Source organism: Oncorhynchus clarkii, chromosome 32 (assembly GCF_045791955.1).
Source record: "Oncorhynchus clarkii lewisi isolate Uvic-CL-2024 chromosome 32, UVic_Ocla_1.0, whole genome shotgun sequence".
NCBI classification, from domain to species: Eukaryota; Metazoa; Chordata; class Actinopteri; order Salmoniformes; family Salmonidae; genus Oncorhynchus; species Oncorhynchus clarkii.
The window spans coordinates 27424540-27568718 of record NC_092178.1 but is presented as its reverse complement, the minus strand read 5'-3'; the positions used below and the strand labels follow the sequence as shown (position 1 = coordinate 27568718).

The following is a 144179-nucleotide window of genomic DNA, read 5'->3' as shown; positions in this document are numbered from 1 at the left end:
CAACTGCAGCTGGTACATCAACAGCAGTTGCCACTACAACATCCCCTGTAACCACAACTGCAGCCCACACTACAACAGCTTCTTCCATCACAACTGCAGCCACTCTTACGACAGAGGCTGCTACTACAACTGCAGCTACTACTACATCTTCAGCTGTCAACACAACTGCAGCCCACACTACAACGGCCAATGCCACCACAACTGCAGCTGGTACATCAACAGCAGTTGCCACTACAACATCCCCTGTAACCACAACTTCAGCCCACACTACAGCAGCCAATGCCACCACAACTGCAGATGGTACTACAACAGCAGTTGCCACTACAACATCCCCTGCAACCACAACTGCAGCCCATACTAAAACAGCCAATGCCAACACAACTGCAGTCACTCTTACGACAGAGGCTGCTACTACAACTGCAGCTGTTACTACAACTTCACCTGTCACCACAACTGCAGCCCATACTAAAACAGCCAATGCCAACACAACTGCAGCCACTCTTACGACAGAGGCTGCTACTACAACTGCAGCTACTACTACATCTTCAGCTGTCAACACAACTGCAGCCCACACTACAACGGCCAATGCCACCACAACTGCAGCTGGTACATCAACAGCAGTTGCCACTACAACATCCCCTGTAACCACAACTGCAGCTCACACTACAGCAGCCAATGCCACCACAACTGCAGCCACTCTTACGACAGAGGCTGCCACTACAACTGTAGCTGCTACTACAACTCTACCTGTCACCACAACTGCAGCCCACACTACAACAGCCAATGCCACGACAACTGCAGCTGGTACCTCAACAGCAGTTACCACTACAACATCCCCTGTAAACACAACTGCAGCCCACACTACAACAGCCAATGCCACCACAACTGCAGCTGGTACCTCAACAGCAGTTGCCACTACAACATCCCATGTAACCACAACTGCAGCCCACACTACAACAGTTTCCGCCACCACAACTGCAGTCACTCTTACGACAGAGGCTGCCACTACAACTGCAGCTGCTACTACAACTCTACCTGTCACCACAACTGCAGCCCACACTACAACAGCCAATGCCACCACAACTGCAGCTGGTACCTCAACAGCAGTTGCTACTACATCCCCTGCATCCACAACTGCAGCCGACACTACAAAGGCTTCTGCCATCACAACTGCAGCCACTCTTACGACAGAGGCTGCCACTACAACTGCATCTGCTACTACAACTCTACCTGTCACCACAACTGCAGCCCACACTACAACAGCCAATGCCACCACAACTGCAGCTGGTACTACAACAGCAGTTGCAACTACAACTTTCCCTATAACCACAACGGCAGCCCAAACTACAACAGCTTCTGGCACCACAACTGCAGCCACTCTTACGACAGAGGCTGTCACTGCAACTGCATCTGCCACTACAACTTCCCCTGCAACCATAACTGCAGCCCATACTAGAACAGCCAATGCCACCACAACTGCAGCCACTCTTACGACAGAGGCTGTCACTACTACTGCAGCTGCTACTACAACTCTACCTGTCACCACAACTGCAGCCCACACTACAACAGCCAATGCCACGACAACTGCAGCTGGTACCTCAACAGCAGTTACCACTACAACATCCCCTGTAAACACAACTGCAGCCCACACTACAACAGCCAATGCCACCACAACTGAAGCTGGTACTACAACAGCAGTTGCCACTACAACTTTCCCTATATCCACAACTGCAGCCCACACTACAACAGCTTCTTCCATCACAACTGCAGCCACTCTTATGACAGAGGCTGCTACTAAAACTGCAGCTACTACTACATCTTCAGCTGTCAACACAACTGCAGCCCACACTACAACGGCCAATGCCACCACAACTGCAGCTGGTACATCAACAGCAGTTGCCACTACAACATCCCCTGTAACCACAACTGCAGCCCACACTACAGCAGCCAATGCCACCACAACTGCAGTCACTCTTACGACAGAGGCTGCTACTACAACTGCAGTTGCTACTACAACTTCACCTCTCACCACAACTGCAGCCCAAACTAAAACAGCCAATGCCACCACAACTGCAGCTGGTACCTCAACAGCAGTTGCCACTACAACATCCCCTGTAACCACAACTGCAGCCCACACTACAAAAGTTTCTGCCACCACAACTGCAGTCACTCTTACGACAGAGGCTGCCACTACAACTGCAGCTGCTACTACAACTCTACCTGTCACCACAACTGCTGCCCACAATACAACAGCCAATGCCACCACAACTGCAGCTGGTATTACAACAGCAGTTGCCACTACAATTTCCCCTGTCACCACAACTGCATCCCACACTACAACAGCCAATGCCACCACAACTGCAGCTGGTACTACTCCAGCAGTTGCCACTACAACTGCATCTGCCACTACAACTATCCCTGCAACCACAACTGCAGCCCACACTACAACAGCTTCTGCCACCACAACTGCAGCCACTCCTACGACAGAGGCTGCCACTACAACTGCAGCTGCTACTACAACTCTACCTGTCACCACAACTACAGCCCACACTACAACAGCCAATGCCACCACAACTGCAGCTGGTACCTCAACAGCAGTTGCCACTACAACATCCCCTGTAACCACAACTGCAGCCCACACTACAACAGCCAATGCCACCATACCTGCAGCCGTTCCTATGACAGAGGCTGCCACCACAACTGCAGCTGGTACCTCAACAGCAGTTACCACTACAACATCCCCTGTAAACACAACTGCAGCCCACACTACAACAGCCAATGCCACCACAACTGCAGCTGGTACCTCAACAGCAGTTGCCACTACAACTTTCCCTATAACCACAACTGCAGCCCACACTACAACAGCTTCTTCCATCACAACTGCAGCCACTCTTACGACAGAGGCTGCTACTACAACTGCAGCTACTACTACATCTTCAGCTGTCAACACAACTGCAGCCCACACTACAACGGCCAATGCCACCACAACTGCAGCTGGTACATCAACAGCAGTTGCCACTACAACATCCCCTGTAACCACAACTTCAGCCCACACTACAGCAGCCAATGCCACCACAACTGCAGATGGTACTACAACAGCAGTTGCCACTACAACATCCCCTGCAACCACAACTGCAGCCCATACTAAAACAGCCAATGCCAACACAACTGCAGTCACTCTTACGACAGAGGCTGCTACTACAACTGCAGCTGTTACTACAACTTCACCTGTCACCACAACTGCAGCCCAAACTAAAACAGCCAATGCCACCACAACTGCAGCTGGTACCTCAACAGAAGTTGCCACTACAACATCCCCTGTCTCCACAACTGCAGCCCACACTAAAACAGGCAATGCCACCACAACTGCAGCTGGTACCTCAACAGCAGTTGCCACTACAACATCCCCTGTAACCACAACTGCAGCCCACACTACAACAGCCAATGCCACCACAACTGCAGCCGTTCCTATGACAGAGGCTGCCACGACAACTGCAGCTGGTACCTCAACAGCAGTTACCACTACAACATCCCCAGTAAACACAACTTCAGCCCACACTACAGTAGCCAATGCCACCACAACTGCAGATGGTACTACAACAGCAGTTGCCACTACAACATCCCCTGCAACCACAACTGCAGCCCATACTAAAACAGCCAATGCCAACACAACTGCAGTCACTCTTACGACAGAGGCTGCTACTACAACTGCAGCTACTACTACATCTTCAGCTGTCAACACAACTGCAGCCCACACAACAACGGCCAATGCCACCACAACTGCAGCTGGTACATCAACAGCAGTTGCCACTACAACATCCCCTGTAACCACAACTTCAGCCCACACTACAGCAGCCAATGCCACCACAACTGCAGATGGTACTACAACAGCAGTTGCCACTACAACATCCCCTGCAACCACAACTGCAGCCCACACTTCAACAGTTTCTGCCACCACAACTGCAGTCACTCTTACGACAGAGGCTGCCACTACAACTGCAGCTGCTACTACAACTTCACCTGTCACCACAACTGCAGAAGACACTACAACAGCCAATGCCACCACAACTGCAGCCGTTACTATGACAGAGGCTGCCATTACAACTGCAGCTGATACTACAACTTCCCCTGTCTCCACAACTGCAGCCCACACTACAACAGCCAATGCCACCACAACTGCAGCTGGTACCTCAACAGCAGTTGCCACTACAGCATCCCCTGTAACCACAACTGCAGCCCACACTACAACAGCCAATGCCACCACAACTGCAGCTGATACTACAAATGAAGTTGCCACTACAACAACCCCTCTAACGACAACTGCAACCCACACTACAACAGCCAATGTCACCACAACTGCAGCTGATATTACAACAGCAGTTGCCACTACAACTTCCCTTTTAACCACAACTGCAGCCCACACTACAACAGCCAATGCCACCACAACTGCAGCTGGTACTACAACAGCAGTTGCCACTACTGTCACTACAACTACAGCTGCTACTACAACTTCCCCTGTCACCACAGCTGCAGCCCACACTACAACAGCCAATGCCACCACAACTGCAGCTGGAACTACTCCAGCAGTTGCCACTACAACTTCCCCTATAACCACAACTGCAGCCCACACTAAAACAGCCAATGCCACCACAACTGCAGCCACTCTTACGACAGAGGCTGGCACTACAACTGCAGCTGCTACTACAACTTCCCCTGTCACAACAACTGCAGCCAACACTACAACAGCCAATGCCACCAAGCCTGCAGGTGGTACCTCAACAGCAGTTGCCACTACAGCATCCCATGTAACCAAAACTGCAGCCCACATGACAACAGATTCTGCCATCTCAACTGCAGCTGCTCCAACGACAGAAGCTGCAACTACAACTGCAGCTGCTACTACAACTTCCCCTGCAACCACAACTGCAGCCCACACTTCAACAATTTCTGCCACCACAACTGCAGTCACTCTTACGACAGAGGCTGCCACTACAACTGCAGCTGCTACTACAACTTCACCTGTCACCACAACTGCAGAAGACACTACAACAGCCAATGCCTCCACAACTGCAGCTGGTACCTCAACAGCAGTTGCCACTACAAAATCCCCTGTAACCACAACTGCAGCCCACACTACAACAGCTTCTGCCATCTCAACTGCAACCGCTCCAACGACAGAAGCTGCAACTACAACCGCAGCTGCTACTACAACTTCATTTGTCACCACAACTGCAGACCACACTACAACAGCCAATGCCACCACAACTGAAGCTGGTAATACAACAGCTTCTGCCACCAGAACTGCAGCCACTCTCACGACAGAAGCTGCCACGACCACTGCAGCTCCTACTACAACTTCACCTGTCACCACAACTGCAGCCCACACTACAACAGCCAATGCCACTACAACTGCAGCCGTTCCTATGACAGAGGCTGCCACTACAACTGCAGCTGATAGTACAACATCCCCTGTCACCACAACTGCAGCCCACACTACAACAGCCAATGCCACCACCCCTGCAGCTGGTACTACAACAGCAGTTGCCACTACAACTTCCCCTGTTACCACAACTGCAGCCCACACTACAACAGCCAATGCCACCACAAATGCAGCCGCTCCTACGACAGAGGCTGCCACCACAACTGCAGCTTGTACTACAACAGCAGTTGCCACTTCAGCTTCCGCTGCAACCACAACTGCAGCCCACACTACAAGCTTTTCTGCCACCACAACTGCAGTCACTCTTACGACAGAGGCTGCCACTACAACTGCAGCTGCTACTACAACTTCACCTGTCACCACAACTGCAGAAGACACTACAACAGCCAATGCCTCCACAACTGCAGCTGGTACCTCAACAGCAGTTGCCACTACAAAATCCCCTGTAACCACAACTGCAGCCCACACTACAACAGCTTCTGCCATCTCAACTGCAGCCGCTCCAACGACAGAAGCTGCAACTACAACCGCAGCTGCTACTACAACTTCATTTGTCACCACAACTGCAGACCACTCTACAACAGCCAATGCCACCACAACTGCAGCTGGTAATACAACAGCTTCTGCCACCAGAACTGCAGCCCACACTACAACAGCCAATGCCACTACAACTGCAGCCGTTCCTATGACAGAGGCTGCCACTACAACTGCAGCTGACACTACAACTTCCCCTGTCACCACAACTGCAGCCCACACTACAACAGCCAATGCCACCACCCCTGCAGCTGGTACTACAACAGCAGTTGCCAATACAACTTCCCCTGTTACCACAACTGCAGCCCACACTACAACAGCCAATGACACCACAACTGCAGCCGCTCCTACGACAGAGGCTGCCACTACAACTGCAGTTGCCACTACAACTTCCCCTGTTACCACAACGGCAGCCCACACTACAACAGCCAATGCCACCACAACTGCAGCCGCTCCTACGACAGAGGCTGCCACCACAACTGCAGCTGGTACTACAACAGCAGTTGCCACTACAGCTTCCGCTGCAACCACAACTGCAGCCCACACTACAACAGCTTCTGCCACCACAACTGCAGCGATTCTTACGACAGACGCTGCAACTACAACTGCAGCTGCCACTACAACTTCACCTGTCAGCACAACTGCAGCCCACACTACAACAGCCAATGCCACCACAACTGCAGCTGGTACCTCAACAGCAGTTGCCACTACAACTTCCCCTTTAACCACAACTGCAGCCCACACTACAACAGCTTCTGCCATCTCAACTGCAGCCGCTCCAACGACAGAAGCTGCAACTACAACTGCAGCTGCTACTACAACTTCCACTGCAACAACAACTGCAGCCCACACTTCAACTATTTCTGCCACCACATCTGCAGCCACTCTCACGACAGAAGCTGCCACTACAACTGCAGCTGCTACTACAACTTCATATGCCACCACAACTGCAGCTGGTACCTCAACATTAGTTACCACTACAACATCCCCTATAACCACAACTGCAGCCCACACTACAACAGTCAATGTCACCACAACTGCAGCTGGTACCTCAACATCAGTTGCCACTACAACTTCCCCTATTACCACAACTGCAACCCACACTACAACAGCTTCTGCCAACTCAACTGCAGCGGCTCCTACGACAGAGGCTGCCACTACAACTGCAGCTTCTACTACAACTTCCCCTGTCACCACAACTGCAGCACACACTACAACAGCAAATGTCACCACAACTGCAGCTGGTACTACAACAGCAGTTGCCACTACAAGTTCCCCTGTCACCACAACTGCAGCCCATATTACAACAGCCAATGCCACCACAACTGCAGCTGGTACTACACCAGCAGTTGCCACTACAGCTTCCCCTGCAACCACAACTGCTGCCCACACTACAACAGCCAGTGCCACTACAACTGCAGCTGGTACCTCAACATTAGTTGCCACTACAACATCCCCTGTAACCACAACTGCAGCCCACACTACTACAGCCAATGCCACCACAACTGCAGTTGCCACTACAACTTCCCCTCTAACCACAACTGCAGCCCACACTACAACAGCCAATGCCACTACAACTGCAGCCGTTCCTATGACAGAGGCTGCCACTACAACTGCAGCTGGTACTACAACAGCAGTTGCCACTACAACTTCCCCTGTCACCACAACTGCAGCCCACACTACAACAGCCAATGCCACCACAACTGCAGCCGCTCCTACGACAGAGGCTGCCACTACAACTGCAGCGACTACTACAACTTCCCCTGTCACCACAACTGCAGCCCACACTACAACACCCAATGCCACCACAACTGCAGCTGGTACTACAACAGCAGTTGCCACTACAACTTCCCCTGTCACCACAACTGCAGGCCAGACTACAACAGCCAATGCCACCACAACTGCAGCTGCTCTTATGACAGAGGCTGCCACTACAACTGCAGCCCACACTACAACATCCAATGCCACCACAACTGCAGCTGGTACTACAACAGCAATTGCCATTACAACTTCCCCTGTAACCACAAATTCCCCTGTCACCACAACTGCAACCCACACGACAACTGCCAATGCCACGGCAACTGCAGCTGGTACTACAATAGCAGGTGCCACTACAACTTCCCCTATAACCACAACTGCAGCCCACACTACAACAGCTTCTGCCACCACAACTGCAGCCACTCTTACGACAGAGAATGCCACTACAACTGCAGCTGCTACTACAACGTCCCCTGTCACCACAACTGCAGCTAACACCACAACTGCAGCTAACACCACAACTGCAGCCACCTCCAAAACAGCCGCTGCCACCACAACAAAAGAAAATACTTCAACAGCAGTCGCCCCTACAACTTCCCCTGTCACCACAACTGCAGCAGCCACTACAACAGTCCCAGCTACCACAACTGTAGCCGCCACTACCAATTCCCCTGTCACCACAACTGCAGCTGGTTCTACAACTGCCGCTGCCACCACAACTGCAGCGGCTCCTCATACAGCTGCTGCCACCACAACTTCAGCCGCCAATACAACAGTCCGAGCTACCACAACTGTAGCCGCCACTACTACTGCCACTGCCACCACAACTACAGTCTTTCCTACGACAACTCCTGCCACTACTGCAGCCATTACAATCACCAGAACAGCATCCACCACAACAAAAGCTCCTGTCAGCAAAACTGCAGCCCACACTTCGGAAGCCACTGCCACCACAACTGCAGCTGCTACCACAACTGCATCTGCCAATATGACAGTAGTCACAACAACCATAAGTACTTCCACAACAACTACATCACCTACCACAACTGTAGCCAGCACTACCACAGTCCCTGTCATCACAACTGCAGCCTCTACAACAACATCCCCAGCCAACACAACAGCCGCTGCCACCACAAATGCAGCCACTCCTAAGACAGCCCCTGCCAACAGAACTGCAGCTGCTACCACAACTGCAGCTGCCACTACAACAGCAGCCCCTGCCACCTCAACTGCCACCAACACAACTGCATTTGCGACTTTGACAACTCCCAATGTCACACCAACAGTATCAGCCACCACAGCCGCCACTACAACAGCCCTTGCCACCACAACTGCAGCCACTACTGCTAAAGCCCCTCTCACCACAACTGTAGCTGCAACTACGTCAGCCCCTGCCACCACAACTTCAGCCGCTACAAGAACAGCATCTGCCATCACATCAACTGCATTTACCACTTCAAAAACTCCCGCTGCCACCACCACAACTGCAGCCGCTACCACAACTGCAATCGACACAACAGCCAATGCCCCCACAACTGCTCCCACTACTACTACAGCCCTTCTCACCACAACTGTAGCCGCAACAACGTCAGCCCCTGCCACACCAACTTCAGCTGCTACCACAACAGCAGCTGCCGCAACCACAACTGCATCTGATACTACGACAACATCCGCTGTCACCAAAACAGCAGTCGAAACTGCAATAGCCCCTGTCACCAAAACTGAAGCTTCTACTACGACAGCCCCTACCACCACAAATATAGTTGAACTACTACGACAGCTCCTCCCACTACAATTACAGATGTTAACGACAACAAAATCTGCCACTATGACAATAGCCTCTGCCACCACAACTGCTAACACCACAATTTCAGCCGCTACCAGAACAGCATCTGCAACCACATCAACTGCATTTATTACTTCGACAACTCCCGCTACCACAACCGCCAGCACAACAGTACCAGCCACTACAACTGCAATCACCACTACAACAGCCACTGCCACCACAAGTGCTCCCACCACTACTACAGCCCCTCTCACCACAACTGGAGCCCCAACTACTTCAGCCCCTGCCACCAAAATGTCAGCTGTTACCACAACAGCAGCTGCCGCACCCACAACTGCTTATGCTACTATGACAAAATCCGCTGTCACCACAACAGCAGCCGCCACTACAAAAGCCCCTGTCACCACAACTGCAGCTGCCAGTATGACAGCAGCCGCTGACACCACAACTGCAGCCGCTCATACGACAGCTGCTGCCACTACAACTGCAGCTTCTACTACAACAGTCAGTTCAACTTCAAGAGCAACTGCCACTACGACTGCCGGTGCCAGCATAATTGCAGCCCCCACTCCTACATTCCCAGCCACCACAACTGCAGCTACTTCCACAACTGCATCTATCACTACGATAGCAGCCGATGCCAAAACTAATTCTGCCACCACAACTGCATCCACTACCACAACAGCATCTGCCACCGCCACAACTGCATTGACCACTTCAACAACTCCCGCTGCCACCACAACTTTAGATGAAAACACAACAGTCCCAGCCACCTCAACTGCATTTGCTGCTATGACAACATATGCTGTCACCACAACAGCAGCCACCACTACAAAAGGCCCTGTCAAAACAACTGCAGCCACCACCACAACTGTAGCTGCCACTACAACTGCAGTCACTGTCACCACAACTGGCACTGCAAAAGCAACCCGAACAATTACAGCCCCTGCCACCACAACTGCAGACCCTACTACAACATTCCCAGACACCACAACTGCAGCAGCTACCTCAACTGCATCTGCCACTATGACAGAAGCCGCTACCACCAAAAGTGCTGCCACAACTACTACATCAGCTATCACAACTGTAGCTGCAACTACGACAGCCCCTGTCACCAAAACTGAAGCTTCTACTATGACAGCCACTGCCACCAAAAATATAGTCGAACTACTACGACAGCTCCTCCCACTGCAATTGCAGATGTTAATAACGACAACAAAATCAGCTACATCAGCCCCTGCTGTCACAACAGCAGCTGCCGCACCCACAACTACTTATGCTACTATGACAACATCCGCTGTCACCACAACAGCAGCCGCCACTACAAAAGCACCTGACACCACTACTGCAGCTGCTACTACAACAGCAGCCGCCACAATAGCTTCCCCTGTAACCACAACTGCAGCTAACACCACAACTGCAGCCGCCACCAAAACAGCCGCTGCCACCACAACTAAAGAAGGTACTACAACAGCAGTCTCCACCACAACTTCCCCTGTCATCACAACTGCAGCCCACCGTACAACACCCACTGCAACCCCAACTGCAGCTATCATCACAACTGCAGCCGCCACTACAGCAGTCCCAGCTACCACAACTATAGCCGTCACTACGAATGCCCATGTCACCACAACTGCAGCTGGTTCTACTGGTTCAACTGCCATTGCCACCACAACTGCAAACGTTCCTCATACAGCTGCTGCCATTACAACTGCAGCTGCTACTACAACTTCCCCTGTCATCACAACTGCAGCCCACACGACAAAAGACGCAGCCACTACAATTACAGATGCTAACACAACAGCAGCCACCACTAAAACCTACCATGTCGCCACAACTACAGCCCACACGACAACAGCCGCTGCTACCACAACTGCTCCCACCACCACCACAGCCGCTCCTATGATAGGTGCTACCACTTCAACTGCAGATGCTACTACAGCTTCCCCTGTCACAACAACTGCAGCCCACACTACCACAGCTGCTGCAACCATGACTGCAGTTACCACCACAACAGTCCCATCTACCACAACTGTAGCCGCCACTACGACTGCCACTGTCACCACAACTGCATCCGCCACTACAACAATAGCCTCTACCACCACAAGTGCTGCCACAACTACTACATCAGCTCCCAAAATTGTAGCCGCCACTTTGACAGCCCCATTCACCACAACTGCAGCCTCTACTAGGAAAGCCCCTGACACCACAACAACAGTCGATACTATGACAGTTCCATTCACTAAAATTGCAGATGCTACCACAACTTCATCTGCCACTACGACAGCAGCAGCTGCCACCACAACTCCGGCCGCTACCACAACTGCATCTGCCACCACATCAACTGAATTTACCACTAAAACAACTCCCACTGCCATCACAACTGCAGCTGCTGACACCACAACTGCAGCCGCTCATACGACAGCTGCTGCCACTACAACTGCAGCTTCTACCACAACAGTCAGTGACACTTCAAGACCAATTGCCACTACGACAGCCGGTGCCACCATAATTGCAGCCACTACTACATTCCCAGCCACCACAACTGCATCTGCCACTACGATAGCAGCCGCTGCCAAAACTACTTCTGCCACCACAACTGCATCCACTACCACAACAGCATCTGCCACCACCACAACTGCATTGACCACTTCGACAACTCCCGCTGCTACCACAACTTCATCTGCCACTACGACAGCAGCAGCTGCCACCACAACGGTCCCAGCCACCTCAACTGCATTTGCGACTGCATCTGCAGCCTCCACCCCAACAAAACCAGCCACCACAACCGCCACGACAACAGTAGCTGCAAACACAACTGCAGTTACGACTACGGCCGCCACTTCAAAAGCCCTTGTCACCACAACTGTAGCTGTCACTGCGACAGCAGCCGCCACCACAACTGCAGCCAATACCACAACAGTCCCAGCCACCACAACTGAAGCTGCTACTACGACAGTCCATGCCACTACAATTGCAGATGCTACCACAACTGCATCTGCCACTATAACAGCAGCACCTGCAAAAACAACTGCCATCACCACAACTGCATTTGCGACTTCGACAACTCCCAATGCCACAGCAACTGCAGCCTCCACCCCAACAGAACCAGCCACCACAACCGCCACAACAACAGCAGCTGCCAACACAACTGCAGTTACCACTACGACAACAACCGCAGCCACCACAACTGCAGGGGCTGCTGTTACAATGGAAGATGCAGTTGTGGAAGCTGCATCTATGTCAGCCCCTGCCACCACAAGTGCAGCTGGTACAACAACTGCAACCTCTCCTCCTGCCACTATCTTAATAGCCACTGCAACTACAACTGCTACAACGACAACAGCAGCTTTCACCACAAAAGCAGCCACCACTACAAAAGTCCTTGCCAACACAATTGCTGTAAATATAACTACAGCCGCACCTACGAAAGCAGATGCCGTAACTACAACTGCAGCTGCCACTAAGATAATAGCCACTGCAACCAAAACTGAAGCCCACACTACAACAGCCGCTGTCACCACAACTGCAGGGGCTGCTGTTATAATGGAAGATGCAGTTGTGGTACCTGTATCTATGTCAGGCCCTGCCACCACAACTATAGCTGGTACTGCAACTGCAACCACCACTACGACAGCCCCTGCCACCACAAGTGCATCCCTTATGACAACTGAAGCCACCACTACTTCAAGAACAGTCGCTGACACCACAACTGCAGTTGCCACTACGACAGTAGCCGCTGACACCAAAAGTGCAGCTGCAGCCACAACAGCATCTGCCACCACCACAACTGCATCCGCCACCACAACAGTCCCCACCACCACAACTGCACTTGCTACTACAATAGCCCCAGCCACCACAACTGAAGCTGCTACTACAACAGTCCATGCCACTACAATTGCAGATGCTACCACAACTGCATCTGCCATTATAACAGCAGCCCCTGCCAACACAACTGCCATCACCACAACTGCATTTGCGACTTCGACAACTCCCAATGCCACAGCAACTGCAGCCGCCACCCCAACAGAACCAGCCACCACAACCGCCATGACAACAGCAGCTGACAACACAACTGCAGTGGCCACTACGACAACAACCGCAGCCACCACAACTGCAGGGGCTGCTGTTACAATGGAAGATGCAGTTGTGGAAACTGCATCTATGTCAGCCCCTGCCACCACAAGTGCAGCTGGTACAACAACTGCAACCGCTCCTACGATAGCAGCTGCCACAACTGCAGCTGCCACTACCATAATATCCACTGCAACTACAACTGCTACGACGACAACAGCAGCTTTCACCACAAAAGCAGCCACTACTACAAAAGTCCTTACCAACGCAACTGCTGCCAATATAACTGCAGCCGCTCCTACGAAAGCAGATGTCGTAACCACAACTGCAGCTGCCACTAAGATAATAGCCACTGCCACCAAAACTGAAGCCCACACTACAACAGCCACTGTCACCACAACTGCAGGGGCTGCTGTTATAATGGAAGATGCAGTTGTGGTACCTGTATCTATGTCAGGCCCTGCCACCACAACTGTAGCTGGTACTGCAACTGCAACCACCACTACAACAGCCCCTGCCACCACAAGTGCATCCCTTATAACACCTGAAGCTGCCTCTACTTCAACAACAGTCGCTGCCACCACAACTGCATCTGCCACCACAACAGTCCCCACCACCGCAACTGCACTTGCTACTACAATAGCCCCTGCCATCACAATGGCAGTCACTACTATGACAGCTCCTGCCACTACAATTACAGATGCTATCACAACTGCAGCTGCTACTACAACAGCGGCCACCACTACAACTTCCCCTGTCACCACAACTGCAACCAACACTACAACAGCTGCTGCCAACAGAACTGCAGCCGCTCCTCTGACAGATGCTGCCACTTCAACTACAGCGCCTACCACAAGTTCCCCTGTCACCACAATTGCAGTCACAAACAAGACAGCTCATGCCACTTCAACTGCAGATGCTACCACAACTGTAGCTGCATCCACCACAACTGCTGCCACCACAAGTGTAGCCGCTGTCACAACAGCATCTGCCAACACATCTGTAGCCGATACCACAACAGTCCCAGCCAACACAACTGCATCTGCCACTACATCAGTTGCCCCTGCCAACACAGATGCTGCCACCACAACTGCAGCTGATACGACAACAGTCCGAGCCACAACAACTGCAGCAGCAACTATGACAGTCCATGCCCCTACAATTACAGAAGCTACCACAACTGCATCCACCACTAAGACAGCCCCTAACACCACAAGTGCATCTGCTATCACAACTGTAGCCACCACTACTACGACAACAGCAGCTAAAACCACAACAGCAGATGTGATGACAGGGGCTTTTGTAGTGACAACTGCAGCCCACACTACGACAGCCGCTGCCACCACAACTGCTGTCACCACAACTGCAGCTGCTACCACTACAACTGCAGCACCTACTACAACTTCCCCTGTAACCACAATTGCAGTCACTACATCTAGAGCTCATGCCACTACAATTGTAGATGCTACCACAACTCCATCTGCCACTACAACAGCAGCCGCTGCCACCACAACTGCTGCCACCACAAGTGTAGCCGCTGCCAAAACAGCATCTGCCACCACAACTGCAGCCGATACCACAACAGTCCCAGCCAACACAATTGCATCTGCCACTACAACAGTAGCGCCTGCTTCCACAGATGCTGCCACCACAACTTCAGCCGATACCACAACCGTCCCAGCCACCACAACTGCATTTACCACTTCGACAACTCCCGCTGCCACCTCAACTTCCAAAACCACAACTGCATTTTCGGCTTCGACAACTCCCAAAGCCACCACAACTGCAGCCACCAACCCAACAGTACCAGCCACCACAACCGCCACAAAAACACTCGCTGCCATCACAACAGCAGCTGGCACAAAGACAACTGCATCTGCTGCTAAGACAACTTCCACTGTCACCAAAACAGCAGCCGCCACTACAAAAGCCACTGTCACCACAACTGCAGCCCACACTAGGACAGCCGGTGCCTCCACAATTTCAGCTGCCATTACAACAGCAGATACTGCCACCACAACTGCAGCAACCACTACGACATCCCCAGCCACCACAACTGCTGCCACCACAACCGCCACTACAACAGCCGCTGCCACCACACCTACAGCCCCCAATACAACATCCCCAGCTGCCACAACTGCAGCTGCTACTACGACAGTCCCTGCCACCAGAACTGCAGCCTATACCACAACAGTCCCAGCCACCACTACTGCAGACGCAACAACAACAGCCCATGCCATTACAATTGCAAATGCGACAACAACAACAGCCACCGCCACAACAACTGCTGCTGCTGCTACAACAACTACAACCACCACTATGACAACTCCTGCAACCACAAGTGCATCCGATATCACAACTGTAGTCACCACTACAACATCCCCCACCACTATAATAGCAGCTGCTACTACAATAGCCCCTGCAACCACAAATGCAGTCACTACTACGACAGCTCTTGCCACTACAAGTGCATATGCCACTACGACAGCAGCCGCAGACACCACAACTTCTGCCACCACAATTACAGCCGCTGCCACAACAGAATCTGCCACCACCTCAACTGCATTTACCACTTTGACAACTCCCGCTGCCACCACAACTGCAGCTGCCACCACAACAGTCCCATTCACCATAACTGCAATCACCACTACGACAGCCACTGCCACCACAACTGCAGTTGCCACTACCAAAGTCCCTCTCACCACAACTGTAGCTGCAACTACGTCAGCACCTGCCACCACAACTGCAGCTGCTACCACAACTGCAGCTGCTACCACAACAGCAGCTAACGCAACCACAACAGCATTTGGTATTACGACAACAGCCGCTGTCACCACAACAGCATCCGCCACAACAAAATCCGCTGTAACCACAACTGCAGCCCACAATACTACAGCAGCTACCACAACCAAAACTGCAGCTGCCACTACAATAATAGCCACTCCCACCACAACTGCAGCCCCCACTACGACAGCCGCTGTCACAACAACTGTAGCAGCCACTATGAAAGCCCCCAAAACCACAACTGTAGCTTCTTCTACGATAGCCCATGCCACCGCAATTGCAGTCGCTACTATGACAGCCCCTGCCACTACAAATGCACCTGATTCCACAACTGCAACCGCCATTATGACAGCCCCTCTCACCTCAACTATAGCCACAACTACATCAGCCCCTGTCACCACAACTGCAGCAAAAACTATGATAACAGCCACTGACACCACAACTGAAGCCCCCATTACGCCGGCCCGCGTAGTGGTTGCTCCAGTTGTTGTGGCAGTGGCTGGAACTACAAAAGTCCTTGTCTCCACAACTGCAGCTGCTTATACGACAGCTACTGAAACCACAACTGCTGCTTCTACCACAAGAACAGCTGCCACAACCAGAACTGCGGCTGCCAATACGACAGCAGCCACTGCAGCTGCAACTACTACAGCTGCTATCACCAGAACTGAAGCCACCACTACTACACACCCTGCCACAACAACTGCAACCACCACTACGACAGCTCCTGCCACCAAAAGTGCATCCGCTATCACAACTGTAGCCACAACTGCAACAGCCCCCACCACTACAACAGCCACTGCCAATACAACTGAAGCCACCACTAGTACAGCGCCTGCCACCACAACTGCAGCAGCCACTACGATAACAGCCACGGTCACCACAACTGGAGCCATCACTACGCCGGCCCGCTGCAACCAGAACTGCAGCTGCCTCCACAACAGCCCTTGCCACCAGAACTGCAGCCGCTTCAATGAAATCTGCTTCAAGCAGAACTGCAGCTGCTACCACAACAGCAGGTTCAACAACCACAATTGCAGATGCCACTACATCTGCAACTACTACTGTAACTGCAACTACGACAGTCCCCGCTACCACAACTGCTGCCACCAAAACTGCAGCCGCAAGTACGACAGCCCCTGCCACCGAAACTGCAGCTGCTACTCCTACAGCCCCTGCCACCACAACTGCAGCCACAACTCCTACAGCTCCAGCCACCACAACTGCAGCCTCCACCACATCTCCATCTGCCACCACAACTCAGGCCGCAACCACAACTGTGGCCGCTACTCCTACAGCCCCCGCCACCACAATTACAGCCGCTACCACAACTGCTGCCACCAGAACTGCAGCCGCAACTATGACAGTCCCCACCACCACAATTGCATCCGCCAACACAACTGCAGAGGCCACCACAACTGCAGCAGCCACAACTGTAGCCGCAACCCCAACTGTAGCCGCCACTTTGACAGCCCCCGCCAAAACAACTGCAGCCGCCACCACAACTGTAGCCGCCACCACAACTGTAGCCGCAACCACAACTGTGGCCGCTACTCCTACAGCCCCCGCCACCACAATTACAGCCGCTACCACAACTGCTGCCACCAGAACTGCAGCCGCAACTATGACAGTCCCCACCACCACAATTGCATCCGCCAACACAACTGCAGAGGCCACCACAACTGCAGCAGCCACAACTGTAGCCGCAACCCCAACTGTAGCCGCCACTTTGACAGCCCCCGCCAAAACAACTGCAGCCGCCACCACAACTGTAGCCGCCACCACAACTGTAGCCGCTACTCCGACAGCCCCCGCCACCACAACTGCAGCCGCCACCACAACTGCTGCCATCAGAACTGCAGCCACAACTACAACAGTCCCTGCCACCACAACTGCTGCCTCCACCACAACTGCATCAGCTACCACAACTGTAGCCGCCACCACAACTGTAGCCGCTACTCCTACAGCCCCCGCCACCACAACTGCAGCTGCCACCACAACTGCTGCCATCAGAACTGCAGCCACAACTACAACAGTCCCTGCCACCACAACTGCTGCCTCCACCACAACTGCATCAGCTACCACAACTGTAGCCGCCACCACAACTGCAGCCGCAACCATAATTGTAGCTGCCACTATGACAGCCCCCGCCACAACAACTGCAGCTTCCACCACAACTGCATCTGCCACCACAACTGCAGCTGCAACCACAACTGTAGCCGCCACCACAACTGTAGCCGCCACCACAACTGTAGCCGCCACCACAACTGTAGCCGCCACCACCACAACTGTAGCCGCCACCACCACAACTGTAGCCGCCGCCACCACAACTGTATCCGCCGCCACCACAACTGCAGCAGCCGCCACCACAACTGCAGCCGCCACCACAACTGCAGCCGCCACCCCAACTGCAGCCGCCACCCCAACTGCAGCCGCCACCCCAACTGCAGCCGCCACCACAACTGCACCAGCTATCACATCGGTAGCCGCCACTATGACAGACAACAACAGCATCTGCTACCACAACTTTAGTCTTTGGCACCACAACTTTAGCCACCATTACAACAGCCCCTGCCACCAGAACTGCATTTGCCATTGCGACAGCCGCTCCCACCACAACTGAAGCTGAGTTACAGTGTTACCACAGCCCTTGCCACCACAACTGCAGCTGCCACTACAACAGCCCCTACCACCACAACTATAGCTGCCACTACAACAGCAGCCGCTGCCACCACAACTGCAGCTTCTACCACAAAAGCAGCTGCTGCAACCACAACTGCAGCCACCACTAAGACAGCTGCTGCCACCACTGCTGCATCAACAGAATCTGCCTCCACCACAACTGCATCTGCCACAATGGCAACAGCAACTGCCATCACAACTGCATTTTTACATTACGTCAGCCCCTGCCACCACAACTGCAGCTGCTACCACAACACCCAAGTGAAAAAAGTATATTAATCTATACTTAAATATATGAAATTAAAATAATATACTGAAAATACAATATGTATTTTTCGTAAATATCTTAAGTTTAAACTACACATATAACAATTTCACTTCAACACACTTATTAAAAGTGTACTTTAAATTCATAGTTTTTTTCAGCCTTTTACTTTCAGCCTTTTACTGTATGCAATCATCACACTTCAATACACTTATTAAAAGTGTAATTTAAATTAATTGTTTTCAGTCTTTAAGCATACAATATGTTCACTATCATTGAAATTGAAGTACAGTTATGATTGTGTTTAAGTTCAAATGCTCTTATTGTATTTTAGTATATTCATAAAAATACACTTGAAGTTGTTTTTAAATTGAAACATTGCTTTTTTTTATGAAACTCTGATTCTGAGTGATCAAGTACACTACGAGTATACAGTGCCTTGCAAAATTATTCATACCCCTTGGATTGCTTCACATTTTTTGTGCTAAAAAGTGGGATTAAATGTATTTAATTGCCATTTGTTGTCAACAATGAACTCTAATTACTCTGTAATGTCAACGTGGGAAAAGTACAAGATTAATAAAAAATTTGATAACTAAAATATAGTAATTGCATAAATATCTTTGCTTAGGCAAGCCTAAATTAGTTCAGGAGTAAAATTTGGCTTAACAAATTACAGAATATGTTTCATGACCCTTCCTCTGTTCCCCATAAATATAACATCTGTAAGGTCCATCAGTCAAGTATTGAACTTCAAGCACAGATTCAACTACAAAGACCAGGGAGTCTTTCGAAAGCCTCATAAAAGGGCAGTGATTGGTAAATCGGTAACAATATATCAAATCAGACATTGAATATCTCTTTAAGCATGGTCAAGTGAATAATTATGCTGTGTATTATGTATTGAACTACCCAGACACATCAAAGATACAGTCGTCCTTCTGAACAGAGCTGCAGGACAGGAATTAAACTTCTCATGGATGTTACCCTGAGGGCATTGGTGATTATGAAGCAGTTTAATGGCTGTGAAGGTAAAAAAAAAAAACAGGATGGATCAACAACATTGTAGTGACTCCACAATAAAGAGTGAAAATGATAATACAAATTTACGAATAAATATATTCCAAAACATACATTTTGTATGCAACAGGGCAATAAAGTAATACTGCATTTTTTGTTTGTTGATTTGGCCTAAATGCAAAGCCTTATGTTTGGAGCAAATCCAACACAACACATCACTGAGTAACTGCCGCCTTTTCAAGCATGGTGGTGGCTGCATCATGGTATGGGTATGCTTGACATTGGCAAATACTTTTTTCTGGATAAAAATAAACGGGATGGAGCGAAGCACGGGCAAAATCCTAGAGGAAAACCTGCTTCAGTCTGTTTTACAACAGTTACTGGGAGAGGAATTCACCTTTCAGCAGGACAATAACCTACAACACAAGGCCAAATCTACACAGGAGTTGCTTACCAAGACAGAAAATGTTCCTGAGTGGCCAAGTTACAGTTTTCACTTATATCTGCTTGAAAATCTATGGCAAGATTTGAAAATTGCTCTGTAACCATGAGCACCAACATCTTTTCAGAACATGAAGAATTATCAAAAGAATAAAGGGCTAATATTGTACAACCCAAGTCTGTAAAGCTCTAAGAGACTTTAGTACCCAAGAAGTCTCACTGCTGCCAATGGTGTTTCTAGCATGTATGGACTCAGCGAGCTTAATACTTATGCAATGACTATATTTTAGTTAATTTATATAAATCTTCCACTTTGACAGAGTTTTTTAGTTAGATTGTTGACAAAAATTTACAATTATATACATTTTAATCCCGCTTTATAAGAACAAAATGTGGATAAATCCAAGACACTGGAGTTTCAGTGCCATTAGTAAGTTTTGAAGGTCTTTCTGAATTCCTGTTCAGAAGAGCAATGAGAAAGTTGACAATGAGAACGATTGCTTATTGCACAACTGAGGAACATACTTCCTGAAAGTATACTTTTTCATACCTCAAGAAAATATACTTATGTATACTTTCAAAAAAGTATATTTAACTTAAACGTCCACAAAATATATTTCAAGTATACTTTCTAAAACGCTTGTGCACATTCCCCCAGCATCATTTTCTTCAGCTAAAGTTTTGATTTATAATATGATATTGTTCCTCATATTTAGCTAATTCAAATGTTTGGATGTTCATTTTCAAACAGAATAATTTTGTACTTTTAATTACATATTACAGATTTTATTTAAATATTAATTGAATACCATAATATGAACAATTAAAGTGTGAAATGCTAAATGTGAACAGCTCTCAATCATTTGATGGACAGTGCTGCAGTTTTGATGGACTGTGAAGCACCAGCCAAAACTGCTTGGTAAATAGCATGTTAAAATCAATCAAGAAAACCTTCACATTGCAAAATACAATGGCTAATGTGGTTAATAAGTAAAAATGTATATGTATAAGAAAACACTGTTTTGTAAAGAAAATACAGCAATTCTAATAAAAATAACATTTTAGTAATTCATTTTTCTAATTCATGTGAAATATACATAAAATGTACTTATGGTGTATTCAAAGTATATTTGTTTTGATCATTATATATCATAGTAAGAATATACTTAAGTACAAAAAGAAGCCCAATTTAGGTCATTTAAAATTGTATTTAATATACTTAAATGTTAACAAAATACAAAAAAAAATGACATTAAATGCATTTAAAATGGTTAAAATATGTTACTTAAGTATGATTTAAGCAGCTTCTGCAACCACAACTGCAAGTGCAACTGCAATGACAGCCACTGCCACCACAACTGCAATCGCGACTACGACAGCCGCTACCACCACAACCTCAGCTTCTACCACAAAAGCAGCTGCCACAACAACGGCAGCTACCACCACAACAGCAGACACCCCTACGACAGACCCCGCCACCACAACTGCAGCCACTACTATGACAGCTGCTGCCACCACAACCGTAGCTTCAACAACAATTGCAGCTATCACAACGACAACAGCCACAGCCACCACAACTGCATTCTCCACTACAACAGCCCCAGCCATCACAACTTCAGCTGCTACCACAACTGCATCTGCCTCTACGAAAATACAGTTGAAGTCGGAAGTTTACATACACCTTAACCTAATACATTAAACTCAGTTTTTCACAGTTCCTGATATTTAATCATAGTAAAAATTCCCTGTCTTAGGGTAGTTAGGATCACCACATTATCACCACTTTATCACCAATTTTGTCCCATTACTCCTGACAGAGCTGGTGTAACTGAGTCACGTTTGTAGGCCTCCACACGCTTTTTCAGTTCTGCCCACAAATTTTCTATAGGATTGAGGTCAGGGCTTTGTGATGGCCACTCCAATACATTGACTTTGTTGTCCTTAAGCCATTTTGCCACAACTTTGGAAGTATGCTTGCGGTCATTGTTCATTTGGAAGACCCATTTGCAAACAAGCTCTAACTTCCTGACTGATTACTTGAGATGTTGCTTCAATTAATCCACATAATTATTCCACCTCATGATGCCATCTATTTTGTGAAGTGCACCAGTCCCTCCTGCAGCAAAGCAACCCTAGAACATGATGCTGCCACCCCCATGCTTCAAGGTCGGGATGGTGTTCTTCGGCTTGCAAGCTTCTCCCTTTTTCCTCCAAAAATAACGATGGTCATTATGGCCAAACAGTTCGTATTTTTTGGAGAAATGTCCTCTGGTCTGAGGAAACAAAATAGATCTTTGTCCCCATGTGTAGTTGCAAACCGTAATCTGGCTTTTTTATGGCGGTTTTGGAGCAGTGGCTTCTTCCTTTCAGGTTATGTCGATATAGGACTCGTTTTACTGTGGATATAGATACTTTTGTACCCGTTTCCTGCATCATCTTCACAAGTTCCTTTGCTGTTGATCTGGGATTGATTTGCACTTTTCGCACCAAAGTACGTTCATCTCTAGGAGACAGAACATGTCTCCTTCCTGAGCGATATGGTGGCCAATGGTGTTTATACTTGCGTACTATTGTTGGTTCATCTGTACTTTCAGGCATTTGGAAATTGCTCCCAAAGATGATCCCGTTTTTATTTCTGAGGTCTTGGCTGATTTCTTTTGATTTTCCCATGATGTCAAGCAAAGAGGCACTGAGTTTGAAGGTAGGCCTTGAAATACATCCACAGGTACACCTCCTATTGACTCAAATTATGGCAATTAGCCTATCAGAAGCTTCTAAAGCCATGACATCTTTTCTGGAACTGTTTAAAGGCACAGTCAGCATAGTGTATGTAAACGTCTGACCCACTGGAATTGTGATACAGTGAATTATAAGTGAAATAATCTGTCTGTAAACAATTGTTGGAAAAATTACTTGTGTCATGCACAAAGTAGATGTCCTAACCGACTTGCCAAAACTATAGTTTGTTTACAAGTAATCTGTGGATTGGTTGAAAAACAAGTTTTAATGACTCCAACCTTAGTGTATGTAAACTTCCGACTTCAACTGCAGCTGCTACCACCAAAACTGCAGCCGGCACTACGACAGCCCCTGCCACAACAACTGCAGTTGCTGTTATTGTAGTACTGTAGGCCTCTCCCAACCGTTCACATTGCACAGAGCCTAAGTGGTACAATGGTCTAAGACACTGCATAGCAATGCAAGCTGTGTTGCTCCAAATGCAGGTTCAATACCTGTGCTTGCTCAACTGGGAGACCCATGAGATGAATCAATTTGATATTTATTTTCACTGAATCTCCATTTGGGTATTAGTTAGACTAGAATTAGAAAATTAGGGTTTAGAAATGTTAAGCTGTTAGTGTAAAAATGTAACTAATAATGGAATCTTTATGCTTTCATTAATAAAATAATGATAAAAATACTCCTTCAAAATGCCAATGTTTATTTAGTTATGGATCCATAATGAATTACTATGGGAATAAATATCCCTGAATTACAGAAATATCCTCCAATCCTCTATATGTAATTCTTGGCAGAGACTCACATCATATGTTTAGATATGTTGCCTACTGTAGGCCTACAGTATGAGTCTCACTAGTGTTGAGTCAAGTGCTGTTAAAAGTAGAGTAGGTCTTATTTACTTAATGAGCATATTGAAGTTAGAAGCAATAGGATTTGAAGTGATAGCCTACAACTATTTTAGCACCGTTTCGCGCAGCTCTGAGACAATCATGGGGACTGGTCTAGATAAATCAATTCGATTTTTATTTTCACTGAATCTCCATTTGCGTATTAGTTAGACTAGAATTAGAATATTAGGTTTAGAAATGTTATGCTCTTAGTGTAACATTTATTTAACTAGGCAAGTCAGTTAAGAACAATTTTTTATTTACAAGGATATCCTACTCCTTCCTCCCCATCAGGGAATTGAACCCCGGTCTCCCGCATGCCCGCAGGACACTGGATTCTTTCGCTAAATAGCCCAGTACTGTACTCCCGACCGTCACGTTGTACAGCGCCATATTTTCCATTCCATCCTAACGGAAACATAGAGGGCTTTTCATTTTGCTTGGAATAGAAACACCATAATATTAATAAAATTAACTAAGCAAGTACCAGTTTTTCTTTATTTTTACTTATTTTCCACATTGTAGAATAATAGTGAAGACACATATGGAATCAGTTAAGAACAAATTCACAAGGACAGCCTACTCCTTCCTCCCTGTCAGAGAATTTAAACCCGGTCTCCTGCATGCCCGCATTCTCTAGTACAGCCATTATTGAAGGCTATCAAATGCTTCTCAAAGATGCACTCTGGTGGTCAAACTAGCACTAAATAGCATTAATGGTACCAGTGGTTCACACTTAAATAACGTTCCATAGAATTATTCGGCACCATGCAAGCTGCGCCGCAGTACGCTGCAACGTTTAAAGGCGGAACCACTGTAATAACCCCTAAAGTGTTGTGCCAACTCTCAGAGACTCTGACCTATGATGACAATTGTGCATTGATAGGGGTGCAGTTTTAACTACTAGCATACTAGCTGATAAATTGGTTCTTCATACAGACATCACTATAGCATGCTAGCTAGGTGGTTGATGTTTTATAGCTTGTCGTGGTAATTTCCTGTATTACTAAACATTAAGAGAGCAAACCACACACAAGTCAGAGTATATTATAAAGTCCATATTTTATTATATATGAGCTTCACCATAGCCCTGTGACTCTCAGATCAATTCAGTGTCTATAAATGAATTCTCTGAGAGCGCTTACAAAACAGTTCTTAGTATAATTTATAGCCAAGACACACCCATCTCAACACACATGACGAATAACAGATCTTAGGAACATTACAAAAATAACCTTTTACTTGAAAGAGGAGTATCCCATAGCTTGATAGCATTAGCTATGAATTATTGTTCAGTTTGGTCTCCTAAACGAAGTTCTTATCTCATTCTTGGTACCACTTAGGACCAAAACATTATCTCATCCAATGGTATGTATCAATTGTCAATTCTAGGTACTCCCATCTCAAATACATCCCCTTTTTAGGCCGGTGCTAAAGTGATCTTAGAAGTAAACAGCGGCTTTGAGAATGATGATCGCATGCAGTGATGACGTAAAAAATGACTAGGTATCCCCACCTTACCTCTGTCACTGTCCATTTCTTGTTTTTAAAGGATGAGAGAAGGGCTACACCTGGTGGAGAGAGATTGTAAAAACAGAAATAATTGCTTTATGCGTGCTGTACGTTACGGCATGACACGTCACAATATAACGGAGGGTCAGTTTTTTCAACTTTTCTTCAAAACTATAGAGCCATTACCATGTCGATCAACACTTGAATAGAAACCTAGTTCACACCCCTGATTTTGAAGGCAAGACAGTCTCTACAGTCCCATTAGTTTTCTTTGTAGCCTCGTTTGAATGTTGCGGTTGCGCACATTTGTACGGATTTGGGTGAGTTTACGTTAGCTAGCTACTTTCTTTACAGCTGTAACATTAGCTAACGTTACACCACTCACACTCAACACCTAGTTAGCTAGCTAACATTAACTTACTTGGCTATTGATTTTGAAGTCCATTTCTTCTGTCCGTGAGCAGCAGTCTGGTGTAATAAGAGATGGTTGAGAGACTAGGCAGTCATTGTTAAATAGCTAGCTAATTTTACCTCAGAAGAACAAAAGGTTGAGTGAACGTCTTTCCTCTGTAACTGAGAGAATGAGCAGCTAGAGCCCAATGACCTTTATGCAAATGAAGATTTGACACTGACAAAACCTATTACTCATAGCTAGGGTTGTACAGGTGGAAATTTTACGTGGGAATTGTACGGTCCCTTACTAGACGTCCACCAACATTTCTAAAATTTGCGGACGGCGGCAGTCCGTGCACGGGAGCCGGATCTTCCGGGAAGTCATCAAACAAAGTCTCTCGGACATTCGGTTTCCATTTTATAACATTTTCTAATTTTGGTAATTTTTCCGTGGTCCCGGTAAATCCCACAAGAGGGCGGATGGAATCATATTGCAAATGTACAAAACATCTTCAATCACGACAAAGCCTTTTCTCCTAAATGGAAAAGACTTAGAAAGACGAAACTTGGTGAGCATAGGTTTGGCATAATTGGGCATTTGGCCCCGAACAAGATGGCGTCGAGGCCTCATTGGTTTTTGAGTTATGGCCATTTTTCTGGGATTAAAGGTCCAAAACAAAAATAGAGCAATAATTCTACCGCTTCATGTCAAAGTAAATGAACCTACGGTGTCAGGAAAAAAAGAACCAGACATTTACCTATTGTAATTTAAGAGAAATCGTACAATGTACAATTGGTGATGTTCAAAAAAATATTTTTTTAAGTTACAGATCCAGTTGCAGCGTGTTCATTTGAATCTTTTTAAAGTGTGTTTAGGAGCTCTGAGAGATTTCTGTGATTTTCTGAAATAACACACACTCGCTAAACCCTTCGTAAATAAGTCAGTTCTTAACATAAAGACTTAAAACTCAAAATTATATAAGTGCCTACCCCAAGGAGGATATGTGTTTAGTTATAGCTTCCTGTGCCAACCGGAAGTGCCAAAATTGGTGTCATAGGGGCTGTTTCGAAGGGTTAAAAAAGTCAGATCTTTCCAAAACTTCGTATGTGCGATTAGGCAACCCTCATGAACTGTAAATCAGTCATGTCTCCTATAAAATTTCCAAGAAAAACTCTCTCACACACACACACAGTGTGGTGCGTAGAGACGGACAGAGCCTGCAACAGTTAGCTTTGTTCAAACTATTAAAGAACCATCAGACCGAGAGTTCTGAAACTTTAGAAACCTGTTCTAGAGCTCAGGTCGATGGTGAGTTATGTGGGTCTAGAAGGTTCTCGAACCGAGAAACAGCCTCGTACATTTGCAATAACTTCAATTAATTTTGACATCACGAAAATGACGACATTTAGAAATGTCCCAGAGTCGCAGAGACCCTAACGTTTCTGTCCGATAGCTCATTCAAGGACCCCGTAGCAACACCAATTAAGGTCGCTACTCGGGCTCCAAATGATCTATCGAGTTGAAACTCGGGATTCGGGGTCGCCTCAGATAGGCCTACACATTATGTCAGAACTGGATCCGCTGCTAGAACATAACTATGTGTTTTATGTTTTTGTTAGGGTTTGAACAGAAGGCATGGAGAGGAACCACTATCACTGCCTGGCCATCCACGAGTTCATCAGGCCAGTCAATTTAGCATTTCTGCAGTATTTTTGAGCATGACAAATTCGTGATGGTAAATGCCCATTGAAACATATTGCAATGCACAGTGCATTTGCAATATGATTCAACAGTGAAAAAACATCACCAAATGGACATGATGAAATCAACACAACGAGCGATGGAGAGGAACCACTATCACTGCCCGGCCATCCCGAGTTCATCAGGCCAGTCAATTTTGCATTTCTGCAGTATTTTTGAGCATGACAAATTCGTGATGGTAAATGCCCATTGAAACATATTGCAAATGCGCACAGCCGTGCACCTGGTGATTGGAACGGGTTACCAGGAGCACATTTTTAAAATGGTTTTGAATGCCTTTACCGGTTAGCAAGGGGTCAACGGTTGGTAGGGAGCACCCCCCACCCGTGCCCATCCAATAGGGTGTCATTTTGGACATTTTGGACGTTTTCTTTTTTAATTGTTAACAGTCCCACTTCTCCCTCATCATGCATGACAAATAGACCATCTAGGTTGATGCATGGCTTAACATAGTGCTATATATCATTTTGGCAGTATAAATGCCTGTTGGACATGGTTCACAGACTTTTGGGTTTGTTAACCAAATACAGTTGATCGTACATGGCAAATGGACATAAAATCCTGATTTGGCACTTTCAAATCTTTCATATTGCATTTGGACATTTCTTATGGCATTTGGCAACAAAAAAAAAGTGACTTCTGACTTTGACTTTTGACTTCCAATGAAATCATATTGCAAATGGACAAAATGGCCTTATGGACAAGGGAAAAAAGATTATGATAATAAAATTTGACAAAAGTATATTCATACAGTTCTTATACATGTGTAATTGACTAAACAATCTAAAGAATCTTGAAAAACGGTCCAGAAAGCACTTTTTAAGGGGGTGATAAGTTTTTTATTTTTTTTTCAAAAAATGCAAAATTTTACTCTTGGGTCTTGACCTGTGTTACATTTGCAATATGAAAAATTACAGTGGAGCACACTCTACTATTTGGACTATTGGATTTTTGCAGTGTTACACTTGGCATTTGCCATATGGCATTTGAATCAACTTTGAATGAAAAGACGTCCAATTGAGTGGTATTGGACACCGTGTATTTCGTTCGTATAGTGCCAATATGTTCCCATTCATTTTTGTACATTTCAGGGGGGTGTTCCCTAACTTGGCTAATCTTACGGACCACGACAATATGGCCGCAGGGATTCCCCAAAGGGCATAAGGTGAGGGTAAGTGGACGAGGGTGTGTATTTTATGAGTTTGAAATGCAGCCATGGTTTGAAAAACTATGCGATCAAAGGAATCTTCAGACTTCCTTGATCACATGATAATGTTACTTTTAAACTAGCATCCATTCAGTGTTAGATCTATAGTGCATTTGTGTTTTGGAGCAGTGGAGAAAGAGTGGGCAAGCTCGATTCGACTTGAGGATGGTGCAGCACAGTTCACATAGCCACAGTTTGTGTAGGATATCCACAAATGTGTAGCCTACCACAACATTAGGAGAGGGGAAAACATAAAAACAGGGGAGTTTGAGTAGCCTCTAACCCCTCCCCGGAATCATGCAATCTACTTTCACTGGTGGTTGGTAGGTTATAAACTATTTAAATAATTTAAACGTTTAAATTAATGAAGTAGGTATTTAATTACATAAATTACCTTCATGCTTAAAGGGACAATCTGCAGTTGCTACGTACATTTACTTAGAAATTAATGATATGTACCCATTGATTAGTGAAGAATATAACTTATTTAAATCCACCATGAACTTAGTTCCACTGTCATACCCCATCAAAACCCAAAATATGAGCTTGTTTTACTCAAATGTTTGTAAACAAAGTAAATATAAACAAACACAATATAGACTCAAAACATGTTTTAAACTATAATTGTGATAGCATGTATGTTACATCCATTTCTCCAGCCCTGTCCCTCAGCTTTTTACCGAAACGGGCAGGGACTCTGCTTTGCTACTGTTATTGTAACCGCTGATTACCGCTTTAATAGGAACTGAGAGAAAAGAGACGCGAAAATATAAAAGTGTTTAGTATTACACATTGACACTACCCACCAAGCTCTCGGGCACTATTTTGAAAGTGCGTGTGTGTGCCAAGCGTATGAGCGTGCTTCTACGAGAACGCTGAAAATAGTTGAATTCAATGGGACTAAATTCAATGGGAATAGACTTTGTTCTGATGATAATTAGGTAGAGAACGATTAAGATAACCTATAACGTGCACTTGGTAGCCTAATGCATTGCACACGCAACCGCTCAAACGCTCCACCTCTTCTTGCTTCTCTCTCCCACTCACTTCGGCTCGTGTGACATACCCTATTTCTATGTAGACTACAATTTACATGCATTGATGTTTATGTCCTTTACTCTATCGTCGGAAATGGTTTCCAAAGGAGATGGACTGAGTCATTGTAATACATTGCTGTTGTATTTTGTCAGTTAACGGTTCCTAGGCTTTGCGGGATCATTATGTAGCTGTCTAATAATGGAATTTCTATACTGACGAGATTGGACGTGCTGGGAGCTTGCTCTCGGTGACTCCGATGTATTTGGACCATGTCCTATGTCTCTTCGCAAGGTAAGATACCCAGATATTTAACAGCTCTTACAATCACGCTCCCTCTCGTTGCCTCATAACCCACAGAGAATGAGTAAGTGGTACAGTGCATGTTGCGAGATTGTTTCGCTCTGTATCATTTCGTAAGGTATACAATCATCGTGTTGCTTTGTCAACTGGACTATTTGATTTGCTGTTGATAGTGATGGCCAAATGTTGTGTGTGTATGCACTGTAGCTGAATTGTTACAGTATTTTCTTTTTTTAAATGATATGTCTTCCTAACTATTTCAGTTGATGGAAACACTGAATGCGTGACTAGTTGGTCCTGAAATACTCCGAGATGATTATACAGCATTAAATGTACTTGATGTTCTAATAGTGTGTATAAGCCGGTCATTATTAAATTATTGATACGAAATGTGTTTTTTTGTCAATGCACAACCTGACTCTTTCGATAGTGCACTTCTCATTTGTATGGGGGAGCTGTTGGCCTCAGAGTATTTTACTAAAGCCTACGCCAGCCACTGCACTGCACTGCACACATAGAGTATTTTTAGATTTCAAAATAGCCCAACGGTGAAAAGTCGTGGAATTGAGGTGAGAATATTAGGAGCACGGGGTCATAGTATTACACCAATAAGCTGAGGGTCATTTAAGTTCGTGTTTTGCATAGCCCAAACAAATGAAATAATTTCATATTTCTTAAATATGGATATACATAGGATCAAGCTGATACAGGTTTGTGTTATAGCTTTGGAATTTAGTAGTCACAATGTTGGACTGTTAATCGGAACTGTGTATCTGATTTGTATTAATTTCCTGTTGTAAATATATTGAGATCTTATTGTCACTGGACTAATTGGTTAATCACCCTAGGCATAATTAACAGACCTTGTATAAATCATTTTAAGGCTCTTCCTAATACTGTGATGTAGTCAGTGGTTAACCATACTCACAAGGACCATTAATATATGTTTGAGACAATTTAAAGAAGAAAAAAATCTCACTAATTGGTCTCTTGACCAATCAGATTAGATCTTTTGCCAAAATTGGGCAACATATCAGAATTTGGCTGCCTGTGTAAATGCAGTCTCAAGGCTTATGTTAAAAAAAAACGTTCATTCATAGCACATTAAGCAAATCAAAAGGCCTTGACCAGTAAGAATTCATTTGTTTAGTTCATAAAATATACCATTAATCATCTCAAAGTCCATATCAATCTCAGTCTGAGTACTCCCCTCCACAAAAAAATAAATAAAAAACAGAATAAACATTTACCAATTTAACTTGATTGAGATTGGAGAACATTTGTTATTTGTAAACTGACAAATAATAGCTTGGTTCCTTAACACTTGAAAGAGCAAACATGCAACTTCACTCAGATTTTCTGTCATGTTTTGTCATGCTGTAGACATTCATTTGAATATATAATGATCTCAGCTCATCTACCTAATTGTCAAACATGTTTGCCCCAAAATATTTTTACATTATCTGGATTTTATAGATGACTGGAGACATCAACATTACTGTATGTGCTGTAACCCAATCATTGAGTTTGTTGCTGTAATGCACAGGTACTTCCTTGCAAGTTTGCTTAGCTTTGAGAAGTTCACTTTGACCCTCTCATTAGTGTATCAGAAAATATGTTCAGAATCCTGATACAATTGTTTTTAGGACTAAAACCACTCCTAATTTTGATTAGGGTGTTGAATTATGTTATGAAACTGTTAGGACAGTTCATTAGGTGTGATATTTAGATTTTGGTTAACACTTTATTTGAAGGGTACTTATTATAAGATGTCCTAAAGCAGTGGTATACAAACTTTTTCAAGTGGGACCCCATTTTTTTTTTGCCTGAATTTTTCGGGACCCCATTTCTTCACAAGACTTTCTCGTGACCCCACCAAAAATCTTATGACACAACCTTAAAATCGTTAAATGTACATTTCTACATCAACAAATAACCTTCAACTCATGGCATTTTAATTTCTTATCAACATAAATACATTTACTCAATAAAATTGTATTTTTATTTGTCATTTTTGGTTCGGGGTGGGGTTGGCAACCCTACTGCAGTTCTCAGAAACCCCAGTAGGGGTCGTAATCACGACTTTGAATACCACTGTCCTAGAGGGATACTTCACTCAAATGACAAAACTACTTACAGAATTTGTTTCTATATACTTAGAAATAAAACATCTCTGACCATTTTTTAAGACACATTTGCAATAAAACAATTATTCCTAAATTCGTTGTACAACATAATGATTAAGGTTGTAGCATTGTTTTTTAACTTGACTGTGCCTTAACAAATTTATTTGTAATCGTCCATTTACCAAAATCCATTAGGCCTACTTGTAAAACCCTATCAGAGTACAAAATGTGTATGCTTAAGCACAGCATAGTTCTAGAATATTGGACCATTAGCTTACATACTTTCTGAATTCTCGTCGCTGCTCAAGCAATTTCTCCACACATTCAAACGAATAGAGGCGTAAATGGAGCCGCGTTGGTTGGTAATATTGGGGAGGTGCGCAGTCGGGCTGTGTGGTCTCAAACGTCCCTGCGTCTGTGGACTCTGAATTACGCTTAATGAGTTACTCACCCTTTGAAACAAACCCAGTGTGTTCCATTTTAGCTAGAGAGAAAAGGGAATGTAGTTTTGGTCCTGTGAGATGCAGAAAATAGTAACCTGTCCTCGATTCATAGATAGACTGAAAGGAATGTAATAGCCCTTAGGAAATGCATCATCACTTCCCTGGCACACACCCCAACACACCCACCCCTTTACTGATACAGCATCGTGCACACACAAAGAAACAGTTTAATGCATACACTAGACTGGAGTAAATATAAGATTTTCAGTTGAAACCCAGGGCTGACTGAGGAAATCTGAAGTGTGAGGCGGAAGGTTTCTGGTTTTAGACACGGGTCCCCATGTAGGGTGACCACATTTAAAATACCCATCTCATTATAGAATATGTATAAAATGCATCTTCCAATTGCAACCTCTGCCTATGCCCACACACATTGTTTCAATAACATTTTCTATTTTTAATACCCTCAAACATCAAGTTAAGCAAACCTAATTTCAAAATAGGCCATCATCCCTGTCAATCGTGAACAATATTTATTATCACATTTTACCGGTGAAACGTCCAAACTAACTTCATCTGCATGCCAGTCATTTGATCTCAATCAGTTTCATGGGAATATGCATTTACATCATCTTGATTTCATGTTTCATAAACAAATTAGAGCAGATGGCGTTAAACTATAGCTTAGCCTACAGAGCCTACAGCCTTCCTGTATTTTGTTCAAATCCAAGCACATAATGCCTAGTGTGGCGCTTGGTTGTTTTGGCCACATGCGAAAAAAAAGTGACTATTCAGTTAACCATCCTAAAATCTCATGAGATATTAGGTGTTGTTTTTGATGTAACAGTAACGTTATACTATTGTATTATATTTGTTTATGTTATGTAAAATACTGATGAGATATTCCAAGACACTGATTCCGCTTTGATCTAACTTTACTAAACGAGCACTATTGTTAGAAGTGGCAGAGCGACACTCCGGTGCTCTCCGAGCACCATTATTAGAAGTGGCAGAGCGACACTCCGGTGCTCTCCGAGCACCATTGTTAGAAGTGGCAGAGCCACTGTTGTGCTGCTGGAGAGCACCGGAGTGTCGAAGTCGGTGCCGTTTAATGAGGGAGGACGATTTTTTTTCTCATGAGCATGGCCTTATTTCTTATTTCTATTTCTATTACAACACATTCCATTCACCCTGTTCAATGTAACATCAATAGGTTTAGGCTACTACATGATACTCAAATTTTCCCTATACCCATCATGAGGTTGCTACAAATGAGTTCAAGTTTACAACATAGGTGCACACAGGTCGAGAGAACAATCTACCTTGAAATGGAACAGTTCCAGTGTTGTGTTGGATAGGTAGCCAGCTAGCTAACATAATATCCCTCTGTTTGAGCCGGGTGTTTGAGTAGGCTAAACTAGTTAGCTAGCTGCATTTGCTAGCTAAGTAAGTGAAAGTGAGAGTGTAAAGAATGACAAAATATGGCTCTCTCTTTCTCTCTCTGGCTTCTTCATTTTGGAATGAAATAATTTGTTCAAAACTGTTCAACATTGTCGTTCTCTCTCGTTGACTCAACTTCTCACAATTTATGCACTGCAGTGCTGACTAGCCAGCCGTAGCTTATGGGTTCAGTACTAGATTCATTCTCTGATCCTTTGATTGGGTGGACAACATGACAGTTCATGCTGCAAGAGCACTGATAGGTTGGAGGACGTCCTACGGAAGTTGTCATAATTACTGTGTAAGTCTTTGGAAGGGTGTGAGAACTTGAGCCTCCTAGGTTTTGTATGGAAGTCAATGTACCCAGAGGAAGAAGGAAGCTTGCTGTCCTCTGGTTACACCATGGTGCTACCCTACAGAGTGCTGTTGAGGCTACTGTAGACATTCATTGCAAAACAGTCTGTTGTTAATCAATTATTTGGTGACTTGAATATATTTAGTATATTTTTTTCAAAAAAATTATAACTTTTTAAATGGTTTACAATTTAAAAGAAAATAATTACTGAGGAGGATGGTCCTCCCCTTCCTCTGAGGAGCCTCCACTGCACTACACCCCTGCTCACACTGCACCAAATTAGCTAATTGAAGCGCACCTAGCTTACTCTTTTGTCTTGCATAAAATTTGGTGATGCAGCAATGAGAGATCACATGTGACTGTTGAATGAAAATCTGGGAATACACTACATGACCAAAAGTATATGGAGACCTGCTCGTCGAACATCTCATTCCAAAATCATGGACACTAATATGGAGTTGGTACTCCCTTTTCTGCTATAACAGCCTCCACTCTTCTGGAAAGGCTTTTCACTAGATGTTGGAACATTTCTGCGTGCCTTGCTACCATTCAGCCGCAATAGCATTAGTGAGATCTGGCACTGATGTTTGGCGATTAGCCTGGCTCACAGTCGGCTTTCCAATTCATCCAAAGTAGTTTGATGGGGTTGAGGTCGGGGCTCTGTGCAGGCCAGTCAAGGTCTTCCACACCGATCTCAATAAACCATTTCTGTAAGGACCTCACTTTGTGCAAGGGGGCATTGTCATGCTGAAACAGCCTTCCCCAAACTGTTGCCACAAAGTTGGAAGCACAGAACCATCTAGAATTTTTTATTTTATTTAACCTTTATTTAACTAGGGAAGTCAGTTAAGAACCAATTCTTAATTACAAGGATATCCTACTCCTCCCTCCCCATCAGGGAATTGAACCCCGGTCTCCCACATGCCCGCAGGACACTGGATTCTTTATCTAAATAGCCCAGTACTGTACTCCTGACCATCATGTTGTACAGCACCATATTTTCCGTTCCATCCTAACGGAAACAAAGAGGATTTTTCAAACAAACACCGTAATATTAATCAAATGAATTAAGCAAGTACCAGTTTTTCTTTATTTTTTACTTCTTTTCCACATTGTAGAATAATATTGAAGACATCACAACTTTTAAATAACACATATGGAATCAGTTAAGAATAAATTCTTATTCACAAGGACAGCCTACTCCTTCCTCCCTGTCGGGGAATTTAAAGCCGGTCTCCTGCATGCCCGCATTCTCTAGTACAGCCATTATTGAAGGCTATCAAATGCTTCTCAAAGATGCCATCTGGTGGTCAAACTAGCACTAACTAGCATTAATGGTACCAGTGGTTCACACTTAAATAACGTGCCATACAATTGTTCGGCACCATGCAAGATGCGCCGCAGTACGCTGCAGCGTTTAAAGGAGGAACCACTGTAATAACCCCTAAAGTGTTGTGCCAACTCTCAGAGACGCTGACCTATGATGACAATTGTGCATTGATAGGGGGTGCAGTTTTAACTACTAGCATACTAGCTGATAAATTGGTTCTTCATACAGACAGCACTATAGCAAGCTAGCTAGGTGGTTGATGTTTTATAGCTTCCACAACTTTAACATGAACAACTAGCTATCTTGATTTCAGTTTAATGTCGAGGGCAGGCAGATATAGCTAGCACTAGCTAGACAAACTCACTCAGTAAAGTTGTTAGGTAGCTAACGTTAGCTAGCTAGCTACTTTCTTTACAGCTGTAACATTAGCTAACATTACACCACTCAGAGTCAACATCTAGTTAGCTAGCTAACATTAACTTACCTGGCTATTGATATTTGAAGTCCATATCTTCTGTCCGTGAGCAACAGTCTGGTGAAATTAGAGGTGGTAGATTTTCAATTTTTGGGAAACTAGGCAGTTAGCTAGCTAATTTTACCTCAGAAGAACAAAAAGTTGACTGAACGTCTTTCATCTGTACCCGAGAGAGTGAACAGCTAGAGCCCAATTACCTTTATGCAAATGAAGATTTGACACTGACAAAAACCTATTACTCATAACTAGGGCTGCACATTTTGGGGAATATTCGGAGGTGGACATTTTGTGGGAATTAACGGTAATATATGGGAATTAACGGAAATATATGCAAATTAATGTTAATACCATATAAATGTAGATGTTTTTTGCATTGGATATATTTACCATATATGGAGACAGAAACCTAAATATTTTACCTTATCATAAGTATACATAATTGCAAATGATTAAATCCTCCCAATAGAAATTAAAAAACAAACATTTTAGTTACGAATTTTACTTTAATTAAATGAGTTGACATGGGATGATTTCACTGAACAAAAAAAAGAAAGGGAATATTGAATGATCCCCAGTGATCCATCGCATCTCCAAAAACATTTTCAACATACATCTGTAAAATGAAACTAGAAACTAAAGCTTTGGTTGTCTTCCTCTTAGGCTTCCATGTCTTCTCACTGGACCATCAGACTGCCTGATCTTCACTGTCACTTTCCAACCTTGTTGAGGATGGCTCGTTGTCAGGCTCAAAAAGCCTCAAATTTGCCCGGATGGCCACCAATTTTTCAACCCTTGTATTGGTCAGCCTGTTGCGTGCTTTGGTGTGTGTGTTCCCAAACAAGGGCCAGTTGCACTCTGAGGTGGCTGATGTTGGTGAGATTTGGAGGATTATGGAGGAAACAGGGGAAAGAACCTCAGATCCACAAGGTCCCTTCCACCAGGTGGCTGATGAGATATGTTGGCACGACTGCCATATTGCATCTCCATCCCAAAGCCCTTTCTTGGAAGTGTACTTCGCCAGACTGCAAAGAACCTTGCCCTCATCCAGGCCAAGGTGGCGAGACAGGGTAGTGATGACACCATAGATCTCTGCACCAGACAGGATGCTCTTGCCAGCATACTTGCGGTCCAACATGTACGCTGCGGCGTGTATGGGCTTCAGGCAGAAGTCTTCACGCTTTTAAATGTATTTCAGAACTGCAGTTTCATCTGCTTGGAGCAACAGTGAAGTGGGCAGGGATGTACGGATTTCTTATCTTACATCTGCAAGCAGAGTCTGAACATCAGACAGGATGGCCTTGACTCCCATAATCCGTGCAATGACTACTTCTATAGGTTTCAGGAGTTTCAGGCTGCTTACCACTCTCTCCCAAAATACATCAATGACGGCCTAGGAAGAGTGGGTTAACGACCTTGTTCAGGGGCAGAACAACAGAATTTTATCTTGTCAGCTCAGGGATTTGAACTAGCAACCTTTTAGGTATTGGCCAAGCACGCTAACCACTAGGATACCTGAATTGCATTATATGCAGTAGCATTATATAGACTATTTCTACTGTATTATTGACTGTATGTTTGTTGATTCCGTGTAACTCTGTGTTTTTGTATGTGTCAAACTGCTTTGCTTTATCTTGGCCAGGTCACTGTTGTAAATGAGAACTTGTTCTCAACTAGCCTACCTGGTTAAATAAAGGTGAAATAAAATAAAATAAAAAATTAAGATTTCCCTTCTCTGGATCTCAGGGGCCTAGCCCAAACCACGAAAAACAGCGCCAGACCATTATTCCTCTTCCACCAAACATTTCAGTTGGCACTATGCATTGGGGCAAGTAGCGTTTTCCTGGAATCTGCCAAACCCAGATTCATCACTCCGAGTTGTCCTTATGTTAGGTCCTGGTCTGGCTATGCCAAATGGTTGTTGGCTGGACTAGTTCATTTAGCAGACAAGATTTGCTTTGAATTCTGTGGCATTTTTTTATATTATTTTATAGTATGAAGAATACAATTGAACAATGCTGAATAAAATATGAATATTTATGCGCACATGCGGCTATTCTGTGTTCAGCGGTTAATAAAGAAATAGGTACTCCTATATGCTTAATTTAGAGTTATTAATGTAACTTAGTTGATCTACAAGTGTTGGGCTATGTCTTTTGATTTTTAATACATTGTAAGGTTGCATGATGTGATTCTAATGATGATTGGAAAAAATCGCTTGAAAGGCATGAGCTCTGCTTAGTTTTTTTTGCGCAGGCTGTACACACTTCATTAGTTTCCCATTCACAATTTGACAAGCACATGGTAATGCCTCAAATTTCATGGCGGCATCCCCTTTGTGGCCATAATACACCCTATAAAAATCCATGCCTCTTGCAGCCGGTGGCTGCTGTGCCCTTGCCTCGGAGTGCTGCATTGTGCCCTTCTCTCTGAGTGCCCCGCGCTCCTAACTCTCCATCATGTGATCGGGTCTTTCTCACAGGCTACAAGTGAAGACAGACACATCAGGACGCAACTGTGCGCGTCCTTATCAATTTACGAGGTGCATATTGAAGATATTGGAAGAACTGTCCACATTTACTTTTCGTCAGCTCACAAGATGAGTAAGCCTAACGAACAGCAAAACCACTAGCCTATATCAATCTACTATCCCCCATAGTAGTTTACCTATTCTATTCTGTGTGAGAAATGAAAATTCCAAACATAGTCTGGGACAGTTGTGGGATGCAAAATATCCATAATACAACCACTAGCATAAAACGTTTTACTCAATTTACTCTGCAACAGATCAGAACATTTAGCTTAAAATGTTGATAAACTATTTCTTCACCATATAAGCTCATTAATGAGCACATGGCAGTAGGCTATAAGTGCAAATGTTCCATTAGCAGAAAACACCATTATCATAATCACAAATGCATTTATACATGTAATGCTTTTATTGTGAAGGTGCATTTTTATGGTGAAAATGATCTTCCCCAAACATGAAACTCACGCGCTGCTTATGTATGCCAGTTGTAAAGCGGATTAATGTGCTTAATTTTAATAAGTAGTTATTTGGCAACTTTAGTTGTGATACAAACTTTCAAAACATACCGTGCTTTCAGAAAGTATTCAGACCCCTTGACTTTTTCCACATATTGTTTCGTTACAGCCTTATTCTAAATTGGATTATATATAAAAATAAATCTCATCAATCTACATAAAATAATACCTCATAATAACAAAGCATTTAGCAAATGTATTAAAAATTTAAAAAATCAGAAATACCTTCTTTACATAAATATCCAGACCCTTTGCTGTGACACAAAATTGAGCTCAGGTGCAACCTGTTTCCATTGATCATGCTTGAGTTGTTTCTACAACGTGATTGGAGTCCACCTGAGGTAAATTCATTTATTTGGACTTGATTTGGAAAGACACACACCTGCCTATTTAAGGTCCTACAGTTGACAGTACATGTAATAGTAAAAACCAAGCCATGAGATCGAAGGAATTGTCTGTAGAACACAAAGACATGATTGTGTCAAGGCACAGATCTGGGGAAGTGTACCAAAACATTTCTGCAGCGTTGAAGAGCCCCAAGAACACAGTGGCCTCCATCATTCTTAAATGGAAGAAGTTTGGAAACACAAAGACTCTTCCTAGAGCTGTCCGTCTGTCCAAACCGAGCAATCAGGGGAGAACGGCCTGGGTCAAGGAGGTGACCAAGAACCCAATGGCCACTCTGACAAAGCTCCAGAGTTCCCCTGTGGAGATGGGAGATCCTTCCAGAAGGACAACCATCTCTGCAGCACTCCACCGATCAGGCCTTTATGGTAGACTGGCCAGGTGGAAGCCACTTTTCAGTAAAAGACACATGACAGCCAGCTTGGAGTTTGCCAAAAGGCCCATAAAGACTCTCAGACCATGAGAAACAAGATTCTCTGGTCTGATGAAACCAAACATCACATTTGGAGGAAACCTGGCACCATTCCTACAGTGAAGCATGGTGTTGGCAGCATCAAGCTGTGGGGATATTTTTTAGTGGCAAGGAGTGGGAGACTAGTCAGGACCAAGGGATAGATTAACGGAGCAAAGTACAGAGAGATCATTGATGAAAACTTACTCCAGAGTGCTCAGGACCTCAGACTGGGGCGAAGGTTCACCTTCCAACAGGACAACAACCCTAAGCACACAGCCAAGACAACGCAGGACTGGCTATGGGACAAGTCTCTGAATGTCCTTTAGTGGCCCAGCTAGAGCCCAGACTTGAACCTGATCAAACATCTCTGGAGAGACCTGAAAATAGCTGTGCAGCGGCACTCTTCATCCAAACTGACAGAGCTTGAGAGGATCTGCAGAGAAGAATGGGAGAAACTCCCCAAATACAGGTATGCCATGTTTGTCGTGTCATACCCAATAAGACTCAAGTCTGTAATCGTTGCCAAAGGTGATTCAACAAAGTACTGAGTAAAGGTTCTGAATACTTATGAAAATGTGATATTTCCATGTTTTATTTTTAATACGTTTGCAAAATTTTCTAGAAACCTGTTTTTGCTTGGTCATCGTGGCGTATTGTGCGTAGATTTGACGAGGGAAAAAAACTATTTCAGACATTTTAGAATAAGGCTTTAATGTAACAAAATGTTGAAAAAGTCAAGGGGTCTGAAATCTTCCGAATGCACTGAAAAGGCCTATGGGCTAGGCTACATGAGGTATACAACTATAATTTAAAAAAAGGCATCATTCACAAGTCATAATATATAATTCACAAGTGATAGGCTAATATTGTCACCCATCAGACTATTCTTGATTTAATCTTGTTTTTACATATACTAAATAATATATGTGTGAAATTTGTTTTGATTTGGAATGGACCATTATCATGCACCTGTATCGAAACAGGGGTAGCGGGAAAAAAATACATGTCATCTATGCACTTCAATAGCGAATGGAGGATGGTTTTCCGGTGGTTCATTTTCATGCCAGCCAGGTAGGCTATACTCCGGTTGTAAAAATAAACTATGTGCTTAATATTAGGAAAGTTGAGAAATACATATAGTATGCCATGCCTATAGAACGCTGATGGGACCCTCCTCCTTTTAATAGAGGCCATCACTGTGTTCTTGCGCAATTGCATAGCCTATAGAAATGTTGCACAACATGAGCTCATGGGCTCTCATGAAGTGTTTGATTCGATTTTCGAATACATTTGCATTGATGTCAGAGTGATTACAGGGACAATAGATTGCTGAGTACCAGACAGTTAGCAAGTTTGTAGTCTACTAACGACCAGCAGCACCATCAGAGCTTGGAGAAGCCTAATTACCATGACTAAACGGTCACGTGGAATTTGACTGCCTTCATGACTCGTGACCGCTGGTGTGGCGGTAATACGGTCATCGCAACAGCCCTAGTTCAGAGTAGCTAGTGAGACAGTTGTATCGTGAGTACTGTGTGTCAGAGTAGTTTAGGTCTTATGATGAAATGTCATCTGGCTAACTAGCAAAGCTAGCCTTCTGTTTCCCACCCCTGCACTGAATATGAACTGCTATCGCATGCATGTGTTACTCCCACTCCCAGAACTCACACACACCCACACACAGACACAGAGAAGAGCAAGAACCACTCTTGTTCTTGTTCATCTAGTCCCATTGAGGAACGAAGCCCAGGCCTGCAACGTAGTAAGATACTTTTTACATTTCAGAGCTCTCAATAGTAATAAGGGGTACCCCAGGTTTTGTAAGGTTGCAACCGGTTTTACTTCATTGAATGGTTTTTTTTCTGATGGTGAATTACTGAGTTTACTATGACTTTATGAATTCCAGTTCTTCTGCATGATACCATACTGATTGGTTTTGTTTCTGATTGAAGCCTTTTCTCTTGCATGATCCCATACGGATTGCTTTTGTTTCTGAGTTGTAGTGTTTTACAACATACACTTTGGGTTTATTAAGAGTTATATACCTTGCATTTCATTCCATTCTGAATAGTTTTATTTCTGTATATACTGAATTAAGCACAAAGGTAATATGTACTGTCCAAATATAATAAGTTTTCCTAATACAAGATCATGTATGCCAATTTCCTTCATTTGGTTATTTTTGAGTATACAGTTGAAGTTGGAAGTTCACATTCACCTTAGCCAAATATTAAATCCTAGTAAAAATTCCCTGTCTTAGGTCAGTTAGGATCACCACTTTATTTTAAGAATGTGAAATGTCAGAATAACAATAGAGGGAATACTTTATTTAAACTTGTATTTATTTCATCATATTCCCAGTGGGTCAGAAGTTTACATACACTCAATTCATATTTGGTAGCATTGCCCTTAAATTATTTAACGTGGGTCAAATGTTTTGGGTACCCTTCCACAAGCTTCCCACAATAAGTTGGGTGCATTTTGGCCCATTCAAATCAAATCAAAATCAAATCAAATGTATTTATATAGCTTTTCGTACATCAACTGATATCTCAAAGTGCTGTACAGAAACCCAGCCTAAAACCCCAAACAGCAAGCAATGCAGGTGTAGAAGCACGGTGGCTAGGAAAAAGTCCCTAGAAAGGACAAAAACTAGGAAGAAACCTAGAGAGGAACCAGGCTATGTGGGGTGGCCAGTCCTCTTCTGGCTGTGCCGGGTGGAGATTATAACAGAACATGGCCAAGATGTTCAAATGTTCATAAATGACCAGCATGGTCCAATAATAATAAGGCAGAACAGTTGAAACTGGAGCAGCAGCCCGGCCAGGTGGACTGGGGACAGCAAGGAGTCATCATGTCAGGTAGTTCTGAGGCATGGTCCTAGGGCCCAGGTCCTCCGAGAGAGAGAAAGAAAAAGAGAGAAAGAGAGAATTAGAGAGAGCACACTTAAATTCACACAGGACACCGAATAGGACAGGAGAAGTACTCCAGATATAACATACTGACCCTAGCCCCCTGACACATAAACTACTGCAGCATAAATACTGGAGGCTGAGACAGGAGGGATCAGGAGACACTGTGGCCCCATCCGAGGACACCCCCGGACAGGGCCAAACAGGAAGGATATAACCCCACCCACTTTGCCAAAGCTCAGCCCCCACACCACTAGAGGGATATCTTCAACCACCAACTTACCATCCTGAGACAAGGCTGAGTATAGCCCACAAAGATCTCCGCCACGGCACAACCCAAGGGGGGGCGCCAACCCAGACAGGACGATCACATCAGTGACTCAACCCACTCAGGTGACGCACCCCTCCCAGGGACGGTATGAGAGAGCCCCAGTAAGCCAGTGACTCAGCCCCTGTAATAGGGTTAGAGGCAGAGAATCCCACTGGAAAGAGGGGAACCGGCCAGGCAGAGACAGCAAGGGCGGTTCGTTGCTCCAGAGCCTTTCCGTTCACCTTCCCACTCCTGGGCCAGACTACACTCAATCATATGGCCCACTGAAGAGATGAGTCCTCCTGACAGAGCTGGTGTAAATGTGTCAGGTTTGTAGGCCTCCTTGTTCACACATGCTTTTTAAGTTCTGCCCACACATTTTCTATAGGATTGAGGTCAGGGCTTTGTGATGGCCACTCCAATACCTTGACTTTGTTGTACTTAATCCATTTTGCCACAACTTTGGAAGTATGCTGTGTGTCATTGTCCTTTTGGAAGACCCATTTGCGATCAAGCTTTAACTTCCTGACGGATGACTTGAGATGTTGCTTCAATATATCCACTTCATTGTCCTGCCTCATGATGCCATCTATTTTGTGAAGTGCAACAGTCCCTTCTGCAGCAAAGCACCCCCATAACATGATGCTGCCATCCCCATGCTTCACAGTTGGGACGGTGTTCTTCAGCTTGCAAGCATCCCCCTTTTCCTCCAAACATAACAAAGGTCATCATGGCCAAATAGTTATATTTTTGTTTCATCAGACCAGAGGACATTTCTCCAAAAAGTACGATCTTTGTCCCCATGTGCAGTTGCAAACCGTAATCTGGCTTTTTTATGGCAGTTTTGGAGCAGTGGCTTCTTCCTTGCTGAGCGGACTTTCAGATTATGTTGATATAGGACTCGTTTTACTGTGGAAATAGATACTTTTGTACCTGTTTCATCCAGCATCTTTATAAGGTCCTTTGCTGCTGTTCTGGGATTGATTTGCACTTTTCGCACCAAAGTACGTTAATCTCTAGAAGACAGAACATGTCTCCTTCCTGAGCGTTATGAAGGCTGCGTGGTCCCATGGTGTTTATACTTGCGTACTATTGTTTGGTGGTACCTTCAGGTGTTTGGAAATTGCTTCCAAGGATGAACCAAATTTGTGAAGGTCTACAATTTCTTTGCTGAGGTCTTGGCTGATTTCTTTTGATTTTTCCCAAGATGTCAAGCAAAGAGTTTGAATGTAGGCCTTAAAATACATCCATAGCTACACCTCCAATTGACTCAAATGATGTCAATTAGCCTATCAGAAGCTTCTAAAGCCATGACATCATTTTCTGGAATTTTCCAAGCTGTTTAAAGGCACAGTCAACTTAGTGTATGTAAACTTCTGACCCACTGGAATTGTGAAACAGTGAAATAATCTGTTTGTTAACTAATGTTGGAAAATGTACTTGTGTCATGCACAAAGTAGATGTCCTAACCGACTTGCCAACACTATAGTTTGTTAACAATAAATGTGTGGAGTGGTTGAAAAACGAGTTTTAATGACTCCAACCTAAGTGTATGTAAACTTCCAACTTCAACTGTATGTGGTCAACCTCTGTTTTACATCCTACAACGCTCAGTTACAGTAGGGGCACAGTAGTGGGGTTACATTAGCTAAATGGTTAGCATGATTTGCTAGCTAGCTGTTGTGCTAGCTAGGTAAAGTAAAGACACTGCATTGACACTCGGCAGCCAGCTACTGGCATCTGCTTCATGGAAACGAGTCCATTTTGATTTAATTATAATGTTAGTAGCTACAGTGGCCAGGGAGCTAGCTTGATAAAGCATTTAGTGTTGTGTGTATTGTGCTGCACTTATTACCCCATTCGTTTCATATGGAGTGTGTGTGACTGTTAAGAAGGGTTTTAGCCAACTAGCAAGCTAGCTAACTAAGAAGCTAGGGCACATAATCAAACCTATTCAAAAAAATCCTTCAAGCACAAAACTCCTTAGCTAGATGTAAAATATGTAAAGACTTGCTCTGGGAAAAAAAAGATGTAGGGCCCTATTATGCAGCTTTATTGTTTTAGTTTGAACATTTCTGATGAAAAGGGGGTGGATTAGCCCGGAAAAATTGTCCCTATTTATTTTCTTCTTCTCACACCTGTTGGCTCCCCCACGTGGAGGTTCGTGCTCTCTGATTTGCTCAATGTCAAGTTGTCAGCCACTGTCGAGCATTGTGAAGTAGAAACAGCAGGTTCGTCTGTACCACGTCAGCACGCAGCAGGTACATATTTTGTTCTAGCAAGAGATGGAATGGCTTCCTACTGTGATAAGAATGATCTGATTCTTGGTGTTTACTGCTTAAGGAGCTGTCAAGACCTGCATTCAAATTGTTACTGTTTTCTTTCAAATACTTAAAATATTTAAATTACTCTTTGAATCCAGGTCTGGTGCCAGCCATCCAGTACTGCCATTGTGCAGCACTGATAAGCTGAAAGATCGGCTACGAAAATCCAACTGACATTTACTCCTGAGGTGCTGACCTGTTGCACCCTCGACAATCACTGTGATTACTATTATTTGACCCTGCTGGTCATATATGACCATTTGAACATCTTGGTCATGTTCTGTTATAATCTCCACCCAGAACAGCCAGAAGAGGACTGGCCACCCCACATAGCCTGGTTCCTCTCTAGGTTTCGTCCTAGGTTCTGGCCTTTCTAGGGAGTTTTTCTTCTACACCTGCATTGCTTGCTGTTTGGGGTTTTAGGCTGGGTTTCTGTACAGCACTTTGTGACATCAGCTGATGTAAGAAGGGCTTTATAAATGCATTTGATTGATTGTGGCCTTGAGAAAAGCATTTAACCCCTAACTACAACACGGGTAGTGCTCTGAGACCCCAGCCAGTTGTGTGTCAGGGGGTTGGATACAGTGACTGTTTTTTTTGTAGAAAATATTCCCTAAGACTTTTAGTTTATAAACTGCTCTCCACTGATATATGTGTTTTGAGGGGCCTCCTGGGTGGCGCAGTGGTCTAAGGCTGTGCCACCAGAGATTCTGGGTTCGAGCCCAGGCCCTGCCTCAGCTGGCCGCGACTGGGAGGCTCATGGGCGACGTACAATTGGCCCAGCGTCGTCCGGGTTAGGGAGGGTTTGGCCGCAGGGATATCCTTGTCTCATCGCGCACTAGCGACTCCTGTGGCGGGCCGGGCACAGTGCATGCTAACCAAGTCGCTAGGTGTACGGTGTTTCGTCCGACACATTGGTGCGGCTGGCTTCCGGGTTGGATGTGGGTTGTGTCAAGAAGCAGTGCGGCTTGGTTTTGTTGTGTTTCGGAGGACGCGTGGCTCTCGACCTTCGCCTCTCCTGAGTCTGTACGGGATTTGCAGCGATGAGAAAAGACAGTAACTACTACCAATTGGATACCACGAAATTGAGAGAAAAAGGGGTAAAAAAAATAATAATGAAATGTGTTATGAATGTTGTTATGAATGATACTGCAACACTCAAACGTGTCATGCCTGGTCATGAAGGTGTTGTGAATTCCTTATGTATACAACCTTCAAATAGTGTTACCACCAAAGCTCACACAGTCATTCACTCTGCATACAAACAGTATGCAGTAGAGGTCTTCAAAGGTCCCTCAGAACCTGAATACTGACCCGAACCAGGATCCAAATGGGTAAAATAAAATGCGTCCCTACAGTTTGGGTCCTGTTTGACTGTCACAGGTCTGTGGTCTATGTAACTACAGCTGATATACCCAAGTTGATCCAACCATGGCTCTGCATAGCCTATATCTTATTTTTAAGGCAATGTTTTTGATTTACAGTAGGCCTGGCCAACAACAACAGAAAAGACTAGTGTCTGCCACATTGATTTTGGTGATATAATCTACATGCATGCATCAGTTGACAGCACATTTTGAACACCTTGCATTATGGAGTGTTGAGATTTGTAACTGGATGCTCCTCACACATAATTTCTGATTGTATTTTATTTATTTTATAAGGCTATAACTAGTAAACGTACCACTGTACCTCTGTTCCTTGACCCAGACCAGCCATGGTTCTTATAACCTCAGATCATCCCAACTACACAGTAAATCATGGATAGTTGAAATCACATTGTTAAAGAAATGTGGGTTAAATCGACACTTTTGGGATTGCGGTTGGATTTATACCACCGTTAGTGACATAGTTGTTACAGTTTACACTGTGTAGGTAGTCTCCAAATACTGTATTTTCATCCCTACTATGACAGGTATTCTAAATGCTACAGTATATGTGGGTAATGTAGAAGTGCTGGATATCTTCCTGCAATTTGGATTCCAATAGAGATTCGATATCACATTGTAAACCACTATGTGACATACTGTATTAAGAAATATTCAAATAAGGCTAAAGACACCGTTTTTCAGGTCAGGATGACAAGGCCTACATGTATTTACTATGGTGGTGGGTATTTATTTATATTTATGTTTTTATGCACTAAAGTTGTTTTGAATGGATCAAATATGCAACCCATCGGAAAGAGGTATTCTAACATCAGTGAAACATTCTGGTTTAATAAAGGTGAAATTAAATAAAAAAATTCCATAGTGTTGAGTTGCTTTTGTCATGGCCTTCTATTGTTTCACACAAGCTCTTTCCTGTTGCAAATCTGGCCACTTTCTTATAACCTTTTTTGAGTGTCAGATCACTCCTTTTAAACAGTACCCTATGTCCGTCTGTTCCACCCTACTTTCACCTCTGCAAAGCAGTCATGTAAGCATCCTCTCACTGTCAACTGCGTTTATTTTCAGCAAACTTAACATGTGTAAATATTTGTATGGACAGAAAAAAATTTCAACAAAAGTAACAATCAGTATCTGGTGTGGCCACCAGCTGCATTAAGTACTGCAGTGCATCTCCTCCTCATGGACTGCACCAGATTTGCCAGTTCTTGCTGTGAGATGTTACCCCACTCTTCCACCAAGGCACCTGCAAGTTCGCGGACATTTCTGGGGGGAATAGCCCTAGCTCTCACCCTCCGATTCAACAGGTCCCAGACTTGTACAATGGGATTGAGATCCGGGCTCTCCACTGGCCATGGCAGAACACTGAAATTCCTGTCTTGATGACAACAAGCACAGTCCAATGATGCTGTGACCCCCCCCCCAGCTCATGACGGACCTTCCACCTCCAAAATGATCCCGCTCCAGAGTACAGGTCTCGGTGTAACGCTCATTCCTTCGACGATAAACGTGAATCCGACCATCACCCCTGGTGAAACAAAATCGTGACTTGTCAGTAAAGAGCACTTTTTGCCAGTTCTGTCTCGTCCAGCGACGGTGGGTTTGTGCCCATGGCAACGTTGTTGCCGGTGATGTCTAGTGAGGACCTGCCTTACAACAGGCCTACAAGCCCTCAGTCCAGCCTTGCGGACAGTCTGAGCACAGATAGAGGGATTGTGCGTTCTTGGTGTAACTCGGGCAGTTGTTGTTGCCATCCTGTACCTGTCCCGCAGGTGTGATGTACCGATCCTGTGCAGGTGTTGTTCCACGTGATCTGCCACTGCGAGGACGATCAGCTGTCCGGCCTGTCTCCCTGTAGTACTGTCTTAGGCGTCTCACAGTACGGACATTGCAATTATTGCCCTGGCCACATCTGCAGTCCTCATGCCTACTTGCAGCATGTCTAAGGCACGTTCACGCAGATGAGCAGGGACCCTGGGCATCTTTCTTTTGGTGTTTTTCAGAGTCAGTAGAAAGGCCTCTTCAGTGTTCATAACTTAGAACTTAGTTCAAGTTTAGTTCAAGTTTTCATAACTTAGAACACGCTTAGAACACGCTGTTAGTGTCTTAACAACCGTTCCACAGGTGCATGTTCATTAATTATTTATGGTTCATTGAACAAGCATGGGAAACACTGTTTAAACCCTTTACAATGAAGATCTGTGAAGTTATTCGGATTTTTACAAATTATCTTTGAAAGACAGGGTCCTGAAAAATGGATGTTCCTTTTTTTGCTGAGTTTAGTAGAGCAATGGATGCAATCAGATGTACTGTACGTAGATCTTTTTAGGCGAATGTGTTACAGATTTTACGTATTTATTTTTTATTTATTTAACTAGGCAAGTCAGTTAAGAACAAATATCTTATTTACAATGACGGCCTATGAAGAGTGGGTTAACTGCTTTGTTCAGGGGCAGCTTGAGGATTCGACCTTTCGGTTACTGGCCCAATGCTCTAACCACTAGGCTACCTGCCACCCCCAAAGATAACAGATAACCTTCTGATTTAAACTCCCTCAATTCATTAACAACTAAGTGGTCACAATTAAGTGGTCTGTGGTTCGGCTGCCCAATAAAACCTGATTCAAGTGGCCTGGCCATTGGTCTTGGGCAGTGGCATGTATTCATCGATGCCAAGGGAAGCTAGGCTTCCCCACAAAATGTACCCCCAAAAATAATTTATCTTTTATCTCTCATAATTTTCCTTCAATTCGCAAGAAGCTGAGTGTATCTCACTGAAGAAAGCATCCGAGCGAGCAAAACAGCGGCCCTCTGTCTCTGTATCTGATTCGTTCTGGTCATAAAGAGTATGACGTTGTTGCCACCCGTAGCATGGAATGCATGGGAAGCCAGCGAGCATTTGACCTCCCTTGATTAAAAAAAGTATAAAATAATAGCAAATCAGCGGTGCTCTAAACTGAGCGAGCTCAACTGTGAATGGTCCTGACCCACCCAAAAAAGTATCAAGGGAAGCCAGTTTTGGTTTGGTTTCACTCCTATCACAGACAAAATATATCAGGGATAGAAACAATTTGAATTGTTGCATCTTGTTGTGTTGTTGTCCTCCGGTGGCTAACTAGCTAAAACGTGCTCTTGAGCTGACCGGGAAAAGACAAGGATGTCATCAAGATAGACAAACACAAACCAGTTCAACATGTCACAGAGCACGTCACGGAGCTTGAAAACTATTACGGACTTGAAAGGGAAAGCCAGATCTGAGCTACCCAATGATGCGAGCCTACCAGATGAGCTAAATGTATTTTATGCTCGCATCCAGGCAAACAACACTGAAGCGTGCACGAGAACACCAGCTGTTCTGGATGACTGTGTGAAAATGCTCTCGGTAGTCGATGTGAGCAAGACCTTTAAACAGGTCAACATTCACAAAGCCCCGGTGCCAGGTGGATTACCAGGACGTGTACTCAAAGCATGGGCGGACCAACTGGCAACTGACATTTTCAACCTCTCCTTGAAAGAGTCTGTAATACCTACATGTTTCAAGCAGACCACCATAGTCCCTGTGCCCAAGGAAGCAAAGGTAACCTGTCTAAATGATTACCGCCCCGTAGCACTCATGTCAGTAGCCATGAAGTGCTTTGAAAGGCTGGTCATGGCTCACATCAACAGCATCCTCCCAGATACCCTAGACCCACTCCAATTTGCATACCGCCCCAACAGATCCACAGATGACGCAATCTCAAACGCACTCCACACTGCCCTTTCCCACCTGGACAAAAGGAACACCTATTTGAGAATGCTGTTAATTGACTACAGCTCAACAACATCGTGCTCATGAAGCTCATCACTAAGCTAAGGACCCTGGGACTAAACACCTCCCTCTGGATCCTGGACTTCCTGACGGGCCGCCCCCAGGTGGTAAGGGTAGGCAACAATACGTCTGCCACTCTGATCCTCAACACCGGGGCCCCTCAGGGGTGTGTACTTAGTCCCCTCCTGTACTCCCTGTTCACCCATGACTGCGTGGCCAAACACGACTCCAACACTATTATTACATTTTCTGACAACACAACAGTGGTAGGCCTGATCACCAACAATGATGAGACACGCTATAGGGAGGATGTCAGAGAACCTGCAGTGTGGTGCCAGGACAATAACCTCTCCCTCAATGTGAGCAAGACAAAGGAGCTGATCGTGGACTACCGGAAAAGGCGGGCCAAACAGGTCCCCAGGACCTATATAATAGGAGATGTAAGAGGAAAGCCCATAAAATTGTCTGGAGACTTCAGTCACCCAAGTCATTGACTACAGCTCAACAACATCGTTCAATTCAATTGGTAGAAACTGTACAGACTCACTGTGGTTACCCGACACTCGCAGGTTAAAACCTCTACTGACTCCCCATCCCGCATGCGGGAGCGTAATCATCGCCTGAAACTAATTCGCATAACGCAACGGACATAAATATCCCTAGAAAATATTCCTATTCATGAAAATCACAAATGAAATATATTGAGACACAGCTTAGCCTTTTGTTAATCACCCTGTCATCTCAGATTTTCTAAATATGCTTTACAGCCAAAGCTAGACAAGCATTTGTGTAAGTTTATCGATAGCCTAGCATAGCATTTTGTCCAGCTAGCAGCAGGTAACTTGGTCACGGAAATCAGAAAAGCAATCAAATTAAATTGTTTACCTTTGATGAGTTTCGGATGTTTTCACTCAGGAGACTCTTAGGTAGATAGCCAAAGTTCATTTTTGTAGGCGAAATAGCTCCGTTTGTTCTTCACGTTTGGCTGAGAGGTGTTTTTCTAATATCTATTCCATAATATTAGTTTTTCAGTAGGACCGATTGGAGGAATGGCTGCCTCTTTATTTTACGCGAGAGTCACCCTGGGAGTCATCAGGTGACCACCTACGGCTATTCTTCAACATAAATGCGTAAAACTACGTCACAATGCTGTAGACACCTTGGGGAATACGTAGAAAGCGTAAGCTGGTTGATAGCACATTCACAGCTCAATGGGGACTCAATAGGGACGCAAAAACTTGAGAAACAGGAAAACAGGAAAACACACTGGTAAGACCTGACAAGACAAACTGGCAACAGACAAAGAGAAAACACAGGTATAAATACACAAGGGATAATGGGGAAAAATTGGAGACACCAGGTGGGGGGTGGAGACAAGCACAAGACAGGTGAAACAGATCAGGGCGTGGCAAACATGAAAGAGAGGAGGAAGGCATTGGAAATTTCTCTACAAGTAGGGTTAGTCAACATGTTTTTCTACTTTGCACAAACGAACACACACACACACAAATCAGAACCATGGACAGCCACATCATATTTAGCCTAAATTGTTTTTGGTATCTTTTAGTTTTCACTGTTTTAGACTTAGCAGAGGTGATTTGATGATGTTGAAATGTTGAAGTTGAAATGGTGGTGGAATAGTGGATGCTGCTCCTGTTTTCTTTCTGACTTGCAGTAAGTCTCCGTAGTTCTAAATTGTTAAGTAGTCCAAAAATGTCAGAAACATTAAATCATTCTGTTGGTCATGTAACAGTTTTTTACATGCAATATCTTTGTGGACTACACCGGACAGAGGTCGCTCTATTGTGATGAAACAAAGGTGTGATTGAATTTCTTATTGTCTTGGCCTTAGGCCTTTATATCAAGGTCGCAAGGCATATGAACTAACAGGTTATAAAGCAAACAACACATATGTTGTAATATGGCTTTTATTTCAGTCGTGAAAAGAGCACAACAAAACCTATTCCACCTCAGGAGACTGAAAAGATTTGGCATTGGTCCTCAGATCCTCAAAAGGTTCTACAGCTGCACCATCGAGAGCAACCTGATGGGTTACATCACTGCCTGGTATGGCAACTGCTTGGCCTCCGACCGTAAGGCACTACAGAGAGTAGTGCGTCTGGCCCAGTACATCACTGGGGCCAAGCTTTCTGCCATCTAGGACCTAAAAATTGTCAAAGACCCCAGCCACCTCAGTCATAGACTGATCTCTCTGCTACTGCTCGGTAAGCGGTACCGGAGCGCCAAGTCTAGGTCCAAGAGGCTTCTAAACAGCTTCTACCCTCAAGCCATAAGACTCCTGAACATCTAATCAAATGGCTACCTAGATTATTTACATTGCCCCCCTCTTTTATGCGCTGCTACTCTCTGTTATTATCTATGCATAGTCACTTTGATAACTCTACCTACGTGTACATATTACCTCAATTACCTCGACTAACCAGTGCCCCCGCACATTGACTCTATACCGGTACCCCCTGTATATTGCCTCGCTATTGTTATTTTACTGCTGCTCTTTAATTATTTGTTACTTTTATTTTTTATTTTTTATTTTTGGTATTTTTAACTGCATTGTTAGTTAAAGTGCTTGTAAGTAAGCATTTCACTGTTGTATTCGGCGCATTTGACAAATACAATTTGATTTGAATTCCAGCCTTGGTCCGTTGATCTGTTTAAGATTGAACATGAAGACTTTTTTGGCACAAATTTCCATTGATGACTGTAAAGGAGGACTTCTACATCATACCCAATTAGCGTTAGTAGTGGATTTGACCATGGTCGTGATTTGAACTAGATCAATTATTCTCAGGTGCGGGTGTGAGTCTGTGAGAGCAGTGTGAACAGTGCTGTGGTGCTGAAACAGTTCAAACTCCCTAGACACTGGGCAGCACTTAAGGACATCACTGTGGTGCTGAAATGGTTTGAATTCCGTAGACACTGGGCAGCACTTAAGGACAGCGGAATGGTGCTGAAATGACAGACTCGACATACAGATAGATACACGCATTCAAAAGTGTGTATTGGAATCTGACTTCTTGATAACACTTTATATTAAGTTACCCTAAATACAATGCTGAAGCTACTACAGTAACAACATTGTACAACAGTGTTCCTTAATAGTTCCTTATCTGGATAGTAATGGAGTTGAGCAGTTTCGGTTGTCATAAAAGTGGAATAAGGAACGGTCCCTATTCCTCTTGTGCAATTACTCAATATATTGCTATGCAATTTACCTAAGTAACAAAATGTTAATATGTTGTTACTAGTGTAATTACAGTGTTACTACACAGGTATAAAAGCAACTTAATTTGGTGTTACCAAATTCCCTGAGAATTGTGTGTGTGCCCAAAGGTAGTATCTCCTACTGGCCTATGAATACAGTGCAATCCATTCTGCTACTTTACAATTGTCTCTTTCTTAATTTGTCCTTGAAGTAATCGATATGTTGTGACTGAATAGATGAGAGTTTAGCAATGGAACCCTTGCTTACACGTATACAACCGTATTAGATCAGTGATTACTTAAAGCAGTTTTTCTCACTTAAAAAAGATTGTCTATGGCCTGGTTTTAATGCTTTTGACAGAGCATAATTTCCTCTCTTTGCTTTCTCAATCCATTCCTGTGGGAACCTCACGGTGTGTACATTTTTATTTGACCTTTAGTTGAATCAGGTATGTTAAGTGCTGCGGTATAATGAAATTGTGCACGCCCCTGTATTGAATGTATTGAGAAACACAGACTTAAAGGAAAGGTAGAGAGAAGGATGCACTGGAAACTTGTTCAATTCAGGTCATACTGGCTCAGGCAGCATTCTCATTGCATGACAGAGAAAATAGAGAGTGTGGGAGACAGTGAAATACAGGGAGCGAAGGGGAGGACATGGAAGGAAATAGGGACAGATGGGTAAAGAGAGAGGGGGAGGGGTGAGCCATAAGGTGAAAATATGATTGTCACTATGAAGCAGACCAATGTTTCCTGTGTGTAGTGGTCAAGGTTATCAAAACCCCACACAAAACTACAGTGGTGGAATATCTACTTCCTACTTTTTGGATCTGGAAGGCCTCCTACATAGTGCATGTGAAATTGTACATTTAAAGACAATAGAGGACAAGAATGGGAGGAGACTAGTCACTATTTCTCGTGTGTCAGGGTTACCATGGAGAAAAAGTGTGGGCTTCTCTTAAAAAATAGTGCCTTCCTTTCCTTCATTTCCTACCCCTACTATATCTCTCTTCCACCTTTTCCACTGCATTGTCAATGATTCACAAACCTCCATTTCCCCTTTAGGTAGCTAGTTCTATCAGATGTTCTCTTCTCTTCTTCTCATGTGGAACGCTAGTCCTATCCTCCTAACCCATTTTCCTCTTTCCATTTTTCTTTCCATTCTGCTTGGAATCTCTCTCTCTCTATCCTTTGCAGATCATCTGTCCCTCCAGCAGTCCCTTACGGTCTATTCTTTACTCAGTTGCCATGGCGATGAGCTGGGGGCGTTTGTGTGTGTGTGAGTTAGAGAGAGTGAGGGAGTGGGTGTTGCGGAAGTGACATCGATAGAGCTGCATTTTTGCTTCCTGTGCACTCTCTCTCTATTTCTGGAGGTGCAACTTTAACAGTGCACAAAATATAACACACAGTCAAATTGTATACAGTATTGCATTCTCGTTGAACTAGGAATGTAAATCACCTTCCTCCAAGTAGGAGGCTAATAATTGTGTTGCTTGGCTGTCCTCCCAGCACAATGAATGCATGGGCAAATTATAGAAATGGTTCTCTATTCTATTTTTATCATTGTCATTCAACCAACGGAGAATTAAAACTAAAATGAAATGTCACATACCTTTCCATAAAAAATCATTAGGTTTGCTATATTGCCAAGTACAATATGCAGGAGTATGTCTGTTTTATTAATGTTATATTAATGTTAATGTTAGTTTCTTTGTGCATCCCTGTCTCCTAGATTTGGGCATAAGCCCATGTGATATGTCGCGAGCATCACACTGCTCAGGTGCATACAGGCCTATTGGTTAACATTAAAGGTGCACTATTTAGCCTTTTTACAAATTGGCATGTGAGGAATACTGCTTTTCAACTTATTATATGCACTGAACAAAAATATAAACGCATCATGCAACAATGGCTGTGCAAAGCTGCTGGTTATTGGCGGGAACTGTAACATGCTGTTGTACACATTGATCCAGAGCATCCCAAACATGCTCAATGGGTGACATGTCTGGTGAGTATGCAGGCCATGGAAGAACTGGGACATTTTCAGTTTCCAGGAATTGCGACATGGAGCAATGCATTAATATGCTGAAACATGAGGTTATGGTGGCAGATGAATGGCATAACAATGGGCCTCAGGATCTCGTTAAGGTATCTTTGTGCATTCAAATTGCCATTGATAAAACGCAATTATGTTCGTTGTCTGTAACTTATGCCTTCCCATGCCATAACCCCACTGCCACCATAGGGCACTCTGTTCACAATGTTGACATCAACAAACCGCTTTCCCACACAACACCATACACACTGTCTGCCATCTGCCGGGCACTGTTGAAACCGGGATTCATCCATGAAGAGCACACTTCTCCAGCGTGCCAGTGGCCATCCAAAGTGATTATTTTTCCCCTGAAGTCAGTTACGATGCCAAACTGCAGTCATGTCAAGACCCTGGTGAGGACGTTGAGCACGCAGATGAGCTTCCCTGAGACGGTTTCTGACAGTTTGTGCAGAAATTATTTTGTTGTGCAAGCCCAGTTTCATCAGCTGTCTGGGTGGCTGGTCTCCGACAATCTCGTCGGTGAAGAAGCTGGATGTTGAGGTCCTTGGCTGGCGGGGTTTCACGTGGTCTGCAGACTCAAATTCTTTAAAATGATGTTGGAGGGGGCTTTTGGGAAAGAAATTAACATTCATTCAAATCTCTGGCAAAACGCTTGACGCTACAAGCTTGGCTGTATTTGGGGAGTTTCTCCCTTTCATTCAAAGATGTTTGATCAGGTTCATGTCCGGACTCTGGCTGGTCCACTCAAGGACATTCAGAGACTTGTCCTGAAGCCACTCCTGCATTGTCTTGGCTGTGTGCTTACCGTGGTTCCTCAATTAAAAGTTACGAGCTTATACTGCAACTGTTTGTGGTAGATGGTGGCAATCAGTCATTGCACCACACTATCACAAGGGGGAGTTAGAACGCTGATCTATCAGTAGTCTGAACTTAAATGTCCTGCATCAGGCAACAACAACAAAAACTGTTGGTGGTCCTGGAGATAAGAGAGAACTTGGGTAAATACAATGGGGGAATTTCACTTGACATGTGGACTGATGATTTTCCCAAAAATAGGCACAGTGGGCTTTTGGTTTCTCTCCCTCAATCATTCTAAATAACAAACTGGCTTTATTTTCAAATTAGTAAGAATGTCTCAACCCATGTTCAAGAATGGGCATTTTTCCTTTATTCAGATTAAAATCGTTAACTTTTGGTTATTTGAAACGAAATCATCTCCAAATTATCTTTTTTTATTTTTTAAACAAAGCTATTATTATTATTATTAACCCTGCGTATTAATTATATAACTAGGCTACCTGCCGCCCCTTAGATATTCTCACAGATCAGATTTGCTCTAATGAAAAATGCCCCATAGATAGTAATTTAGAATCCTCCAATCCTCTAAATTTAATTATTGGTGAAAAGTCATGCGGCATTGGCGGAGATGAAGAGGACGAGGAACGAGATGGAGTCACAATCTATGCCAGGCAAACACGCAGATGATTATTTTAGAAAACTAAAGGTATTTTGTTTTCAGTGCATTTTCTTTTAAAAACATTTTTATAGCCTATCAATGTGTAGGCATACTGTGTAATAAAATCAATAATTGTGTACTAAAAACGTGAATGTGTTTTTGCAGAGCATACAACCATGCCGACAACCATCCGTGGAGATCAGTGGACAAAGGGCTGGACAACAGGCCACACCGAAAAAAATGCATGGTTCCACAGAATACCAACTGGGATGAATCTCGAGGCAAATGAGGCTTCTTCATCAAGATCTTCATGATTTCGTTAATAAAATAATGATTAATATACTCTCGCCAGCTTTGATCCATGCCTGCGCCTGCAGGGCCCAAAGGTCTGTTTGTCAGATGAATCATTGGGTAAAAACTACAGAACAGTAATAAACAAGAGAATTAACACATCATTAATGTTCTGAAGAAAAAAATGATATATATATTTTGGTCATATGGCTTATGGCTTCCGAGTGGCGCAGCGGTCTAAGGCACTGCATCTCAGTGCAAGGCATCACTACAGTCCCTGGTTTGAATCCAGGCTGTATCACATTTGGCTGTGATGGGGATCCCCAACTATTTCAGCACTGTTGCGCGCTGCTCTGAGACAAGCAAGACTTCTTAATTAATAAACATCTACATTTTTAAACAATTTTTTTATTAAACCTTCATTATAATTGTATAAAAGACCCGTAGATATTCATTTAGAATCCTCTACATTTAATTAGATCTCCTACTGTACAAGGACATTTTATGGATCTGCCAGTATTTTCATTTAGAGATTCCGGTAAAGAAATGTGTGTGTAGAGGGGTAACATTCTTAACCAGTACTCTTACCATTTTGTTCAATTGTGTGATTAGACTACCAGTTGGTGTAACTGTATTGTTAATTCTCACAATATTGAAAACATTCAAATGCATTCATGAATTTAATGGCTTTAGCCGCCATGTTGCGGTTCATCTGATGAAGGATTGACTCGATCTATAAGCCCAGGAAAATATTAAAATGGGCAACAAGATACACTACAAGAAAGGGAACACATATATAACTGTAGAAAATGGTTGTAGGTAGGAGGGCCATCTAACAAGTGCAGATCAGAGGGCCATCAAGCGAAACAAACCAATGAAGCATGGGTAAACAGTAAACTCTCTGAGAACTGGGTAGGGTAGGGGGCCCACTCCTTCCGCTTCTCCCTTCCCTTGGCCGAGGTTCTGGGCTTCGGCTCTCACCCAAGCTCGGATCCCCGCATCTCCATGTCGCCTGGGGTGTGCCCCGTTTCCCCATTAGGCACGGCCGCATGGTGCACCCACTTTCCCCGTTAGGCACGGCCGCATGGCGCACCCCCAATATCAAGGTGCACATGGGCCTATTTATATAATGAATATGAATTCAGAGGGCAGAAATGATTAAATATTAAAGCATGAGACCTCTCACTAAAGGCATCATACAAAAGTTATACGCATGGAATATCATGGATCACCTCCTATAACCCTTCTCAGAGTTTTAAGAATTGTGTGTGTTAAATTATTTGTGACATTGTGGCATTTAAAGCATATTGAAGATAGAAGCAATAGGATTTTAAGCAATAGCCTACCCACATGTGGTCAACTATTTCAACACCGTTTCGGCCTGCTCTTAGACAAGCATGTGGACTGGTCTTGATAAATCAATTAGATTTTTATTTTCACTGAATCTCCGTTTGGGTATTGGTTAAACTACAATTAGGGTGTGGGAAGGTTTGGATTATTTTGCTCTTAGTACTGTAGCCTACTCCCGACCGGTAATGTTGTACAGCGTCATATTTTCCTAACGGAAACCCCGAGGGTTTAGTTTTTCTTGGAATAGAAACATTATAATATTAATCTAAATTTCTTAAAAACATTCCCATATACTATGTTCTTACAAAAAAAGGTTTTAAATTCTCTAGTACAGCCAATATTAAAGACTGTCAAATGCTTCTCAAAGATGCATTTAAATGCGGTTAAACTAGCACCAGCTAGCATTAATGGCAACAAGGACTGACACTAAAATAACGCGCCTTAGAATTCTGCGGCAGTGTGCTGCTGTATGACGCAACTTTTACAGGAATAACCACTGTAGGGTCATTGTCCTGTTGGAAGGTGAACCTTTGACCCAGTCTGAGGTCCTGAGCGCTCTGGAGCAGGTTTTCATCAAGGATCTCTCAGTACTTTACTCTGTTCATCCATCCCTCGATCCTGACTAGTCTCCCAGTCCCTGCCACTGAAAAAGATCCACACGGCATGATGCTGCCACCACCACGCTTCACCATGGGGGTGGTGCCAGGTCTCCTCCAGACGTGAGGCTTGGCATTCAGGCCAAAAAGTTCAATCTTGGTTTCATCAGACCAGATAATCTTGTTTCTCATGGTCTTTTGGGTGCCTTTTCACAAACTCCAAGCGGGCTGCCACTCTGCCATAAAGGCCTGATTGGTGGAGTGCTGCAGAGATGGTTGTCCTTCTGGAAAGTTCTCACATCTGCTGTACACAAAGGAACTCTGGATCTCTGTCAGAGTGACCATCGGGTTCTTGGTCACCTCCCTGACCAAGGCCCTTCTCCGCCGATTGCTCAGTTTGACTGAGCGGCTAGCTCTAGGATGCATTGTGCACTGTGGGATCTTATTTAGACAGGTGTGTGCCTTTCCAAATCATGTCCAATCAATGTAATTTACCACAGGTGGACTCCAATCAAGTTGTAGCAACATCTCAGGGATGATAAATGGAAACAGGATGCACCTGAGCTCAATTTCGAGTCTTTTAGCAAAGGGTCTGAATACTTATGTAAATAAGATATTTATATATTTTTTTTTATTACATTTTACTGGCAAAAAATAAAAAATAAGGTTTTGCTTTGTTATTATGTGGTATTGTGTGTAGATTGATGAGTAAAAGTATTTAATCAATTAATAATTAGGCTGTAATGTAACAAAATGTGGAAAAAGGGAAGGGGTCTGAATACTTTCTGAATGCACTGTATACCACAGCCTTTAGCCAATCAGCATTCAGGGCTCGAACCACCCAGTTTATAATCAATTAAACACTTTTGGTGAGCCTTGTCCAATCCAGAACAGCCAATTGGGTCAGGAAGCAGTTTCTGTATCGTGAGGCAGCACATAGATATAGTATAGAGGTCTCTCTCTTTCTTTGTCAAAAGACACCACTGTCTTTCTATCTCATGGAAGTTTCTGAATTGAGGATAGGTCCATTTTATTTTTAGGACAATCCGTAAACCTGATTGCCAACTCTATTTACGGCAAACTCTGCTGCTACATCCTGGAGAAAATAATTGTTTTGTTTTTCTGCCACTGCCACTCTACCACTGTTAATTGTGCTATTGATCCCAGTTTTTGTTAAAATGTTTCAATTAACAAATTCCTCTTATCTCATTCTTAGATGGAATTTGTGCCTCCCCCTTGTCCTCGCGGCCCCAGACCCCTTCCAATGGCCTGGCTTATGATCCCCCGGGTTGGAACCCATGTCGCTCGATGAGAACTGGGAGTCAGCGCTACATGTTTGACCAGGAGGAGGTAGGATGAATACCTCCATCTTGTTCACAAGAGACAAGCACATGCAGGACATGGAACACAACCACAGTCCTGCTGATTTTCATTTCTCCCAAGCTCTTAATTGGTCAGTGAATCTATTTGATTGACTAGACTAGAGAGTCCACATTGAGCTCTGAAGTATTTACCTATATGGGTATGGGGCACCCAACCCCTGTTTGGGTCGAAGTGTTATCCCTAACCAATAAAGGTACAGTTTGTTTTATATAGATCATTTGAGTATCCAGACTAGGTCCTACTTTATTCTGTTACATATTAAAGGTGATGTGTTTAAACGTTATAACGCTACTAGAGAGAGTCCATACACCAGACCACCTAGGTCTTTTTCAGTCTAGGATTGAGGGACAGGGGTGAGAAAGAAGGTATCAAATCAGATCTTTTCACATCAGAGCTCATTTAGAGCTGATCTGATTGATCAAAAGACCAATTAGTGAAACAAATATCAGAATTGGGCTGCCTGGGTAAACACAGCAATAGAGATCCACATCAGATCCCTAGCTCTGTTTAATTATTAAATTATATTTCTATTAAATTCTATACGTTTATATTAGGTCCAAGTGGGGGTTATTGAATTATTTAGTTAATAAGCGGTGTCTCATCAAGTGGTTATGAACATATTTAAGGAATTGTTGTTGTAAAGAACAGCAAGCATGTTATTGTATTATACAATTTTTTAAATTTGTTTTTGTATTATCTTTCCCCCCATTTGAATACTCCTATTTTACAGCTCATACATATACAGACTGATGAAATTAGTACAAGCTAAAGCAATATATCAGTGTTTTATTAGTTCCGATTAGGACAGTGGAAGTGGACAAATTTGTGGATTGAAGTAATTAATCAAAAAAGTTACTAATTGAAAAAATAAATACATTTCAGCTCTGGGCAGACGCAGCTTAATGATACAACACGGGGCTGTCCACATGTGAGAGCTGATGTCCCAAAACTAGCCACTGGAGGGAGACATTATTCAACAATACAATGAGGTATTGTACTGTTTAAAGTACAGTAGTCTTGCAAAGACCCCCCCCCCCCCCCCCACACACACACTTTTTTGTTGTTGTAAATTTAAACTTATATGATCGTAATCATTGTTTTAGGGTTAGGGTTTACTATGAAAATGAGAGGAATCCCTCTTCCTTTAGTGTGGATGGGGTGGGGGATGAAACGAATCTATTGATCTGAGTACATAGCACAAACATTGATTATAGTTCATTATTAATTATAGTCATACAAAACACCCCCAATATGTTTTAGTCGCTGCACATACTGGGGTAGTGCATTTGAAAAATCTGTGCAATACTATACCAGTGAATAAAGGAAAAAAGCTATTTAACTTAGATTCAACTTAATAGATCAATTGGGATGAAAATGTGTCATTGCTAACGTTACCATTGCTACACTTTTTTTGTGCTGTTTTCTGCTACTTACTATGAAACAGTATTACAATGCCAATGTCACTGGTGGCTCACGTCACCTGTCTGGGGAAATACCTGTGAGAGAAGGTATTTCAGACCACTTGCTTGTCCTTTCACTGTCCCTTAGCCAAGGTCTCTTTGCCCCAGCTAACAGCAGAACCCACTAAACATAATGTACAGTAGCTCTTCAAGTTCATTGAGGTTGTGCTGAACCATCTACTTTTCTCTCTGTGGTATTTCATGATGTCAAACAACTATGTATAGTAAAATGATCTCCATGCAATATGTCGGATGTAATATATGAACTCAATGCAATATCTGGGAAAATGTCACAATTTCAGACTTACAGGATCAACAAAGCTACTAGTGTTTATAGAGAGGATAGGGGACATAAGAACGGCTCACAAATGAAATATGACATTTAATACAGTATGTGCTGCATGGTTTTGAAGGTCGCAGTAAATTACAGTATATGATAAATTAATATTTTCAGATACAAGGTCAGTAGTACTGATATTAAAGGGATATTTGTATCTCTGAAGTGTACATAGTTGCTAAAGAGACTTGAGTTGCTGATGGTTAGTAATACAATTAATTACTTTAAAGCTGTGGTCTGGAATTTGGAAATCGGTTCAATGGTCATTTAAATGGTCATTTAAATGAATGGATATTTATTTACAGATTGATTCCTAAAGAATATTACTTATAAATGCATCATGAGCTTAGCACAACCTTCTTTCCATATAATAACCCACATAAGGTATACAATGACATACGGTTCTATTGTTTAAAAGCAACAAAAACATAAACAATGTACATTTTCTAAATGTGTTAAACGATCATGTGGATGTCACAGACTGTCAAGAGTTTGTGCTGTCTATGAATTTGAGAAGGGTCACATTTCCCTCTCCCCATCCTAAAGGCTGTATACCAATACACATGGCAGTTTGTTTTATTAAATACCTGAATGTAGCTTTAACCCCAACCTTCTATTCACTTTGTTAACTATTTGTGTCACACAGAGACAAAGTGCTTCTGGGTAAGGCTTTGCGTGTTCAAAAGGAACTTGACCTTTCACCTCCGTAAACCACATTGGGAATGTGTTGTTCTAGCCTTTACTTTAAGTGTGGGTGGAAAATGCCCTTGGTCCTTGAGACAGTCAACTTTCAAAGGTTTAGATTTCAGAAGGGGAGGTTTTCAGCTTTGAGCTTTATTATGTTAAATGCTGTATATATATTAAGTCATATGAAGGTAACTGAACATTTTACACCATGAAATGGACATAAATAAAATAATAAAAACATGTAGCAGTGTTACACAACTAACTTTTTCTTATACAGTATATGCTCTGGTTTGATATGATCATTTAGCGTAAATGAAATTATCCATTTAACATAAATTAAATGATTTAAGATCCTGTACAATCACTTTTTTATTGCAGGACAACAGCTAAAGAAGTGAGACGTTAGTGCCCAACACCAGTGATTTCTACAGTATGTAGGGAAGGTGCTAGTAGGAGGGATGAACGGGCGTGGAGTGACCAAGGTGCAATCTGAACAATTTACTTTGACCTCTCTGACCCTCTGTTCCGACCATAGGTTCACCCTTTACTAATGCGTGAGCGTCGCTCAGGGTCTCAGCGCAGTGAGCGCACCAAGCTGCTCCGAAGGACAGTCAGTGTGCCGGTGGAGGGGAGACATCAACACCCTGAGATAGGTATGTAGAACATATATCCCGAAAAGATTTGTACTTGATTACAAAGTGAAAAGTATATAAATACATTGCAGTTATATAGCACCAATTAAAATACATTGTTTTTCATTTTTCTGGGTATCTGCAAGCTCTCGTTAAGTACATGCATGCTTGCAGTTCCCCATCCATTGTATTTGTTAGGAGTCGATTTAAATACACCACTATGAAAGCATACTGTTTGGTTACCATTCGGCTTTGCATTCCTTCTCTGTGCCTTTTTATGTGTCAATCAAATCAAATGATATATCATAAACCATCAGTAGCTCACATTCATGTTTATACCTTAAATAAATAAGAAGTTCCCACTTGCAGTTTGTAGTCTTTTGTTGTTGAAGTGATGCATTGACATGATGCACTACAGTATGTCAAACAACAATTTGACCGTATTGGTATTTGTCAGGTTCAAAATATTATAAAATGTTTCTTTATACTATTGTGCTGGAAGCATAGAATAGTTTAATTATTTAAATAGATTTGTAATCAAACTGCACCATGAAACAAGCTAAGCGTTCCCTGATTGCTGGTTTAGAGAAAATCTCCTTTCCAATGGTCAGTGTTAGCATGTACCTGTATGCCGTAATCTAATACAGAGATGAAGAAATGCGTATGGAAAACAATAATTTAATGAATTTCGGAATTAAATGCCTATAATTGTGCCTCTAAGAATAAATCTATTGGCTTTGTTGATGCAATTGTTAATACTCTGTAGCCTGTACATTAGTTGGTGGGTCGTTCCACCAATTCGGTGCCTAAATCTAATTAGCATAATCTAGAAGAAAAAGAAACGCACAACTATTTAGGCGAGGTGCTGGCTAGCGGAGTAGAAAACTTGAAAATAAAAGAGAGCCGCACACTCTAGGAGCTCAGATGCAAAAATGTAATTACCAACGTTTCGACAGCCAAGCTGTCTTCATCAGGGTATAATCACAAACACTGCGGGATGATTCGTTTATATAGTGTCAAAAGACACAGGTGTCTGTAATCATGGCCAAGAGTGGCCTAATATCATTGGTTAATTATCAAATATTAAAATGGCATACAAAGAAGAGCATACAAACAATAAATGGATAGCATACGATCATAAATTCATTTTCGACTACACAAGCTTACAAACAATTACAATGGCAAAGTCACAATAATCACAAGAATGGCTTCAGATCAAAGTCTACGTTGAGACCTAAGGGAGCAAGGGTCTTTAAGTTAAAGATCCAGGCAGCATCTCGTTTTAACAATAAATTATCAAGGTCACCCCCTCTCCTGGGAGGGTGACATGCTCGATGCCAATATAACGCAGAGACGAAATCGAGTGGCCTGCCTCCAAGAAGTGGGCCGCAACTGGGTAAGTAAAGTTTTTACACCTAATGGTGCTACGATGCTCTGAGATACGTACTTTTAATTTGCGCTTTGTTTTACCCACATAATTTTTACCACAAGGACAAGTTATAAGATAAATAACTGCCTTAGTGGAGCACGTAATAACACCTTTGATTGGGATCAATTTCCCTGTTTGTGGGTGTTTGAAGGATCTACATTTATAAGTGCCATTGCATTAAGCACAGCCATTACATTTGTAATTTCCATCTAGTAGGGGCGCAAATAGACGTTGTTGAGGAATATCTTGGGGTGGTAAATCAGAGTGTACCAATTGGTCTCTGAGATTTCTGCCCAGCGAGAATACGACCAAGGGAAGGTCCGAAAACACATTACCGAGACTATCATCGGATTTTAGAATGTGACAATGTTTGTGAACAATTCCCTTAATTTGTTCAGAACACTTTGAATAGCAGGTAGTTAGAACACAATAAATAGTATTTTTACGAGTCTGACCTTGAAAAAGGTCATGTCTCGTTTTGTTTTGAATTTTCTCAATATTTCTGTCAAAATCTGATTGTTTTTTGCAAATTCTTTTGATTCGACAGAATTGGCTGTAGGGCAAACTATTTTTCAAGGGAAGTGGTGACAACTATCAGCCCTCAACAAACTGTTAAGATCAGTAGGCTTCCTGTAAAGATCACTGCATAGAACATTATCCTCACACAAGATCAGAAGATCAAGAAAACTGATTTGACGTGTATCTAATTGCATAGTAAATCTCAAATGATCAGAACAGGAGTTAAGAAAAGCATGGAACGCCTGGAGCTGTTTTGCATCACCCCTCCATAGAACAAAAATATCATCAATATACCGTTTCCAAATAATGACGTGAGGCAAGAAAACATTTTTGAGAGGATTGAAAATAGACTGTTTCTCTATGTAACCCACATACAAATTAGCATAGTTAGGAGCCATGGGGGATCCCATAGCACTACCCTTTGTCTGAATAAAGAAAGCATTTAGAAACATGAAATAGTTATGTGTGAGTACTATTTCAGCCAATGTTATAATGCAGGCACTGGAAGGTAGTTCATTAGGGTCACGTTGCAGAAGAAAATGTTCCATAGCTTCAATACCGCCCTCGTGTGGAATATTTGTGTATAACGACTCAACATCAAAAGTAACTAACAAGGTATTCTCAGGGAGAGGATCAAGAGATTCAATGATAGAGATCATACTGCTGATCTAATTAGCATAACAAAAGAATCCATATAAAATGTGTCAGTTCAAATCCAATCAAATCAAATTGTATTTGTCAAACGCGCCGAATACAACACCATACAGTGAAATCCTTACTTACAAGCCCATAACTTACAATTCAGATTCAATAAAAGTAAGTGTTAATTAAAAAATAGAAAATAAAAGTAACAAATAATTAAACAGCAGCAGGAAAATAACAATAGCGAGGCTATATACAGGGGGTACTGGTACAGAGTCAATGTGTGGGGGCAGCGGTTAGTGGAGATAGTTACTTTAACTCTTAACTACTGTACATGTACATTTTACCTCAATTATGTCTAGACAATAAACAGAGAGTAGCAGCAGCGTAAAAGAGGGGGTGGGGGGTAATGCAAATAGTCTGGGTAGCCCTTTGATTACCTATTCAGAAGTCTTATGGCTTGGGGGTAGAAGCTGTTAAGAATCCTTTTGGACCTAGACTTGGCACTCTGGTACCACTTGCTGTGCGGTAGCAGAGAGAACAGTCTATGATTAGGGTGGCTGGAGTCGTCTGACACCACCTGGTATAGAGGTCCTAGGTGGCAGGAAGCTTGGCTGTACGCACTACCCTCTGTAGTGCCTTTCGGACAGAAGTCGAGCAGTTGCCATACCAGGCTGTGATGCAACCATGCTCTCGATGGTGCAGCTGTAGATCCTTTTGAGGATCTGAGGATCCATGCCAAATATTTTCAGTCTCCTGAGGGGGAATAGGCTTTGTCGTGCCCTCTTCACGACTGTCATGGTGTGCTTGTACCATGTTAGTTTGTTGGTGATGTGGACACCAAGGAACTTCAAGCTCTCAACCTGATACACTACAGCACCGTCGATGAGAATGGGGGAGTGCTCGGTCCTCCTTTTCCTGTAGTCCACAATCATCTCCTTTGTCTTGATCACGTTGAGGGAGAGGTTGTTGTCCTGACACCACACGGCCAGGTCTCTGACCTCCTCCCTATAGAGTGTCTCATCGTTGTCGGTGATCAGGCCTAAGCTAGAGATATCTGTTTGTTTTTTTGCATTGGATACAACTCAATCCACCGCATCCACCGATGTTGCACTTCCGCATCTGCTGTGAAATGTGACAGAGCTAGAGTGGTGTTGTTCAGATCATGAGACATCCCAATACTCGGTCTTCTCAGAAAAATCATCTGTAGCGTCCGAACAAACTATTACTCCTCTGATGAGACTTTTCATGATCACGGTGTTCCCCGTTTTGCTGTACGACCCCCACAAGAGTCTTACAGCCGATCTGCTTACTTCTGTCTGCGTAATTCTGTCTGCTACTTCTGTAGCGTCTGAACAGTTTGGGCTACAAACTAATATCCCTCTGTGGAAAGGTGAGGCTCTCATGAACACGTACATGTCTGAATGTCCCCCGGTATCATTTGAAAACATTTACAGTATATACAGTGCTTTCGGGAAGCATTCAGATCCCTTCACTTTTTCCACATTACAGCCTTATTCAAAAATGTATTAAATGTGTTTTTCCCCTCAACAATCTACATACAAATACCCCATAATGACAAAGCAAAAACGTTTTTAGAAATGTTTGCTTATGTATTTGGTTGAAGAGCCTTTGGCAGAGATTATAGCCTCAAGTCTTCTTGGGTAAGACTCTACAAGCTTGACACTCCTGTATATGGGGAGTTTCTCCCATTAATATCTGCATATCCTCTCAAGCTATGTCTACTTAGATGGGAAGCTTCACTGCACAGCTATTTTCTCTCCAGAGATGTTCGATCGGGTTCAAGTCCGGGCTCTGGCTGGGCCACTCAAGGACCTTCAGAGAATTTTCCTGAAGCCACTCATGCGTTGTCTTGGCTGTGTGCTTAGGGTCGTTGTCCTGTAGGAAGGTGAACCTTCGGCCCAGTGCTCTGGAGCAGGTTTTCATTAAGGATCTCTCTGTACTTTGCTTCGTTCATATTTCCCTCGATCCTAACTAGTCTCCCAGTCCCTGTCGCTGAAAAATCTCCTCACAGCATGATGCTGCCACCACCATGCTTCACTGTATGGATGTTGCCAGGTTTCCTCCAGAAGGGACACTTGGCATTCAGGCAAAAGAGTTCAATATTGGTTTCATCAGACCAGAGAAACTTGTTTCACATGGTCTGAGAGTCTTTAGGTGCCTTTTCACAAACTCCAAGCGGCCTGTCATGTGCCTTTTACTGAGGAGTGGCTTCCGTCTGGTCACTCTACCTTAAAGGCCTAATTGGTTGAGTGCTGCAGAGATGGTTGTCCTGGAAGATCTCCACAGAGGAGCTGAAGAGCGCTATCAGAGTGACTATTGGGTTCTTGGTCACCTCTCTGACAAATGCCCCTTTCCCCTGACTGCTCAGTTTGGGCGGGAGGCCAGCTCTATTATCTTGGTGGTTCCAAACATCTTCCATTTAAGAATGATGAAGGCCACTGTGTTCTTGGGCACCTTCAATCAGGCAGAAATATGTTGGTACCCTTCCCCAGATCTGTGCCTTGACACAATCATTTCTCTGAGCTCTACAGATAATTCCTTCAATCTCGTGGCTTGGTTTTTTCTCTGACATGCACTGTCAACTGTGTATATAGACAGGTATGTGCCTTTCCAAATGATGTCTAATCAATTAAATTTATTACAGGTGGATTCCAATCAAGTTGTAAAAAGGATGATCAGTGGAAACAGGTGTCACGATTGTCGTATGGAGGAGACCAAAGCGCAGCGTGATGTGAATACATCTTTTTAATGAAAGACAAAAAAACACGAAGTACACTAAACAAAAAAACAAACAAACAAAATAACAAGACGACCGTGACCGCTATCAAAACTGAGTGCAAACATGCAACATCACATAGACAATAACCCATGAAATACCCAAGAAGATGGCTGCCTAAATATGCTTCCCAATCAGAGACAACGATAAACACCTGCCTCTAATGGAGAACCAATCTAGGCAACCATAGACCTACATAAACACCTAGATGGAAAACAACCCATAAATCTACAAAACCCCTAGACAGTACAAAACCCTAGATGAGACAAAAACACACATACCACCCTCGTCACACCCTGACCTAACAAGAATATATAAAGAAAACAAAGAATACTCAGGTCAGGGCGTGACAACAGGATGCACCTGATTTCAATTTCGAGTCTCATAGCAAAGGGTCTGAATAGTTATGTAAATAAGTTATTACTGTTTTTTACTTTGAATACATTTGCAAACATTTCTGAAAACCTGTTTTCACTTTGTCATCATGGGGTATTGTGTGTACATTGAAATATTAAAAAATATATATATTTTAGAATAGGGCTGTAATGTAAGAAAATGTAGAAAAGGTCAAGGGGTCTGAATACTTTCCGAATGCAATGTAAACCGCTGTGAAATATATTTTCCATTAACAAAAATATTGTATTTTCAGCTGTTTGAAGCTGGTATGCAAAATCGAGAGTAAAAGACAAAAACAAAACTTAAAAACCGGAAGCATAGAAATAGCGCAAATAGAACAGGTCTACCGCTACTTAGACTTGCTTTCTATGAGAATGACAGATGTATAACTTGAATTTTGTAACTTCAAAAGTTACATATTGCAGCTTTAAGTACCAAATAAAGTAACAATATGAATAATTTAATCTTAAATCAGCCATGAATGCCCTGACAGGGGAAATAGAAGCTTGTTGTATTCAACAGGGTGGGGCAGTTTAAGCAAGATTAAAAAAGTCTAGAAATGTTTTAACAGTTTCATGTTGTCTATCTATGCTGTCTATCTATGGGTAACAGGGTTGATGAGTCATGCTTGACTCACTCAGTTTTCCACCACAAAACACTAGAAAATGGCCAAAAATAGTAGAACCAGATCACCTGCTTTTACGCTATGATTTGACTATTAGATGTTCAATGTTTCTTTAAACAAATATAAAAATAAATAAGGAGTAGTTTCACTATATTAAAATGAGAGTTCAGTTCACATGAAAGAGTTGACCTTAAAATTAGGAAAACATATATAAATATATTTTACTTTGTCCATGTGGTCAATATTCATTGACTATAACAGACTTTTAAAATTCAATATTGCTGCACAATTTCTACTTAAGATATCAAATGGACCCAAAAGGCATGCATTTTATTGGAAGAACGACCCTGGAACATTTGTATATTCTGAATTAGAGATACACTGTATTTGTAGAAAACAAAGTTTTCCGATTTATCTAGTACCCCATGGGATTGGCTGGTGGTGGTAATGTGCAATTATGAACATTAACCTTTTTTCTAATTCAACAGTATTTGTGAGTGGGTTTCACAGTGGGACTGCAATATGTAATCATGTAATTAATGATGGAGCGAATAAGTTATTTTCCCCCATCAACAATTAATGCTGGCTATTTTATTAGTGGTTCACAAATTGGTTCACAAATTCTTCACCTTTAAATGTCCTGTTATTCTATGTAGATTAAATGTTTTTGCTTGTCAGCTAAATGGTTTTGGTTAAAAACACAGCTTCTGAAATTACATTACACGATCTGAATCCAGAGTCCCAACTTGTGACATGGGAACCACGTCCATGCATGTTATTGCAACTTGACTACAGTCTGTCTCATTTTTACCCAACTTTAAACCAAAACGCAATTACATGGTTTAAAGTTTTGCTGATTCACATTGAATTGATGTCCGCCAACAACAAACTAAACATTGGACGGAGGTCTGTGCCCAGTGGGAGAGCATTCAGTTCTGCCTTAAGAAATATTAAGAACAGCCATGACAGAGTGACCAGGTGAATGTCATGACATGACAGAGTGACCAGGTGAATACAGGTGAAAGCTATGATCCCTTATTAATTCAACTGTCTCTTGTTAAATCCACTTCAATCAGTTTAGATGAAGGGGAGGGGACAGGTTAAAGAATGATTTTTAAGCCTTGAGACAATTGAGACATGGACTGTGTATGTGTGCCAGTCAGAGGGTGAATGGGCAAGACAAAAGATTTGAGTGTCTTTGAATTAGGTATAGTAGAAGGTGCCAGGCGCACCGCTTTGTGTCAAGAACTGCAACGCTGCTGGGTTATACATGCTCAACAGTTTCCCGTTTGTATCAACACTTGTTAAGCACTTGTTGAGCATTTACAACTGATTAAATGTAGATGTTTTGTCACTGGCCTACACATTGTCAAATTCTTTACAAATTAATTACAAATCAAAAGCTGAAATGTCTTGAGTTAACCCTTTATGTTATGGCAATCCTTAATACTTTTTGGAGTACAAATGTGCTTAACAAGTCTTAATAAGTTGCATGGATTCACTCTGTGTGCAATAATAGAGCTTAACATGACTTTTGAGTGACTTATCCTTATCTCCTTATACCTTATCTCTGTACACCACACATGCAATTATCTGTAAGGTCCCTCAGTCGAGCAGTGAATTTCAAACACAGATTCAACCACATAGACCAGGGAGGTTTTCCAATGTCTCGCATTGGCTGTGATAGGAGAAAACGGAGGATGGAACAACAACATTGTAGTTACTCCACAATACTAACCTAATTGACAGAGTGAAAACAAGGTAGCCTGTACATAATTCAAATATTCCAAAACATACTTACTGTTTGCAACAAGGCACTAAAGTAATACTGCAAAAAAGTTGGCAAATCATTTAAATTTTTGTCCTGAATACAAAGTGTTATGTTTGTTTTGTGGCAAATCCAATGCAACATTACTGAGTACCACTCTCCATATATCAAGCATTCTGGTGGCTGCATCATGTTATGGGAATGCTTGCAATCATTTTTCTGACTTGGGAGTTTTTCAGGATAAAAAAAATGTATGGAATGGAGCTAACCACAGGCAAAATCCCTAGAGGAAAACCTGGTTCAGTCTGCTCTTCACCAGACACTGGGAGTTGAATTCAGAAGAACGCCATCACAAGTTTTACACATCAACAGTGTACCGTGATCGGTTTGAATCTGTACTTTAACAATATTATACAATGAATTGGACCCCATTTGTGGGAAAAAAAGCAGCTCTTGTGCCAAACGAAGTATTACACTGCCCGTTTGAAACTAGATTGTATGAAATACATACAAATCAAAACTTAACTGTACATGAGTTCAAACATGCTCTCTGTCTCGTAATGCATGAATGCTTTTATACTTTTACACTGAAATCAAGTTTTGATGAAGTAGGGTAATGCACAAATCAAATGTGAGTTTTTTGTCTTGATTGACTTTTGTCTTAATCCACTGACAAGTGTCCTTGTGTCCCACTGTGCTTACAAACTACCCAGAGCAGTCCTTGTTTTAGTAGCAATTACGTAATCAGGCACTTTGAATAGTCCAGGAGATGAGCACCGATAAGCCTTGATATGAAAATAGGCAATGCGTGTGTGTGTGTGGGTGTGCGCGAGACACATTTAAAATAATGAATTATAATATAGTGGGGAAAAGAGTTCAGTCGAAGAAAGTAAAATCATACTGCAACATCACCGAGGTCAGATCTCATCTCTCTCCTGATGGTAACCATAGTAATAACCAGACTGAAGTCTGTTAAATAGTAATAGATTTTTCTATGACTCTTGTGGATGCTGTTAAAAATATTTGTTGGTCTGATGTGATTAATGAGGAGCATCCAGACACTGCACTTGATGTATTTATGAAATTGCTCCTTCCAATTAATTATAAACATGCACCTGTTAATTAAGAAACGGACTGTTAGAACTGTTAAGGCTCCATGGATTGATTAGGAATTGAAAAACTGTATGGTTGAAAGAGATGGGGCAAACGGAGTGGCTAATAAGTCTGGCTGCACATCTGACTGGCTGACTTACTGCAAATTGGGAAATTATGTGACTAAACTTAACAAAAAGAAGAAGAAACTGTATCATGAAGCTAAGATCAATGATATAAAGAATGGTGGGAACAATCTTTGTAGTACTTTTAAATGAAATTATGGGCAGAAAGACAAATTCAACTCCATCTTTCGTCGAATCAGATGGCTTATTCATTATGAAACTATTTGATGTTGGCAATTATTGTAATTATTATTTCATTGGAAAAGTGGGCATACTTAGGCAGAAAATGCCAGCAACGAACAGTGAGCAATTATATTCATGCATAAAAAAACTAATAATGAAAGAAAAGCATTGCAAGTTTGAATTTTGTAAAGTTAGTGTGGGAGAGGTGGGAAAATTATTGTTATCGATCAATTGATCACAAACTTCCTGACATTGACAACTTAGATGGAACGCTACTGAGGATGGTAGCTGACTCTATAGCCACTCCTATCTGTCATATATTTAATCTGAGCATAGAGGAAAGTCTTTGTCTTCAGGACTGGAGGGAAGCCAAAGTAATTCCACTACCCAAGAGTGGTAAAGCGGCCTTTACTGGTTCTAACAGTAGACCTATAAGCTTGCTGCCAACTCTTAGCAAACTGTTGGAAAACATTGTGTTTGACCAAATACAATGCTATTTCTCTGTGAACAAATTAACAACATACTTTCAGCATGCTTATAGAGAAGGGCACTCAACATGCACTGCACTGACACAAATGACTGATGATTGGTTGAAAGAAATTGATAATAAGAAGATTGTGGGAGCTGTACTGTTAGATTTCAGTGCAGTGTTTGATATTATTGACCATAACCTGTTGTTGAAGAATCATATGTGTTATGGCTTTTCAACCTGAGCTCTGAATCCACAATATGGCAATCAATCTAATAGAACTCAAAGGGTTTTCTTTAATAGAAGCTTCTCTAATGTCAAACATGTAAAGCGTGGTCTACAGCAGGGCAGCTCTCTAGGCCCTCTACTCTTTTCTATTTTTACCAATGACCTGCCACTGGCATTAAACAAAGCATGTGTGTCCATGTATGCTGATGATTCAACCATATACGCATCAGCAACCACAGCTAATGAAGTCACAAACTCTTAACAAAGAGTTGTAGTCTGTTTTGGAATGGGTGGCCAGTAATAAACTGGTCCTGAACATCTCTAAAAATAAGAGCATTGTATTTGGTACAAATCATTCCTTAAGTTCTAGACTTCAGCTGAATCTGGTAATGAATGGTATGGCTGTTGAGGAGACTAAATTACTTGGCGTTACTTTAGACTGTAAACTATCATGGTCAAAACTTATAGATACAATGGTTGTAAAGATGGGGAGAGGTCTGGCCGTAATAAAGAATGCTCTGCTTTTTTTGACACCACATTCCAAAAAGCAAGTTCTGAGGCTAGTTTTCTCTAATCTTGATTATTGTCCAGTCGTATGGTCCAGTGCTGCAAGGAAAGACCTAGTTAAGCTGCAGCTGGCCCAAAACAGAGCGGCACGTTTTGCTCTTAATTGTAATCAGACGGCTGATATAAATACTATGCATGCCAGTCTCTCTTGGCTAAGAGTTGAGGAAAGACTGACTGCATCACGTCTTCTTTTTATAAGAAACATTAATGTGTTGAAAATACCAAATTGTTTACATAGTCAACAAACACACAGCTCGGACACACACACTTATCCCTCCAGACATGCCACCAGGGGTCTTTTCACAGTCCCCAAATCCAGAACAAGTTCAAGAAAGCGTGAAGAATTATATGGAGCCCTAATTGCATGGAACTTCCTTCCATCTCATATTGCTAAAATAAACAGCAAACCTGGTTTAAAAAAAACAGATAATGTAACACCTCACAGCACAACGCCTCTCCCCAATTTTACCTAGATAGTTTGTGTGTATGCATTGATATGTAAGCTACGTGTGCGTTTTTAAAAAATGTATGTAGTTCTGTCTTTGAGCTGTTCTTGTCTATTGATGTTCTGTAATATGTCATTCTGTATTATGTTTCATGTTTTGTGTGGATCCCAGGAAGAGTAGCTGCTGCTTTTGCATCAGCTAATGGGGATCCTAATAAAATACCAAGGACCAAACTGTTCAGATGTATTTTTTTACACCAAGATCGCTCACTCTCTCCATTTTCCTCTATATTTTCCTCCTCTTCAAGTAAAAATCTCCTTTTGTGCTGCCTGCAGATAAAAGGGAAATAATCAATGGCATACAGTATGGTTGTCATGGAAACTGGGAATACTGATTTATCCCCCCATGGCTGGCTTGGTTGGATCCAGGAACCATGATTGGCAAGTACAGTCTCATCTTTAATAAACTGCTGTAGAACACAGAACAGGTGGTCAGAATACAAATGGTGTAGTTATGTGTTCATTCAAAGATGCATGGAATAAGAATCCTTCAGTTTAGTGAGTATTTTGTTTAACAAAATGTGGTCAGTGGTTGAATGAAGAGCTGTACATTTCGACTTACTCTACCCATTGTTGATAGAAATGTAAGGTTGCTTTCAATTCATTCACCCTTCCAACTCCATACTCCCTCGTATCAGCCTTTAGGAAAATTCTATCTCTGAAAATGCTTAGCATTTATATTTTCATGGTGTGGCACCATGTGGGGTGAAGTGCTGCTGCTACAGAGCTACTAGGTTCAGAGAGGTAACATTTGTGTGGCAGTGGTCTTCAATCCTGGTCCTTGAGACCCTCCAGCAACTGATCAAGCCTTTGATTGGTTAAATCAGGTTTGTTATTATTGGTCTTCAACAAATGGCTGCAAATCCAGTTGATCTCCAGGCCTGGGGTTGAACAACACACGTCTGTGGGCAATAAATCAAGTACACATTCTGCAGCTGGAGGAGTGTCTTCTGAACAGATAGAGATGTCCTATGTATTCAGATATGATTTATCAACACTGTTAGTTGGTGTCCTAAGCCAATGCCTCAATGCAAATGTCTAACTGTCAGTCTTCTTTAGAGGACGTAATACATATAAATGACTGAGGAGTAATAAAATAAAGGTCAACTGACAGTATGCCATAGCTGCCAAACGATCACCGTATGTGGGTTCCCAGGGTCCCAGAAAGCTCCCAATGTTCCCAAATGTTGGGCACATGCACATAATTTGAAACACAATTGAATGCTTTAGTCTTGGGAGAGCTGTTTTACTCTGCTAAAAATGAATGTGTAGTTGGTAGGCTGTTGTCTGGTTCGTTTGTGACCATTTAGGCTACCACCGTTTACCGTGCATCCTGTAAGCCTATAGCGCATTTGCGCCCATGCTTCCCACACACTTCCCCCTCCCTCGTAACCTCTTCTTGTTATGCTTCGTGTGTGTGCGCGCGCTCCCGGTCGTCGTTGCAAGCGATATAGGGAGAGAGAGCGCGCGCGGCAAAGAGAGAATATAATTGAGAAAAAACGATTTCACCAATCACCTGCGCCTCTTTCTGACAATTTGCATCTCAATCTTCTCGTTGCAAGTGACAGAGCTAGATGAAGCGCGAGAAAACAGATTGGCGACAATGTACACAACATAACCTATGCGGACACCATCGATCAATCCATCTCCTCCAAGCTACAAATAAAGTATGATGCAGCACCATAGAGAAATAGATTTGACGGAAGAACGGAGGGAGCATCAAAGCTGCAACTCCTTTGAATGAACCAGATCATTTGGAATGTGATGCACTTACATTTCGGTTTATTGGACTTCAGTGAGGGGGTGACAGACTACGGACGTGTCCTCAACTCTTCCCCGCTGCTATCAGCAAACAATGTGTAGCCTACGAATTGGAAAATATTCCATATTTTACGCATTTTCTGGATGTGGGGCATATACGCGCATTGGAAAGGTATAATACGTCTATAGGCTATATTTTCTTTATTGCTAGACTGACGTGGTGTGTAAACGCGCATAGCCTGAGCACGATGATACATTCGTAGTCTAGTTGTTGGCATACACCCTACATTTCTACACACGTTTCTGCTTGTATGATAACTCTGGCCTTGTCATATCGATGAAAGTAGGGGTGATGTATGATACACATTTAATATTGACACATCGTTCTGTGAATTTCAATCATATGTGTGATGGCATGCAATAATCTTCAGTGTCTTTCACAGAAATACTGAATGCATTTGACAAACAATTGACAGGTGAACCTACCTGATCATTGATCATTAGATTGATAATTAGGCTATCAGAGAGTACAACTAGGCCTATGTTTAAATAGAACGCCAGTTATGGTATTAAAGAGTAATAGGCTGCAAACATAATCACAACAAAAAGATGAAAAAAATCAGCCTCAGAAGAGATTCTGTAGGTTACCGAGGAAACTGCAAAGGGATCGCATTTCAGCTTTGGGGTTGTAAGACAGTCGGAAGAGAAGGAGCCGGGGGAAAAGACCAAGGAGAGGCCGCGGCCAAGGAGCATTCTGTGGGACTGCACGACAAGGAGCTACCGCTGCCAGCACTGGAAAGCGTGGCTTGGGGTTGGTGGAAGAAAGAATCGAATAATCGTGAGACGTCATAACAATCATTAAAACAAAACACATCACGATATCTTGAATAATACCATATTTTTGATTTTTGTTAAGAGGTGTGTGGCAAGCAGCCATTTCTAAATTAACATATTTTAACAAAGGCTATTTATAATATGTATGTTGTATAACTAATATTTATCATTGAAAGACTGTGTGCAGGTATATTTGAATAATCCAGTCTCTGTAATAATCGATTTGTATTCTCAGTTGCACTGACGATATAGCATTGTAATAATGGGACGTTTAGAAATACATTACTACAGACACAAGCTAAATCCATGTCACAAACAACACAAACACACTTAAAACAGTATCCTGTTAATGTTATTCTCTAACATCTGCACACTGATACGAACTGCCAGAAAGATGATCAGCCTTATGACTCCTTGTCCTCAACAACATGTTGGCAAAATACATATGCTTTCTTCACAGAGAGCTATCAGAATTGATTCAAAGTATATTATCATAAATGCAATTGCACACACATCTACAGAAAAGGTGAACATTTTCAAATGCATACTAATTTGGCTTAAAACGATAAGATGCACACACTCCTTTTCCTGTCCAATGTGATGTGAAGAGTACCACTTTGGTAGTGATAAAGGAGTATGGATATCAGGCACCTTTAAGTGTCTCAAATGTGTTCACATAGATTGCTGTAAAGCACAAGCTATCTTAAAAAGGAGAGGACCCTATACCCTATTACTGGACACATCTCAGCCCACACCCTCAACCTGTGTTGTGGACCAACAAAACCTGGAACCTCTTTAATATAGTCAACCTTAGCCGGAAGCGACCTGGAAAACTAACCCCCCTGCCTAAGCAACTTGGAAACCAACCTTAACTCTGCTGACTCCAACTCACCCAGTTATCGAGCTGCAGTACTTGGAAATCAACGACTCGCAACCTGACGTTTGGGTAAGGCCTGTAAATCTATCAGCGTCTTTGATAATTTTGTCTTTGTAATCCTCTCCAATGTTGAACGTCAGAAGTGTCATGTCCATTCTAACTGAGACTGACTTGTAACTTTAAACCGTAACAACACTGAAGTTCCAATTGCTCGACAAGTGCCCTGTCCAGAAACAACACCTAGCTCCTACCCCTGTGACCATGTTGATCTGAATTAAGTTAATAGGTATACATTATATGGTAGTAGCTCCTTCACCCTCTGGTATGCTAGATGGAGCTACTACCAAATGGTTTTACCTGTCCAATACCTTCAGATCTACATGAAGTACCCAGGGATTGTTTCTGGACCGGGCCGTGAGCTGTTGTGAAATGGTGAGGATAGAGAACAGAAATCTGGATTAATACAAGCTAATAAGGGGCCAGGGATGGGGCTGGTCCCCTTGGAAATTTGGACGTGGCATGTATGTTACTGATTGCTCTAAAGATTTATTGTAACAATAGTTTTGGCCTTGGCCATGCATGCCATGTTGTACCGTTCAGAGGCTACCTGAACAGTCACATCACATCTTGAGTTGTTGTTGGAGGACCTGAGGCCCACAATGTTGTTATTACCAGTATCTCTTTCCGGTTAATGTATTGTAACCAATGATGTAGTGGAATCTTTTTATTCATTTGGTGAATAGCCTTATGCACTTATTATGCTAAATTATCATTGTTAGTGTTAGCCTTTTGTTTCTCAGCCACCTTTATATACCCACCTTTTTACCTCTACATCCCTGCTTGTAACGCTACACACATACAGTATACTTAGGTCCTTAGTTTGTTCCTATTAAAACGCTAGCCTTACCGTTTCCATATTTTGGCCAGAATTAAATAATTACAGATGGTGGATTTTCCACAACTCGTTTTCAGAAGTGTTTGACTTGCACAACAGGGTGTCCTGATTGGAGGGAGTTGACACTTGATTTAGCAATAAGCAGTCCCATTCCATGAGCCGGATGACTTTCCAGCCAGGTTTGCCATCCGCACTGAATAGGTCACAACATGGGACAGACAATTTCTAAGCTCACTAGGTCTGGGATGTACTGCTGCTGTGCAAATCAAAGGCACTCCTGATAGCATAGTTGTGGAAAGTCCTCCATACTCAATGATAGCGTTCCAGCCTTTGTTCTGTACTCAGTCTACCTGGCAAATACATGAGTTCCACATCTTATTGGCTGCTAGTCAAAGAATTGCTTTGAACTTTTGCCATCAAGATGTCTATTGATGCCGTGTTTCCAAATGTAAAGCTCCTCTTATCTGACTCAGTTTACTCCCTCATATAGCATTGGCTTTGTACTGCACCTAACAGATTGGACACCGAAGTTAGTGTGTGCTGTGAAAACTTCAAATGGACAGTTGTCATGGTAACAATAGAAAAGGGGGTGCATAGGGAACAACATTGAAGCAGATAGAAACCTACTGTAGATGCTGTGGCAAACTCCTGCAGTATCATTTTTGTTTTTCACACACATCAAATTGTTCATTAAACACTAATCAAGAATGTCTGAGTGTAGTTAGCTACAGATGATGCTAATTAACCCCAGAGTCTAAGCCTCTGGCAATATCAACTAAGCTACTAACATTTGAACTTTTTTTAAGACGCTCATAAGATGGATCATTCAGCTATTTGATTTAGAATTGTAGGACTCCTGTAGATATCCAAAAGAAATATAAAACAATTATTTGATGAAACATTGAATTTGGTATTACTGCTGTTAGCCCGTATTAGCATTGAATAGCACATTCGTACAGGGGAAAAAATGTAGTCCAAAAATTAATCAACAGGAAGTACGATTTGAAGTGTCTGAAATGCATCTGAGAGATATAGGAAAGCATCAGAGACGGGGGAAAAGGTTACATGTGCAACCCTGGTTCCAAAAAAAGCCTATTCAGCGCCATTCATTTTTACCGCACAGTCACAGATGAGCTGTGAAGCTTGTGAGCATTGTATAGCAAAACGGACGACATGTTCGTTCCAAATCCTGGGCTCAAACCATTCAGACTTTACAGACGTTTTTGTGAGAAGACTTGTGCAGAGTTGGCACCTCGACGGGACCGGCTTTAGACAAGTCCTTTGAAGCTTGTGGGCGTCGTAGAGCAGAATGGACTACATGTTTCTATTTGTGAGTCTCGGCTTTTCAGAACAGGTTATAGTTATATAATAGTTTCATGCTCAAATCCTTCTGACTTTACAGAGATTTTTGTGAGAATATCTGTTTTGTGGATGTCTTCTGGTCTTACAAACACCGATGTAGCTTCCTTCATACATTGTTTCTTGCGCAACAGCCAGAAAATCATATTTCCTCGTGTCACAAAACATCCGTGGGTAAATCTATCAAGCAAAATAAATGGGACCGCTGTCACAAAACAATAGCATGTTTTAGCCTTATGAGAATCTCAAAACCCTAAAAAACAGCGCAGGAAAGAAATAGTATATATTATATATAGTATATATTCAGTATATATATTTTTTTACAAAACATATTTTTATTGTCACACACTGGATAGGTGCAGTGAAATGTGTTGTTTTACAGAGTCAGCCATAGTAGTACGGCGCCCCTGGAGCAAATTAGGCTTAAGTACCTTGCTGAAGGGCACATTGACAGATTTTCACCTTGTCGATGTGGGTATTCGAACCAGAGATCCTTTCATATACTGGCCCAAAGCTAGTCAGCAAAAGCCGTAAATATTTTTGATGGCCACGCATTCCGATTACTTCTTAAAAATAAAGATTTAGTCTCGGTACACTTTACTTGAAACCCAGTGTCATAATATGTCATAACAGCTGACAAACGTGCCATAACCTGTCACAATATGGTCATAACACTGTCATGACCCATATATATTTACACCTGTTGTGACATATATTGCGTTTATTTATGGCTGGTTATGACACCTACATAGGAGTGTCAAAACCCACATTTATTCAAATTAGTAATTTTCCCTGCCAAGAAATGGCCTTTCATTCGTAGGCTTGTTTCTTAGATCCTTTGTTGTTGTTGGGTCTATCATGTACATGCCCTTATGTCAGTCATCAGTCAAAAAGAGAACGTCTTGTCCTGCTCCTGAAATCTGCTCCTGCATTCAGCCCAGTCTTCAGCAACAGAGCATTGGGGTAGATAGGTGCATGTGTGACATGAATGTGTGCAACTTACAATGATAATTTAAGATGGTCAATTTCATAAAATGTTATATAACATAAACATACTATTGAAACTTAGGCTATGGTGTAATGGAATGTTTGGCCTTGTGTGGAAGGTTTTGAGAGTTTATGACATATTATGTATGACATGGTTATGACTGTGTCATCAGGTGTAATGATGCTGGGTGTCAGGTAAAGTGTTACCAATATCTCAAACTCATGCACAGAGAAACACATGCGAAAGGGCTATTGTGTACTTCCCAAACACCCACTCTCAATCTTCCTTGCTCTCCCCCTATCTCTCTTTTCATCTCTGTCCCTTTCTCGCTCTCTCTCTCTCTCCCTCTCTCTTTCTCTGTGTATCAGTTGGCTGGAAGCTGTTACCACCCACACACACTCCGGCCTGACATAAAATGTACATTCAGAATATAAGCACGCACACACGCGTGCACACACACACACACACACACACAGATGTTCACAACGATGCAATCACACACAGACAAAGTTATTTCAGCGTTTGAATATTTTGTTGTGTGATATGTAATAATGCCACAGCAGAGTCATAAGGCATGTGTTTTCACTAGGATACCAGTTGTGTGTTTTATTATTGTTCCATGCCTCTGGTACAAGGCCCTGTGCAAAGCTATTTGATTTGTTCCTCACACACGAGTGTGAGAAATGCACTCTCATTTGCACATTTTGTGTCCGCGTGTGTGTGTGTGTGTGTGTGTGTGTGTGTGTGTGTGTGTGTGTGTGTGTGTGTGTGTGTGTGTGTGTGTGTGTGTGTGTGTGTGTGTGTGTGTGTGTGTGTGTGTGTGTGTGTGTGTGTGTGTGTGTGTGTGTGTGTGTGTGGTATGTTGGTGCGAATTTACTGTTGTTTTGTCCTGGAAAATGAACATGTTTGTAACTCTCAAGTCTCTTGCTCCAAATGTATAAGTTGTGCCAATGTCTTGTGGTTCAAGTGGAATTTATTGGTGTTGTTACCATGGATACCAAACAATGAGCTGGGATCTAGAATAGAACATAGAGAGAGAGTTGAATATTGCAAAAGGTGCCAAATATACAGGATACAACCTATATTTTCTCTTTCTTTGATGTACATCTCAGGCCACGTTATAAGCCCATATTTGCAATTAGGGTTGCAAAGGGTTGGAAACTTTCTGGTAAATTTCCAGAATTTTTCTGGATATTTTCCATGGGAAATTAAGTTTGGGAATTTTGCTTAAATTCATCAAAAAAGTTGGCTTATAACAGTGAACCTTTTTTGGTGGGATACACAAGGCAATTCTAGGTCTTGTGACATATTCTGGTTAAACTATCCCCAATTCAATGGAATTGCAACCCTCTGCATGCACAGTGCATTCTTCCATCACATGTACAGCTGATTCTCAAGATCTTGCATACTAATGAGATGCTATTGAGCCCACACTACTAGACTGTCTGAGCCAAGGACTACATACTTTCTGGTAAGTTTAGATTACAATACTGGGTGGGGTGAATATATTTTATATGATATACATGATTTTTTTAAAACTAGTAAATGGTAGCCTTCAGCAAAGTGTGTTTAAATCATTTCTAACTTGTTAACAATTTCTGCTGGTTAGTTGCTACCATGTGGGTTTTAGCTTGTCACGCACTGATCTGTTTCACCTGTCTTTGTGCTTGTCTCCACCCCCCTCCAGGTGTCGCCCATTTTCCCCATTATCCCCTGTGTTTGTCTGTTGCCAGGTCATCTGGTTTGTCAAGCATACCAGTGTTCGTCCTGTCAGCTCCTGTCTTTTTCCCTGCCTCTTTTTCTCGTCCTCCTGTTTTTTGACTCTTGCCTGTGTCACGTTCTGACCTTAGTTCTGTTATTATATTTTTGTTTTAGTATGGTCAGGGCGTGAGTTGGGTGGGCAGTCTATGTTTGTTTTTCTATGTTGGTTTTTGAGTTCGGCCTAGTATGGTTCTCAATCAGGAGCAGCTGTCAATTGTTGTCCCTGATTGAGAATCATACTTAGGTAACCTGGGTTTCACTTTTGAGTTGTGGGTGTTTATTTTCTGTGTTAGTGTCTGTGCCACACGGGACTGTTTCGGTTTGATTTACTTCACGTTTATTGTTTTGTTCAGTGTTCGTTATTCATTAAAAAACATGAACACTTGCCACGCTGTGTTTTGGTCCTCTTGCCTGCTGTCCTGCACCTTTGCTCCACCTCTGGGTTACTGAACTCTGCCTGTCCCTGACCCTGAGCCTGCCTGCCGTCCTGCACCTTTTCTCGACCTCTGGTTTACTGAACTCTGCCTGTCCCTGACCCTGAGACTGCCTGCTGTCCTGCACCTTTGCTCCACCTCTGGGTTACTAAACTCTGCCTGTCCCTGAACCTGCCTGCCTTGACCTGTAATTTGCCTGCCCCTGGTGTTACAATAAACATTGTTACTTCGACACGGTCTGCATCTGGGTCTTACCTTATCCTAATAGTGCAAACTGGCCATGACTGACCCAGCAGACCCGGGCCAGCTGCGTGACGCCATCTCCTCCCAAGGAGCCCCATCGGGAGTCACAAGGAACTGCTTCGTGGCCTTAAAGAGGGGGTAAACGTTGGCTAACCGCCATGGCTGGGCATTGAACAGTTTGCTGGAGCAATTCCGCAGGTTTTCTGGGAGGCAGCCTACCAAGGTGGTAACCCCGTAGCTCTTCAGCAACTCAACTGTTAGCAGCACCATCCCATCATCCACTCCACCTTCTTGGAGCCCCGTTTACCCCCCTGGAACGCTTCAATGGAGAGTTGAGCACCTGTCGGGCGTTTCTTGCGCAGTGTGTTCTCATTTTCGAGGTTCAGCCCTCCTCCTTCCCCTCGTTAATGTCCGGAGGACTCTCACCTGGGCTACTGCTGTATGGTAACAACAGCCGGCCGTATGCGTTAGTCTGGAGGGGTTCGTGGAAGGTTTTTTCGCCAGCTTCTCCGGGAGAGAAGCTGCCCGGGAGCTAATCCAGTTTCGGTGGGACTCCTGCAGTGTGGCTGACTATGCGGTGGTTTTCGGCACATTTCCAGCGTAGAGTGCTTGGAACCAAGAAGCACTGTTCGATATGTTCCAGCACAGCGTCTTGGAGGAAGTCAAGGACGAGCTTGCTGCTCGGGAGTTACCTACGGATCTCGATTCCCTCATCGCTTTGACCATCCGTATCGATGGGTGACTACGGGAATGACAGAGGGAGAGGAAATTCGACTTGGGCTATTGCCAGCGGAATGGCAGTACAGGATCAACACGAAGAGTTGTCTGTATTGCGGGATTCTTGGTAATTTTTAGTCCTCTTGTCCTTTATAAGAGATCAGGCTCACTGGTAGGAGCCCTGTTCCTGCCATTCTGCTGTGTGGTAGCCAGTCTAAATCTTCCGGGTCCTCAATGATTCTGGGGTCTATGAGAGTTTTTTGGATGCTACCCTGGCTTCCGAGCTGAACATCCCCCCTCCACTCCCATGGAGGTTAGAGAGCTGGACGGGCGCCCTATAGGCCGGGTCATTCATATTACCACTCCCATCAACCTACGGGTGTCAGGGAATCACAGCGAGACTATTCAATTCCTGCTCATCAAGTCTCCTCAGATTTCCGTGGTATTGGGATTCTACTGACTCCATCAAGACAATCCCCTCATCGACTGGGCTACTGGTGCCATCGTGGGCTGGAGCAGGTTCTGCCACACTCATTGCCTGAAGTCAGTTCTGCCTGCCCTGGGACGTCTTCCTGGGGGCTTGGAAATTTCCCTGAACCTCTCCGCCATTCGCACAGAGTACCAGGACCTCCGGGATGAGTTCAGTAAGGCCCGGTGTCCAAGAAGGTCAAGTCTGAGGTGCTGGCACACCGCTATAGTGTCGCGGCTACACCCCCGGAAGCCGAGATCTTTCCCCCCCGCTCCCAGATCTGGTGTCGCCCATCTTCCCTATTATCCCCTGTGTACATATACCTGTGTTTTCTGTTTGTCTGTTGCCAGTTTGTCTTGTTTGTCAAGCTTACCAGCATTCATCCTGTCAGCTCTTGTCTTTTTCCCTGCCTCACTTTTTCTCATCCTCCTGGTTTTTGACCCTTGCCTGTCCTGACCTTGTACCCACCCGCCTGACCACTCTGTACCGTTGCTCCACCTCTGGATTACTGAACTGGGTTACTGAATTCTGCCTGTCCCTGAGCCTGCCTGCCTTGTCCTGTCGTTTGCATGCCCCTGGTGTTACAATAAACATTGTTACTTCGACACGGTCTGCATCTGGGTCTTACCTTATCCTGATGGAGCCTGCTAACTGAGGAGTGTTAATTCACCTATTTCCATACATGTTTCATTTTAAACGTTTATTTTACAAGTTATTTTAAGGAGTTATTTAATCTAACTGCTTAACTATTTATCTGTACATGGAATTGTATTTGTTGTTTTTTTACTCATTTTTTTCTAATCTTTACAGGAAAATGTAATGGCACTCTCTGATGTGTGGAGACATTTCACTGCAGCTAATGTAAAAGGAAAAGCTGTGTACATTTGCAAATACTGTGCCAAATCATATGTGAAGAATGCAACAAAGATGCAGAATCATCTGGCCAAGTGCATAAAGTTTCCTGAGCGCTCGATACAAGCAACCTCTGACAAAAGTCCCTGTAATTGTATTTGAGGTGAAAATGATGAATCAGACGCCTTATCGATAGCAAAAGCTCATGGTCCTCCTGGAATCAGAAGTTTTTTTGACGCAATGGAGGAACGTAGTCAGAGAAATGTTGATGAATGTCTTGCTCGAGCGGTGTATGCAACTGGTTCACCTCTGATGCTCACAGGCAATGTGTATTGGAAGAGATTTCTGAATGTTCTTCACCCAGCATACACCCCTCCAATCAGACATGCTTATCTACTAATTTCCAGGATGCATAGTTCAACAGAGTTCAAGTGAAGGTCAAGCAAATCATAGAGAAAGCAGACTATATTGCAATCATCTCTGATGGGTGGTCGAATGGTCGTTGGCAAGGAATAATTAACTACATCATCTCCAACCCTCAACCAGTATTCTACAAGAGCACAGACAGAAGGGACAACAGACACACTGGTCTCTACATTGTAGATGAGCTGAAGGCAGTCATCAATGACCTTGGACCACAGAAGGTATTTGCGCTGGTGACAGACAATGCTGCTAACATGAAGGCTGCTTCGTCTAAAGTGGAGGAGTCCTACCCTCACATCACACCCATTGGCTGTGCTGCTCATGCATTTAATCTGCTCCTCAATGACATCACTGCACTGAAAATAATGGATACACTCTACAATAGAGCCAAGGAAATGGTTAGGTATGTGAAGGGTCATCAAGTTATAGCAGCAATCTACCTCACCAAGCAAAGTGAGAAGAATAAGAGCCCCACATTGAAGCTGCCCAGCAACACCTGTTTGGGTGGTTTTGTCATCATGTTTGACAATCTCCTGGAGGGGAAGGAGTCTCTCCAAGAAATGGAGTGGTAAGCAGCCTGAGAGAGTGGTAAGCAGCCTGAAACTCCTGAAACCTGTAGCAGTAGCCATTCAACGGATTGAGAGAGACAATGCCATCCTATCTGATGTTCAGACTCTGCTTGCAGATGTAGGAGAAGAAATTCGTACTGCCCTGCCCACTTCACTGTTGCTCCAAGCAGAGGAAACTGCCATTCTGAAATACATCAAAAAGCGTGAAGACTTCTGCCTGAAGCCCATACACGCCACAGCGTACATGTTGGACCCCAAGTATGCTGGCAAGAGCGTCCTGTCTGGTGCAGAGATCAACAAGGCCTATGGTGTCATCACTACCATGTCTCGCCACCTTGGCCTGAATGAGGGCAAGGTTCTTGGCAGTCTGGCGAAGTACACTTCCTAGCAAGTTCTTTGGGATGGAGATGCAATATGGCAGTCGTGCCAACATATCTCACCAGCCACCTGGTGGAAGGGACTTTGTGGATCTGAGGCTCATTCCCCTATTGCCAAATCTCACCATCATCAGCCGCCTCAGAGCGCAACTGGTCCTTGTTTGAGAACACACACACCAAAGCACTCAACAGGCTGACCAATACAAGGGTTGAAAAATTGGTGGCCATCCGGGAAAATTTGAGTCTTTTTGGGCCTGACGATTTTTTCATCCTCAACAAGGTTGGAACATGACATATTGATGTCTGACTGATGGTTAATGCTCAGTCTTTCTGAACAGGGGCTAATGACTGTTCAGCCAAAATTACACAATAGAGGCCTGGAAATACGATGACATTGCTAAAGTAGACAAGTAATTAGTACAAAACAACATTGGCATCATTATGATGTCAACAAGTTTACTTTAGAGAGATGCAATGTTGCCATGAGCTAGCAAAGTTTGTCAGAAATACCTAGCAAAAATGTTGCCGCTCTCCCCTCAGTTTTAGCTAGCTAGCAAAAATTATAATGCATCTAAAGTCAATCTGGCGACATCACAATGATGACAAAAGCTTCTCCTACTAATTATTTGCCCCCTTCTGTCACAGTCATGCTCTTTCCATCAAATCTTCATTAGCTATTGAGACAGCATTGAGTAGAATGCTCATCTGGGCATCAGTCCTAAAATGAACAATTAAAACAATTTTGTGACGAAACGTGCCTACCGTTAATGGATGCAGTAAAGAGGTCAATGGAACGCGACCAAAACAATGGAAATGCCTTGGAAACACTTGGGGGAAAGATGCCATGGGGGATAGATCCTGAGTCTTCTCATTGCCCCCCAGCAAAATTAACCTACATTTAGGCTAGTGTTTATATGTGTATTTCACGCTATGTTAGAGTATATTGCTTGTATGGATGTGAATCCCAATACATGTTCATGTCAACTGCATTACAGTTAAAAACTACTTTGACTACCACCACCAATTTCTCCATGCTAATTATGAAGCCAGCTTATACAAACAGGAGTCACTTCTTCTAAACCTGAAGACAACTTCTAAATGTTATGCAGTGAAAACAGCCAAATATATCCAAATCAGACTTTAGCAACCACATTGTGGGCCAGTTACAATACATAGATCATGACAGATTTGATGAAGATCCACTTTGTTAGATCAGATTTGTTGAATGTGTGGCAATTTGGCGTCCTTCTTCTATGGTCTACATCCCATTGGACTCTTTGTAGAGTTGTAATGACATGAGCTGCACATTTGAACACAAACATTTAAATTCATAACGTTACCGTAACGTTGTTGTAAATGTGTAAAAGGCCTCAGAAACACAGGCCTGTATTTAATCAAAGTAATCTCTGGTTAACAAACAAAATGTCAATATTGAAGTGTAAGAGATCTATTTCAAGTAATGCAGTTTATATTTGGCTTTGTTTCACTCCATAAACATTATTTAGGTATGCATAGAAACATCTAAAATAATATCCTCAGTTAGATTAGTCTAGCAGGCAGTACAATCCATTTTATAAAGGTGTTTAGATAATTACTAGTAGTGTTGCTCATTAAACAATGCATTAAAAGGAAGAGTTAACTCTCAATGGAAAATAAATTGAAATTCCGTAGCCTGCAGGCAAACAAACTCCAATGAAAGGTCTAATGAAAACTGACTGACAGGCTGACAGCACATAATGTTCCTAATCAGTGGCAATTTTATCATGTAAATCTTGGTGGGACAAACAAACAAAAAAATTTTTTTGATGCATGCCAGCAAAGCAACACAACACTAAAAAATTTAACGGTGACAAATGGTTCCCACAAACTGTTAGGGACTAGATAAAGCTGTCCCAACAGCAGACCTTTCTTTTCAGCCCCATAGAGTGAATCCTTACCACTGCTACACCTGGCTATGAGTGGAGCCTTGTCTGTAGCAAAATAGTTCATTCAGCCTCATTTACTGCCTTTTAAAAACGCATAGCTGATATGGCTGACTTGCTTAACCAAATGTGGTTTCTACTGACAATTGAGATGTACAACCTATGGCATAATGACGTTAATGAGACATTAATGAGCGAGCTAATGAGCGACATTAATTAGCAAGCTAGGACAGACATAGTCATTATAACTATTTGTTCAGCGCTTTTGAAATGTACAGCGACAGAATTCAGATAATGGGCCATTCTTTCAGTATTCTCCCTGTACACCAAGATAGAACCGTAGGATGAATAAAGGGGGCATATAAGCAGACAAGGAAAGTTCTTACAATATTCAATTATTATATTTCACTGGGGCCAAGCTTCCTGCCATCCAGGACCTATATAATAGGTGGTGTCAGAGGAAAGCCCATAAAATTGTCAGAGACTCCAGTCACCCAAGTTATAGACTGTTTTCCCTGCTACAGCACAGCAACTGGTACCGGAGCTCCAAGTCTAGGACCAAAAGGCTCCTTAACAGCTTCTACCTCCAAGCCATAAGACTGCTGAACAATTCATCAAATGGCCACCGGACTATTTACATTGACCCCCCTCCCTCCATTTGTTTTGTACACTGCTGCTAGTTGCTGTTTATTATCTATGCATAGTCACTTCACCCCGACCTACATGTATAAATTACCTCTAACCTGTACCCCTGCACATTGACTCGGTACCGGTATCTCCTGTATATAGACTCGTTATTATTATTTTATTGTGTTACTCTTTATTATTTTTTACTTTAGTTTATTTGGTAAATATTTTCTTAACTCTTCTTGAACTGCACTGTTGGTTAAGGGCTTGTAAGTAAGCATTTCACGGTAAGGTCTACACTTATTGTATTCGACGCATGTGACAAATACAATTTCATTTTATTTGATTTCAGGTCGGAGCTCTAGAAAGAGGCCCGAGTTCCCAACTTCCAAGTTGGTTGACCGTTCAAAACATATTTTCACTGTCGGAGCTCGTTTTGTCCCTGAGTTCCCAGTTGTCTTGATCTCACTGAAGTCTGAGATCAGGGCAGCACCCAAGGGGCTTGAATTTTCTAGATCTCCCTGTAGATTTTTTTGCGGTGATGTAGTGTCCCCATGAGGGACAGAACACTGAGCCAATCACAGCGCAACTAGAGAACATCACCAAACCTCCGTATTTTCCGCTGGCTGCCCCACCATTACAGAAAGCACCGAGCTAGGCTGAAACACTTGCATTTTGGAGTTGCCTTACTCAACTAAGCAAAAAAGAGACCATGTTTGTATGCACATTTTATTATTATTATTTTTTACATTGGTTGGAAATTGATATGTGACACGTATTCATGCTAAAATAATATGGAAAACAGGCATACAAAAAAATATATAGAGATTTTTTTTTGCTAAACATGTGGGGCTCAAAACAGGTTGGGCTCTTCCCCACCTGCCCTGAATGATGGGTTGCCACTGTTCCTAATGTACTAAAACAGACAGGACAGAACGTGGTCACCTTCTGAGAATGTGTGTATGACGTACAGTATTTTGTGCATTGAATCACAGATTTTTGGTATGCAGTTTTCATGTTTTTTGGACCTGGGTTTCAAGTGGTCTTAAACTGTACAGTAAAACAGAGCTTCCTACTCAATCAATTGTGTATGTTTTTGGCCAAATTCTAAAATCTCTGGTTCTCCATCCCCTGCAATATTAGCAGGTACGTTTGGGTAGTTAAGGGTGTTCAGTGAGCTCACTTGGGCGTGCATAACTTGTTCCTGTGAGCAGGTCTTCTATAATCAACTTTTAAGATCTTGGTACTAAAAGTAAGCACTTAAAGCCTGAAATAACTTTCTGGCTGGTTGCATTGGATAGCACTTTTGTCCTTGTTTTGGAAATGTGTTATTTTTGTCCAAGATATGCTACTCAGGGCAATGAGCTGTTATGAAGCATTTACGAGAGCCAGGTGACACTAAGTTCTAAAATAATTGCTCTGAAATGACTCATATTCTCCCAATATAAATCCTTATTTGAACTGGCTTTATGTGACTCAGTCTCTACATTCCTGCAATATTTTGGTCTGTTTGAGTCCTTAGGACACATATGTTATGAAATCGAGGGTATTCTATCCAGGCCATTTCTGACACTAGGTAATGGAGTTTACAATCTTCACTGTAGAAATATGTTCACCTAAAGCCGGGCGTACAGTACAAGACTTTCATAATCCTAACATCGCTGAGCCTCTCACATTAAACAACCATCTTACAGGTAGTTTTGTCTTTTTAACGTAGTGTTGCTCACAATAAATGAGGTGGCACAGACTGGGGTCACACACTACAATGTTCTTGACTTGGTCGTTAGTTTTTGTGAGGCAGCGTGGTATCGAGAATCCTATGTGATGATGTGATTAGATTTAACTTAGCTACAATGAGCTGTGGCTCAATGCAGCCTCATGAACGTTTTCAGTCAGACCTTCACGCTTGCCATTCAAAGTTTAAATATCTAGCCAACATTTAGAATTTAATCAAATGTATTGTGAACTTCAGAGCTATAATGATTTGACACTTTGGCTTTGTTTAATGGCAATTACAAATGCATACCATGTAGTCATCACTCCTGCTCGAGAGTCTACAAATTCTGGGTGATGCGAAACAACCTCATCATCTCACTGACCTTCTTCTCCGGCGAGCTCTGACCAACCAGAGTCTCTGACCAGCTCACATTAAACGGGTGTCGGTGACGGCCGCTGCCCTGAGTAGACAACGACATGGGGATTTTGTCTCCGATCTCAAAAATGTGTCTGTAACAGCTAACCGTTTAGTGTAGAAAATATATTTTCCACCGTTCCAGCTGTGTTAGATTGAGATTGAGGAGAATGCTTAACATTTTTAGATACAAATGTATGGAGAACAAGGTGGATCTTTGGTGATGCTGATTTCATCTAATGTTGTCCAAATATAATATGGAAATAATGGTCTATGGCTCTATGGTACTTAGGATTTTGTCTGCTTTGAGTCACACTGTGGCAGGGACGTTCAAGGTAGTTCTAAACGGGGCCTGTGTAGTTTGATACATTCAAACAAGACTGCTTTGGCACACGACCTTGGATTGCATTAAAGTATACCTCTCGTCTTTTTTCATACATAGTTTTGCAACGCAGCCACAAAAACCTGCAAGCCAATGAGAATGTTTTAGTGCTGACAATTGCAGTGACACTTTTCTTCTTTCCATGTTTAATCATGTTCTAGGATGATGTGGTGATTTTTTCTTCTCCCTCATAGAATGTGCTCATGAATGCCTTTTATATTATCAACTCATATTGAAGGACACATAAATCCATATAATAGTTTATAATCTAAGGCACTTGTTTCACAACACCTGATTGCCCTCGGCAAGATTAATTATGCATGTTGAATGTGTATGAACTTTAGTGGTCTAATAATTGGTGACGTAATGAATTAATTAATTTGCCTATTTCAAATTAATAATGTTGTATAAGGGCATCAGTAATAGTTTTTTTTTTTAAAGAGAACAATTAACTTCAAACTCAGATTAGTAGTTTAGCATCCGTTCATCAAGTCTGATACACTACATTACCAAAAGTATGTGGACACCTGCAAGTCGAACATCTCATTACCAAATCATGGGCATTAATATGGAGTTGGTCCATTCTTTGCTGCTATAACAGCCTCCACTAATCTGGGAAGGCTTTCCACTAGATGTTGGAACCTTGCTGTGGGGACTTGCTTCCATTCAGCCACAAGAGCATTAGTAAAGTCGGGCACTGATGTTGGACGATTAGGTCTGGCTCGCAGTCGGTATTCCAATTATTCCCAAAGGTATTCAATTGGGTTGAAGTCAGGGCTCTGTGCAGGCCAGTCAAGTTCTTCCACAAAGATCTCGACAAACCATTTCTGTATGGACCTTGCTTTGTACATGAGGGAATTGTCATGCTAAAACAGGAAAGGGCCTTCCCATTGCCGCAAGTTAGCTTTAACATTCCCCTTCACTGGAACTAAGGGGCCTAGCCCGAACCATGAAAAACAGCCCCAGACCATTATTCCTCCTCCACCAAACTTGACAGTTGCCACTATGCATTGGGGCAGGTAACGTTCTCCTGGACTCCGCCAAACCCAGATACGTCCGTCGGACTGCCAGATGGTAAAGCTTGATTCATCACTCCAGAGAACACGTTTCCACTGCTCAAGAGTCCAATGGTGGCGAGCTTTACATCACTCCAGCCCAAGCTTGGCATAGCACATGGTGATATTTGGCTTGTGTGCGGCTGCTCGGCCATGGAAACCCATTTCATGAAGCTCCCGACAAAAAGTTATTGTGCTGACGTTGCTTCCAGAGGCACTCATTAGTGAGTGTTGCAACCGAGGACAGATGACTTTTACATGATATGTGCTTCAGCGCTTGGCTGTCCCATTCTGTGAGCTTTTGTGGCCTACCACTTCGCTGCTGAGCCTTTGTTGCTCCCAGACATTCCCCCTTCACAATAACAGCACTTACAGTTGACCGGGGCAGCTCTAGCAGGGCAGAAATGTAATGAACTGACTTGTTGGACAGTGCCACGTTGAAAGTGGCTGAGCTCCTAAGTAAGACCAGTCTTCTGCCAATGCTTTTCTATGGAGATTGCAGGGCTGTGTGCTCAAATGTATACACCTGTCAGCAACGGGTGTGGCTGAAATAGCAGAATCCACTAATTTGAAGGAGTGTCCACATTATTTTGCGTATATAATGTATTATACTTATTTGTTTAGTTTTTGGGGGGTTGATCAGCTTTACTATTGCATATAGATTGTGGCTTCCACCAATGTAATTGTTTACATAATTTCCAATCCTCCATATATTTTTTGGGGTAAAAATATTTAAAATATATATAGAGTGCATTTGGAAAGTATTCAGACCCCTTCCCTTTTTCCAAATGTTGTTACATTACAGCCTTATTCTAAAATGTATTAAATTGTTTTTTCCTCATCAATCGACACAGAATACCAAATTATGAAAAAGCGAAAACAGTTTTTTATACATTTTTGCTAATTTATTACAAATAAAAACAGTAATAACTTATTTACATAAGTATTCCTACTCTTTGCTATTAGACCCCAAATTTAGCTCAGTTGCATCCTGTTTCCATTGATCATCCTTGAGTTGTTTCTACAACTTGATTGGAGTCCACCTGTGGTATATTCAATTGATTGGACATGATTTGGAAAGGCACACTGTTAGTGTTCAAATACTGGAGAGTTGAGACCAAATCACGGACGCTGGACAGAGTGGATTTCAGTTGTAACAAAAGACAGTTTTAATGAGTCAGAGATATCTTGTCCCGCAGTTTTACGTGCACGGACCTAGTTCACATAACTCGGCAAGGAGCCAGGTGAAAAAGAGGCCTATACAATGGTTACATACATTTTTATACATAGAATAAAGTAGGTGGAGTCTTGTCGTTTCGGTCTTCTTGACTGGTCGGAGGGTTGGAGGCGGGCCTTGCTCTAGCCAGAGCGGGCCCCATTGGTGCACAGCAAAAGTTCTTTGCTCTTGGGACCGGCCAGTTAGAGGGAGATGAGATGTGTGTTTATATAAGGAAGAGGGGGTCAGTCTTATGGCTGGGTGTATGTGTTCTTATGACGGAATGTCTTTGTTTATATGAGCTATGTGTATGAATATTTATATAACAAATCCCCCTCTTCACATCTATTAGACGTGAAAACTATAGCATAAAGGTGGCGGTTGCAATCGTGGGTATACATAAGGTGGTGCTCCTAACCTTGTCTGGTTTGCATGGTGGGTCTGTAGGTGTAGTGCTACGTTTGGGACGGGAGTGATTGGAGGGAGTGATATCAGGAAAGGAGTTAGGGACATGTGTAGGGGTTGGTGTATGTGATGTGGCAGGGTGAAATAGTTGTTCAATTAACCATGTGAGAGTCCTAGGGTTACTCCAAATATCAGTATGAATATCACAAATAAGGGACCAGATATCCCCAGCCTCACCCAGAGAGGGAGAAATTTCCCTCTAACTGGGCGAGGTTCCCTTCTCAGGGGAGGCGGAGTTTGATGCCGCATCACCTGAGGAAGGAGTGTCTTCATTTGGAATCGAATTTAGGCCGCTCAAATCAGCTCTGACTTCGGTCAGTGTTCTAGAAGGAATTGGGGCTGGGGTGCAATGTGTAAGGCGGTGTCAAGGTGTGCCTGATTTACCTTTGACCTGGACTGAGTGTGAAGTAACCTCCTTCACTTCGTACGGTCCAGTCCACCTGGGTTCCAGCCACTTTCTCTTGTGGACTGTAACCCTCACCCCGTCACCAACCTTTACCTTCAGTAGTGGCGTGTCCCCCGGCAGCTCCCCCTCCTGGACCTTGTGAACCTGGGTAGAGAGTGCTGCAGAGAGAACCGTCAGTTTTTTCACATAATTAGACATTACAATTTGTTGTACATCAAGGGCGGGCATATGACCTCCCTCCCTTGGTGGACCATGCATGACTCTACCAGTCATTATCCCAAAGCTATCTTAGCTTTTGGTTTGACGTTCCACCAGATTTTGGGATTGGGGCCTGTACACAGATCCAAATCTGTCGGTTATGCCAAATCTTTCTTCCACCTGTCTCAGGTGTTTGTTAAATGTGAGCCATTTGTCAAATTTGATTTGTCTTGGGATGCCATACCTGGGTATTAGTTTGGTTTGTAGCCACTTAAAAGACTGACCTAGCATCCTCCCCTTTTGTTAGTATTGCCTCTACCCATTTGGAGAACCTATCTACTATGACTAGGAGATAGAGTTTGCCTTTAGATAAATTTTCGGGGCCCATGTCGGTGTAGTCTATCCTAATATCCTGAAAACATGCATTAGGAATTACGTATGAGCCCATTGGTGTTTGATATGGTTTCTTTGGGTTGTGTCTGTCACAACCATTGCATTCTTCACAAAATAAATCATCGTCATAAAATAAGTCAGTCATATTTTTTATGTGAGGGTGCCACCAGATGTGCGAGGCCTTTTTGGAGGGTCTTTAGTTTGCCTTCGTGTGTGGGGCCATGTGTTCCTCATAAAAGTTCTGGGTCCATCAGTGTGGCCTGCTTCATGGGCATGGGCTGAGTCTGTATAGATATTCAGTCTTTCCTTTTCCTCTGATGAGGACCTGCGTCAATCCGATGATTTCAGCTAATTTGGCCGATGCTGGTTGAGGGATGATGGCTGATTGAAGGGTGCCATCACGAGGTGAGCTGTTTTTTCAATAGCTTTTGCTACTGCAGCAACGTATCTGGAGCATGTTGACTGTCCTACCTCAATGTGGTCAAGTTTGAAGAGTAGTACATCAAGACCCTTCTCTCCCCCTCTTGTTTCTGGAATAGGACGGATGAGGTGAATCCTTCCCTTTCAGAAACATCCAACTGGAACTTGTTCTTGTAGTCAGGTGCAGTCAGAGCTGCTGCCGCTGATAGATCTGTTTTCAGGAATGCTATGGCTGTTGATGCTTCAGCCGTCCAGGCCAGGGGTGCATGGAGGTTCCTTGATCGTAGGATGACCGGTGCTGCCACCCCCTCTGGGCCACACCCAATGGTACAACACCTGATAGGTGGGGTCAGGTGCATCATGTCTTCGTCCCAGTCTGCAGTGTAGAGGCAGTCATCAGTTTCTGTTGCATTGAGTGTGCAATGGATCTCAGCTTGGGGAGTCTTATATGGGTGCAGAGTGTAGATTTGAGCTTTCAGTTGGTTGAACTTAAACTGGATGTGAGGGGTGGCAGGCCCTGTGGGTAGGCATTTTAGCCAGTACACTTCTTGGGCTTCAGACAGTGTGGTCATCGGCAGGAGTGGCATCCTCATCATTCTTACTGGGTGCTCAGGTGTTGAAGTGGGAGGGTTGGTTGTAATCTTGCTGCTCCTGCTGCATGTGGCTAGATTCTGGGTGGTTGTATGCTGGCTGTTGCTGATGCATGGGTGTGGGTCCTGGTTGCTGATGTTGCAGAGGTGGGTTTCCCCCTCTGTGTTGTCCAGTGTAGGGACCCCGTCGAGCCCATACTGGGTGTTGTTGTTGCAGGATATACTGCTGTGGGGGAGGGTATTGGGGTGGTTGGGCCCCCCTAGTGGCCGTGAGTGAGGCTGCCTGCTGTTGGATCATCTGAGCGACAGTCTGGGCCACTATTTGGGAGATGTCTGTTTTGGTTCCCGGCTCCTTCGTTTCTTCCGCCACCATCTGTTTCTTAGGTTTTTCTCCTTGTTGTGCTTCCTTCAATTGGAGTTTCAGGAGTTGTACCTGGAGGGACTGCACCTGGCTCTCAGCACCCCCTCTTTCCTTGTTGTGCTGGGTCACATGGTGGTGCACATGCGTATTGAATTGGGTCAGAGGAAGTGCAATCAACCCTACCGTTCCTCTGAGTTTGGTTTTAACATCTCCAGGACACCCGTTGACCACCATTTCCTTCCACATGCTGAGTGTGGTATCAGTGTGATCGAATGGTTCTTCGTGGACCGATCTCCATGTGGTCTTAGCCCTGTCCAGGTATGCTGCAGGTTGCTCACCTGGGTTGATTGTAAAGGAGGATAAGGTGGCATGGTTTCTTTCTGTAGGGTATGCTCTCCGTAGAACTTCCCATAATCTGGTACGGAAGTGGTCTATGGGCAGTGTTGGGGCCCGCCATCCAAGGTCAGCTGCTGTCATGAGGGCCTCCATGGTTCCGTGGTCGGTGGCTCTTGCTAGAAGTGCTTTCATGTCTCCTAGGCAGAGTTGCAGGCCTGACGTAAGTGTCTGCAGTTGAAGTAGCCACGCTGAAGCTCCTCCATGTAGGCTAGGCATCTGTCCCATCAGTGTTGTTAAATCAGTCATTTTCCAGGGCTGGTACTCCACAGTGTGTGCATCACCTGGTGTCGGTCGCAGGGGGTACTGTCCTGCCATCTCCTGCTCTCGCTCTCTTCTATCAGCAATTCTGGAGGACCGACGGAGTGTTTCGGACCCCATTGATCCTCTAATTCTGTCTGCATATCTTGGAGTTTCCCCCCTGTAGGTGGTCCTCCGCTAAAATAACCTGCTTGTGTCCATCTTATCCGTAATCCTTTCCACACTTTCTCCACTTTCCCATACTGTTTTTTACCTCCCGCTCTATCAATCATGCTCTGATCTAAATAATCATTGAATTTTAGTTTGGGCGTGGTAGCTGCAGACATTTTATCTAGTTCGTCTGATAATGTGTATAATGCGTTATTTAGGTATATTCAATTCTTACTATGTGGTGTTTATTTCTATCGTTGTATGCTTAGCCTGTCCCTGGTCGAGACAAAGGGGGTTATCAGTATGTGACGCCCGCCACGTGTGTATTTCACCGGTATTTTATTTGAATTTGTTCAGCGATTCGTTTAGGTATTTTCTATAAATGATTCTGCGATTTCCTTTTGGAACAATATATCAGTGAATATATGCGGTTCTATAACAATTTTCAGAGTAATTCTAGCTCTTTAGGAAATATAGATAGAATTTCTAGACAACTAAGAGTTGTTCAGTGAATTATTTAAATACTTTCTGTAAACAATTCAGTAAATTCCTTTATGAACTTATATCAGTAAATTCGAGCGATTCTATAGCAATTGTCAGAATAATTCTATATATTTAGGAAATATGGATAGAATAGAAAAACCCCAAAATCAGTGTGTAGCTTTTAGCGTCTGTAAAACAAAGTCTGTACTAAGCTCGGCGACTTATTTAAATACTTTCTAGAAACAATTCAGTAAGTTCCTTTATGAACTTATATCAGTAAATTCCAGCGATTCTATAGCAATTGTCAGAATAATTTTAAACTTTAGGCAATATCAACAGGAATGAAAAAAAAAACGAAAATCAGTATTCCAGCCCGGCTGCTGTCAAAGTTGCACGGCCATTCGATACTAAGGTGGCTTTGTCTTTCAGCACGTGTGCCTAATAGCCCAGTTACGTATCCCAACCTACTCCGCGACAAACGTTTCTTTCAATTTAATTTCCCCCATCTCCAAATCATGGAATGTCAACTCTGGTTCATCTTATGTTTATTGTTTGATGTGCAATAGCCACATCATTCCCGATCTCTGTCTAGTGGAAGGCCAAACTTACATATCCTGTATCTACTCGACTACACCTCTTACAAAACCTATTAAATAATACACAGCTTTTTTAATAGGGCATTTTTCATGCAGATTCATTCAATCCAACCACACCTCCACAAGACCTATTCGATGTTATATGTATCAACAGGAGATTTTACTTGCAGATCCGGTTCATCTATCATTCAACTATAACCACACCTCCACAAGACCTTATTCGATAGTACAGAACGTATCAAAATAGGAAATTTTTACTTGCAGATTCGGTTCATCTATCATTAAACTATAACCACACCTCCACAAGACCTTACTTGCAGATTCGGTTCATCTATAACCACACCTCCACAAGACCTTACTTGCAGATTCGGTTCATCTATAACCACACCTCCACAAGACCTTACTTGCAGATTCGGTTCATCTATAACCACACCTCCACAAGACCTTACTTGCAGATTCGGTTCATCTATAATTCATTCATTCGTATGAAATTCTCATTGAATTTCCAACATCCATAATTGTGTCCATTACGTGTTAAAACACAGCCACTATTTAACGTCACCTCTATACACAACCCAATACATATATAATTAGGACAGTTTTCTATGCAGATTTCAGAACAAATAGGGTCCCTGGAGGAATTTAACACATTGGTCAATCACAATTCACACATTCCTATTAAAATAACTGAGTATAGGCCCATTAATAAGAATATATATATATATATTTTTTTACAAAACAAGATATCTTTAATCAATGTCTTAGGTTCTTATGTAAAAAATTTGGGCACCGATTCATACTCACGCCCAGTACTTTCTGATCAAAATTTGGTTTAGACTATAATACAATATGCAGATTTCGATATAACGGGCTCTGCTCACCTTTATATAGAGCGCTCCGATCAGATTTCCTGAGGCAAGATGAATGGCTGGGGAAGTCACTCTTCCGTCTGATTTTTTTAGCCGTGATCAGTCTCGTCCTCTCACACTAACTTATAATAGATCGAATTCAAGAACAACCAAACTCTGCTACCAATTCTGTTAGTGTTCAAATACTGGAGAGTTGAGACCAAATCACGGACGCTGGACAGAGTGGATTTCAGTTGTAACAAAAGACAGTTTTAATGAGTCAGAGATATCTTGTCCCGCAGTTTTACGTGCACGGACCTAGTTCACATAACTCGGCAAGGAGCCAGGTGAAAAAGAGGCCTATACAATGGTTACATACATTTTTATACATAGAATAAAGTAGGTGGAGTCTTGTCGTTTCGGTCTTCTTGACTGGTCGGAGGGTTGGAGGCGGGCCTTGCTCTAGCCAGAGCGGGCCCCATTGGTGCACAGCAAAAGTTCTTTGCTCTTGGGACCGGCCAGTTAGAAGGAGATGAGATGTGTGTTTATATAAGGAAGAGGGGGTCAGTCTTATGGCTGGGTGTATGTGTTCTTATGACGGAATGTCTTTGTTTATATGAGCTATGTGTATGAATATTTATATAACACACACCTGTCTATATTAGATGATAGTGCATGTCAGAGCAAAAATCAAGCCATGAGGTCGAAGGAATTGTCCGTAGAGCTTCGAGACAGGATTGTGTTGAGGCACAGATCTGGGGAAAGTAACAAAAAAGGTCCCCAAGAACAAAGTGGCCTTCATCATTCTTAAATGGAAGAGGTTTGGAGGGGACAAAATGGCGCCGTAGAGAGAACACTGTGTTTCAGCGAGCTCCCGTGGCATTCGTAAATTTATATTTTTACATTAATCTCCTAGCTTGAAAAAGTGGTAGAATTGGCTAAATAAGTTATCCTACAATGAGTCTTGACGGCTATTTCTCAAAATCTCCGACAACATGCCCAACAGAACTACTAAGAACTCTAATAAAACCACCATCCCTGTAGATGTGCAGGAGGAGCTAGCTAACGTTAGCCGAAGCACAATGGACCTGGGGATTCAAAATATGACTGACTGATGACGGATAACATTACTAAAGTGATCGATGTTGATGAGGCGGAAGGAAGAATTGCTACAGTGGAAACTTCAACTACATCTATGGACACTAAGATAAAAGGACGAGAAACAGGTGCGCAAAATGGCGGAGCACATTGACGACTTGGATAAACGAGGACGCAGATTCAATATTCGTGTTGTGGGACTCCCGGAAAATTTTGAAGAGACACATTCAGTAAACATTTTGAGGAATAGATCCCTGGCTACCTACAAATGGACACTAAGGCTGGTCGTGTGAAGCTGGACAGAGCCCATCGCTCTCAAGCACCGATACCCGGTCCCAACCAGTGCCCACGGCCAGTGGTTATGAAGTTCCACAACTTCACCGACAAGCAGCGCGTCATGGATGCGGCTAGAAACATTGGCTCTGACGGTAGTCAACGTAAAGGTCCAAAGGTCTCATTCTTCAATGATTATTCCACAGCGGTTGTACGAAGACGCAAAGTGTTTGATGAGGCGAAGGCTCGACTCAAGAGAATGAAGATGGACTACGCACTGCTGTACCCGGCCACATTGAAGGTTATGGTCAACGGATCGCCTAAAAAACTCTACACACCTGAAGAGGCAACTGCGTTTATTGACTCTCTCAGGTAAATAACTTTAAGCTGCACCTCCGCAGCATTGGATAACTTTTTTATTTTTATTTGAATCTGATCATGAAACAGTGATGTGAGTTCTCACATGCTCCGGCTCAGTAATATTTGTATCTTTATTATTTTTCTTGCTAAAGTTACTGCTGCTATAGCTCAGGCTGAGATATGTGTGAATCTGTATTGGTGCCCAGGCTTGGTTTTAGGTGGAAGAGCATCAATCTTCTTCTATTGATTTTCATTTCCATATATATATATAAAGGATGAGGCTATTGAGTGGCAATGCGGACTTAAGAGTCTACATTGGAAAGTTGAAATCCCCTGCATGTTAGCTAGTGCGAAAACCCCCTTTTGGATCTTTACATGTTTAATTTTTGGGTTTAGTATAGTTCAAGTTCAGGGTTCATATCGTTTGTTTATGCCCGGTGAGATAGAGGAGAGTTCAACACATGGAAAAAGGTACCACCCCACTTTTACAGTAGGATTCAGTCTGGATATTGAATGGTCAAAGTGCAATGGCAGGTAACAGACTGCGTGTATGTACTTGGAACATTAGAGGGAGCCATAACCCCATTAAAAGGAAGAAGGTACTGTATTTTTTGAAAAAATAAAATATTGATATTGCCCTGTTGCAAGAAACTCATTTGGATGATAAGGAGCATATGAAATTACAACAAGGGGTTTTGGTCAAGTGTTTTTCTCATCATTTACATCCAGAAGTAGAGGTGTGCCAATTCTTGTGAAATAACTTAACACTTAAGGTCTTGAATTGTGTGAAAGAATGGTACTTTACAAGGGCAGAACATTTCCATAATGAATATTTACTCCCCCCCTGCCCACCCCCCTGATTTCCTCACTAAGGTATTTCTAGACTTTTCAGAATTTAACTCAGACACTGCAGTGGTTGGAGGAGATTTTAATTGTTTGTTGAAAACCTTATTGATAAGTTTCCCAGCGGTATAGCTTCACTCTCTCCTCAAGCTAAGTCACTTAAAGCTATTTGTGATGATCTGGGGTATGCTGATGTTTGGAGAACTTTTCATCCTTCCAACAGAGAGTTCACTTTTTTCTCTGCACCTCATGGATGTCAGACTAGAATAGATTACTGTTTTATGCACAGGACGTCTTTGCAGTCTGTTTGATCCTCTAGGATAGGAAGCATAGTCATATCTGATCATGCAGAGGTGATCCTGGACATAATACTTCAATCGTTCATTGGAGGTTGAAGACAACCATTCTTAAAGACCATACATTCACATCATATTTTATTACAGAGTTTAAAGCATTTTTCTCTATTAACTCTCAATCAACAGATAACCCCTCGCTCCTTTGGGAAACCTGTAAAGCACATATGTCAGAGTCAAGGCCCGCGGGCCACATCCGGCCCGCAAGAAGGTTTTTTACGGCCCCTGGGATGATCTTGATTTATTATTAGAACCGGCCCGCAGCAAGCCGGCAGCCCGCAGATCTTTTACACGCACCAATACTACATTTCCCACAATGCAAAGGTGACGCACCGAGCAGTAGGCTGCTTCATTTCAATATTTATTGGCACAGCAGTCGTCAGCATCACAGTAAAATTAACTTTCAGATACCCATCAAAAATGGCAAAACGGAAGGTGGATACTGAGAACCGGGGGTTTCAAACAAGGTGGGAGTCGGAGTATATGTTCACGAAGGTAGCTGGAAAACCTGTGTGTCTTCTGTGTGGAGAAAGTGTGGCGGTACTGAAAGAGTATAATCTGAGACGACATTATGAAACGAAACACGCGGACACACACGCGGACGCAACTGTCAAGGCCAGTTTTATTTTGGCAGAAGAGATCGCTAAATCAGCCCGGCCATTTACGGAGGGGGATTTCATCAAAAACTGCATGATTAAAGTTTGTGACGAAGTTTGCCCAGAAAAAAGGCAACTCTTTTTAAATGTGAGTCTGAGCAGAAACACCATTGCCGAGAGAGTAGACCAGTTGTCCATCAATCTAAAAGAGCAGCTTGTGAAAAAGGGAAAAGATTTTATTGCATATTCCTTGGCTGTGGATGAGAGCACCGACATTTCTGACATTGCCCAGTTGTCAATTTTCATCCGCGGAGTGGACTCCAACCTAAGCGTGACAGAGGAGTTTTTGGCTTTACGTCCTATGCATGGCACAACTACGGGGCATGATTTGTATGAAGAGGTGTCAAGATGTGTAAATGAGATGGAGCTGCCTTGGGAAAAACTCGTGGGTTTGACAACCGACGGAGCACCTGCGATGTGTGGACACAGGAGCGGACTGGTGGCGAAGATACGGGAAAAGATGCAAGAGGAAAACGCGACAGGTGAGCTGACAGCTTATCATTGTATCATACACCAGGAAGCGTTGTGCGGTAAAGCCTTGAAAATGGAGCATGTAATGAGCATCATCACGCGCACAGTTAACTTTATCAGAGCCAAAGGTTTGAATCACCGCCAGTTCAAGGCATTTCTGACGGAGTTAGAAACGGAGCATGGTGATTTGCCTTATCACACAGAGGTGCGATGGCTAAGCCAGGGAAAGGTGCTTCAAAGATGTTTCGAGCTTCGTGAGGAGATTTGTCTGTTCTTGGACAGCAAAGGGAAAGACACAACACAACTCCGAGACGAAATGTTTCTGTGTGAAATGGCTTTTCTGTGTGACATTACGAGTCATCTGAATGCAATAAACTTGCAGCTGCAGGGTCGGGATCGTGTCATCTCTGATATGTACAGTACAGTGAAGGCATTTAAAACCAAACTGACTCTGTGGGAGACGCAGATGCGGAAAGAAAATTTGAGCCACTTTCCCAGCTGCCAGACCATGAAAGAGAAGCTCTCTACCAGTGCGTTCCCGAGCACACAGTTGGCTGATAAAATAGGTATGCTTGCCGCTGACTTTCGACGCCGATTTGCTGACTTTGAAGCACAAAAAAGCAGGTTGGAACTGCTCGGTAACCCATTTGCTGTTGACGTGGAAAGCTCACCACCAAACCTCCAAATGGAGTTGATTGACCTCCAATGCAATGATGCACTGAGGGCAAAATATGCGGCAGTGGGTGCTGCGGAGTTCGCCCGTTTCCTCCCCGGCACAATGCCCCAGCTGCGCATCCAGGCTGCTCAAACGTTGTCTATGTTTGGCAGCACATACCTGTGTGAACAACTGTTTTCTTTGATGAACCTGAACAAAACATCACACAGAAGTCGACTTACTGCTGAACACCTCCACTCAATTCTGAGGATTTCTTCAGCTCAGAGCCTTACCCCGAACATTGATGAACTTGTGGAAAAGATGGGACACCACCAAGTATCACCCTCAACCTCAAACAAGTGAACATTACTGTGCAATCACATATTTAGAGTTTTTACTCAGTTCAAGTTTAAAAGTTAAAATTTAATATTTGTTTTCACTGCATGTTACTTCTCCTTAAACAAAGTGTTGTTTTTGATTAATAGATTTTTGCACTTTATTTTTTTGTATTTCAATCCAATTATATTTTAAAAATATTTCAGTTGAGTGGATGATAGAAAATTGCTATTATTGTTTTTTCTTTGAAGTAAATTTAGCCCACTTTTGCTAAAATAGAAAATATAGTCTACTGATGGTGCCTTGAATACCGGTTTCTTTCATTTAATGTTCATGTTATGGGGATATTTATATAAAGGAAATTTGTCTTTTGTGTCTGTTGAAAATTAAAGATTACTGACAGAGCCATAAGAAAATATTGCTTTATTTATCTGATCATATTGTAATATATTTGTTAGGTTTTCAGTAGGTTCAATTAGGTTCACTAGACTATATGCGTCATTTAAAAATGTTTCAATGAACATTCGAACAGTCCGGCCCTCGTCTTGTAGCTGATTTTTTTATTTGGCCCTCCGTCCATTTGACTTTGACACCCCTGCTGTAAAGCGTACGCCAGGGGTCTGATTATGTCATACACAGCCACTAAGAGACGCAAATAGCGTGAAAAGCAAAAAATATTAGAGGGTGAATTAGGAACTAAAGAGAAGGACTACATTAAAACTCCCACTCCTGCCCTATTAAAGGAAATATCAGTCCTTAGATCAACGTTGGACTCTCTCCTAACACAGGACGCTGAAAAGAAAATGAGATTTGTCAGGCAAAAGCTATATGAACATGGCCAGGAAAGTACTTGGCATACCTAGCTAAAAGAGAGCTGACTCTCAGTCAATTGCTACTATTATTGATTCTGATGGCAATCATTTATATGAAAATAAATTTTATGCAAACCTTTATGCCTCAGAACTGCCAAATGATGCACCCAAATTAATGGAGAACTTATTTTCTAAGATTGAGCTCCCTACTATCTCCGAAGAACAGCGGTATCTCCTTAATGCCCCTATTACAGAGGAAGAAATAATGTTCACAATTAAGAATCTGCAAAATGGTAAGGCCCCAGGACCAGACGGGTTTTGTAGTGAGTTCTATAAAGAGTTACATGGCCTGATCCTTGAGCCATTGCGTGATATGTTTAACTACTCATTTTCAAATGATCAGCTCCCTCAAACGCTGAGAGAAGCCAACATATCACTTATTCTCAAAAATGGAAAATATCCAGAGTCTTGTTCCTCGTACAGACCAATTTCCCTTCTGAATGTGGATAGAAAATTGCTTTCTAAAATTCGAGCCACAAGATTAGAGGACTCACTGCCACTAATTGTGAAAGGAGACCAAACTAGCTTCATTAAGGGCCGTAAGTCATGCAACAATGTCAGGCGGCTTCTTAATGTAATTCAAGCCTACCAACAAAGTGCTATGGATGGTCTTGTGCTCTCCCTAGACACTGAGAAAGCATTTGATCATGTGGAGTGGTCTTACCTATTCTTTGCTCTAAATAAATTTGGTCTAGGGGACAACTTTATAAAATGGGTGAAAGTTTTATATGATGATCCTCAGGCTGCTGTCCTTACTAATGGGCTACGGTCAAATAGCTTCTCTTTATACAGAGGTACCAGACATGGCTGTCCTTTGTCCCCTCTCCTATTTGCACTCGATATGGAACCTCTAGCCGAGGCCATCAGGGTAACGCCTGCTATACAGGGGCTGCTCATTGGTGATGTTCACCATAAAATAAGCTTGTATGCTGATGATGTCCTGATATTCATCTCTAGTCCCGAGACTTCAATTACATCTCTTATTAATATTATTGAATTATTCTGCGAATTCTCAGGCTACAAGATTAACTTAACTAAATCAGAGGCTATGCCACTTGGTAACCTTCACTCTGTACCTAATACTTCTCCCCCCTTCCCTTTTAAATGGTCTCCCTCGGGTTTTATGTATCTGGGTATATTTGTAACTCCTAAATTCCAGCAAATGTACAAGCCAATTTTGTTCCCTTGTTTGATACAATAAGACAGGATCTGGAGCGCTGGAACTCTCTCCCGATTTCTTGGTTGGGTAGAATATCCCTGTTGAAAATGAACATTTTACCTAGACTACTTTACCCAATCCAAATGATCCCAGTATTACTCTCCAATAAGGTAATAAAGGATGTAAATGGATGGCTAAGTTGGAGTAAACGCAAGCCAAGACTTAATATCAGGTTCTATCAGTGGTGTGCCCACCTATGTTATATTTCTGACTAGATCACAAACGATGACTCCTCTATTTGGTTAGACAATGAGACTTCTCTTTCAAAATACCCCTTACAGGATCTTTTATTTTTCATAAGTTTCAAGTCTATAGAAGATCACTGCAATAATCCTATTACACTTAACACACTCAAAGTATGGAGGTCAGTTCAACGCTTCCTGGGAAGGTCCAAGCTAACCTCTGCTCTTACCCCAATTCTTAACAACCCAGATTTGAGTCCAGGATTGCTGGATGCTGGCTTTAACTTTTGGCTTAATAAGGGGATACGCAGACTAAATGACTTATTTGCTGATAAGATTTTATTGTCATTTGAGCAGATGGTCGAGAAATACCAACTCCCAAAGCAGGACTTTTTCCACTTCCTACAAGTAAGACATTATATTCTGAAGAGCACCACCTTAATTGGTAACCCTGATATGTCTGTCATTGAAATAATGTTTTTTTCCCCACAAAGGAAAATGTCTGTAAGTCTGTTTTATGATGCTTTAAGGTCCTTTTCTGCTGTCAACACACAGAGGGTGAAACAAGTGTGGGAGAAAGAATTGTCTCTTACTATTGACGAAGAGATGTGGGAGGACATTTGGAGATATGCAAAAAAAATTCTACATGTAATCGTACTAGAGCAATCCAATTAAGAATAATACACCAATTGCATATATCCCCAAATCGCAGACATGCTTTTAGCCCCTCTTCCTCTTCTCCTCAGTGTCTTAAATGTAAAACTGATACAGGCACCCTAACACATTGTTTATGGTCATGTACCAAAATACAAAGATACTGGTCTGGTGTTCTGCATGAAATTGAAAAGATCCTAGGGGTTGATCTAGAATTGGACCCAGTTTCTTTACTGTTGGGTCTCCCTAGTAGGCATGTTACTTCTGTGGGTAAGAGGAGGCTTTACAACATCCTTACCTTCCCAGCGAGGAAAAACATCATTTTACAGTGGATTAGTGATAAGGTTCCTTCTATTAAAGATTGGCATAAGATACTATTTGAATGGGTGCCTCTGGAATATCTGACATGTACATTGCATTCTAAAACAGATCAGTTCTACAAAGTATGGGAACCTTATCTAAATTACCTAGAACCTGAGGTATCAGCTATTATGCTGCAAGGATTCTCTTAGAATGGTGGTGATCTATGTATTTCAGAATTACACTGTACGTTTCATGTGTGGAACCTAAATTCTTGGTTTAAACTGAGCTTTTTTGTTTAATTTCTGTTTGTAAGTTTGTTTAAAATGTATGTATTGAGAGACGCAATGATGGGGATGAGGTGAGGAAGGGGATGGGGTGGGGATGGGTTGCGGGAAGAGGAAAATTGTGTACGTATGTATGGCTGTGTATGTATGTATGTATGTATGTATGTATGTATGTATGTATGTATGTATGTATGTATGTGTGTGTGTGTGTGTGTGTGTGTGTGTGTGTGTGTGTGTGTGTGTGTGTGTGTGTGTGTGTGTGTGTGTGTGTGTGTGTGTGTGTGTGTGTGTGTGTGTGTGTGTGTGTGTGTGTGTATGTGTGTGTGTGTGTGTGTGTGTGTGTGTGTGTATATATATATACACACACACACACACAGTGGGGCAAAAAAGTATTTAGTCAGCCACCAATTGTGCAAGTTCTAGCACTTAAAAAGATGAGAGAGGCCTGTAATTTTCATCATAGGTACACTTCAACTATGACAGACAAAATTAGAAAAACAAATCCAGAAAATCACATTGTAGGATTTGTAATGCATTTATTTGCAAATTATGGTGGAAAATAAGTATTTGGTCAATAACAAAAGTTTATCTCAATACTTTGTTATATACCCTTTGTCATTGCCAACAGAGGTCAAACGTTTTCTGTAAGTCTTCACAAGGTTTTCACACACTGTTGCTGGTATTTTGGCCCATTCCTCCATGCTAGAGCAGTGATGTTTTGGGGTTGTTGCTGGGCAACACTGACTTTCAACTCCCTCCAAAGATTTTCTATGGGGTTGAGATCTGGAGACTGGCTAGGCCACTCCAGGACCTTGAAATACTTCTTACGAAGCCACTCAATCGTTGCCCGGGGGGGTGTGTTTGGGATCATTGTCATGCTGAAAGACCCAGCCACGTTTCATCTTCAATGCCCTTGCTGATGGAAGGAGGTTTTCACTCAAAATCTCACGATACATGGCCCCATTCATTCTTTCCTTTACACGGATCAGTCGTCCTGGTCCCTTTGCAGAAAAACAGCCTCAAAGCATGATGTTTCCACCCCCATGCTTCACAGTAGGTATGGTGTTCTTTGGATGCAACTCAGCATTCTTTGTCCTCCAAACACAACGAGTTGAGTTTTTACCAAAAAGTTCTATTTTGGTTTCATCTGAACATATGACATTCTCCCAATCTTCTTATGGATCATCCAAATGCTCTCTAGCAAACCTCAGACGGGCCTGGACATGTACTGGCTTAAGCAGGGGGACACGTCTGGCACTGCAGGATTTGAGTCCCTGGCGGCGTAGTGTGTTACTGATGGTAGGCTTTGTTACTTTGGTCCCAGCTCTCTGCAGGTCATTCACTACGTCCCCCCGTGTGGTTCTGGGATTTTTGCTCACCGTTCTTGTGATCATTTTGACCCCACGGCGTGAGATCTTGCGTGGAGCCCCAGATCGAGGGAGATTATCAGTGGTCTTGTATGTCTTCCCTCTCCTAATAATTGCTCCCACAGTTGATTTCTTCAAACCAAGCTGCTTACCTATTGCAGATTCAGTCTTCCCAGCCTGGTGCAGGTCTACAATTTTGTTTCTGGTGTCCTTTGACAGCTCTTTGGTCTTGGCCATAGTGGAGTTTGGAGTGTGACTGTTTGAGGTTGTGGACAGGTGTCTTTTATACTGATAACTAGTTCAAACAGGTGCCATTAATACAGGTAACGAGTGGAGGACAAAGGAGCCTCTTAAAGAAGAAGTGACAGGTCTGTGAGAGCCAGAAATCTTGCTTGTTTGTAGGTGAACAAATACTTATTTTCCACCATAATTTGCAAATGAATTCATTAAAAATCCTACAATGTGATTTCTGGATTTTTTTTCCCTCAATTTGTCTGTCATAGTTGAAATGTACCTATGATGAAAATTACAGGCCTCTCATCTTTTTAAGGGGGAGAACTTGCACAATTTGTAGCTGACTAAATACTTTTTTGCCCCACTGTACATATACGCAGGTATGTGTAAGTGAGTGCTGTTTTTTGTTGTTGCTTTGTCTCCGTTGTTGTATCTCTTAATATAGGTGAACATTGTGAAATTCCAATAAAAAATACTGTTACAAAAACAAAAATGGAAGAAGTTTGGAACCACCAAGACTTCCTATTTCTGTCTGCCCGGCCAAACTGAGCTATCGAGGGAGAAGGGCTCCAGTCAGAGTGACCAAGAACCCGAGCTCCAGAGTTCCTTTTTGGAGATGGTTGTTTTCCTGTAAGGTTTTCCCATCTCTGCAGCACTCCACCAGTGTGGCCTATATGGTCGATTGGCCAGACGGTTTTTCAGCGTCAGGGACTAGTGGACTATTCAGAATCAAGGCAAAGATGAACAGAGCAAAGTACAGAGAGATCCTTGATGAAAACCTGCTCCCAGAGCACTCAGGACCTCAGACTCGGGTGAAGGTTCAACTTCCAACAGGACAACTACCCTAAGCACACAGCCAAGACAACGCAGGAGTGGCTTCGGGACAAGTCTCTGAATGTCCTTGAGTGACCCAGCCAGAGCCCGGACTTGAACCCGATCAAACATCTCTGGAGAGACCTGAAAATAGCTCTGCAGCGACGCTCCCCATCCTACCTGACAGAGCTTGAGAGGATCTGTAGAGAAGAATGGGAGAAACTCCCCAAATACAGGTGTGCGTCATACCCAATAAGACTTGTTAAAGGTGCTTCAACAAAGTGCTGAGTAAAGGGTCTGCATACTAAATGTGATATTTAAATGAGACATTAGCAAAAATGTCTTTAAAAAACGTTTTGCTTTGTCATTATGGGGTATTGTGTGTAGATTGATGAGGGAAAAAACGATGTGATACATTTTATAATAAGGCTGTAACGTAACAAAATATGAAAAAAGTCAAAGGGTCTGAATACTTTCCCAATACATTGAGTTCTATCTGTCAAGTAATTTTTAAACCAGTTGCATGCAGCCTGGTCTAGGCCAATTGATGAAAGCCTCTGAATTAGTAGTGAGTGATCAACAGTATCGAAAGCCTTTGACAGGTCAATGAAGAGGGCAGCACAATGATGCCTTTTATCCATACAGTTAAGCACATAATTTACAACTATGCACTGGAGATAGTGCTTTGATGTTGATCTGACCTGGTCTAAAACCTGACTGATGTAAATTTAGAATACATTTCAAAGATGAGAAAGATCTTCAATGAGAATGAATCAAGGATTCTAATATTTTAGCTATGCAAGAAAGTTCATTATTTAGGTAACAAGGGTCAAGGGTGACAAGGGTCACCAACTTTGTGAAGTGGGAGTACATGGGCCACCTTCCAAACCTTGGGATAGTACCAGATATAATTGTCAGGTAAACAATATGGGTTAATGATTTCGCAGCCAGGGGGACAGAGAGCTGCATCAAAATTGATCAAGCTTATCAGCTGTAGTGGATTTTTTCCCCCTCAATCTAAAGCAAGGCATGTAGCACATCACAAAGATTACAAGATTAACTAGAAGTTGACAGGTTAACTGTCGAGTCAGCTAGAGGCTGGCAGAGGGAAGAGCGGTTGATTTACTGACCAGGGTCAACTACACCACCTTTTCTCTCAAATAAAAAGCCTGCCGAGATAGAATGACAATTAAAATAATGACTTATCCCATTCTTCTCAGTTATGATGCCAAGAACAGAACTTGCTTAGGCAGGGAAGAAGAGGAATTTATACGCTTCAGTGCATTTCATTGCTGTTTTCCAACATTTTGAAGGATCACCAGCAGAGTCAGAGTTGGAGCTTAAACAGTAGCTTGATTTAGCTTTCTTAATCGAGATAATACATCTATTAAATGTCTGAAAGATTGCCAGTCTACTACACAGTCAGTTTTCCATGCTTTGGCCCAAGCCTGATATCTCATCTGAATGAGCTCTGATCACGCAGAAGAAATCTGATCTATCTTTGACTCTGAATTGTTTAAACGGTGCGTGTTTGTCTGCCAGAGGAATAAATATCGAGGAGACATTTTCTAGAGCCAACTTAGGGTCAGGTATACAGGACACAGTTGATAAATCAGAGTAGAACATGTCATCTTGAGCAGAAAACAGGATTTTGCTAATTTGTATCTCTAATGCATACTATGGGACAATAATCACTGAGATCATATGAGAATACTCCACTAGACAAGTATTTATGGGGGTTATTAGTAAGAATTAAATCAAATAATGTTTTTCACATTTAACTGTGTGGGTTTTGATATCAATTAAGTCAGATTAAAATCAATGCATCCATCTTAAATTGATCTGAGGCCGGGGATAGCCAATCCAGATTCAAATTCCAGCAGAGACAATAATATTTTTGTGATAATCTACCTCTACCTCATATTGCACAATGTTTCCAATACAGCATAGGCTTTTTTTAGATGAAAATTACAGTTGCGTATTGGTGTGTGTGTGTGTGTGTGTTCGTGCATGTATCTATGTATGTATACAACCTAAATAAGGGATTGCTTTTAGGGTCTGTTATTATTACTTAATTGATTGCTATGTATCACCTCACATTAAAATGCGTAGCCCTTCTTAGAGAAATGACTAGCAGGGGAAATTTGTTAGGCAGCAGGATGAAAAGAAAAAGAAGAGAAAAGAGAGGGTACAGAGGAGAGGGGAGGATGACAGAGAGAAAAAGACGAGAGGAGAGGGGAGTACACCACTGGAATTATGTAAAAGAGTGCGTGGGAGAGAAGAACAGATGAGAAGGAGAGTGAGTATTTATAGTGCCTTAAGTATTCAGAAGGTTGCCATTGCTCTACTGGGAAACTGAGGAAAATGTCAGATATTGACTGTCCGATATAAAGGGGGTGTGGGTGTAACCATAGGAATTGAATTGGTAGAAAATAGCCTGTTTGTTTACAGTCTGGCAACAATCTTGTTGGGGTGGTTTGAGATATTTAATTTACCAATGCTTTAAACAACAAAGTCGATGACCTTATGTTATAGGTTGTATAGAAGTAGAGTAGAGGGAGTTCTATTCATATATGATTGATCATATGATTATATAGGTATCCCCCCAGTTGGCTAGCCAACTGAAGCTCCCTCAGTCGCTTGGCTCGATGGAGAGGGGGGCACAAAAGTGTTGACGCAGGGGATAATTCTCATCTGCCCATACGCCAAGGAGTACTTTCATATAGTCTGCCCTCCAGTTGGTGGTTATTTTCCATTTTCACGTCATTTTGCTGGTGGCCTACTTTCGTATCTGCTTCTGAATGTAGACATATATGATGTGGACATATGGCTAGCATTTCTTCATTGTGTAGCTGACTGTACTTGTGATTTCTTCATTGTTTATCTTGACCGCACCCCTTCAAACCGTTGGCACGACTAGGGAATGAAGGAGAGGCCCAGGCCATAGGCGTGATGTGTGCGAAATAAGCACAGAACATGTTCAGATAGTACATAGAACAAACATGCCTCTCTGACATTTAGAATTAGTAGCAACATCAGCTCAATTCTTGACTGTTAAATCTGCAACATTCCACAACATTTGCCTGCTGAACATGGCCCAGACAAAATATGCACCCAACTGATGAGCAAAACAAACAGGTACTACCATGCACTGGCTCACCTGGAGATATAAAATGGTAGTGAAAATCATGCTACAGTATTTTCAACTTCTCAGAACAAAAGTTTTGTTTGTGTTTGTATTTTTTTTTGTTTAGACTATTCTTGCAATTTTTCCCATGGTCAGAGTAGATATTAAGTTACAGTTTCAGACTGGACTTAAGGTTCTTGGGTTCCTTCTCTCTCTCTCACAGAGCACACTCGAGCTCGCAGGAAGAGCATTGCCACTGCGAGACAGCCAAGCATGGAAACCCCTCCCACTGCTCCCCCACAACCCTTCAGACAACAAGTAAGTACTGGAACATGCTACATTACCTGTCATTTCCACTTAATCCAGGCCTTACAGTAAAGTTCTACCCATCCATATTAGCTTCACTTCCTGCTCTCTAGCATTATTCTCCCTCATCTCCCTGTCTCTCTTCCAGAGTAGAATCAATAATAGTAATAGGTAATAGGCTAACAGTCAGTGGTGGAACAAGTACCCAATTGTCATACTTGAGTTAAAGTAAAGATACCTTAATGGAAAATGACTCAAGTAAAAGTAAAAGTCACCCAGTAAAATACTACTTGAGTAAAAGTCTGAAAGTATTTGGTTTGAAGTATTCTTATGTATCAAAAGTAAATCTAATTGCTAAAATATACTTAAGTATCAAAAGTAAAAGTAGAAATTAAATCAAATTCCTTATATTAAGCAATCCAGATGGCAGCATTTTCTTGTTTTAAAAAAATTGACTGATAACCAGGGACACACTCCAACACTCAGACATAATTTACAAACAAAGCATTTGTGTTACGTGAGTCTGCCAGATCAGAGGCAGTAAGGACGACCAGGGATGGTCTCTTGACAATTGTCCAGTCCTGCTGAGCATTCAACATGTAAGAAGTACTTTTGGGTTTCAGAGAAAATGTATGGAGTAAAAAGTTGATTCTTTTTTTTAGGAATGTAGTGAAGTAAAAGTTGTCAACAATATAAGTGGTAAAGTAAAGTACAGATACCTCAAAAAACTACTTAAGTAGTACTTGAAAGTATTTTTACTTAAGTACTTTACACCTTTGCTAACAGTAATGGTACTAATTTACAGATTCCAAATGAAAAGTACACCAGTTCAACCTTAGAACAGTACTCCTACCAATTGAGTTTTCGAGTCTTCAAAAAGGCGTACACCATCCATCTTAGGGACTGAATCAGCATAGCCCACTGAAACAACATTATTGAATGGACATTGTTGCTTTATCTGTAGCCCAATAGCCTCCTCCAGTGGCCATCAGTACCATAACTTTATTCCATGTGTAACTCTGTGTTGTTGTATGTGTCGAATTGCTACGCTTTATCTTGGCCAGGTCGCAGTTGCAAATGAGAACTTGTTTTCAACTAGCCTACCTGGTTAAATAAAGGTGAAATAAAAAAATAATACCCATCATCACCACCAACAATAACATGGACAGGTGCTAGCACTGATTTTGCAGATAGCATCTATTTTGAAGAAGGGTTTAATGACTCCATTATTTATGGAATGGACATCCCCACCTGTGTCTCGTCTGCTGTCCCTAATAGAGCTTCCTCAGTCGAAAGTTGAAGGGCTCCATCAAGAGGGCAAAGAGCCAGCCCAAACTGGATCGAACCAGCAGCTTCCGCCACATGATTCTACCCCGTTTCCGTAGTGCTGATCAGGAGAGGTAGCTAACACTTTCCCAAAAGTTTGCATGTGTGACGTACACTTGTGGTCCTTATTCTATACTCTGTAATGTTGTATTTTATACTCCTTTTCTTTTCTGTTTTTTTTTGCCTGGTGTTTTCCAATATGTACAATATATTGTAACAGTGGTTACTTCTTGTGGCAAATTATATTTAGTAGTGCTTGTTTCAAAGCACTGTTACCCTAAACACACCTTCTCTCTCTCTATCTCTTTTTAGGACCCGTCTAATGCAGAGCTTCAAGGAGTCCCACTCTCACGAGTCCCTGCTCTCCCCTAGCAGTGCAGCGGAGGCTCTGGACCTCACGCTGGATGAAGATGCTGTCATCAAACCTGTCCACTCCAGCATATTGGGCCAGGAGTACTGCTTTGAGGTGTGTGCACTGCTGCCAGAAGAATAGAGGATAGTATCTCTCCTAATATTACTATCTGAAACAGTTATTACAGCTGTGTCTTCCCAGTTGATGGGTCAAGGTCATAACAATTGATCAACTGTCACACACTAACAAGCAACAAACAATATAATTGATGAATTCACTTCTATGGGTCTGTTTGACTGCAGGTGACCACCAATTCAGGGACGAAATGCTTTGCCTGCCGCTCGGCCGCTGAGAGAGACAAATGGATTGAGAATCTACAGAGAGCTATCAAGCCAAACAAGGTAAACAAATAGAGAGGACCCTGCTTGCAGTCCACACTCAAAATGCCTTTTTGGCATAAAAATTGTAAGATCATCTCCATTAGTTTCAGCAGTCTTCACCTCTCTCGCTCTGTCTCCAATGCTGCCATTTTAGGACAACAGTCGAAGGGTGGACAATGTGCTTAAGCTGTGGATCATTGAGGCCAGGGACCTTCCTCCTAAGAAGCGGTACTATTGTGAGCTGTGTCTGGATGACATGCTGTACGCACGCACCACCAGCAAGCCCCGCACGGACACTGTCTTCTGGGGCGAGCACTTTGAGTTCAACAACTTGCCTGCCATTCGCAGCCTACGCCTGCACCTTTACAAGGAGACAGACAAAAAGAGACGCAAGGTGTGTGCGTTTCTCTCTATGGTGGTTGTATTTCTCTTTGTCTATCTTTGTGTTTGCAGAGTTTCTCAAATATTCCTTTCTATTCTATTCTCCATTCTGTTCTCTAACCTAGGAGAAGAGCACGTACCTCGGCCTGGTCACTATCCCCATATCGAGCATCACAGGCAGGCAGTTTGTGGAGCAGTGGTACCCGGTGATCCAGCCCAGTGCTTTGGCTAAGGGTGGCGGTGTAGGCGGTGGCAAGGTCATCAATGCCTCAATCCGCCTCAAGTCCCGTTACCAGACCATGAGTATCCTGCCCATGGAGCTGTACAAGGAGTTCGCTGAGTACATCACCAATAACTACCGTACGCTGTGTGCCGTGCTGGAGCCTCTGCTCAGTGTCAAAAGCAAAGAGGAGGTGGCGTTCGCGCTGGTGCACATTCTCCAGAGCACAGGCAAGGCCAAGGTAGGAAGGAAGGCACTACAGCAGGTGTGGCCAAGCACTCCTGTTGGAGAGAAACCCCTTTCTAAATGTTTTGTAAATGTGTCTGCTGTCAAATGTGTTTGTGTTGTTTGTTTGAGGAGCATGTTCTTTTTTCAGGACTTCCTTTCAGACATGGCGATGTGCGAGGTGGATAGATTCATGGACAGAGAGCATCTGATCTTTCGAGAGAACACCCTTGCTACTAAAGCCATAGAGGAGTACCTCAAATTGATAGGGCACCGGTACCTCAAGGATGCCATAGGTAAAGATTATTTCATTGTATACCAATACCTGTGGAAAATTTCCTGAAATGATCAAATCCAGAAATGGTTTAAAATATTATTTGAAATCAATCAAATACTTTGAGTGTTTGCTTGACCTTGACTCGAGTGCCAAGTGAGTGGGGTTTGCACTTTTAAGACTTTTGAACAGGCAAGCACACTCAAGCACAGCTAAAGTATTTGAAATGATAATGATGTTGATCAGAAGACTATGATGAAGAAGAAGATACTGATGGGGATTAATGAACCGTTGTTTCGTTGACAGGGGAATTCATTCGAGCATTATACGAGTCAGAGGAGAATTGTGAAGTGGATCCCATGCGCACTCCACCGTCTGTCCTCGCCGACCACCAAGCCAACCTCCGCATGTGCTGCGAGCTGGCACTCTGCAAGATTGTCAACTCTCATTGGTCAGAACTTCTTCCACATGAACTTTGTCATTGTACAAATGTGTCAGTGACATAGCATCCTTTCAAGTGTGGTGGGGTGTGTGTCCCCCCCCCAAAAAAAACATTTGCAATGGAAAATAAAGTACAATTCTGTCCTACCCTTTCATTCTAGTGTGTTTCCACGGGAGCTGAAGGATGTCTTTGCCTCTTGGAGGGTCAGGTGTGCCGAACGGGGAAGGGAGGACATCGCAGACCGCCTCATCAGCTCCTCCCTCTTTCTACGCTTCCTGTGTCCCGCCATCATGTCGCCCTCTCTCTTTAACCTCACCCAGGAGTACCCCGGAGAGCGGACATCCCGCACTCTTACCCTCATCGCCAAGGTGGTGCAGAACCTGGCCAGCTTCTCCAAGTCAGTCACTACCTTCCCTCCCATGCAGCCTTCCCTCTATTTTATCATTGTGTTTCTTTTAGCCTTCCCTCACATTAGCACACCCGCTAATATGAAGCCTGGTCATAGTTTTCAGGTCTCAGGCAAGGTTAGTCATCACTAGGGATGCAACGGTAGTGGTGCGTTTAAGGTATCTTTATATTTAAGAAAACAATACATTCAGCCGTTAACATTTACCAGTAACTTTATTTGTTTTGCCTTTCCTCCTATGTACAATTTATTCCCACATAGCTTTTCCTTTCTTTTAACATAACCATTATTTTAGCCTTCACTCACATTTAGCCACCCCTCACCTGTACTGTACAAAATAATCTGCCTTTCCACAATTTATTCAGTATGTCCACTACCAATCAAGCCTTGATAAGTCATTATCTATGTCCTCAACCAGTTACTCTTCCAGGAACCAATACATTCATTTCCACAACATTACAATGGGGTCATACATGCTTATGCCTTGCTTAAATCTTACTATGCATTATAACTGCATCATAATACATTATATCAGTCAGCATGAAGTAAAGTTTTACCAAATATTTTTTTCCTTTGGGGATGGGGAATGAAGAATTCATCCAACATGATTGTCCACAAACAAGATGATTGTGCACAAAAGTGACAGAAACAGGTTTTAATCGCACAAATGTTCAGAGGGTGGAGAAGTCTGTCTGCACAGAAATTATTTGTTTTTGTGATGTTCTTGTCACATTGTAGACAAGGTTAAAGTATGAATAAATCAATTCTCCCCCTCACCATCACCTGTGTTTTGTACTGTATCCTTCCATCTCCTCACCTGCTCTTTCATTCTTTGCATTTTCACATGGTCTCTCTCCCCTCTCTTGTTATCCCTCTATACCCCCTTATCTCTATTTCTCTGTACTCGATACTATATACAGTGCCTTCGGAAAGTATTCAGACCCCTTGACTTTTTCCATATTTTGTTACGTTACAGCCATATTCTAAAATATATTTTAAAAAGGCAGCAAATCTACACACAATACCCCATAATGACAAAGCAAAAAATAAAATAAAAAAAATGCAAATGTATTGAAAGTAAAAAACAGACATACCTTATTTACATAAGTATTCAGACCCTTAGCTATGAGACACATAATTGAGGTCAGGTGCATCCTGTTTCCGTTGATCATCCTTGAGATGTTTCTACAACCTGTGGTATATTAAATTGATTGGACATGATTTGGAAAGGCACACACCTGGTCTATATAAGGTCCCACAGTTAACAGTGCATGTCAGAGCAAAAACCAAGCCATGAGGTCGAAGGAATTGTCCATAGAGCTCAGAGACAGGATTGTGTCGAGGTACAGGTCTGGGGAAGGAACCAAAACATTTCTGCAGCATTGAAGATCTCCAAGTACACACATCATTCTTAAATGGAAGTTTGGAAACACAAAGACTCTTCCTATAGCTGGTCGCCCGGCCAAACTGCAATTCGGGGAAGAAGGGCCTTGTCAGGCAGGTGACCAAGAACCCGATGGTCACTCTGATAGAGCTCTTCAGTTACTTTGTGGAGATCGGAGAACCTTCCAGAAGGACAACCATCTCTGCAGCACTCCACCACTCAGGCATTTATGGTAGAGTGGCTAGACGGAAGCCACTCCTCAGCCCACATGGAGTTTGCCAAAAGCCCCCTAAAGACTCTCAGACAATGAGAAACAAGATTCTCTGGTCTGATGAAACCAAGATTGAACCCTTTGGCCTGTATGCCAAGTGTCACGTCTGGTGACGCATCTGCTGTCACGGGAAGCATGGTGGTCGCAGCATCATGTTGTGGGGATGTTTTTTTAGAGGTAGGGACTAGTGGACTACTCAGAATCGAGGCAAAGATGAACGGAGCAAAGTACAGAGACATCCTTGATGAAAACCTGCTCCAGAACACTCAGGACCTCAGACTGGGCCTTCCAACAGGACAGCAACCCTAAGCATGCAGCCAAGACAACATAGGAGTCTTGAGGCTGTAATCGATGCCGTAATCGAGGCTGTAATCGATGCCAAAGGTGCTCCAACAAAGTACTGGGTAAGGGTCTGAATACTTATGTAAATGTGATATTTCCAGGGGGGTTTTCTTCATAAATTAGCAAACATTTCTAAAAAACAATTTTTGCTTTGTCATTATGGGGTATTGTGTGTAGAGTGATGAAGAAAAACAACTATTTAATCAATTTTAGAATAAGGCTGTAGCCTAACAAAATGTGGAAAAAACAAAGGGGTCTGAATACTTTCCAAAGGCACTGTATCTTGTCCCTTTCTCCCTCAATCTTTCACTGTCTGTGGGGACTTCTTTCTCTCTGTCCCCGTGTCTCTCTTCCTTCCCCCTACTCTCTCTATATGCTCCCTCCACACTGCTGTCTTTTCTCCCCTCAGGTTTAGTGGCAAAGAGGATCACATGTGTTTCATGAATGAGTTTTTGGAGATGGAGTGGGGCTCCATGCAGCAATTCCTGTACGAGATCTCCAACATGGACACTGGGAGCAACGCCGGAGGCTTCGAGGGCTACATCGACCTGGGCAGGGAGCTGTCAATGCTACACAGCTTGCTGTGGGAAGTCATGGCCCAACTGAGCAAGGTAATGTGGAATGTAACCTCATCCCCAGGCTATTGTGCACAGTGCATATAAGCCTGGGACATCAACGATTCAAAGTTGATTCAAAGTTGATTCAAAGTTGGCCTTAATGAGATTGACCTTAATAAGTATAGTATTTGTCATCATTTAATTTGAGTGAATCACACGACTGTGAAGCGTGGTTCAAAATGGAGGCAGGAACCGGGCAAGAACTTGCGGTGCGCACAAGACATGTAGGGTTAGGGGGAAGGTGTTGTGGTAGATGATTGGCTGGTTGATTAAGTTGAGGCCTACATTTCTCCAGTTCTTTCTTTATAATTGGATAACGAAGGCCAAGTTTAACACATTGGTCGACCAGACTCTTCGTGCATTTGGGTGTAAGTGTCTGGGAACGAGATTATTTGGAATGTGACCGTCTAGGTTCGAACCCTGGTCTTTTGCACACCCGCTAATCTGAAGCCTGGTCATAGTTTTCAGGTCTCAGGCAAGGTTAGTCATCACTAGGGATGCAACGGTAGTGGTGCGTTTAAGGTATCTTTATATTTAAGAAAACAATACAATGAACTCTTTATTTTGCCTATAGACAAAAATAAAACTTTCCATCCAGGCCTGGTTTCTGTCTCTACTGTATGAAATCAAGGGGAGAAACGCGTCAAAATGAAAAGTGCTTCTTAACTTTGACAACCTGTAGCTCTTCTTCTCCCAATCCAGTACATAGTGAACCGTCACAGTGAGGTAGCTTAGAGTTGATCTGGAGGTCCAACTATCAGTGTAGAGAGCTAGATAGGGTGTCTGTGTCAATTCCTTTTCAATTTCTCTCTGTGATGTTTCATAGAGTTTGGGAATTACTTTGCTGCTGAAATGTGTGCCGGAGGGGACATTGTAACGCGGTTCAATTTTTTTCACGAGGTGACGAAATCCCGAGTCAGTAACCACCTAATAGGGCTCAAATCTTTGGCTATGAATACTCCCACTGCTTTCGTTATTTCTTTGTTTTTATGAATTTGTCGCAAATTGTTGTTGGAAGGCAGCAGCGAGAGATTATTGTGTTTTCGCTAACGAGTGGACTCTCCTTGCTCCAGCTCCACCTGCAAGGGATACGGCTGGGTGATGGCGACATAAATGACACATCATGTTAGATGTGTTTCCACTCGAGTAGCCGACAGTGGCAAAGCAATGCTTGCAGACTGTACTTTGTTTATGGTCTTCTTACCCTCTTCATCGTATTGAACGCTGAATTCAAAATGTTTCCACACAGCGGATTTGAAAGACGTCGGTGCCTCTTCAAATTTGCTTCTCTGTCTCGCTAGCGCTCGCCATTGTCACGTTGGAGCTGAGCGAATATTTGTTTTCAGTTTCCCCTATCTTGATGAGGCCCCTTTAGGCAGGTTTCCTACTGAGATGTCATTGAAAATCGTCCTTTAGTTGTTTAAGGGGGAAGGGGCTGTGGTCGCTACATTTTGAACATTTTGAGGCATTGCAGTGGAGTAAAGTTTGTTAGCCCTCAGGAGCCCCCTAACAGCCACAACCTGCGCGTCTGGTTCTGTGGATCTAAATGTACAACGTGGGTGTAGTCTGCAGTGCAATAAATACATTTAGGGAATTATAGGAAAATGACAGGCATACCGTAATTCCGCGGTTCACATGTGAGTATTGAACCGTAGGGGGCATACCGAATGGTTCGATAACCTACTGTGTGTGTACCGTTGCATCTCTAGTCATCACCCATGCCATTACATAAAGAAAATACTGTCGCTCCATCACTTTTCAAAAAACGCACATGAACCAAAGAGCAAAAGGAAAATTAGGACAAAGGAAGTTGATTTTAAAATACGTATTTATTTTTTAAAACAACATGTTTTGGCATATACTGTACCCTTCCTTGGGATATTGCATCCTAAATGCATTGGTTTTGGTAATAACAAAACGTTTTTTAGGACAATTTCATTGTCCTCCAAGAGTTGCTGAATAGTTTCCCTTCTCCAGCTGATCAAGGTAACAGCAATGCTACACCTGCCCCCCCAAAAATGTCACAGCTTGAGCCACAACTGATTACACTCCTGCTGTTGTCAATGCTGCCCACTACACTGGCAGCATGAGGAGGAGCATGGCAGCAGCAAGGCATAAGGCAGGCCTTTTAACATTTAAAAAAATGTTTTAGCTATTTTCTGCTGTTTTTGCATCTTTGAAGTATAAAAATAAATATCAAGTGGCTGTAATACAGATATAAAACGCTTTTCTTCTGCTGATATACCTCCTGCTACTGGTTTCCCTCCGCCACCCCTTTTACGCCTCTTCTCTCACCACCTCTTGGCTGAAATCCATTTGTATTTTCACTCTCTCCACTACTGCTGTTCACTTGGCTGAATTCCATTTATATTTTGGCTCCCTCCTCTCTGTTCACTTTAAAATGGTAGAATCCATTTTAGAGAGAGAATGCAAATGATGTGGAGCACTGGTAAATATAATTTAAGTGAAACTGAAAGGGGTGTGAATGAGGAGAAGGGGAAATCACTTTTAATTGTCTGAGAACACAAAACAGGTGATATCAATATGGTTGACATCTGATTTTGCATGTTCAGTTCCTTCACCTCAGTGTAGATGAATGAGAGGAAAAGAAGCTGCTCCAGACTATTGAGATGTAGCCAGTCTCTCCATGACCCCTGTATCCCAATTCTCTGTTCTTTCTCCAGAGATGTGCATTTATGCACTCCTCCCCACTCATTTATAAGCATTGAAATTGGTGGAGGCATGGGCTAGATCAGGTTTATGGAGGGCTGGTAGTTAATGGCACCTACCTGGTGTCCCAAGTCTGAATCAGTCCCCAATTAGAAGGAAATAATGAAAACCAGGTGTTTTGGCCCTCCAAGACCGGAAATGAACAGCCAGATAGAGGTTACATCACATTTCTTATAACAGTATTTTCCTTTTAAATCCACGAATGGAAGTGAATGAGTGCACACTTCGTGAGAAAGGACACAATTGGGGATAAACTGTCCAATCTTTTCATTGTACTTTGTCTCCCAGGATGCTATTCTGAAGCTCGGCCCCTTGCCACGTCTGCTGAATGACATCAGTGTAGCCTTGAGGAACCCCCAGCTCCACCGGCAGGCCAGCCACCAGCCAGACAGACAGCAGGACAGGCTCAACACACGGCCCTCCTTCAATCGCATGGTATCATCCGATTTCCAGAGCCTCATGATGCGGGATCTCAACAGGTAACTGCTCTGAGCTTATAGGCACAATCTGTGTAAAATTTCTTGAGGTTCAATGGCCATTTCAATTGATACTTGAATTGATACCATTGATTGATACCATCAATTGATACCATTTCAATTGATGCTTCGTTCATTTAGTACTGTTTCACACTTATCATAATCCAACAGCTATGATTGTACAATTTCATTGTTGTCATTTGAGTCTTTGTAAAAAAACATTGTTGATGCAAAGAGGAGTGAGGTGTGAGTCTAAAATATACACTATAGCTTTCAAATACAGCCCCTGACAATGGTAATAATGATAGATAATGGTGAATATCCTCCCCCAGCTCAATAGACATCTCCCGTCTCCCCTCCCCAACCTCGGCATTATCTGGGGGTGGGGTCCTCTCGTCTCATGTCAGCATGGGAAGCTTTGCGGAACGAGACCCCCGCGGTTCAAAGGACGTTTTCTACGTGACCCGTCCCCCCTTGGCTCGGTCCAGCCCTGCGTACTGCACCAGCAGTTCTGACATCACTGAGCCAGACCCAAAGGTAAACTCCGATGCATTGATTTATTGCCACTAGCAGCCATCAATGAATTGACTACCAACAACTTTGAGTTGGACACATACAGTATATTACAACTCCTAATATACCTCACAATTTAGTTATGAATTATCCCAATCACTAAATAGTGAACATTTGTGGGTCATAAGGGATAATAGGTTATTCCAGTTGACAGGTTATGTTCTCTCTCTTAGGTCCTCAGTGTGAACAAAAGCGTGTCCATGATGGACCTGCAGGACTCACGCATGAACAGCATCTCCAACCTCCATTCGGTGGGTGATATGCTCAACTCCTCCCAGGCCTCCATAGCAGGCCTGGGTCACAGTTTCGGGAACCTGGGAGGCCCGCTTCGCATGGGAGGCCACATGTCCGCCGGTGGCTCGGGGGGCTCTGGTTTGAGGCTGAGCCAGATGGGGGGACCCCTCCACCAAATGGGGGGTCCCACCGACTCTCTCTCCCAGCAGCAGCAGCATGCGGCGGCCGCCATGCACTTTCCCCTCTCCTTCCAGAACCCCCTCTTCCATCTGGCTGCCGACGGCCCTCGGGGTCAGCCTCACAGTCGTCCTCAAGCCCAGCCGCCTCCCCCTCCGCTCTTGCTGGCCCCAGAGCTTGACAATGCCCACCACCAACAGGGCTACGTGCGGGCGTTCGGCCACAGCGGCTTCTCGCGCAGCGAGGATCTGTCGGCCCTGCGGCCACAGAGCAGTCTGGTGCAGCCCAGTATTGTCCACTCGCACAGCTACAGTGACGACTACACGCGGCAGAACCAGAACGCTGAATACGCCCGGCGCCAGCTTTCACTGCAAGTGCAGGTCTGTATTCCAGGAAAATATCCGTCATTTAATTTCAAAATGACTTCATTCGTTCCTGTAGCAGCATTTCAGATGACACTGTCAGTGCACGATAACAAGAATGCATGTAACACCTTATGCAGACATTACATGTGGCAAAAGGTCTGTTGCATTGATAAACTCCATCATGGATTTACATTGATATTTCATTGAATTTCTAAATAAATGTACAATAATGAATTCACCCAGCAGTCACTTTTTAGAGACATTGATAGTGAAATGTATCTGCCTATTGTTTGTAGTGATGCACCGATATTACATTTTCTGTCTGATACCGGTATCCGATATTTTCCTTGCCCAAAAAACCCTGATACCGATACCCGATATTTAAAATGTTTGCGGGCTTTTAAGCATTCTAGTACAGGTAAATAGTTAACACACACATGGAAGCAGCGGTCTAAGGCACTGCATCTCAGTGCAAGAGCCGTCACTACAGTCCCTGGTTCGAATCAAGGCTGCATCACATCCGGCCGTGATTGGGAGTCCCATAGGGCGGCGCACAATTGGCACAGAGTCATCCAGGCCGTCGTTGTAAATAAGAATTTGCTCTTAACTGGCTTGCCTAGTTAACTAAAGGTTAAATAAAAAATACAAAATGTAATTACTGAAACAGATTGTCATTTTGCTATGTTTTTGGGGAAGTCCATTGTTTGCATCCATGAGCTAGCTAGCTTTTTTTTATGACCAGCACTGTAGATGCGCGAGACAACTTTAGCAGCATCATAGCATACGTATCGATTAATCGTTGTGACATATGAAATACAAGTGATAATTACGTAAAAAATGTATGAACGTGCAGTCATATTCAGGTCCTGATTGGTCAGGAGCTTATCTGACACGTCAAATAGAGTTATTTGACATGCAAAGACCCAAACGGCGTTCCATAGAAATCCTGGTTGAGAATGAAACGACTGAACAAATGAACAATGAAACAACACAGCAAGTAAGTGAAAGAAATAGGTTTTAATGATGTTTTACTGGTAATGGGGACATATGTAAATGCCAACAAAATAACTTTTTGGTCAGTGTGGTGTGTGTGTAACCTTTATTTAACTAGGCAAGTCAGTTAAGAACAAATTCTTTGTCATAAACGTGTGCATAGATGGCAGGGAAGTCAGGCACAGGAGAATCGAACTTGGTAAAATGGAGTAGTTTAATAACTTAAAAACATAGCTCCAAAACCATGACAATAATCAAAACAAAGTGGGTACGAGGACCCGTCACGCACCAATACAAACACGATAAATGAACAACAAACAATCTCTGACGAGGACATGAGGGGAAACAGAGTGTTAAATACACAACAGGTAATGAATGGGATTGGAACCAGGTATGTAGGAAGACGAGACAAAACCAATGGAAAATGAAAAATGGATCAATGATGGCTAGAAGACCGGTGACGTCGACCACCAGCACCACCCAAACAAGGAGAGGCAGAAGTCGGCAGAAGTCGTGACATTCTTATTTACATTGACAAGGCAAAAGACCTCCTGCGGGGACGGGGGCTGGGTTTAAAAATAAATAACATATAAATATAGGACAAAACACACATCACAACAAGAGAGACAACACTACATAAAGAGAGACCTAAGACAACAACATAGCAAGGCAGCAACACAACATGACAACAACACGGTAGCAAAACAACATGGTGGCAGCACAAAACATGGTACAAATATTATTGGGCACAGAGAACAGCACAAAGGGCAAGAAGGTAGAGACAACAATGCATCACGCAAAGCAGCCACAACTGTCACGAAGAGTGACCATGATTGAGTCTTTGAATGAAGAGATTGAGATAAAACTGTCCAGTTTGAGTGTTTGTTGCAGCTCGTTCCAGTTGCTAGCTGCAGCTAACTGAAAAGACAAGCGACCCAGGGATGTGTGTGCTTTGGTGACCTTTAACAGAATGCGACTGAGGGTTTTATAAATACGTTTTATAAATAAGCATCAACCAGTGGAATTGCGATGGGTGTACCGAGATGACCAGTTTACAGAGGAGTATAGAGTGCAATGATATGTCCTATAAGGAATATTGTGGCAAATCTGATGGCCGAATGGTAAAGAACGTCTAGCCGCTTGAGAGCACCCTTACATGCTGATCTATACATTATGTCTCCGTAATCTAGCATGGGTAGGATGGTCATCTGAATCAGGGTTAGTTTGGCAGCTGGGGTGAAAGAGGAGCGATTACGATAGAGGAAACCAAGTCTAGATTTAACTTTAGCCTGCAGCTTTGATATGTGCTGAGAGAAGGACAGTCTACTGTCTAGCCATACTCCCAAGTACTTGTATAAGGTGATTACATCAAGCTCTAAACCCTCAGAGGTAGTATTCACACCTGTGGGGAGAGGGGCATTCTTCTTAGCAAACCACATTATCTTTGTTTTGGAGGTGTTCAGAACAAGGTTAAGGGTAAAGAAAGCTTGTTGGGCACTAAGAAAGCTTTGTTGTGGAGCATTTAACACAACATCCGGGGAGGGGCCAGCTGAGTATAAGACTGTGTCATCTGCATATACAGTGGGGCAAAAAAGTATTTAGTCAGCCACCAATTGCTCCCACTTAAAAAGATGAGAGAGGCCTGTAATTTTCATCATAGGTACACTTCAACTATGACAGACAAAATTAGAAAAGAAAAAAAATCCAGAAAATCACATTGTAGGATTTTTAATTAACTTATTTGCAAATTATGGTGGAAAATAAGTATTTGGTCAATAACAAAAGTTTATCTCAATGCTTTGTTATATACCCTTTGTTGGCAATGACAGAGGTCAAACGTTTTCTGTAAGTCTTCACAAGGTTTTCACACACTGTTGCTGGTATTTTGGCCCATTCCTCCATGCAGATATCCTCTAGAGCATTGATGTTTTGGGGCTGTTGCTGGGCAACACGGACTTTCAACTCCCTCCAAAGATTTTATATGGGGTTGAGATCTGGAGACTGGCTAGGCCACTCCAGGACCTTGAAATACTTCTTACGAAGCCACTCCTTCGTTGCCCGGGGGGGGGTGTGTTTGGGATCATTGTCATGCTGAAAGACCCAGCCACGTTTCATCTTCAATGCCCTTGCTGATGGAAGGAGGTTTTCACTCAAAATCTCACGATACATGGCCCCATTCATTCTTTCCTTTACACAGATCAGTCGTCCTGGTCCCTTTCAGAAAAACAGCCCCAAAGCATGATGTTTCCACCCCCATGCTTCACAGTAGGTATGGTGTTCTTTGGATGCAACTCAGCATTCTTTGTCCTCCAAACACGACGAGTTGAGTTTTACCAAAAAGTTATATTTTGGTTTCATCTGACCATATGACATTCTCCCAATCTTCTTCTGGATCATCCAAATGCTCTCTAGCAAACTTCAGACGGGCCTGGACATGTACTGGCTTAAGCAGGGGGACACGTCTGGCACTGCAGGATTTGAGTCCCTGGTGGCGTAGTGTGTTACTGATGGTAGCCTTTGTTACTTTGGTCCCAGCTCTCTGCAGGTCATTCACTAGGTCCCCCCCGTGTGGTTCTGGGATTTTTGCTCACCGTTCTTGTGATCATTTTGACCCCACGGGGTGAGATCTTGCGTGGAGCCCCAGATCGAGGGAGATTATCAGTGGGCTTGTATGTCTTCCATTTCCTAATAATTGCTCCCACAGTTGATTTCTTCAAACCAAGCTGCTTACCTATTGCAGATTCAGTCTTCCCAGCCTAGTGCAGGTCTACAATTTTGTTTCTGGTGTCCTTTGACAGCTCTTTGGTCTTGGCCATAGTGGAGTGTGACTGTTTGAGGTTGTGGACAGGTGTCTTTTATACTGATAACAAGTTCAAACAGGTGCCATTAATACAGGTAACGAGTGGAGGACAGAGGAGCCTCTTAAAGAAGAAGTTACAGGTCTGTGAGAGCCAAAAATCTTGCTTGTTTGTAGGTGACCAAATACTTATTTTCCACCATAATTTGCAAATAAATTCATTAAAAATCCTACAATGTGATTTTCTGGATTTTTTTTTCAAATTTTGTCTGTCATAGTACCTATGAAGTGTACCTCTCATCTTTTTAAGTGAGAGAACTTGCACAATTGGTGGCTGACTAAATACTTTTTTGCCCCACTGTAAATGGATGAGAGAGCTTCCTACTGCCTGAGCTATGTTGTTGATGTAAATTGAGAAGAGTGTGGGGCCCAGGATTGAGCCTTGGGGTACTCCCTTGGTGACAGGCAGTGGCTGAGACAGCAGATTTTCTGACTTTATACACTTGAGAGTGGTACTTAGCAAACCAGGCCAAAGACCCCTTCAGAGACACCAATACTCCTTAGCCGGCCCACAAGAATGGAATGGTCTACCGTATCAAAAGCTTTGGCTTTAGTAAAAATAGCAGCACAACATTGCTTAGAATCAAGGGCAATGGTGACATCATTGAGGACCTTTAATGTTTCAAGTGACACATCCATCATCTGAGTAGTTTTCCAGAACTTCTTGGAGTTAGACCCACAGAGAGAGAACTGCTCCTTAAAGTAACTAACTTTGGCCTTCCGGATAGCCTGAGTGCACTTATTTCTCATTTGCCTGAACAAGAGCCAGTCAGCCTGAGTATGCATGTGTCGAGCATTTTGTCAAATGCAATTCTTGAGGTGGAGTAACTCTGCAAGATCACGGTCGAACCAGGAGCTGAACCTGTTTTTAATTCTAATTTTCTTTATGGGGGCGTGTTTGTTAACAATACCAGTGAAAATATCAAAAAAGAAGGTCCAAGTGTCATCAAAAGAGGGGATCAAGCTGATTCTATACCATTTTACAGAGGCCAGGTCATGAAGTAAGGCTTGCTCATTAACGTTTTTTAGCAATCGTCTATGACAAAGCCGGACAGATCATTTCACTGAGCAGCCATTACGAACACAGGCTGTTAAACAGTGATCACTTAGGTAATTACAGAAAACACCAGACTGATACCTATCAGGATTATTTGTGAGGATAATATCAAGTAGAGTAGCCTTTCCTGGGTGTTTGGAGTCATACCTTGTGGGATTGGTAATAATCTGAGGAAGATTTAGGGATGACATAGCTAGGTGTCATCATCTAAAATAACCCTAATTTATATGGCAGTTCTTATTTAATTAATGATGGTCGAACCCATCTATATAAAGCTAGCCACAATAAGAATTAACCACAATAGTGGACTTTGCGGTTAGCCTTCAAAATAAAAGTATGGCATAATTGTACTATTTGTTTTAATTTGCATCACTGTCAATTACATTTTATTTTGAAGGCAAACCGCAAAATCCACTATTGTGCCTAATCTTTATTGTGGCTAGCTTCACAACACATAGCCCGGTCCATTTGAGCCTCACTAGCCAGATGAAGCTAGCTGGCTGCTTATAACGTTGGCTTTGGGCAACAGGGTTAATTATCTGGATAGCTATTTATTTTCATGAACTGAAGTTCAATTTCAATAGACAAACAACAAGTGGCAACCTAGCTAATACTTACTCACAAGGATTCCCAAATCATTGCTGATAATAATGAAAATGACTGCAGTTTCTACTGGTCATTGTTTTCAGGCTGGTTGTATTGGTGTTAGCTAGGTGCCAAGCTAAAGCTAGCTACCCCAGAAGTTGCGGTCGAACAAATTATGCTTTATTACCAACACGGTTTCGTAAACACATCATTTGTGAACATGACGTAATCGATTCCGTTATGTTCACCGATTTATTGTGCATCCCTAATTGTTAGTATGAGAAGATGCTTGAAAAACAAGTTAGACAAGCATGAACGAAAGAGGGATTGTCCAATTAAATTGACTTCACAACCATTCCTCATCTCATTCCTCATTTCTCCTCTTATACCCTCTCCCTCACTCTCCCTCTCCTATAGTATTTGATCTCAAATACTGTATCTTCTTTTTCTAAATATTTCCTGCCCTCCCTCCCTCTGTCTCCCTCTCTTCCTTTTCCCGCCCACCCTCTCGCTCTCAGGAGAATCTCCAGCAGCAAATTCTTATGGGCATGACCCCTCAGACGGCAACAGGCATGGGCACCCCCACCTCCTTGGCCACTCCCCCTTCCACCGTGCACCCTGTCCGTCATGGCTCCGTAGCACCGCCTCCCCCGCAGCGCCTGAAATCCCAGCTGTCCATCAGCCCCGGGGCCACCTCCACCCCTCCCAAAGCCCGCCCCCAGAGCAGGAACCTCCTTCTCCAGTCGCCCGAGTCCAGCTTTGGTGGCAGGCAGCCCTCGCCACAACAACAGCAGCAGCAGCAGTTGTCCGTCAAACAGTCTGACAGCCCAGCCCCTGGTCTCCCGCGTCAGTCGAGCTCTGCCAGGGACAGCCAGGGGGCGCCACAAGGGGGCAACGGAGAGACCACAGACACCCCGACTAAGAGCTCCAAGCAGCCTCAGACCACAGACACCCCGACTAAGAGCACCAAGCAACCTCAGCAGCAGCAACAGCAGCCTCCACAGCAGCACCTGCTCAAGCCCACAGTCAATAAACAGGTATATTGCTGGAACATCATGGGCTCTGTGTTGGGACACCTAGGCCTTGAGACTGTGTTAGTCCAGCTCTGGAAGCTAAAATGAGTCTAGAGGTCTCAGCCAAGGTTACACGTCACAAACCACCTTGGCTACATTTATTAATCACACTTCTGTGATTTTCAGAATCTCAGCTGATTTAGGAGGGAGGGGTCACTGAGGAAGCTTAGCTTTTGTCACATCTTCAGTGTCATGAACATGTTATTTGTGTTCGATTTTAACCAAATCTATATTTGGTCCCAGTTCTATACATGTTGCACATTATTTAAAATGATGTAATGTAACATCAAATACAACCTGATTATGTAATGAAGGCTATTGTTTGAACATTATTGTCTATTGTCAAAATCTAAGGACTTGTCCAAAGGCAAGTCCAAAGAGATACATCTTGAAGATGGACAGCTTCCTAAAAAGCACAGAAAAGTGTTGCTGTTTTATCTAGTAATTTAATCCATCCACCGTCAACTCTTAACAGGTTAGAACACATCACAAGCTTTCCTAAATACTTTCTGAGATAGGAGAACCTTTTAGTCTTAAGAATTTTGATAGCATGATCATGCAATTACTGAGCCTCTTCCTGTATCATCTTGCCTCTTTGCTTTCAGGTTTCTCAGTCCCCCTCCACCCTGACACCCAACGAGCGCACTGTGGCCTGGGTGTCCAACATGCCACACCTCTCTGCCGACATCGAAATATTGCGTAGCTCATCAAACCTTGAGGACCTCAAGCTGAAGGAGTACTCCAAGAGCATGGACGAGTCTCGCATGGATAGGGTGAGCCCATTTTGGGGGGATGAGAGCCTCTCTAGTAAATTAAATAAGCTTCCTAGATTATAGGGGAATGTCTTTATCTGATTTTCATTTGGTTGTAGGGTAACATTTAACCCCCAGCATGATGTTCCAAGAATTTTATGACAAGGTCAAAGGAACATTTTCACTCCATGTCATAATTTGATGTTCCAGGATTGGGACCTGAAAATATTGCTAGACTGTTCCTTGAATTAAATGTTCCTTGAAGAAAGGAATGCAGGTAGCCTAGCGGAGGCCAATAAGAGTGTTGGGCAAGTAAACCGAAAGGACGCTGGTTTGAATCTCCAAGGTGGAAAGAGCTGCTGTTCTGCCCTTGAACAAGGCAGTTAACCCCCAACAACTGCGGGGGGCTGTCTTAATCGACACTGTTGGCGCAGTTGTTGGGGGTTAACTGTCTTGCTCTCTGATTCAGATGGGTTGGGTTAAATGTGGAAGACACATTTCAGTTGAATGCGTTCAGTTGTGCAACTGACTAGGCATCCCCTTTAATTAATGTAATTCCTCACCTAACAGATGGTTCATACTTTTAACACTGTGTAAAAGTGGGGACTACGGTGCTACAGTTGGGGAATAAAGTGTATTGTAGGAGCTCTGAAACATTGGGGTCAGTCCTAATGCTGTACCCAGCTTCACGAGGGGGCTAAAGGGGGCTTAGCTCCCTCAGTTCAAACGTGTGCCCCCTCAGCGTTAGTTTTATGTCCCTATATAAAAATAGCAAAAAAAAGTTCAAATGAAGGAGTGACAGGTTGGCAAAAAAATAATAATAATTCTACGCTGCAGCTGTCAGCACAATGGACAGAGTGCACCACGGTGTGTGTAGGGGGGCTATGGAAAGCAACTAGGGCGCTTCTCATCTCTGTGGTAGGCTACGTGAATAACATAATACGCCTCTGCCTGTAATATTTTATTTTGATTTATAAGTGCGGGGTCAAGTTTACCAGTTAGGCCATGGTGAGGATGCCGTGTCGGAGGCCAAACTATCTCCTTTTTGCTCTTCTGCTGTCCCTATGGAAGGCGCTCTGCACGAGTATCTGCCCTATGTTGGGGTGTGTGAGGTTTTCATCCTCTCAGGAGCCTGGAGAGGAGAGGGTGTGCGCTGACCCAGGCTTGGAGAGAAAATTACTGCACCACAAAATGTTCCTCGGTGTGTCACTGAAGTTATTTCACTGCTGGGTTGTCTGGAGATAACCCCAGTGTCCACTGTGCATCGTTCGGGAGAGAATGCTCCCTTACCTACTTCAACAAAGGCCAATGCGGGGAAGTTTGTGCCCCCGCATCACCAAAAGGTTAGAGGACAGTATTTAGGGCCTGGGCAAAGTGTTCATCTGCTTCTGAGCAACTGCTATAATGTTCCTTTATTTCCTCCGCCAATCTACATTCACCAAATGCACATACCATGTTGGTAAATATGGAAAAGAAAAGTGACCACTGCTACATCCTGACAATATTTATGAGGTTACTGACTTTTTCCACATGATGTTACGTTGCAGCTTTATTTTAAATATATATATATATATATATATATTTCTTATTCCCTCATCAATCTACACACTATCCCATAATGATGAAGCAAAAACAGTAAAAAAAATAAATAAATGCTAATTTATAAAATAAAATAAACTGAAGTCACATTTACATAAGTATTCAGACCCTTTACTCTGTACTTTGTTGAAGCACCTTTGGCAGCGATTACAGCCTTGAGTCTTCTTGGGAATGGCGCTACAAGCTTGGCACAGCTGTATTTGTGGAGTTTCTCCCATTCTTCTCTGCAGATCCTCTCAAGCACTGTCAGGTTGGATGGGGAGCGTTGCTGCACAGCTATTTTCAGGTCTCTCCAGAGATGTTCGATCTGGTTCAAGTCTGGGCTCTGGCTAGCCCACTCAAGGACATTCAGAGACTTGTCCCATAGCCACTCCTGCGTTGTCTTGATTGTGTGCTTAGGGTCTAATGACAATTACAACAATACTGAATGAACACTTATTTTAACTTAATATAATACATCAATAATATCAATTTAGCCTCAAGTAAATAATGAAACATGTTCAATTTGGTTTAAATAATGCAAAAACTAAGTGTTGGAGAAGAAAGTAAAAGTGCAATATGTGCTATGTAAGAAAGCTAACGTTTCAGTTCCATGCTCAGAACATGAGAACATATGAAAGCTGGTGGTTCCTTTTAACATGAGTCTTCAATATTCCCAGGTAAGAAGTTTTAGGTTGTAGTTATTATAGGAATTATAGGACTATATTCCTCTATACCATTTGTATTTCATTAACCTTTGACTATTGGATGTTCTTATAGGCACTTTAGTATTGAAACACTATTCATGTCAAATAAATTAGTCAGTTAATTTGTACTAAGCAAACTGCTAAATCGTTCAGTTTACATCTTGCCTACATCTTGTCTTGGCTACTGTAAACTATCTGAAATTAGATGTTAGGCCTATCAGGGGCTATAGGCTACCTGCCTTTATCTAAGCAAACCATGGCAAAATTGAATCATGAACCCGAATTCTAGTTTCTAGCCTATGCCTATTGAAATGACAAGTCAGTATCGCAAATGGGCCATTTGTCGTCTTAACATTTGGCACGTAATAATAGCACAATTGCCAGAGAATAGTCTAATATACATTTTTATGTTCATCCAAGTTTTTCTTGTTTACAGATTTAGAGATCCTCTGTCCAACTTTCATCACTCAAACTTACCTGTTGGATTTATCTATAGTTATGCACATGTGCAAAAGGGATTGTTTTACAACTATAAACCTGGTTCGAGCCCTGAATGCTGATTGGCTAAAAGACTATGCAAATCAGACCATATACCATGGGTATGACAAAACAGTACTTTGTACTGTTCTAATTACGTTGGTAACCAGTTTATAATAGCAATAAGGCATCCCCAGGGTTTGTGATATATGGCCAATATACCAGGGCTAACGGCTGTATCCAGGCACTCTGTGTTGCGTCATGCTTAAGAACAGCCCTTAGTCGTGGTATATTGGCAGTACACCATACTCCTTTTGCAAACGATCTGGTGAGATGAATAATGGGAAATTATATTTTCTCTTCCCACATTTTCAAATTGCTTTATTGCGTCATGTCATAGCTTGCAATAATTATTATTTTGAGGAACCCCGAATTTTGCTTCTAACGTTGTTACAAGTTAAATCATTCCTTCTTAATTGGCTCGATAACGTTATGGAAAAGGGGCTATTGTATAAATATGGCAACTCCTCTCTTGCTGTGAATTTTTTTTTAATTTGGGCTAGTTTTCAAGACTTTTGGGCAGGTTTTGCGTGGTCATTGGGCTATAATTTTTTGTTTGACCTGACAACCCTGTAGTTAGTTCACTTTTGGGTAACTCAAGGGGAGGCTGTATCTGAGCCTGGTAGACCCTACCTGTGCTTTATTGGTTAAGACTGGTTTTGCCTAAAGAGAGGCTTTTTCTTTTGAAAACTGACATTTTGAAGTCAGAACATTATGTACAAAACATTAAGAACACCTCTTTCCATGACATAGACTGAAAAGGTGAATCCAGGTGAAAGCTATGGTTCTTTATTGATGGCACTTGTTAAATCCACTTCAATTCGTGTAGACGAAGGGGAGGAGACAGGTTAAATAAGGATGTTTGACTCAGTATTAGGAAGGTGTTCTTCATGTTTTGTTCACTCAGTGTATTTGTAAATACCACTGTCATCTTTGAAACACCAGCGCTATGTAAATAAATCCAACACTCATTTGCACCTTTACCTGCCTGCCTCCTGCTGAGTCTTTGTCCTTAAGACTGCTAGAAGTCCCATATTTAACGCTGATACAGTGCAGTGGAAATGGGCGACAGATTGCGCGCAAACCTGTCACTTAAAGAGCACTCAATGATCTCGGAATCTCTGCATTTGAACTTAGTGTTTATTGTGATGTAGCGTGATATAAGCAGAATTCAATATAATTCCAGTGCAAGACCCCAAAATGTTTGCCCCCTCGTCGATTACAACTTCCCCCTTAATCACGTTATACTTGCGCCAGGGTCTGCCTAATAGATGCTAGAATTCCAGAGCATTGATCTCCCTCCCCTGCCGTCTGTCTGCCAGGTAAAGGAATACGAGGAGGAGATCCATTCCCTGAAGGAGCGCCTGATAATGTCCCATCGGAAGCTGGAGGAGTATGAGCGCAGGATGCTTTCACAGGAACAGCAGACCAGCAAGATCCTATCACAGTACCAGAACCGGCTGGACGACAGCGAGCGCATGCTGAGGCAGCAGCAGCTGGAGAAGGACAGCCAAATCAAAGGCATTATCAACAGGTGAGCTCGACCAAAACAAGACAAGACAGAAGGTTATGCCTGCTTGCTCACTTGCCTAGATATCATTTACGTTGAATGCATTTACTTTTGTGGGAATTTCAATTCCCCGAACATCATATCTGTTTCCATAAACAGAAAGGCTAATGATGGGAGGCCAAATGGCAGAAAGAAACTGAATCGTGGTTCTGTAGCTTTTTCTAAAATATACATGTTCTCCTTCTTTTACAGGCTGATGGCTGTGGAGGATGAGTTGAGAGTGAGTGCCATTCCTGAAATGAAGCCCAGAATGTTCAGAGAGCAGATCGGTCAGATCTGTTTGTCCGTTGGTCTGTATGGCTGAGAGTGTATTCTAGTCTCTGTGAGTCTATGGTGTGTACGTTGACATGGTTTAATATGGATTCACTAGTCTGTCATATGTGCCATTTTTACATTAGTAGTGGTAGCATGTGGCTAGTGGAATGCATTTTGAAACCTGCAACGTGCTTACCCAGATATGACGGGCTTAACCATATATGACATACCTGTGGCAAAGAAACGGTGACATAGTTAACCCCATAAAGGGCCTTGATAACTCATGGACCCAGCCAAGTTTCTCAACACCAGCTTCCCCTTTGAGAAAACAATGCGAAACAAGTAAAACGCTGTTCTCTTTACATTGATTAATTTGGTTACTTGACAACATACTATATTGCACCATGTCTATTCCGTCCTACAGTATGTAAGCTGTTGAATGTGTGTCTGGGCACAATGTCTCTCTACATTATAGAATTTTTACCACCACTGACAAAAGACCCTTTCAACCACTGCATATTGAGGCATTTCTTTCTCAAAGCTGGTGTAAATGGCATCTATGATGGAGTGGACTGGCAGTATAAGGTTGAATGGTGTGGTAAGTATAGGGGTGTTGCTATGCATTGCAGCATATTCGAGTCCTAGAACATGGAGTTTTATCAACTGGACAACCTTCGATTGGCTGAAGGTGATCCAATCCCTGACCAGTTTGTTTTGCCAAATGCCCCTTATTTGTAGACACAACCAGTTTCAATGAAAGCATGGCCAGACTGAACCAGTGTAGTGAAATAATATTGAAACGGAGAGATATTCAGTTTGGATTCCAGGCTAGCTTTCCCTTGATCCAGCTACATGGTATTTCTTGCACACTATATAGTGTGTATGGCCAGGGAAAGTAGAGCCCTGGCATCTATATGTTTATTTGTAAAGGTATCCAACACTCCATTACTGAAATATACCCCCTACATTTCTGAAAACAAAATGCCTTAAGTAGCTTACCATGGTACAACTGTATTAACGTGTATTTAATCATTTGAAATGTTTTCATCTTTCAAAAGCGAGAGGCTCAATGTGTGAATCAGAAAGAAGCTGCGGTTTGCACTGATAGTGTCAGACTAACACTTACGGTGAACAGGGTTGGGGGGAAGAGTAGGGTTGGGTTCTTTACTGTCTGAATGGTTGCAAAGAGGGTTTTCTTCTTGTTAGAGGGTTGTGGGTTATGTTTCCATGTAGCATGATTTCCCATACCGTTGTACCTGTGATTTAGTTTGTTGTTTTATTCTAACTGTGTTGCCATATTGTGTTTATGTTCATCAGTTATTTTGAGGTGGTGGGGTGAACACATGAACAACCCTATTTGGTACTAATTAGCATCTTTTTTTCTGAGAGTGTATTGATACATCTTTGCGGGAAATTATGAATTAAACATACATGTATTTTTTAAGTCTTACAGAGTGCATGACTAATGGTAGTTTTCTGTGCATCCCTGTGTTGAGGATGAGTTTGGGGCATCTGCCAGATGCCTGAAACAGTGGTTTTGATTGGTCATGAGCATGAGTTTTTGCTGTTCCCAAACAGAGGTTAATCATGACACGTTCATTGTATTATTTGAGAAAGGATAGGAGCAGAAGCAGGGAGAGTAAAGGGAGTACAAATGTGAAGCGCTCATGATTGAACCGGGATCCCCGCCGTGGGGGAACGTATATGGATTAAAATGTGAGAGCGTTACCCACTCAACCAGACTCCGGGACCACGTGACACTTTTCGTAACTTGGCTATTTCTAGCTTTACTTGTTCAGTGTGTATGAGGCCACAGTCCGCAGTGAATTAAGGCAGCCAACACTGTTAGGGTGTCACTGATATGAAGCCCATTGACAACTACATTTTCTCAAATTGAAATATCAAACACTGACTCTTATCAATCCCATTACATGAGGGGAAAGGTCGCTACTGCCACCTTAGGCTAAAGTCCCTCTGTATTGCTTCAGACAAATGGTTGGACTACACCTGGGTTGTGTTCATTAGGGCATACATCAGAAAATGTTTTGCAACGGAAAAAGAAAAAAAGCTTTTCTTATTGGATAAGTCCAGGTATATCAGTCCGTCTTCTTCCATTGGGTACCTAATGAACAGGACCCTGTTTCTCAACCCTAAACCCCCACCCCCCCTGTCTCTGTCCTGTGCTTTCTTGTGGGGTCTTTCTTTTATTTCATCTCTGTTGGAACTTCACATTCCTTTACTTTATAACATATTTCTTCTCTCCCTTTCTGCAAAACTCCCCCCCAACCCCCTCTTCTATCCCCTCCTGTGTGACATTCTCTCCCCACGCGTTCTCTTCTGACTCCCTCCCACCCACCATTCCGCCTTTTCTCCTCCCTCCCTCTGTCTTGCTATCGATAGGAAGAGGACTCTTCCTCTCTGGGTTCAGCAGACCCCCATGGTCTCCCCGGAGGGGGGGGAGGGACGGCCACCGCCACTGCCAGGCCCGGGGTCTCCTTTTCGGGCGTCTCCTGTGCCAGCACCCCTTGGAACGGAGCCCTCCCTCCCGTCCCACCTCCCCGCCTACACGTCAGCCACAACGGGGAGCTCCGTGGCAACCGAGCCTACCCCTCGACTACTACCATGGCTACGCCAGCCAGGAGCACGGCATCTTGGACCTCGGCAACAGCAACATCAGATCCAAGCTTAACCGGGAGGAGAGCAGTCTAATAACGAAATGTGATTACTAAAACGAGTCAAGTTGAGAGAAGAGTTTTCACACCCAGAACATCCTCTTGGCTATATGTTTATCCTTTTGGCCTTTTTTCAAAATAATCATTAATTTACTTGATAGGGACAGATTCAGTGACAACAGTGACACATCAATTTACCAGATGGCAGATGCATTGCACCGTCTTGCTTTAGCTTGCACTAATTTCCAGCATTAGTCACTAGATGGGCTTTGAAATAATAAGAATTGGTTCTCAATTAAGAAACCTTGTTGAATAAAGGGATAATAATAAAGTGACGTATTAGTTTTAAAGACTAAAGGAGCCATCCTCCGATGTTTAACAGGTGATCCAATAATGGCGGTTATGTCGTTTTTAATCAAATGGGCTTATATCAGTTAAGGTTTGCTAATTTACTAATTGATAATCGCAGTTAATGACACGTGGATTGAAAAAGCTTATTTGTACCTCTTTATTTGCCTCATTTTTTGAAATCCAACTAGGACTTCTGTGTGTGTGTGTGTGTGTGTGTGTGTGTGTGTGTGTGTGGTTGCTAAATGTTCAACTCTGTATTTTGAAATGTACTCTGACCAACAAATTGCGGCCTATAATAACTCAAAGATTCTTATTATTATTTCATCCATTCCCCTTTCACCATTTTCATCTTTCCCTCCCTTCCTGCAGCCAATCCAACCATTTTACGGCGGACACCCTGGAACCTGACTGGCAGATCAAATGCGGGCGGAGCTGATATGAGTCCAGACTTAATCCTATTGGCTGAAACATAGAAGAGGTCTGCAGTACACGGCTACTCCAGATCTTGATTCCCCCACAACAAGCTGAGCTTTAGGAAAATTCAAAGGGGGGAGGGTTCTTTACATGCTAACACACCTTCTCCAGTCCCTCATGCATTTGCTCTTTCTCTTTCTCTCTGCAATACCACTCTAAGTCTTGACCCTGGTGACAATCAGTCCAGTATTAGCGGTGCTGTTTACAGTATCTACGTGTTGCAGTGACCCATTCACGAGTGATGAAACATTGCAATATTGAACCTGTTTCAATTTTAATAGGTATGACAAAGCACAATACTGAGAAAGAGAAAGAGAGACTTTGGGGGATCCAAAGACCCCCCCCCCCCCCCACCTCAAATATTCACTTCACTTAATTTATTCCCCTGTGACACACCTGCTACACTGAACGCGTAACCCAGTGGGTAGAATTTTTGATTACAGAGCTAGTGCCTGCGTGCCTGTCGTGGAAACATGCTGCTTACTCCCAGGTTTTATTGAAAACATTGGGAGCATCTCATACCCGGTAAAAGTCATGCGTCCAGTGTAGCAGGCCTGTTATCCTGTCAACCACCATGGCTCCAATGTTTTATATGTTCTTAATATTAAACTGATACCCTCTCATTCCAGATGGTGAATGAAATTAAAGCATAATGCACAACACTGCCCCTGTTCTCAGACTATATACAGTACCAGTCAAAAGTTTGGACAGACCTACTCATTCCAGGGTTTTTCTTTATTTGTACTATTTTCTACATTGTAGAATAATAGTGAAGACATCACAACTATGAAATAACACATATGGAATCATGTTGTAAACATAAGTGTCAAACAAATCCAAATATATTTTATATTTGAGATTCTTCAAAGTAGCCAGCCTTTGCCTTGGTGACAGCTTTGCACGCTCTTGGCGTTCTCTTAACCAGCTTCATGAAGAATGCTTTTCCAACAGTCTTGATGGAGTTCCCACATATGTTGAGCACTTGTTGGCTGCTTTTCCTTCACTCTGCGGTCCAACTCATCCCAAACCATTTCAATTGGGTTGAGGTCAGGTGATTGTGGAGGCAAGGTCATCTGATGAAGCATCCCAACACTCTCCTTCTTGGTAAATAGCCCTTACACAGCCTGGAGGTGTGTTGGGTCATTGTCCTCTTGAAAAACAAATGATAGTGCCACTTAAGTGCAAACCAGATGGGATGGTGTATTGCTGCAAAATGCTGTGGTAGCCATGCTAGTTAAGTGTGCCTTGAATAAATAAATAAATCACAGACAAGTGTCACCAGCAAAGCACCATCACACCATCATACCTCCTCCTTCATGCTTCACGGTGGGAACCAGATAGGCGGAGATCATCCGTTCACCTACTCTGCATCTCACAAAGACACGGCGGTTGGAACTAAAAATCTCTAATTTGTACTTATCTGACCA

The 144179-nt window shown here is 42.9% G+C and overlaps 1 protein-coding gene across 1 annotated transcript; it reads left to right on the top strand.

Moving 5' to 3' along the window:
* Positions 1–79258: 79258 nt before the first annotated feature.
* Positions 79259–143433, top strand: LOC139391741 (ras/Rap GTPase-activating protein SynGAP-like). Its single transcript, XM_071139246.1, has 20 exons — positions 79259–79795; positions 116034–116128; positions 117395–117516; positions 117755–117908; positions 118097–118195; positions 118329–118568; positions 118681–119016; positions 119152–119296; positions 119581–119725; positions 119877–120113; positions 122529–122730; positions 125755–125945; positions 126275–126479; positions 126689–127306; positions 133302–133820; positions 134462–134629; positions 138753–138964; positions 139193–139220; positions 141656–141973; positions 142648–143433. The coding sequence occupies exons 2-19, from the start codon at positions 116084–116086 to the stop codon at positions 141962–141964; spliced, it is 3975 nt and encodes a 1324-aa protein (XP_070995347.1). The 5' UTR covers positions 79259–79795; positions 116034–116083; the 3' UTR covers positions 141965–141973; positions 142648–143433.
* Positions 143434–144179: the final 746 nt, after the last annotated feature.

Excerpts from the sequence above, each read along its gene's own strand:
- LOC139391741 (XM_071139246.1), top strand. The coding sequence starts at position 116,084 with ATGGAAACCCCTCCCACTGCTCCCCCACAACCCTTCAGACAACAA. Across the intron at positions 116,129-117,394 it reads CACAACCCTTCAGACAACAA|AGCTTCCTCAGTCGAAAGTT; the intron begins GTAAGTACTGGA and ends TGTCCCTAATAG. Across the intron at positions 119,726-119,876 it reads AAGATTGTCAACTCTCATTG|TGTGTTTCCACGGGAGCTGA; the intron begins GTCAGAACTTCT and ends CTTTCATTCTAG.